A 144,179-nucleotide genomic window follows, 5' to 3' on the forward strand; every position below is an offset into this window, starting at 1 on the left:
GGCGAAGTGAGTGGGGGGGGCAGCAACATGTGCCGTACCACCGTCGTCAGCTTGGGGGGTGGGGTGGGGGGGGGGGAGCATGCGTATCAGTCTCTGTCCATGTGTGAGTGGCAGATGAGCCAGTTTCTGTCCGTGTGTACTGGAGTTGATAAGATAAGAGAGAAGGCAGCCGAAAAGTTCACCAAGGCCGTAGAAATACTTCTGGAGGAGATATTACGAGGAAGATTTGTCCCATCCTGTCTATGGCTGATGCTGAGACCCTGATTCATGCGTTTGTCTCTTCTAGATTGGACGACTGCAATGTTCTATTTTCTGGTTTACCACAGTCTAGCATTAGGGGTCTCCAGTTGGTTCAAAATGCTCCTGCCAGACTTCAATTCCTTTCAATTTGTTTTCATTTATATAGCGCCAAAGCACAACAAAGTTGACTCAAAGTGCTTTTGACAAGAAGCAGAAAATTTGACCACATTACACCCATTTTGGCATCTCTTCACTGGCTTCCTGTCCCTGTGAGATCAGATTTTAAGGTTCTGCTACTAACTTATAAAATTGTTCACGAACTGGCACCTCCCTACAAACCTAATTAAACCTAACATACTGGCCTGGCCTCTGTGTTCTCAGTGTGCAGGACTTTTTTGGATCCGTAGGGTGAATAAGAAGTCTGTGGGTCACAGAGCTTTCTCTTATCGTGCCCCTGTTCTGTGGAATGATCTCCCTGTGTCAATAAAACAGTCAGATTCTGTAGAGAGTTTCATGTCCAGACTTAAGAAACACTTATTTCCCTTTTATATGACTAGCATACTGGTATAGTATGTTACTATATTTTTTTACCCTTTTAAATTAATTTTATTAGGAAATGGAGCGTGTCGCTGCCTCAACTTTATTTAAAGTCTGGGTCTTTTAGTGAAGCTTAGGGCTAGTGGCCGGCGATCACCTTAGTATTTATTCTGTTTTTCTTGTTGCTTAATGCTAACAAATTATATTGTAGTTGTTGTCTTTCTGATGCCTGATTGTTTTTTTTTTCTCTTGTAATAATTGTAAATCTTGTCATTTCTGTTGTAATATACATGGATGACCAAAGAAAGTGAAAACACTTCTGGTCTGGTCTATTTAAAAATCAAATGACAAAATGGAAGTAATAATAGAATAAAATAATAACAGTAGTGTGTATATGATAACAAGAACCTAAACAATTTATAGATACATTAGAACAGTCAATTAACATTTGAAAATTACATAATTAACAGGAAATGAGTTGAGTTCCTCTTCTAAAAATTCTGTGGTCTATCTTTCTAAAAGCATTCTGGACTCACACGCCATTCCAACTCATTATACAAGCTTTGCTTATTTTTTTACCACCCTTGAAAAATGTCAGCTACTTATTTTATGCTAATTTAGAGCCTGTGGATCCCCATGAGCAACATGCTAATACGTGTGTGTGTGTGTGTGTGTGTGTGTGTGTGTGTCTGTGTGTGTGTGTGTGTGTGTGTGTTCAAGCAATGTTACAAATACTAAAAAAATGACACATCTGTGTCTGCAGATAATCAATTAAAGTTGCAATGATGATATTCAGGTACAGACTGCTCAACATCTGCTGCATAATGGAAGTGCACAATCACATGATCAGTGATTGCATGTGCACGCACACATGCACATACCTGAAGTGTCACAAAAGAAGAAAATTAAGTTTGTTTTCCCTGATCCCATTCTCCTTCAAACCCAAACATAATGTATCAGGAGCCGTGTGCCTGATGTGACATTTGTAATGGATTTTATTTATTTGTTGGTAAGAAGTTTGTTTTGAAATACGTGATGCACATTGATGTGTGAAACAAAAGGCTGTGAACACACACCTCTCAGCTGCCTGCATGTGTCTACCGCTGATTGTTTCCTGTTTTATTATTAAACACTTTGACTACATTCACATTAAAATCATCTTGTGGTGGCGTCCAGAAGAAGAGAAAGTGACCTTCTGACTGGATTTTATTTTGGTCTTCATTTGGTTTTACTAGGCAGATTCCAAACATGGGCAAGTTTCAGAAAGCAGGTTTAGTGAAAACTCGGAGTTGAACGAAATGCCTGTTTTTCAGTTGTTAAAAGCAGCTCAATTCTCACTATGGTCACATACTCAATAAAGAATACCTGCTCACTTGACAGCTGTTTCTGTGTGTTCCAGCTGTTGGTGTGTGTGATGCTGTGATGTGTGTTCCACCTGGTGATGTGAGCGATGCTGTTGGTGCGTGATGCTGGTGATGTGTGTTCCAGCTGTTGATGTGTGATGCTGTGATGTGTGTTCCACCTGTTGGTGTGTGTGATGCTGTTGGTGTGTGTGATGCTGTTGGTGCGTGTGATGCTGGTGGTGCATGTGATGCTGGTGATGTGAGCGATGCTGTTGCTGGTGATGTGAGCGATGCTGTTGGTGCGTGATGCTGGTGATGTGTGTTCCAGCTGTTGATGTGTGTGATGCTGTTGGTGCGTGTGATGCTGGTGGTGCATGTGATGCTGGTGATGTGAGCGATGCTGTTGCTGCGTGATGCTGGTGATGTGTGTTCCAGCTGTTGGTGCGTGTGATGCTGTTGGTGTGTGTGTGATGCTGTTGGTGTGTGTGTGATGCTGTTGGTGTGTGTTCCTGCTGTTGGTGCATGTGATGCTGTTGGTGTGTGTTCCAGTTGTTGGTGCGTGTGATGCTGTTGGTGTGTGTTCCAGGTGTTGGTGCGTGTGATGCTGTTGGTGTGTGTGATGCTCTTGGTGCGTTTGATGCTGTTGGGGCGTGTGATGCTGGTGATGTGTGTGATGCTGTTGGTGCGTGTGATGCTGTTGGTGTGTGTTCCAGCTGTTGGTGCGTGTGATGCTGTTGGTGTGTGTTCCAGCTGTTGGTGCGTGTGATGCAGTTGGTGTGTGTTCCAGCTGTTGGTACGTGTGATGCAGGTGATGTGTGTTCCAGCTGTTGGTGCGTGTGATGCTGTTGGTGCGTGTGATGCTGGTGATGTGTGTTCCAGCTCTTGGTGTGTGTGATGTTGGTGATGTGTGTGATGCTGTTTCTGTGTTTTCCAGCTGGTGATGTGTGTAATGCTGGTGATGTGTGTGATGCTGGAGGTGTGTGAGTGAAACAGCTGTGTGTGTGTGTGTGTGAGTGAAACAGCTGTGTGTGTGTGTGTGTGTGTGAGTGAAACAGCTGTGTGTGTGTGTGAGTGAAACAGCTGTGTGTGTGTGTGTGTGAAACAGCTGTGTGTGTGTGTGTGTGAAACAGCTGTGTGTGTGTGTGTGAGTGAAACAGCTGTGTGTGTGTGTGTGTGTGTGTGTGCGTGTGAGTGAAACAGCTGTGTGTGTGTGTGTGTGCGTGTGAGTGAAACAGCTGTGTGTGTGTGTGTGTGTGCGTGTGAGTGAAACAGCTGTGTGTGTGTGTGTGTGTGCGTGTGAGTGAAACAGCTGTGTGTGTGTGTGTGTGCGTGTGAGTGAAACAGCTGTGTGTGTGTGTGTGTGTGTGTGTGTGTGAAACAGCTGTGTGTGTGTGTGTGTGTGTGTGTGTGTGAAACAGCTGTGTGTGTGTGTGTGTGTGTGTGTGTGTGTGAAACAGCTGTGTGTGTGTGTGTGTGTGTGTGTGTGTGTGATGCTGTGTTGTGTGTTCCTTCTGTTGGTGTGTGTGATGCTGGTGATGTGTGTTCCAGCTGTTGGTGTGGGTGATGCTGTTAGTGTGTGTTCCAGCTGTTGGTGTGTGGGATGATGTTGGTGAGTGTGATGATTTTGGTGTGTGTTCCAGCTGTTGGTCTGTGATGATGTTTGTGTGTGTTCCAGCTGTTTGTGTGTGTGATGATGTTTGTGTGTGTTTCAGATGTTGGTGTGTGTGAGATGCTGGAGATGTGTGTGATGCTCGTCGTGTGTGTCATTCTGTTTGTGCGTGTGATGCTGGTGATGTGTGTGTGTGATGCTGTTGGTGTGTGTTCCAGCTGTTGGTGTGTGTGTGTGATGCTGTTGGTGTGTGTTCCAGCTGTTGGTGTGTGTGTGTGTGATGCTGTTGGTGTGTGTTCCAGCTGTTGGTGTGTGTGTGTGTGATGCTGGTGATGTGTGTTCCAGTTGTTGGTGTGTGTGATGCTGGTGATGTGTGTTCCAGCTGTTGGTGTGTAATGCTGTTGGTGTGTGGGATGATTTTGGTGTGTGCTCCAGCTGTTGGCGTGTGATGATGTTTGTGTGTGTTCCAGCTGTTGGTGTGTGATGTTTGTGTGTGTTCCAGCTGGTGGTGTGTATGATGCTGTTGGTGCGTGTGATGGTGGTGATGTGTGTGATGCTGTGGAGTGTGTTTGTGTGTGTGTGTGTGTGATGGTGGTGATGTGTGTGATGCTGTGGAGTGTGTGTGTGTGTGTGTGTTTGTGTGTGTGTGTGTGATAATGTTAGTGTGTGTTCCAGCTGTTGGTGTGTGTGAGATGATGATAGTGTGTGTTCCAGCTCTTGGTGTGTGCTTCAAGTGTTGCCAGTGAGACTTTATGTCTTAATCTTCCCACATGATCACTACATGACAGTGTGTAGAAAGTACAAGTGAACGCCATGTAGTTTCCCTTTTAAACCACAGGAGGGCGCTTTCATCTCAATAATATGAACATGTTCTGCTTCAAAAGCACAGCAAAGGTGTGAAGTCAATAAAACCCACAGCAGCAGGTCCAAAAGATGAGATTTTTCTTCTGCTTGCAGGGAACTAGAAGCATCTGCCAGGAAATGGAAGAGTTCATCCTTGTTCTCATCATTTCTTTTTTTTTTTTCCATTATTTTTATTGTCAATTTACATTTTCATAAAACAAACAAATGTGTCAACGGACAGCAAACAAACCAGATAAAGGAAATATTACAGCTCTTAATAATAAAAATTAAAATACAGGATGTGGTGGTGGGTTGTATTTGCGCGGTGAATAACACATATTTATAAACAAGGTTTACTTGTATTAGAGTCCTTTTAAAATGTTGTGGGAGAGGTCCGGTCCTATGTAGTCCAAATACGGGCGACACACACTGTAGAACTGGTCTACGTTACTGTGGATGATGCTGGTAAGATATTCAAGGGGAATCATCTTGGAAATTATCTTGTGCCAACCGCTTACAGTAGGGACTTTGTCACTGATCCACTGCAGAAGAATGTTTTTCCTGGCTGCAAAGGTAAGAATGTTGAACAGCCTTATGACAGCTGATGTTTTCAAACATTTGTGTGGAAGTCCCAGGATCAGAGTGACAGCATCCATTTCAATGTTAGTATGAATAATTTTCATTATTTCACAGAGAATATCAGACCAGTATATTTGAATTTTATAACATGACCAGAAACAATGATTTAAGGTTCCCACATTAGTTTTACACTTAAGACCTAAGGGGGAGAGTGCATGGTTGAAAAAATGCCTTCGGTGCGGAGAAATATGTAATCTGTGTATAATTTCAAGTTGCATCGCTCTGGCACGTGTACAAATCGAAATCTTTTTTGCATTAGAACAAATTGAATCCCATGTTTCCTCATCTATGTTAACTGCCAATTCCGTCTCCCACACAACTCTCACCCTCTCTGTGTCAGAATTGGATAGACTGAGTGTACAATAAAATGAGCTTAGAGACACTTTCAAATGTTGTTGAAACAGCATTTTCTCGATAACAGATGTTTCAGGGTGATCAATTAGTGACGTACTATGAATAATGTAATGTCTTATTTGCAAAAAGTGATAAAAATCAGTTTTGTTCAAATTATAAGTGTTAGAAAGATCTTCAAATGACATATGAGTCTATTATTTGAGAAAAGATCCAGGAGTGTTTTGATATTTTTATGAGCCCACTTCCGGAATCCAAAGTCTGAGGAGCCCGACGGAAGGCAGGATTGTTTATAATCGGAGTGAACATACAACCCCTGACAAAAATGATGGAATCACCGGCCTTGGAGGATGTTCATTCAGTTGTTTAATTTCGTAGAAAAAAACCCTAACCCTAAGAAATCAAGAAAAAAAATTGTGGCAGTCAGTAACAGTTACTTTTTTAGACCAAGCAGAGGGAAAAAAATATGGACTCACTCAATTCTGAGGAATAAATTATGGAATCACCCTGTAAATTTTCATCCCCAAAACTAACACCTGCATCAAATCAGATCTGCTCGTTAGTCTGCATCTAAAAAGGAGTGATCACATCTTGGAGAGCTGTTGCACCAAGTGGACTGACATGAATCATGGCTCCAACACGAGAGATGTCAATTGAAACAAAGGAGATGATTATCAAACTCTTAAAAGAAGGTAAATCATCACGCAATGCTGCAAAAGATGTTGGTTGTTCACAGTCAGCTGTGTCTAAACTCTGGACCAAATACAAACAACATGGGAAGGTTGTTAAAGGCAAACATACTGGTAGACCAAGGAAGACATCAAAGCATCAAGACAGAAAACTTAAAGCAATATGTTAAAAAAATTGAAAATGCACAACAAAACAAATGAGGAACGAATGGGAGGAAACTGGAGTCAACGTCTGTGACTGAACTGTAAGAAACCGCCTAAAGGAAATGGGATTTACATACAGAAAACCTAAACGAAAGCCATCATTATCACCTAAACAGAAAAAAAACAAGGTTACAATGGGCTAAGGAAAAGCAATCGTGGACTGTGGATGACTGGATGAAAGTCATATTCAGTGATGAATCTCGAATCTGCATTGGGCAAGGTGATGATGCTGGAACTTTTGTTTGGTGCCGTTCCAATGAGATTTATAAAGATGACTGCCTGAAGAGAACATGTAAATTTCCACAGTCATTGATGATATGGGGCTGCATGTCAGGTAAAGGCACTGGGGAGATGGCTGTCATTACATCATCAATAAATGCACAAGTTTACGTTCAATTGAAAGGATGTTTGGGGATGATGAAATCATTTTTCAAGATGATAATGCATCTTGCCATAGAGCAAAAACTGTGAAAACATTCCTTGCCAAAACGACACACAGGGTCAATGTCATGGCCTGCAAATAGTCCGGATCTTAATCCAATTGAAAATCTTTGGTGGAAGTTGAAGAAAATGGTCCATGACAAGGCTCCAACCTGCAAAGCTGATCTGGCAACAGCAAGCAGAGAAAGTTGGAGCCAGATTGATGAAGAGTACTGTTTGTCACTCATTAAGTCCATGCCTCAGAGACTGCAAGCTGTTATAAAAGCCAGAGGTGGTGCAACAAAATACTAGTGATATGTTGGAGCGTTCTTTTGTTTTTCATGATTCCATAATTTTTTTCCTCAGAATTGAGTGATTCCATTTTTTTCCCTCTGCTTGGTCTAAAAAAGTAACCGTTATTGACTGCCACAATTTTTTTTCCTGATTTCTTATAGTGTTTCTTAAAGCCAGAAAGTTGCCATTTGAAAGGACTTTAGTTTTGTGTCATGTCTGTGATCTGCTTTTTTCTACAAAATTAAACAACTGAATGAACATCCTCCGAGGCCGGTGATTCCATAATTTTTGCCAGGGGTTGTAGATGTTATATTTGATCTGCCCTTTTGACGGCGTACAGCCGCCATGCTTTTAGCGTGTTAATAGTAATAGGATTTGTACAGTAAGTTTTGATTTCTTTGAAGTTATTAAAAAATAGTAAGTCACTACGTCTGCTTTGTGATAATGCTGATTCAATATCCAACCAGATTGAATTTTGACCTTTAACCCAGCCATTTACAAATCTTAAGTGGGCACACAATTGATATATTTTTATATTTGGCATATATTTTTACATTTGGCATATCTAAGCCGCCCTTCGAACTTGGTAAGCATAATACTGTCATCTTCAACTTGGGTTTACGTTTGTTCCAAATAAAGGAACTGAGCTATCCATTTATATCCTTTAACACTCTTTTAGAGAACAAAACTGGAACCATTTGAATGGGATACAGGAGCTGAGGTAACACATTCATTTTAACCAGGGCAATACGGCCTAACCATGAAATTGGGCATGAATCCCAGCGTTCCAGGTCCTGTTTAATTTTGGAAAGTAAAGGCACAAAATTAGAGTTGTAAAGGTGGTCAAGAGATGGTGTAATAGAAATGCCCAAGTACAGAAACACATTGGGAGACCATTTGAAAGGGAAGGGTGGCACTGTAGTTGGCTTTGCTGAGAGGGTACCAAGAGGCATAGCCTCGGATTTGGAGAGATTGACCTTGTAGCCAGAGAAGCGACTAAAGTGATTGATTAGTTGGATAAGAGCTGGTACTGACATTTCAGTGTTATGTGTCGGACGCAGCCCGGAGAACCGACCAGCGTTTGAAGGACCCAGTATAAAATAAGCAGAGCACGGTACAAAGGATAACAGAGTTTAATGAACATAACAGTGCTGTGAAAAATATAAAAGTGCGCGGTCTGGCGTGGTGGATTGCGGTGCACTCCCAGCAGTGCTAACGGTCCGAAGCCAGAACTGGTTCGGACCCAAGGACCCCGCCGACACCCCCCAGGTGGCCGCGACAAACCGAGTCTGTGAAAGAAGGAATCATTATGTGAGTCCACACTCAACACACAGAGAGAACGCTCAAAGGTGTACAAACAGCAAACACTTCCTGGCTTAATTACTAATCAGCTTCCCACCCTGCAGGCATGGAACATCCAGTTCACAAAACTCCACAGCAGTGGAAGCTGATTAAACGACTACATACAGCTCAATATAATAAAGGTGTGAGGGACACCATATTTACTGACTGTATAAAAGTTAGTCACAAAATCTAACGTACCTCAGGAAGTGTGCTGACGAGCGTGAGACCTCACCCCCTCCTCTTTCACAGACCATGCATCAAACCTGGACGTTCTCTGCATCCACTGATGATGAGATGGCTCTCGAGACGACGATCTCACCCGTCTGGTCACAAGGTCGAGTCTCTGGCAAATACACACTGTGTACTCCAGTCTTAAATGCCACCATGTTCCAATCCATGTAGATGCACCACAGCTGAGTCCTGACGAGCCGCAGGTGATCAGGGTGAGGTCCTGATAAACTCAGCTACACAGCCACTCGGTCCCAAATGCAAGCCACCTGGAAGGAAAAACAAAAGACAGAAACAAAAAGGCAGCCAGGCCCCCCAGCCATACAACATTTCAGGGTCAGTCAAGAGAATCAAAACATCATCTGCGTATAGCGTAATTTTGTGGCATAAGTGTCCTATTTGTAAGCTACTTACTGTGGGTGCTACCTTTATGGCCTCAGCAAGAGGCTCAATGGCCAGCGCAAAAATGAGGGGCGACAGCGGGCAGCCCTGCATCACTCCTCTTTGTGTGGTGAAATATTCGGAGCGGAATCCATTTGTCAAGACTGCTGCTGTCTGTGGTTTATTATATATAATTTTTACCCACTTTATGAAATTTTCACCCAAATCAAATTTACCTAATGTGTAAAATAAAAAGCGCCATTTGATGCGATCGAATGCTTTGTCTGCATCGAGAGAAAGCACCAGACCTCTAATAGAATAGCATTTAGCAGCCGTCTAACATTAAAAGTGGAATGCCGGCCCTTCATGAAACCTGTCTGATCTTCTTTTATCAGTAGAGGTAAAAGATTTTCTAAACGAGAGGCTAGAATTTTAGAAAGCAATTTTCTATCCACCTTTAAGAGGGCTATCAGCCTATAGGACGTACAGGATTCAGGACATTTACCCTTTTTTAAAATTAGGGTTATATTTGCCTGATTCAATGTTTGTGGAAGTTCTCCTCTTGTAAAAGAATGATTAAACATATTAAGCAGAGGATGCACAAGGATGTCCTGGAATTGTTTATAAAATTCACAACAAAACCCATCAGGGCCTGGCGCCTTTCCATTTCGTAAGGTTTTAAAAGCTCTAATCAATTCCAGTGCAGTTATTGGACCATTGAGGGAAGTCCTCTGGTCTTCTGACAGGCTTGGCAAGTTAAATTGTGTGAAGAAATTTTCCATAAGTAGTTTCCTTTCTGGGATTTTGTCGGCCGTGTATAATTGCTCATAACTTTTTTAAACGGGTATTAATTAATTTATTGCCATATACCTTATGGCCTTCCGTATCTGACAGTGCTGCAATAGTTAGAGATTCTGCCCGTTTTTTAACATGATATGCCAAACATTTCCCAGGCTTATCCCCGTGCTCATAAAATGTCTGTCTAGTATATTTAATTTTTTTCTCTGCATCCCTTGTGAGTAAGCAGTTAAGAGCTGATCTTAGGGTATTGACTTCGTCCCACAACAAAGGTGAAGGAGAGGCAATGTACGTCTTTTCTTTATCAGTTCACTTTCTAATGATTTTTTATTCTCTTGTTTTTGGCACTTCTTTGTGGCAGAGTAAGAAATAAGTAACCCTCTAGCATATGCTTTACAAGTTTCCCATAAGACTGATGCATTTACAGCTGATGGGGTATTTACTAACAGAAATGCTTTAAATTCAGTACTAAAATAGGATGTAAACTTTTCCTCTTTTAGAATAATGGTGTTACGTCTCCAGTGGAGGGACTGCTGCAGTGGTGATTTAGGAGTAATATCCATAATTATTCTAGCATGATCCGAAATGATTATACTGGAAATTTCACAAGACAAAACTGAATAGAAATCTGTCCGCAGCATGAAGAAATAGTCCATTCTGGTATGACACTTATGAGGGGCAGAAAAAAATGTATACTGTTTGAAGGATGAATGCATCTCCAAACATCAATCAACCCAAACTCTTCACATAAAGCACCAAGTGCATTGGCTTGAGGAGACTGGGTGTTAGAGCTGTATGGAAACCTATCAATGAGTGGGTTTAGTATCACATTAAAATCACCACCAATAATCGCAGTAGTGTTAGAAAGGAGTGGAGCCAAGTCCATGAATAATTTGGTTAAAAAAGTGACTGGATGAGCTGGCAGAAAATATACATTCACTATAACCATATTTTGACCTTGCAAAACTCCTTTAACTAACATATAACATATCGATCTCATTGATCTTTCACACAATGAGATACTTTAAATGGCAAATTTTTTTTGATCAACACCCCTGCTTCTTGTTGTAAAAGAAGAAAAGAACACTTGTCCAAATAACATCTCTAGTTTCAAATGCTCGCTATCATCAAGATGTGTCTCCTGCAACAACGCAATATCTATGCCATCCCTTTTCAAGCTTGTAAATATTTTTTTCTGCTTGATAGTGCAATGGACACCTCTCACATTCCAAGTACATATTCGTAGTTGACTCATAAATGGTATAATTCACTTATTGGAAGTGCAAAACACCCACCACGTTTCAAATAAGAAAATAATGGAAAAAGAGAAAAAAAATAGATAAGTAACAAGCTGTGTGAAAATATAGCATTAAAATGATAATAAAAACAAACACTCAGAACTCAGACAAAAAATAATAATTTGGCAACAGCCCTACTGAACACGCAGGGAAAGTCCATCCTTCCATGCAAAGCACAGTAACAAGCACTTAACTCACGCCTACCCATAAACCCGAACACAATCTGCCAAGCACACGGTGAAGAACATTTTCACCTGGCTAACAGGTGGATAACACCCACAAAGAGAACATACTTGCATGATGTGGATAAGTCACAGCAGAGATAGTCCACACGGGAGTCTATGGAAGCGTATCCGCATAAGCTGAAGCAGCCTCTGGCGTATCAAACCTCTGCACCACGTCGTTGCAGGTCATCTTTAATGTAGCAGGATACAGAAGAGCGTACTCTACATTCTTGCTCCTGAGGCGACATCACAGCATCGAAAGCTTTACGTTTGTTAACAACCGCCGCAGAGTAATCGTTGAAGAAAGAAGCACATATCCTGTCGGCTGACTGGTTTGGTTTGGCTGGGCGGCGGGCTGCGGCCATCACTCGTTGCTTATCAGTGAAGTTATGAAACTTAACGATGATGGGTCTGGGGCGCTGATTTGGGCCTGGGTTCCTTGGAGCCAGAGAGCGGTGCACATGATCCAACTTGATCTTCCCTGTTTTGGTTGTGAGCTTGAGGTATGAGGGGATCCACGTCTCCAAGAAAGCAACCGCGTCATTGGTCTCCATGCACTCCGGTAAACCGACCAAGCGGATGTTACATCTGCGGTTACGGTTCTCCAAGTCATCAATGTGCTCCACCATGCCTCTGACTTGTTTCTCAAGCGTTTTTACTTTAGTTTGGAGTCTTTCCGTCATGTCTTCAACACTTGCAATACGAGTTTCAGCTGTATCAACGCGGGCCCCCAGTGCCTATACCTGAGACGTCTGATCATGGATAGCAGCTAATACGGTATCAATTCTGGCGTCAAAGGTTTTTGTGATGTTATCTATTATCTTGCTCAGAGCTAAAAGAATACTCTGGTCCACTTCAGTCCCGCTTTCAACTTCAGCAGTAGTTCCCCCGTCGCTAACTTCTTCAGCCTCTGGAGCAGCAGCTTCCACCATAGCATCATTAGCATTTTTGCTCTTCTTTCTCTTGCCTTTGGACTTCGACTCAGGCATTTTGGAAAAATAATCGGCCAGACTCATTATAGAGCGACTCCCATGCATGTGTGTAAAATTCCACCAGGTGAACAAGTAATTTAACCAGATTATTCAACAAATCACACCGGAGCTCGGCAGACGAGGTGCTCACGCTATGACACCATTTTGCCAACCCTTCTCATCATTTCTTAAATAGTCATCAGTCTACCAGTTGCCTGGTAGACTGCCGCTTGGTGTAACCCACCTGTGAGGTCCTATTCCATGTCCTTCCCTGGTCGCCAGCTTCAAACTGTCTTTCAGATAAATGTCCCACGCAATATCTAATCTGTGAACGTCTTCCAGTTGTGTTGTCAGGTACAACACAAGGACTTCTGCATATCCACGGGAAGTCTTTGTTTCACCAGTGGACAGGAAATGAACTACTGCTGTGCCATCCTGCATCTCAACAGGTGGGGCATGGTGGGAGGACTCCTTTTCCAGACACTTAACAAGGTCAGACTTCTGACCCGGCCTCATTCTCCCAGACTGGGATAGCGATGGAGGATACTTTGGTTTTCATCTTTGATGGTGGACTGCCGCAATATGTTGCAACTATATGGAGCCATGCTTAGTAAAGGGTTACTGCAAACCACTTTTTCTCATGGAAACTGATGGAACCATGGAAATCCATGGTAATTGCTAACCATGATTTTTCAAGGTAGCCCTTGACGATACCTATTGCCATTACCAAGTTGCTGTTGGTATTCTGATTTTAAAAGTTATCTTGAGCCATCAATGTATGAACTGGATGCAAGAGAAAGGAGAGTGTGTGGCCTTTCAGGGAGATGAAAATAGCCTAGAAACCAAGAGGTTTTGCTGTAGTAAATCCCAAGTGGGCCTAACTGATAAATTTGAAGTTGGTTTGAAGTTGTTATCCTTATAAGCTGATCTAGCTCAGCTGCAGGGCGTGGTGCTTTTGGGTGTCTGGCTTGGACACCCCACCACTGAAAATGTCTGTCACTGCTCATTTCTGTTAAAGTGGGCCCTACTGGTAAATTTGAAGTTGATTTCAAGTTGTTACCCCAACGAGCTGATCTAGCATGATTTTTTTTGTGCCCCCCCCCCCCCCCCTTTTTTTTTTTTTAGGTCTGGCAGGGGTACCCCACCACCAAAAACCTCTGTCTTTGGTCATTTCTAATACGTACACTTTATCATGCTTATTACATTTTGACTTGCTTTTTTTTTGTTACTTACAAAAGCTAAGCTAGCTAAAACGTTTCATGTATTATTATGCCCCTGAGGACCACACCCACCAGCTGGGACCGGCAGACGTCTGTTTCTTTGTTTGTCCAAAACCATATCATTACTGGGCACAACAAATTTTGTTACCTTTCCAGCTGGGCTGACCCCTGTGGCTCCTGCTCTGTTAGTCTTGTTTCACTCAAGACATTTTAGTGTTTGATTTAAAAAAAAAAAGATATTAGATGACTTTTTATTACCATTTCAGTTAATATAGTATTTCTCACATCTGAAATAATGATTGTTATAATAACCTGATACAGTACACTTGTTGAATGATTGAAAGTTTGTGGTGTTTTTCCCCAATATTTTAAATCTGCAAGGCTTCCCGTCAGATGCAATTAGACATTTGGTTTTCTTGTCAGTCTTATAATATTTAAAATGGGACCAGATATCAAGCCTTTTCTTCCCCAAGATGTTTGCTTCATGTAGTTTTGTGTTATCGCCACAAGGTGGCAGCAGTAGTACAGGAAATACTGTCTGCCTGAGAATTGCTGCAGCAACATTCTCAAGCTTAGATGAAAATAAGAGGAAAAATGATTGTATTTCAGTTTTAATTTGACCAAAACATTTTAGTCTTATCTTTTTTCATCAGCAATAATACATGTTGTTATAATTTTTTTTTTTTTTTTTTTGGTGTTTTAGAACACTGGCCCACCTTGTCATCGTATCTTCTTAATCATGGAAAAAAAAGGTCATTGATGAATATATTTTGTCTCATGTCATGAAATTAACACTAATGTGAACCACAGATTAATTGCAGAGTTTACAAAAGTGTGATTTTGTGTCACTGTTACACAAAATTGTGATTGTTTTTAAAGTCATAACTTAATTTCAAAGCAGTTACAGTAAAATGATGGTGTGAGTGGAGGTTAAAGTAGGCGAATGTGCACATCGTTAAGTCGTGAACACAACCTGTTAAAATGGCCTTTTTGGTGATGTTCCTGCAGAGTGTAGCTTTTTCACAGAGATTTCCTCAAAAGCAGCTTTGATAAATCTGCCGTGCACCCTGTTGACAGATCAAAACTTTGATTGAATCTGATAAAAATCAGCCTGATAAAGACATGGTTTTTTTTGATTCATCAAGAATGTGTGCTTCCAAGATGTGTATCTTTTTAAAAAAAAAAATACACAAACACACTGCTTCACTTTCAGTATGCGATATGTCTACTTTACATCATGCACTTCTGTCTCGCTGCTTGATAGTGCAAACTCACTGAATGGTGATTAAAAACAGCCAGCACACCCGCTTTGTCTCTGTATGTCTGACAGATGACAGACAGGCAAATAAATAAACAAATTAACGCAGATGAGTTTATTACGTCCTTGGCGGATGCAAAAATGAAGTTATTGTGATGGCCATAAATTTGTTTATTTCTTCCTATTAGGCATGTAACTGTAGAGCACATAAATGCACCTGATAACAGAAAATGTGCTTGCTGCACATTCTGCACACTTCTAGATGCAAAAAACCAACAGAATCTCTCAAAAAAAAATGAAGTAGTTCAGAACAAAGTGCCTGCCATCTCTTCCTTGTGTAGTCTGAGCCGACTGAACAGGCCTTTCTGCACAGCCGAGCTGGCTGAAAGTCCACAGTATTTCGGACTTTTGCAGAGTGTCTACTCCATGGGACCACAGATCTGAATGAATTCCGATCATAGGGTAGAACTGTTTTAATCCTGAAATGGATATAAATAAAGTTATTGTTGTTACTGTACATCTCACCAGATAATGTAGGCATCCTCATCATTTTGAAAAACAATTTGAAGTATTAAGTTAGATCAGCCTTTTTTGGTGATCTGATTTGTGACTTAAAATCAATTTCTGATCCAAACAATGGGTTTTGTGATCTTTGCCCTTTTCTAATTTCACAAAACTGACCAAATTTAGTTTCTACTGAAATCCAAGCATTATAATGTAGGTTTAGTTTTAGAACATATTGCAAAATTACAGCATATTTTAAAGAATATTTATTAGGGAGGAATTCCATGACGAGTATTGTCTTTTCTTTCTAATGCCATTGTGCAGATGAACTGCAGGAGGAAGTGCATATGTGCGTGCGTGAGGTTTTGAGAGTACATTTGACCTTACCCACTTGCTTGACACGTGCACATGTGCATGCTAACATCCCTAAGATGTCTTATAAATCACTTCAAAGATGTTATCTGGCACCAAAAATGGCATTTTTTTTTTATTTAGAAGTGTTTATTTCTCACTAACTATTAAATATTTTATATATAGTTGTATGCAAAAGTTTGGGCACCCCTGATAATTTTCATGATTTTCCTTTATAAATCATTGGTTGTCTGGATCAGAAATTTCAGTTAAATATATCGTATTGCAGATGAACACACTGATATTTGAGAAGCGAAATGAAGTTTCTAGTATTTACAGAAAGCGTGCAATAATTATTAATTAAACTGAATTGGGTAGGTGCATAAATTTGGGCACCCTTGTCATTTTATTGATTTGAGTACATTTAGCACTAATTATTGGAACACAAAATTGGTTTGGTAAGCTCATTGACCCTTGACCTCCGTACACAAGTGAATCCAATAATGGGAAAGGGTATTTAAGGTGGCCATTTACAAATGTTTCCCCTCTTGGCATCTCTTCTAATGAGTGGCAACATGGGAGCCTCTAAACAACTCTCAAATGGCCTGAAAACAAAGATTGTTCAACATTATGGTTTAGGGGAAGGATACAAAAAGCTATCTTGGAGATTTCAGAATCAGAAACAGAATCAGAATCAGAAAAGTTTTATTGCCATATGAGTAAACACGTTCACAACATTAGGAAATTGCTGCGGTACTTGGTGCTAACATAAAAGACAAAAAAAAAAAATAGAGCAGTAAAACAAGTAGTATGTAATAAAACTTTACACTATAACAATGTTACAAAATGTCCAGAATGTATGACCTAAGATAAATAAATGGTGATGATAAATGGTGATAAGTGGTGGTGATAGTAACAATGTAGAGTTCTAAAGGTTCTTGTTGAGGAGGCTAACAGCAGAGGGGAAAAAACTGTTCTTATGGCAGGAGGTACTGGTCCGAAGGGACCGTAGCCTCCTGCCTGAGGGGAGGAGGTCAAAAAGGCTATTTTCAGGGTGAGAAGGATCGGCTCTGATCCGACCTGAGCACCGCAGTGTCCTGGAGATGTACAGGTTCTGAAGAGATGGAAGGTTGCAGCCAATCACCTTCTCAGCAGAGCTGTCAGTTTCCATTGTGAGGAACATAGTGAGGAAATGGAAGACTGCAGGCGCAGTACTAGTTAAAGCCTGAAGTGGCAGGCCAAGAAAAAGCTCAGATAAGCTGAAGTGAAGGATGGTGACAACACTCATAGTCAACCCACAGACCTGCTCCAAAGACCTACAACATGATCTTGCTGCAGATAGTGTCTCTGTGCATCATTCAACTATACAGCGCACTTTGCACAAGATGCTTAATGCAGAGGAAGCCTTTTCTGCGTACACGCCACAAAAAGAGTCACTTGAGGTATGCTAAAGCACATTTGGACAAGCCAGCTTCAGTTTGGAATAAGGTGCTGTGGACTGATGAAACTGACATAACAATGGGTGGTATGCAGCATTCCAAGAAAAACACTTACTACCTACAGTAAAATTTGGTGGTGGTTCCATCATGCTGTGTGGCTGTGTGGCCAGTGCAGGTACTGGGAATCTTGTTAAGGGTTTCCAGTCAATATCAGCAGATTCTTGAGAACAATGTTCATGAATCAGTGACAAAGTTGAAGTTGAGCTGGGGCTGGATCTTTCAACAAGACAATGACCCTAAACACTGCTAAAAATCTACTAAGGCATTCATGCAGAGGAACAAGTACAATGTTCTGGAATGGCCATCTCAGTCCCCAGACCTGAATATTATTGAAAACCTGTGATGTGATTTTAAGCAGGCTGTCCATGCTCAGAAACCAACAAACCTGAGATGATTTGTAAAGAAGAATGGTCCAAAATACCTTCAACCAGAATCCAGACTCTCATTGGAAGCTATAGGAAGCATTTAGAGGTTGTTATTTCTGCAAAAGGAGGATCTACTAAATATTGATGTATTTTTTTTTTTCTGTTGGGCTGCCCAAATTTATGCACCTGCCTAATTTTGTTTAAAGAATTATTTCACATTTTATGTAAATCCTATAAACTTCATTTCACTTCTCAAATATCACTGTGTTTGTCTGCTATATGATATATTTAACTGAAATTTCTGATCCAAACAACCAATAATTTATAAAGGAAAATCATGGAAATCATCAGGGGTGCTTAAACGTTTACATACAACTGTATATAAGAAATATATTTATACAGACATAAGCTGTTTCTGAGCGATTTCCACCATCCAGAAGAATGTAGAGCAGTAAAATGATGACCAGCTTTTATTAGAATCATTACCATATTGCAATGAACACATTACATTAGTGTTTTAAATAATAATACACAATTTTGTAGCCAACAGCTGCAAAGAGAAGCATGCGATCCAAGACTTCATATTAGGGTGATATGTTTCTCAGATATAAATGTGTATAAGCTATGAATTTATACCATATAGGAAGGAAAAACAAGTAGTTAAACCTACAGAAAATGCACGTGAATGAACCGGCATTATTAAAACATCCAGGACTCCCCCAACCCCTGGTTTGCATCGTTTTTATCTCATCCTCCACCCACATCACGGCTGTTTTTATTTTATTTTGAATTTGTTGATCCTTCTCTGAATGTGAACATCACCTCAGAGGTTCCTGACATTAAACCAAAGAGCTGCTGACCTGTGGTGTTCTCCTGCCATGGACTCCTCTCTGCAGTCCTCCTTTAGATCACTTTGTTCCCACTCTTGCAGTGGACCTTTGTCAGTCCAGGAGTGAGCAGCACAGAGAGGGATGGAAAACATGTGAGACCAGGGCTGGTGAGACGGTTGTACACTTTCCAGAGCAAATGGACAAAGTCACACTACTCCATTCCTCTGCCATCTTCTGCTCGTTGGTCTTCTACATTGGCTCCCACAACGTGTCTTCGACTAAACTCTTCCATGCTTCCACTGATATTTCACCTTCACCAGCTGCCTTTCCTGTCTTCATGGTCTTCTGTGACTCCTTTACTTTTCTTCTTCTCACTTCTTCTTCACACCCTCATTTTGAAACTCCATCCAGATGTTCCTTTCCATTTAACGTTGATCCTCTTATGCTCACTCCAGAAGAAACTTTATCTTCAGTTTGGTTCATGACAGAAATCTTTGTCCACCTTTGCTCTCATTGCTGTGCCTTTGTTCTGCTGCTCTTTTCACCTCCTCTGATGTTTCTGTGTCCTTTTTGATTGTCTCACCTTTCTTCCCATCTGTTTTGTGGACCCCCCTGTTCAGATGCAGTGCTGTGTTTTCAAAAGCTGCAAACCTCAAACAAGGTGTGCCTAAAAACACAGAGTCCTGCTGAGGGACTGAGATGGGAGTGAAGGGACAGGGGGTGAGGCAGTGGTCCAATGTTAAAGTCTAGGATCAGACAAAGTTCAGCTGGTACTCACCGGGTTACAGTCCCAGGCCAGGTGGCACCATGTAGGGGTCAGAGGTTGAACACAGTTCATAAACTCCTGACCTCTCTGTGACCCGGTGCTGTTAGTCCTCCCTCTATAGACCTGAGAGAGGAGATGGAGGAGGAGGTCACTGACATGTGGAAGGAAGCTGGAGAGGAACTATTAAACCTGCGTGCACGCTGAGTGACCAGTATTGTGCGCTGTACAAGGTGTGATTTATGAGACTCAGCTTGATTGGGTTGTAAAGTTGAAGAGGTGGACGCTCTAGGCTCCTGTGTGTGCCTCTTCTTTTCCCAGGATGCCTTGGTGCATGCACTGGGCAAGGGTGAGGTTGGGGTCAAGGGGGCTGTAAATACTCTGACCGTGGTGGGAAATCAGTCTCATTTAGTGACCAAAAAAAGGTCAGTGGCCACACAGTAAACAACAGCTGTTTTCAGCATTATCTGTGTAGATGAGCGGCCTGTACACACCGCTACAGTTTCACAGGAAAACACCTCATTATCACTCTGGTTTGGCCTTTCATACACTCTAATCCACCATTTTCCCCACGCTACAATGACACTGTTTGAAATCGCACTCCAGAACTGATCAAAACCATAATGTTGTTTCTGTGTTGGTAAACGATGCAGTAACATTAACTGCCAGCAGGGGAAGCAGCAATATGGGTTGGAGTTGTGAAGCTGTATTTAGTAACATAGGAGACCATAGTCCAGTGAATAAGGGAAAAATCATTCAAAATGTGATAAAAGCATCAAAACTGGCAGAGATGTTCTTTAAGATATGGAGATTAATTTAAGCTAGGGACCCACATCAAAATCTACCGTGGTTAGTCAGGCCAGAGAAAAACAATTTTAGGCCTAAAATAGCAAAATTGTGAAAATAGTGCAAATTCCAGGAGGTGGACAGGTTTCAACAATAACTTGTAACTGACTTTTATAACCAAATGAAGTGTCCAAATTTGCTATTTGTGTCAAAAATATCCAAATATACTAAAATATACCAACTAATTTTCCATTAAGCCTTGGATAAGCAGTATGCTGGGTTTGATGAGGGGTATAGGAAAAGATCCCTAACAAATTTAATGATCGAGTGGATTGCATTTCAAAACTTCATGTTGTGACCAGATAATTGTGTGTAATCCCAGAAAGTACATAATAATTTTTCTACCTCTTTTTACTGTAATAATAACAGCCATCTATAACAACTATAAAACTATCTAAAAAGTGCCATGTGTCAATAATTAAAGGGTTGGCGTGATATAATCCTGTTCTGAATGAACATGCATGAATATTTCTGGACAAATGACATATCAAATAAATACTGAGATTATGTATGTTTATTAAATAAATTGTTAATGCTGATTTCTGAACTATTAAGTCATTTCTAACTGCTAAATTCAGAAAAAATAGGCTTATGGGCTTGTCAAGAAATAATACAAGGGGCACATATCCAAGTGACCACTCTGGTCATTCAAGCATTGAACTGCTTTTTCAAACATTTTTAACTCTTCCATTGAAAAACATCAGAGGATGATACCAACTCAGCTGTGGAGGGTCAGCTGTCAAACAGCAATGGTGATATTATAGTAATTTAGTCCTGATGGCAGCTACCACTACAGAAGCAAAGAGCAGTGCATGGTAAACTTGCTCTGTAGCATTTACAGAGGCCCCTGCATGCTTTCTTGCATCCACATTTAATCAGCTCCTGGCAAGCTTTTGAAGCTTCTTGTAATGTGGTCCACTTTGGAGTCCATCTTCCATCAGTGAGTTGCCATCCCCAGTCTTGTGGGTAGTGCTGTAGTGATTGTAGGCACTGTCCCCAGATATGCCCACCTTGATATGCTGCTCTCTTCAGATGTTCCTGAAGAGCATCTTGAGTTGGTGGTATGTTCTCAATGGTCCGGGCATCATGTGCAAATAATGTTTGCCGGGCCTTGTTTACACTGGTATCAGGGCTGGTCCTCTTGTACAGAAGGAGTACAAATCTTTCCAGCAAAGATAGATCATCACCTTGTATTGACTCAGGACATGCTGACAGACCAGAGAAGACATGAGTGACAGCAGGAAAGACTTTCCAGGTCTCAAAAACAGATTTCTTCCCTCTCCCAGCAATAGATAGAGACAGTGTCACACCGAGTGACTGCATGGAAAAATGGCAATGCTAGACATGTTTCATGCCCAAGAATGCCAGCAATGATTTCGCCAAAATATGTCCCTTAACCGCTGGACTACCAGCCTGAAGCCAGCACATAGCAGTAATTTCCCAGAATATTTTGTACTTGAGTATCACTCTTTACAATTCAGAAGAACAATTTACAGACGACATATGGTTGAGTGCAAGCAGTGTTTAAGTTCCTGCCTGGAAGCTGAGTCAGGATTTCTGAAAATAGACCCCTTTTCATTCTGGACATGATTACCCATGATGCATCATGCAACACCATTTTGTCAGGCAACTGCAGACAAAAGCTGAAGCTGGAACGTTCCAGATTTCTTTTAAAAACTCTGCAGACACCTCTGGTTCAATGCCCCACGCATGCTGCAGCAATTCTTTAGATGAGGCAACATTTGCTCACTACAAGGAGAAGCTAAAGCTGATTAATGGCATTGATCCTTATGAAGCTTGTGAGCGGAGTTATTTTTTGTAATGACAAAAAAAGCTTTGAAAGCGATGAGTTTTGCAGAAAATGTTCAGTTTTATATTGTCAACGTAGATTACCAGCTTAAATATAAAATAAAAATCACCACATTTTTTTCAATGGATTGCAAGTCACTTTGCATCACAGAAGCATCGAGCCCCGACCACATCGCCGCATCGCATTATCAACCCACAACCAGTTAATGTCTGAAGACTGGAATTACTTTGTCCGTTGTTTTTGATAAGTTGTGTATATTTTTGATTTTGTTCAAATTTGATGTTTAAGATTTGTGCATTTAAGTCACATCTTTTTCTGTATTATCAGCTCTTTAATTTTGGAGTCTTGTTGATTATTGTCATGTACTTATTATTGTTGCCATTTATTCTTTTATTACACTATGTAACAAATTTTTATTTTTGTTTTGTTCCTGGGTACACAGTGTGTTTTCCTAACCTGTTATGCCTTAAATAAATAGAAAATAACTGTTATTCCACAGAAACTTTGCTTCTGTGATCAGGACAATGATATTTTGAAATTTGTCTGTTTTCAAGAATATTCTCGATTCACCTTCACTACTACTGAGTAGTCTTCTAGAATATTCTATAACTGCTAGAACTGTCCAGAATTTAAGTTTCCAGAATTATCTAGAAATTTCAAGAAACTTTTAGAACTTTTTAGAACGTGTAAAAAAAAAAATAAAATAAAATAAAAGTTTGTGCTGAATGTAGTCATTTTTCCATAGACTTTAGACATAAGCAGTCGAACTATAACAGAAGCCAGGAACAAAAATTGTGTTACATAGTGTTATTGGAGTTTACCTTTTTTAGTGCTTTGATTCCCGGGAAAGCCCAATATAAAAAAATAATTATTAATTGGTATTCTAGGAACACCGGAGTACAAGTCACAGGACCTCCTAAGTTTGTTAACAACAAAAACAAAAACTGTGATTTATGCTTAAAATACATGAATTTCTGTAAAAGTCTTAATTGGCCACAATATTTTATATTTTTAATTATTTTTTTTAAATGTGTGTTTCCATCACTGACAGAAGAATATATATGAAATGAGTAAACTGTAATTGAATGAAATGAGGAACTTTGTCACTTCTTTTGTATATAATTTGAATTGAATTGAAGTGCATTTTTTTGTGATAAACATTCTAGAATGTTTTTCTTGATTTGAAACGTACAGATGTTTTCTCGTGCCCAACTGTAAATAATGCTGAAAATACTGTTTACCTGTGTTCTTCTTGTGGCACTGACTGTTAAATGTAATGAAGCTTAATGATGTTGATTGAATGTTGTGATTGAAAACAGGAAACACATTTAGCTATAAGACAAGAAAAATTGTTTTATCAGTTCCACAGCAGTCTGAATAACTGTGTTGTCCTGCAACTTTTATCAACTCATTCCTAAATTTGTTTTTATGTGCGCCTAATGGCCCAGTCACATGGCATACGACAATTCCTGAACGAAGGGAAAAAGTAAAAATAAATCATAAATCGTCGAGAAAAGGTGGACGAATGAGCTTTTGACTTTTTCTATCACCGAATAGGTTGTGAATAAAGAGTGCAAAAGGAATGAAAGAGGAACAAAATGAAACCAAAGCTAACGTTGATCTTGACGCGTTAAACAAAACACGCCTGGAGCTTCTGCTGGAGCAGTGTGTCTCTGCATCCCAGGACTTGGCACTGGGACGGAGCTCTGTAGCGCCTGAGTCCTGGAGAAGCTGCAAAGAGAAGTGTGTGATCCAACTCACTGTGGAGATCTGTGCGCACGTCGGTGGATCCACCTGCTCTGGTTGATCGTCCAGAACAAAAGAGGGATCATCTCCTTCATCATCAGAATCCTCACTGTCTGGTTCAGAGTATGATGACACGCTGCGCGCTCAGTCTTGCTCCAAAAAAAAAAAAAAAAAAAAAAAAAAAAAAACTGAAGTCCTTGCTCAAGATTCATGACACCTCATTTTAACAAAACAAAAACACCAACACTCTATCCACACACGTTAAATACTCCACCAAAATAATGCGGTCTCCAAACATGGCAAATATTTCTCAAATCTCTCAAATACCAAAACTCTAATCGCCGTCTGTACACCTGAAATGTGTGCATACTCAGCGTTTTTCATGTGTTGCTGTGTTTGTAGATTTGCTTGCAGCTGCGTATGTTTGCTTTTAATGTATGCGTACTATCGTGTGTGCGTGTTTTTTTTTTTTTTTGCATTGTAGAAATGCGCTCCGTTCTCAAAACAGTAAAGCAAATGGCCTTCTGTGTCGTCCCCCACCCCCACAAAAAAAAAGTAGAAAATATTTCCATTTGAAGTCACAAGCAAACATAAAACGTCCCGTCTCTTGGAGAGAGAGAGAGAGAGAGAGAGAGAGAGAGAGAGAGAGAGAGAGAGAGAGAGAGGTTGTGTTCTCCTGCCATTGCAATCAATCAGTTTAAGTCTGGGAGGTGGGTATTATCCAGGAAGGATCTGGAGAGGAAAGTGTGATAGCATGAATTGCAGTTTATACACTAGACGTTAGCCATCAAAAACATGCTGGATTTACAAGTACTCATAGAACCCAAGCATGAACATTGGCAATGCTTCTTCACAGCCTATGGTGATATTTGCAAAGTGTATGATTCAGTTGATTGGATTGCTTTCTGGGACATCTGAAGAATTTGTGGGATTCCCCATTTACTGGATGTCATAGCCAGCCTATGTAGATGCTGTGATTTCTATTCAGAATGGAGAATTTCTAAGCGAAGACTGACATTAACTTTGGATATGTTCTGGCTCCTACACTATTCCATGGTTGCATGGATGAGGAGCTGGGTAGCATTGGGGAAACCAGATACTTAAGTGCTTTTGTTGGTGAGGAAAGGTTTACTGACCTTGACTTCACGGTGGATCCTGTGATCTTTGCAGAATACTGAAGCTGAGTGAGGAATCGGAGTGTCTGCGTTTGTGATTATCCTGTATAAAGACTGAGATCCAGGATTTCCATGACTTCCTGGACCTGGCCCTGAGATGTGTTTCTGTATGTGGAGAAAATGTTGACCTTGTAGAGACATACACATACCTGGGTCCTCGCCATTTGAGATTGAGAGGTACCAGGAAAGAGCTTATGGAGTCAAGAGGGAGATGGACAGAGGAAGGCGATGCTGATGTCTTTGCAGAGAACAATGGTTCAGGTCTTTAGGGCCCTCGTTCATATGGATGTAAGACTTGGACACTAAGAAGTGACCTGCAGTAAATAATCTTTGGAGCATCTACTGGAATGACTGACTTGGGAGACTAAGATAATGAGTGTCACTTGCATTGTGACGCTTGAAACACACTGCAAGTGTCATGTGTACGTCTCATAAGGCATCTATATCACACACACAGCAGTGACACGTGTGTGTGTGTTTACACCGGGTTGCATTTCAGCTGCAATTGTGTTGCATCACTGCTCAATTTTTCCACAATAATTTGTCTTTGATAATGGCTTGGCAGCTCTGTGACTGGTGTGTGTATGTGTATGTGTGTGTGTGTGTGTGCTGTATCCTGTTAACATGGCCGCCAAAATGCAAACTGACAGTGCTACCACCACACGCCCACAACGCATGTGGTGTGTTTCAGGTCAGAGTTTAATTTCAGCTCCACTGTGGTGATGGACAGAGACAATGTGATGAAACCTGTCACTGTACTTATGGCCAGTAATTATGTACGTGTTCATGTAGTGTATGTTTGGGTTGCACCGTTGGTGCTTCACTGGCCCTGAACCTGCTCACCAGTGGAAAGAGCCCACTCTGTCAGCTTCCTCTGCCCCTTTGGTGCGCACACAGTTATTTGAGCAAGTTGTTTGTGTGGATCTTGGGTTCCACGGTTAATCATTACCAGCTGTGAATTGACTTTCTTTGTTCAATTTTGCTCCTCAGTGGTTTCACTGTTAATCTGTTAATTTCCTCTTCTGTGCCGTAATCTGTTATCGTTGTGCGTGCTGTAATCTGCACAGAATCCAGTCAGGCAGTTCCAGGAACAGAGCTGAGAACAGTCAGTCAGATTTTGTGGTTGTCTGTATGTCCGCCTGAGGGGAGTACACAGGAAGACTTGATGACCGGAGTTACTTGGGAGTGCTTTACTGCAGCACTGTATGTTACAAACCACAAGGGGGCAGGAGGTCCATGACATAGCTGCATTATATCTCCTCCCAAGTGCCACTTGGACCCAGTGAACTCAGCAGCCATATGGAACTACTTGGCTGGAGCCCAGCACATGCCTTTTCTTTGTCCTTGTATAACTGGACTAACTTCATGTGCTTGTGTCCAAACGTCGTTTGAAGGTCACCAGGTTTTCATTTCCTAATCTCAGTGGGAATAATGCATTTGTAGTGATATTATTGGCTTCCTCCCAAACCTTGTGTGTGTATGTGTGTGTGTGTGTGTGTGTGTGTGTGTGGCATGAGTACTGTTGTCATTTGTAGTCTTACTGACATCCATGATTTCTTATCATTGCAGGTTTTATTCATTCGATCCGTTAATGTGTGTGAAGTGGGTTTTGCTTGATGCAACTTGTGTCAGCATGAGACTCTGGTCAGGATACAGAGTGTTTCTGAGTCAGAAATGGGTCAGACTGTTCCCAATGTCAATGCCTGTAACTTCACAGTGTGTGATGATGGAGCCAAACTGCAGAGAGCATCAAGCTTGCTTCTGTGCAGCCTTGTTATCCATCTTAAAATAATTACTTGTGTGACAATTAAAGCCCCTTCAGTGAATCTCATCCATGGCAATGCTCATTCACTTGTTTTTCCAGTACACTGAAAATACCTACAGTGGGGTAAAAAAGTATTTAGTCAGTCCCTGATTGTGCAGGTTCTCCTACTTAGAAAGATGAGAGAGGTCTGTAATTTTCAACATAGGTACACTTCAACTATCAGACAAAATGAGAAAAAAAAAATCCAGGAAATCACATTGAAGGATTTTTTAAAGAATTTATTTGTAAATTATGGTGGAAAATAACTATTTGGTCAATAATAAAAGTTCAACTCAATACTTTGTAACATAATCTTTGTTGGCAATGACAGAGGTCAAACGTTTCCTGTAAGTCTACACCAGGTTTGCACACACTGTAGCTGGTATTTTGGTCCATTCCTCCATGCAGATTTCCTCTAGAGCAGTGATGTTTTGGGGCTGTCGCTGGGCAACATGGACTTTCAACTCCCTCAACAAATTTTCTATGGGGTTGAGGTCTGGAGACTGGGTCGGCCACTCCAGGCACTGTAGGATTTGAGTCCCTCTCTGCCTAATGTGTGGCCTTTGTTACTTTCGTCTCAGCTCTCTGCAGGTCATTCATCAGGTCCCTCCGTGTAGTTCTGGGATTTTTGTTCACCGTTCTCATGATCATTTTGACCTCACGGGATGAGAGTTTGCGTGGAGCCCCAGATCAAGGGAGATTATCAGTGGTCTTGTATGTCTTCCATTTTCTTACAATTGCTCCCACAGTTGATTTATTCACACCAACCTGCTTGACTATTTTAGATTCACTCTTCCCAGCCTGGTGCACATCTGCAATTTTCTTCCTGGTGTCCTTCAGCAGCTCTTTGGTCTTGGCCATGGTTGAGTTTGGAGTCTGACTGTTTGAGGCTGTGGACAGGTGTCTTTTATACAGATAACGAGTTCAAACAGATGCCATTAATACAGGTAACAGGTGGAGGAGAGAAGAGCTTCTTAAAGAAGAAGTTACAGGTCTGTGAGAGCCAGAAATCTTGCTTGTTTGTGGGTGACCAAATACTTATTTTCCACCATAATTTACAAATAAATTCTTTAAAAATCCTACAGTGTGATTTCCTGGATTTTTTTTTTCTCATTTTGTCTCTCATAGTTAAAGGGTACCTATGATGAAAATTACAGACCTCTCTCATCTTTCTAAGTAGGAGAACTTGCACAATCAGGGATTGACTAAATACTTTTTTACCCCACTGTATATTATAGTAGCCAAGTGGCTTCTGTGTGTGTGTACATGTGTATGGCTTAGATCACACAGAAACCGGGGAGAGCTGACATTTGCCGTTTGGTATGCGTATGTATTCTGGGTCAAGGATGAACTCTGTGAAAATGGAAAGTTGATAGTATGAATATTTTCGGAGAAATTAGCAATTTTAGCTAATCACGAAGTTGTGCTGCAATGCACAATGGGAGTTTGGGGTTTTACATCTTGATAATTGTGGTTCATGCCTATTTTAACAGTGTTGCTAGTGTTACTGATTTATTGTGTTTTTATAGTTCAGTTGGTTTAGTCACTTCATTGTGAGTTGTTACCATGAGTGAGTTAAGTATGCTCACGGTACCATAAGTGAAAAGTGTAGTGTCTTCCACCACTGTCTCTGTTTGTGTGTCAAATTAAAAGCACCTCCTTACAGCAAAATTCAGAAAAGACAAAAACCTCTGTGCATGCAGTTTCTATCGTGCACATAACTGTTGAGAGCTGATATTTCCCGTTTGGTATGCTTATGTATTTTGGGTCAAGGATGAATGCCGTCAAAACAGAACCTTGACAGGATCGTTTGCGTAGTTCCTGTACTATTAGTGTTCCGTTTGACTGTCGTCCAACCTCCCAAGTCTGACGTCTTGGACAAACATTGACAGTATCTGAACGGATCAATAACTAAAGACCCGACAAGCTAAATGTGACTCGTCCATTTGTGGGATGAAAAGCAACGTTTTCATACAGAAACAGCGGCGGCAAGAACGTTTGATCAACTACTTTAATTATTTACGCACGTCCCAGCCATCTATGGCTGGAGAGGCTGTGCGCACAGCCACAAACGGCTCTGCACCACAAACGGGTGTGTGCACATTCCAACAGTTTGTGGCTTGGATGTGCTCACACGTTGTTGTTGTGAAGACAAACCTGTTGTCAAGACAACCAGATCTCACACCTGCAGATGCTGTGGACAATGCAGGTTGGCTGCAGAAATGATCACAGGCTGGCGCTCGGTCTGATACCCGCTGTCAAGTGACGTCATCATGAATGTTTCATTTTAATTTTGTTCAAAGGTGTCAAGGTCGCCGTTTGCTTCATTTTTCTTTAGTTAGTTTCAGTTTTGTTTCGTTCTTTTATGCACTCTGGACTCGCAGGCTTTTTGGTGATGGGAGAAGTGCAGGTTTATTCGTCCACTTTTTCTTGACAGTTTGTGACTTTTTTCCTTCATTCAGCTATCGTTGTGTGCCATGTGCCCTAGAGTGCCTTTATTAGAGAGAGAGGCGACATGATGAGTCAAAAAAAAATCTGTCATGTGACTCGTGCCATCTTGGGGCAAAAATAGCATTGGCTGTTAATGTGTCTGCATGTAAATCCAGCTATTTTATGTATTTATTCGCTGAAAATGCCTGGTTGCTGTGCATTTGGGTGCACAAATAGCCACAGCAAGGGCTTCAAGATGTACAGATTCCCTTCAGATCTGATTAGAAGAAAAATTTGGGAAAATAAAGTCAGCCGTGTGGGATGGAAGCGACTTCATCATCAAAGTTTGAGAGGTAAATTTATTGTTCAGTCCCATGTACAGTAAAACTCAACTAAACCGTCATTGTATAAACCAGATATTTCATATTTCATACATTTCAAGGTGCAGTCAGGGACCAGCGGGTCTCCAGTTTGATGACCTCAGATTTGCATCTGTTGCTTGCAGATAATGTGGTTCTGTTGGCTTCATCAGACAGTGACCGCCAATGTGCACTGAGCAAGTTTGAGTCAGAGTGTGAAGTGGCTGGGATGAGAATCAGCACCTCCAAATTTGAGACCATGGCTCGGAAAATGGTGGATTGTCCCCTCTGGGTCAGGGCATAGTTATTGTCCAAAGTAGAGGAGCCTGGTCTTGTTGACTTCTGGGAAGATAAATCTCTCATATAAAAAACAGAACTGCGTGTGCCTGAGTGATGTTTATAGAAATGTACCATGTTGATCCTCTCTACATCAAATTTGGTGTGCTGATAGTTTGGGTCACTCTGCTCTGTATGGGCATATTTGAAATATGAGGAATAATCACCCTGGCATACGATACATCAGACAACAGTGAGTACAAGCATATGACAGATCACAAAAGGGGTATAACAGGAGAAAATTTAATGGAGTCTACCATGGCCTAATATCTATCTGTGGTGACAATTTTGTCAAAATCCGTAGTAGTTTTGATGTAATTCTGCTAAAACAGACAGACAAATAAATAAATAAATAAATGCTGATGATCTGGCAGACATAATGAGAAGGAGGCAACACCAAAACCAAAACAACAGTATACCAGGAGCAACAAATGGAGAGGTAGGAGGGGCCAGTGGGGGTACCAGTAACAGAACACACAACTGTAAACACCTAAGGCAACAGAGAACTGATGGAGAAACTGACAGACTGTACACAAAACACCAATGGGAAGGATGCATGGGTGATAAAGAAAAAAAATGTGCAGGCTAGAGGTCAAATATTATTTTTAGAGTCAACATAGGCCAGAGGTCTCAAACTGGTTCCAGAAACGGCTGAGAGGGTGCAGGTTTTCTGTGCAACCACCCACTCCAGCAGGTGATTTCACTGATTAACTAATTTCACCTTCTCAAAGTGATTTTAATCAGTGAAATCACCTGCTGGAGTGGGTGGTTGCACAGAAAACCTGCACCCTCTCAGCCGTTTCTGGAACCAGTTTGAGACCTCTGGCCTATGTTGACTCTAAAAATAATATTTGAGACCTCTGACATAGGCGAACAGTATCCAAAAACGACAAAAGGAAGACATCAAAAACTGGAAGTCAGTGTTGGCAGCAAATATTCTTGACAGGAACACAGGTGGAAAGTACAGCAGATACTTTGGAGACTAATTAAAACAACGAATCGGCAGAGGATGGACACAGGAGCAAAGGCACAGAAACCAACACAGAAAATTAGAACGTCAAAATAAAAGTAGTAGTAAAGCTGTTGAAACATACAGATGTCACAATGTCACAGTAAAAGCACAAGGGGAGATTAACGTGGAGCAGAATATTCCTAAGAGTGCGCGAGGAGAATGTTACACCGAGAGGAAACATGATGGAGCACATGGAATAATCAACACAGAGGACAAGGCAACGATGAACACAAACTCATCACATATCACAATGAAGCTACAACAGAAGAGCATCATTAGGAGGAAACAATTAACCAGGAAAAGGACCACACAGGAAACCAGAAGGAGACAGAGACACAAACCATGATGACACTGTCGAGTAGGAGCCAGGGAATTAGTGATCTTTCAACGACCAATAAAAATAGGCAAAAGCATGTACAGATACAGAACAGTTTAATATTGATTTCCTTAGAGTGATGAACAGAACCTACACACGAATGTTGTTTTAGAATGTCTGATAACATCATCCACAGCCTGTGCCTGATGTAAAATGTAAAATGACAGTTTATGATTAAAGGAAAATTAGGCGTCTACTGACATTTCTTGAATTGTCCTGATGTGGTGCATATGCCACTTGAAAAACATAAAAACAAGTTTCAGTGATACAGTGGAATATTTGGATAGTTAAACCCAAATTGTTTGCACACTTCCATACCAAGGAGATGGTAGAGTTCTCTAATTGAATATCAGGGACCGCAGTAATGTGTGAGTCAGTACCACTTCCGTATTGTGTGACGGAGCTGTTTGAACCGCAGTCTGCATTCATTGATCAGTGAGTTGTTGTCATGTAAACCCACCGACAGCAATGAATGTTTATTGCAGTGTTAAGTGTGACAGTTCTTCTGTACCCGGCTGAATCAGAAGAAAGGATTGATGGCAGACGATCCAGGAATCAGAAACACAGTTTAAAACTCTGGTCAACACAACCACAAGGTCTCCATCAGTCATTTTGTCAGCATTTGGATGTGACACACATTGTATTCTTAAAACAAGTTTAAACATTTCAAACTGTTTCCAGGTGAGTTCAGCCTTTTAGAAAATTTCACTTTTGTAATGAAGAATAATGACAGATAATGTTACGAAAGGAATGAAATTTGAATACAAAAAAAGCCTTAAAAAGGTATAGATTTACTGTAGATTTTATTGGAAAAGGCTTTATGGCCCGATCTTGATGACATATCCAGCTAGCCACTCCAGCTTGTTAATTAATCAAAAACCCAGACAGAGCTTTAATTCATTTGAAAGCTTGTCTCTTAGTCTTGTCCATCCAAATTGGAAGTCCCAAAAACCAGTTTTATTTGTTGTTATCTATCGTCCACCTGGTCGTTACTGTGAGTTTCTCTGTGAATTTTCGGACCTTTTGTCTGACTTAGTGCTTAGCTCAGATAAGATATAGTGGGCGATTTTAACATCCACACAGATGCTGAGAATGACTGCCTCAACACTGCATTTAATCAATCAATCAATCAATCAATTTTTTTATATAGCGCCAAATCACAACAAACAGTTGCCCCAAGGCGCTTTATATTGTAAGGCAAGGCCATACAATAATTATGTAAAACCCCAACGGTCAAAACGACCCCCTGTGAGCAAGCACTTGGCTACAGTGGGAAGGAAAAACTCCCTTTTAACAGGAAGAAACTTCCAGCAGAACCAGGCTCAGGGAGGGGCAGTCTTCTGCTGGGACTGGTTGGGGCTGAGGGAGAGAACCAGGAAAAAGACATGCTGTGGAGGGGAGCAGAGATCAATCACTAATGATTAAATGCAGAGTGGTGCATACAGAGCAAAAAGAGAAAGAAACAGTGCATCATGGGAACCCCCCAGCAGTTTACGTCTATAGCAGCATAACTAAGGGATGGTTCAGGGTCACCTGATCCAGCCCTAACTATAAGCTTTAGCAAAAAGGAAAGTTTTAAGCCTAATCTTAAAAGTAGAGAGGGTGTCTGTCTCCCTGATCTGAATTGGGAGCTGGTTCCACAGGAGAGGAGCCTGAAAGCTGAAGGCTCTGCCTCCCATTCTACTCTTACAAACCCTAGGAACTACAAGTAAGCCTGCAGTCTGAGAGCGAAGCGCTCTATTGGGGTGATATGGTACTACGAGGTCCCTAAGATAAGATGGGACCTGATTATTCAAAACCTTATAAGTAAGAAGAAGAATTTTAAATTCTATTCTAGAATTAACAGGAAGCCAATGAAGAGAGGCCAATATGGGTGAGATATGCTCTCTCCTTCTGGTCCCCGTCAGTACTCTAGCTGCAACATTTTGAATTAACTGAAGGCTTTTTAGGGAACTTTTAGGACAACCTGATAATAATGAATTACAATAGTCCAGCCTAGAGGAAATAAATGCATGAATTAGTTTTTCAGCATCACTCTGAGACAAGACCTTTCTGATTTTAGAGATATTGCGTAAATGCAAAAAAGCAGTCCTACATATTTGTTTAATATGCGCTTTGAATGACATATCCTGATCAAAAATGACTCCAAGATTTCTCACAGTATTACTAGAGGTCAGGGTAATGCCATCCAGAGTAAGGATCTGGTTAGACACCATGTTTCTAAGATTTGTGGGGCCAAGTACAATAACTTCAGTTTTATCTGAGTTTAAAAGCAGGAAATTAGAGGTCATCCATGTCTTTATGTCTGTAAGACAATCCTGCAGTTTAGCTAATTGGTGTGTGTCTTCTGGCTTCATGGATAGATAAAGCTGGGTATCATCTGCGTAACAATGAAAATTTAAGCAATACCGTCTAATAATACTGCCTAAGGGAAGCATGTATAAAGTGAATAAAATTGGTCCTAGCACAGAACCTTGTGGAACTCCATAATTAACTTTAGTCTGTGAAGAAGATTCCCCATTTACATGAACAAATTGTAATCTATTAGACAAATATGATTCAAACCACCGCAGCGCAGTGCCTTTAATACCTATGGCATGCTCTAATCTCTGTAATAAAATTTTATGGTCAACAGTATCAAAAGCAGCACTGAGGTCTAACAGAACAAGCACAGAGATGAGTCCACTGTCCGAGGCCATTTGTAAGATCATTTGTAACCTTCACTAATGCTGTTTCTGTACTATGATGAATTCTAAAACCTGACTGAAAGTCTTCAAATAGACCATTCCTCTGCAGATGATCAGTTAGCTGTTTTACAACTACCCTTTCAAGAATTTTTGAGAGAAAAGGAAGGTTGGAGATTGGCCTATAATTAGCTAAGATAGCTGGGTCAAGTGATGGCTTTTTAAGTAATGGTTTAATTACTGCCACCTTAAAAGCCTGTGGTACATAGCCAACTAACAAAGATAGATTGATCATATTTAAGATCGAAGCATTAAATAATGGTAGGGCTTCCTTGAACAGCCTGGTAGGAATGGGGTCTAATAAACATGTTGATGGTTTGGATGAAGTAACTAATGAAAATAACTCAGACAGAACAATCGGAGAGAAAGAGTCTAACCAAATACCGGCATCACTGAAAGCAGCCAAAGATAACGATACGTCTTTGGGATGGTTATGAGTAATTTTTTCTCTAATAGTTAAAATTTTGTTAGCAAAGAAAGTCATGAAGTCATTACTAGTTAAAGTTAATGGAATACTCAGCTCAATAGAGCTCTGACTCTTTGTCAGCCTGGCTACAGTGCTGAAAAGAAACCTGGGGTTGTTCTTATTTTCTTCAATTAGTGATGAGTAGAAAGATGTCCTAGCTTTACGGAGGGCTTTTTTATAGAGCAACAGACTCTTTTTCCAGGCTAAGTGAAGATCTTCTAAATTAGTGAGACGCCATTTCCTCTCCAACTTACGGGTTATCTGCTTTAAGCTACGAGTTTGTGAGTTATACCACGGAGTCAGACACTTCTGATTTAAAGCTCTCTTTCTCAGAGGAGCTACAGCATCCAAAGTTGTCTTCAATGAGGATGTAAAACTATTGACGAGATACTCTATCTCCCTTACAGAGTTTAGGTAGCTACTCTGCACTGTGTTGGTATATGGCATTAGAGAACATAAAGAAGGAATCATATCCTTAAACCTAGTTACAGCGCTTTCTGAAAGACTTCTAGTGTAATGAAACTTATTCCCCACTGCTGGGTGGTCCATCAGAGTAAATGTAAATGTTATTAAGAAATGATCAGACAGAAGGGAGTTTTCAGGGAATACTGTTAAGTCTTCTATTTCCATACCATAAGTCAGAACAAGATCTAAGATATGATTAAAGTGGTGGGTGGACTCATTTACTTTTTGAGCAAAGCCAATAGAGTCTAATAATAGATTAAATGCAGTGTTGAGGCTGTCATTCTCAGCATCTGTGTGGATGTTAAAATCGCCCACTATAATTATCTTATCTGAGCTAAGCACTAAGTCAGACAAAAGGTCTGAAAATTCACAGAGAAACTCACAGTAACGACCAGGTGGACGATAGATAATAACAAATAAAACTGGTTTTTGGGACTTCCAATTTGGATTGACAAGACTAAGAGACAAGCTTTCAAATGAATTAAAGCTCTGTCTGGGTTTTTGATTAATTAATAAGCTGGAATGGAAGATTGCTGCTAATCCTCCGCCCCGGCCCGTGCTACGAGCATTCTGACAGTTAGTGTGACTCGGGGGTGTTGACTCATTTAAACTAACATATTCATCCTGCTGTAACCAGGTTTCTGTTAGGCAGAATAAATCAATATGTTGATCAATTATTATATCATTTACCAACAGGGACTTAGAAGAGAGAGACCTAATGTTTAATAGACCACATTTAACTGTTTTAGTCTGTGGTGCAGTTGAAGGTGCTATATTATTTTTTTCTTTTTGAATATTTATGCTTAAATAGATTTTTGCTGGTTATTGGTAGTCTGGGAGCAGGCACCGTCTCTACGGGGATGGGGTAATGAGGGGATGGCAGGGGGAGAGAAGCTGCAGAGAGGTGTGTAAGACTACAACTCTGCTTCCTGGTCCCAACCCTGGATAGTCACGGTTTGGAGGATTTAAGAAAACTGGCCAGATTTCTAGAAATGAGAGCTGCTCCATCCAAAGTGGGATGGATGCCGTCTCTCCTAACAAGACCAGGTTTTCCCCAGAAGCTTTGCCAATTATCTATGAAGCCCACCTCATTTTTTGGACACCACTCAGACAGCCAGCAATTGAAGGAGAACATGCGGCTAAACATGTCACTCCCGGTCCGATTGGGGAGGGGCCCAGAGAAAACTACAGAGTCCGACATTGTTTTTGCAAAGTTACACACCGATTTAATGTTAATTTTAGTGACCTCCGATTGGCGTAACCGGGTGTCATTACTGCCGACGTGAATTACAATCTTACCAAATTTACGCTTAGCCTTAGCCAGCAGTTTCAAATTTCCTTCAATGTCGCCTGCTCTGGCCCCCGGAAGACAATTGACTATGGTTGCTGGTGTCGCTAACTTCACATTTCTCAAAACAGAGTCGCCAATAACCAGAGTTTGATCCTCGGCGGGTGTGTCGTCGGGTGGGGAAAAACGGTTAGAGATGTGAACGGGTTGGCGGTGTACACGGGGCTTCTGTTTAGGGCTACACTTCCTCCTCACAGTCACCCAGTCGGCCTGCTTTCCCGGCTGCTCGGGATCTGCCAGGGGGTAACTAACGGCAGCTAAGCTACCTTGGTCCGCACCGACTACAGGGGCCTGGCTAGCTGTAGAATTTTCCACGGTGCGGAGCCGAGTCTCCAATTCGCCCAGCCTGGCCTCCAAAGCTACGAATAAGCTACACTTATTACAAGTACCATTACTGCTAAAGGAGGCCGAGGAATAACTAAACATTTCACACCCAGAGCAGAAAAGTACGGGAGAGACAGGAGAAGCCGCCATGCTAAATCGGCTAAGAGCTAGTAGCTACGCTAAGCTAGCGGATTCCTAAAAACACGCAAAGTGAATAATGTGTAAATAATTTAGAGGTGATTCAGCAGAAGGAGTGCTTTAGTTAAGGCACGTAAAGATTACACTGGGAAACAAATCGTAATCTAGATAACTAGATCAATCTAACTGCGCAGATTAAACAGCTAACAGATACAGAAAATCTATTAATCTATTTAATCTATTGTTAGACTCGATTGGCTTTGCTCAAAATGTAAATGAGTCCACCCACCACTTTAATCATACCTTAGACCATACCTTGGTCTTGTTCTGACCATAAGTCCACAAGATCTTCCCTGAAAACCCCCTTCTGTCTGATCATTTCTTAATAACATTTACATTTACTCTGATGGACTACCCAGCAGTAGGGAATAAGTTTCATTACAGTAGAAGTCTTTCAGAAAGCGCTGTAACAAGGTTTAAGGATATGATTCCTACTTTATGTTCTCCAATGCCATATACCAACACAGGGCAGAGTAGCTACCTAAACTCTGTGAGTGAGATAGATTATCTCGTCAATAGTTTTATATCCTCATTGAGGACAACTTTGGATGCTGTAGCTCCTCTGAAAAACAGAGCCTTAAATCAGAAGTGCCTGACTCCGTGGTATAACTCACAAACCCGCAGCTTAAAGCAGATAACCCATAAGTTGGAGAGGAAATGGCATCTCACTAATTTAGAAGATCTTCACTTAGCCTGGAAAAAGAGTCTGTTGCTCTATAAAAAAGCCCTCCATAAAGTTAGGACATCTTACTACTCATCACTAATTTTCAGCACTGTAGCCAGGCTGACAAAGAGTCAGAGCTCTATTGAGCCAAGTATTCCTTTAACTTTAACTAGTAATGACTTCATGACTTTCTTTGCTAATAAAATTTTAACTATTAGAGAAAAAATTACTCGTTACCATCCCAAAGACATATCGTTCTCTTTGGCTGCTTTCAGTGATGCCGGTATTTGGTTAGACTCTTTCTCTCCGATTGTTCTGAGTTATTTTCATTAGTTACTTCCTGTAAACCATCAACATGTCTATTAGACCCCATTCCTAACAGGCTGCTCAAGGAAGCCCTACCATTAATTAATGCTTCGATCTTAAATATGATCAATCTGTCTTTATTAGTTGGCTATGTACCACAGGCTTTTAAGGTGGCAGTAATTAAGCCATTACTTAAAAAGCCATCACTTGACCCAGCTATTTTAGCTAATTATAGGCCAATCTCCAACCTTCCTTTTCTCTCAGAAATTCTTGAAGGGGTAGTTGTAAAACAGCTAACTGATCATCTGCAGAGGAATGGTCTATTTGAAGAGTTTCAGTCAGGGTTTAGAATTCATCATAGTACAGAAACAGCATTAGTGAAGGTTACAAATGATCTTCTTATGGCCTCAGACAGTGGACTCATCTCTGTGCTTGTTCTGTTAGACCTCAGTGCTGCTTTTGATACTGTTGACCATAAAATTTTATTACAGAGTTTAGAGCATGCAATAGGTATTAAAGGCACTGCGCTGCAGTGGTTTGAATCATATTTATCTAATAGATTACAATTTGTTCATGTAAATGAGGAATCTTCTTCACAGACTGAGGTTAATTATGGAGTTCCACAAGGTTCTGTGCTAGGACCAATTTTATTCACTTTATACATGCTTCCCTTAGGCAGTATTATTAGACAGCATTGCTTAAATTTTCATTGTTACGCAGATGATACTCAGCTTTATCTATCCATGAAGCCAGAGGACACACACCAATTAGCTAAACTGCAGGATTGTCTTACAGACATAAAGACATGGATGACCCCTAATTTCCTGCTTTTAAACTCAGATAAAACTGAAGTTATTGTACTTGGCCCCACAAATCTTAGAAACATGGTGTCTAACCAGATCCTTACTCTGGATGGCATTACCCTGACCTCTAGTAATACTGTGAGAAATCTTGGAGTCATTTTTGATCAGGATATGTCATTCAATGCGCATATGAAACAAATATGTAGGATTGCATTTGCGCAATATCTCTAAAATTAGAAAGGTCTTGTCTCAGAGTGATGCTGAAAAACTAATTCATGCATTTATTTCCTCTAGGCTGGACTATTGTAATTCATTATTATCAGGTTGTCCTAAAAGTTCCCTGAAAAGCCTTCAGTTAATTCAAAATGTTGCAGCTAGAGTACTGACAGGGACTAGAAGGAGAGAGCATATCTCACCCATATTGGCCTCTCTTCATTGGCTTCCTGTTAATTCTAGAATAGAATTTAAAATTCTTCTTCTTACTTATAAGGTTTTGAATTATCAGGTCCCATCTTATCTTAGGGACCTCATAGTACCATATCACCCCAATAGAGCGCTTCGCTCTCAGACTGCAGGCTTACTTGTAGTTCCTAGGGTTTGTAAGAGTAGAATGGGAGGCAGAGCCTTCAGCTTTCAGGCTCCTCTCCTCTGGAACCAGCTCCCAATTCGGATCATGGAGACAGACACCCTCTCTACTTTTAAGATTAGGCTTAAAACTTTCCTTTTTGCTAAAGCTTATAGTTAGGGCTGGATCGGGTGACCCTGAACCATCCCTTAGTTATGCTGCTATAGACTTAGACTGCTGGGGGGTTCCCATGATGCACTGAGTGTTTCTTTCTCTTTTTGCTCTGTATGCACCACTCTGCATTTAATCATTAGTGATTGATCTCTGCTGTCTTCCACAGCATGTCTTTTTTCCTGATTCTCTCCCCTCAGCCCCAACCAGTCCCAGCAGAAGACTGCCCCTCCCTGAGCCTGGTTCTGCTGGAGGTTTCTTCCTGTTAAAAGGGAGTTTTTCCTTCCCACTGTCGCCAAGTGCTTGCTCACAGGGGGTCGTTTTGACAGTTGGGGTTTTTCTGTAATTATTGTATGGCTTTGCCTTACAATATGAAGCGCCTTGGGGCAACTGTTTGTTGTGATTTGGCGCTATATAAATGAAATTGATTTGATTTGATTTGACATATAGTGCGCAGTTCAGCGTGTATAGTTCAAATACATTTCATCCATGGCCAACTTCACTTAGCTGTTTACACGCCACGTAGTCTAACTACAAAGTAAGATGCAAGGTGCTAAAGTGTTGTATGTAGTCTTTTCATTCATCACGTGTTGTTAAATCTAAGGTTTTCATCTGTCGATCCTTTTCATTCGATAGGTGAATCAGCACGTTGCTGTTTAGATGAAGTCCGAAGTGAGTTTTTCTGGTGAGAAAACGGTAACGCAAGTAACAGCAAAGCATTCATTAGAAGCATTATCCACCACACCTCCCTGAGATTAAGTATATGAGCACATTGTTGTTGCAACATCTCCTCCGTCCATCCAGACTGCTTAATATCCTCCCAGAGTCCATCCTCCCAGTATATCTCAATGTATTTACTTTTTCCGTTTTCATATGAGTCCCCCGTTCATAGGATGTGAACCCATCGATACAAAGCGCACATCAGAAGTCTCAGACTGATTATAGAAAGGGCCAAGAGGGTGCAGGTTTTCTTTGGAACCACCCACTCCACCAGGTGATTTAACTGATTAGCTGATTCCATCTGCTGAAAGTGATGCTAATCAGTGAGATCACCTGGTGCGGTCAGTGGCTGCAAAGAAAATCTGCATCCTCTTGGCCCTTTGTGGAATCAGTTTGAGACTTCTGGCGTACATGTTCCTACCACAGTTGACTTTACATACATAATGTGGCGTGTGTTTCTGTGTCATCCCGGCATGAAGTGCATTCATCATTAGCGTATGGCCAGCTTTAGGCGTATTTGAGTGTTGTGCTGTGTAAATAGCAGAAAAGGCCTGTGCACATCTTTAGGTCACATTTTTTGCAGGTCTGCTGTGCAAGTCTACCCTAACCAGTATTATCCCAGACTGATGAAGCCACTTGGATCAGTGGCGAAATGTTTCCCAACTAAAGAAGACGTTCAGTTGCCTCAACTAAACTTCAGCAAGCTTCCTGTCGTGCCATTGCTTTCTGTCTCCTCACTGGAGAAATGCATCAGTGCTGCATTTCAACGCACCTCATTTTATGCCCATCACACCCATGGCTGCACACCTGAGCACATGTGTATTCACTGTTTAAAGAGCGTCAACACTGGCCATTAAAATGACAACTGTGATAACTCGAGAGCTTACAGTGCCGTTTTGTGTATGATGGTTTGTTCCGGGTGAAAGATGTTTTTTTTGGGATCACCCCTTGGTGCATACTCATCCTGCTGTGGGGAAGAGCACAGCTGATGTACTTGCACGTTGGTTTGCACAAGATGAGGAAGCTGAAGATGCTGTTTGAGCTGCGGCAGCCCTCAGGGTACAGTCAACGGTCGATGGTTTTTGTTTATAACTCAAACTCACCGACAGCGTTGAATGTTCACTGTGGGTGCCAGGAAGGATTGTGGACAAAAAATGATTTGGCTGGTTGGTTACTTGATTTTCTCTTCTGATTCAGGAGACTCAAGAGGTAAAATCCGGGTATTGGCCGACGCTTACGTATCAGACACAAATGTAAAATTTGTTCAAAAATCGTATACTTCGCTTAGTGGAACTAATTGATAACGTTGTTTGAAGAAGCATGTGATTAGCTGTGCTGCTGAGACGAGTGGAACAACAGAAGGAAATGTCATCAATAAAGTCATCTGAAAAATATAGAGAGATTTAAGAAATGATTTGGGAGATGGGAGTGGGTTTGTTGGGATTTCGGACAGGATATATATGAGTGTGTTCGTCAAACTCAGGCCCGTGGGAGTTTGAGAGTTCCACAAAGTATGTTAGCTGTTGCTATGACTATGAGTACATATTGTTTGGACAGAGACTTTAGATGATATTCCTGGAATGTGCTCAGGCCACTCTCCTAGTTTTGGTGTCCCAGCCTCTATATTGGGACCACATTGGGCCTTGTCTTACACATTCATTCATGTCCTTTCACTTCTGGGTACTTCTCCACCTTACCGTGCTCCTTCCCTGTCATTATGCTCACTTGGTATTGCTACATCTACTACGACTCTACTACTAGTGCCCTCGTCCACTCCTTATTAATCACCACCATGTTTTGTTGATTGGCGAGTACCTGCTTGTCAGTCAACAAGGTTGGTGGCATTGGTGTGTCACTGCCACCAATGTCTGGACCTTAACCTTCTACAAAATTCTTCTCAGAGAGACTGTGGGAAGCCAGTAAAAATGAATGTTAAAAAGTAACTGATTTTCTATTTTAGAATAAAGTTTAAAATTACAGAAATTATGAATAATAATAATAGCCAGAAATTCTTTCTGCTTCTTCCTTTTTCCACCCCAAGCAAAAAGGAAGAAGCAGATTTATTTTACCTTACTGATGAAACTCCACATTACTTTGGGGAATGTGCACAGGTGGTCTGGATTCAGAAATCTGGTATTTGTAAATGTCTTATACACCTGTGATGCTGCACAGAAGCTCAACACAGTCTTGGTTGTCTTTTCTTTTCATTGGCCGTGAAGTCAGTATTGAATGGAGAGCCTGGTGAGGTGGCTCAGCAAGTTAACATCTCTTTTCATGCAGACATACTGTATGATGTCATTTTGAAGACAAGATGGCTGAATATTACTTCACTCCAGAATCGGTATCCGTAACCACGGCCTGTGGTTGTCTTACTCAGGATTCAGGAACACTGCAACAAGTTGGTGGAGTTTTAGTTATGATCTTTGCTTCTGTTGTCCACAGCTACATTGAGTTGTTGATGAAGTCTACTGTCATCTAATACACAGTGCCAAGCAGTATTCAAAATGGAACATTTAGGTGGAGGCTTTCTGTAACCCATCCAGGCATTGCTCAGGGTTCTCTACTTGGTCTTCCCAGTTTTGGGTGATTACTTTTACGGATCAGTAACTGCTGCTTTGGTTCCGATTTTCTCATATACTGACTGTGTCTGTGTTACTGACTGTACACTAACCCTTCCCTGGCAAAGTGCGTTCAGTACATTTTTTTTATGTGTATTTAGAAGACAGCAGTTTCCGGAAGCTGTGTTTTCATAGTGTTTGCTTCCCCACAGTTTCTGTTTAACAGTTTGACTTTTTTGTTTTCCAGAATGGGGAAGTTTGCGGGTGTTATTAGCAGTTTTGCACAATGTTTTGGTTATTGTGATGATCCTGAGCAGCTCACAGCTTGCCCGATGCTGCTGAAAATCAACATATTGTGCTACCAGCTGAAAGTGTCACTTTAGTACACTGGTGACATGTGACCAATTACCGGTATGGCAGATTATGTTGGTATTGATGTCCCCACTCGATAATTCAGAGAAAATCCCAGCACATTACTGTGCCAAGTTTTCTGGCACTTATCCTTCATGGTTATCCTGTAAAATGTTCGCTGTTGCTGTGCCGCTCACCCGAGCATCAGCACTGTTTCTCCTTTCACACTTTGAAAGGCAAGGCCGTCTGACTCGCTGACAAAACGTGCTGTTTGTACTTATTGCATCGCAGGAAAACTTCGACCATCTCTATGTAACATTACTTTTCTTGCAATGTTTTGCATTTCTGTATTCTGCCGTTCTTCTTGAGCCCATAGAGGAAGTGTCTGGGTGTCAGCCGTAGCCCACCGATCGCCACATCTGACACACACACACACACACACACACACACACACACACACACACACACACACACACACACACACACACACACACACACACACACACACACACACACACACACACACACACACACACACACACACACACACACACACACACACAAAACCCCAAAACAGAAAAAGTTGGGATGATGTGGAAAATGCAAATTAAGAAAGAAAACATCCTTCAGTGTACTTTGACTTCTATTTCACTGCTGACTGGATGAACCAAAGATATTTCCTGCATTGTGTGGTCCACTTAATTTGATTTAACATCATAAAAAACAAAAAAGGAGGGAGGATGGGCTCAATATTTGCCTGTTGCATCCCCATTCACATCTTCATATTGGAGTGGAGTAGAGAAGAATTGTAAAACAGTAATGCAGATCAAATTTAGGCTCTGCTTTCTGGTGTCTTATGGCAAATTGCAGCTGAAACGTACTTTTAGGAACATCCTCCTCTGTTCTAACTGGTGAGGCAACAGACAAAGCCTGCAATTATGTGGAAGTAAATCTGTGCCATTAGAGTTTGAATTATAATTTTTAAGGTTGATTTTGTTTAGCATCAAAATATTCAGCCTCAAAAACTTCAACCTAAAAAAAAAATAAAAAATTCAACCTATATAAAAAAAAAATTCAACCTCAAAAAATTAAAACCTAAAAAATACCACATAAAAACATCAACCTCAAAAAGGTTGAATTTGTTTAGCATCAAAATATTCAGCCTCAAAGACTTCAACCTAAAAAAAAAAATTCAATGTAAAAAAAAAAAAAAATTCAAGCTAAAAAAATTCAACCTCAAAAAATTCAAACCTAAAAATACCACATAAAACAATCAACCTCAAAAATTCAATGTAAAAAAACAAAAAAAAAACAAAAATTCAACCTAAAAAAAATTCAATCTGATCCCTGTCTCAATCAGTCAACGTTCAGCAATGTATCACGTCTATTTCTTCTTCTTTCTATTTTTGTCTTGGTCCCTGCTTTTCTGTTTTTAAAGGTTGATTTCTTTTTTTAGGTTGTTTTTTTTTTGTTTGTTTTTTTTAGAAGTTGAATTTTTTTTTTTAGGTTGAAGTTTTTGAGGCTGAATATTTTGATGCAAAACAAATTCAACCTAAAAAATTCAAACTCTGATGGCACAGATTTACTTCCATATAATTCCTTCACAGCTCTCATGGGTGTCTTTGTGTCGTCAAGTCTCCTTCCATCAAGTTTTGAAAGCTGCCTATTTGACACAGATTTACACAGTGTGGTATACACAGTACCACACCGTTTTATAGGTCCAAGACATGTTCAGTAATGTGGAAATGTTTGTGTATCCATCTCCTGACTTATCTCAAGTGTAAAAGTGATGATTTAATCCTCACGGTTAGAAGAAATTGGTCCTATCCCGACTGTTTTTTTGGAATGTGTTGCTGGCCTTAATTGCAGGAATGGATGTATATTAACAAATTAAATGAAGTTAACTACCTAAAACATGAAATATGTTATGGTCATACTTGGGTTGTCACAATAACAAAAATTATTAGTTGATACAAATACCAGTAAAACTACAAGGTCCTTGAAACCTAATTCGATATGTTTTTTTTTTGCATGTTTTTTTTTTTTTTTTTAGCTAAGGCCCTATCTGCAAAAAATAACGAAATAGAGCAGGAGTGTAGTTTTTTTTTATTTTTTTTTTTTATTTGATTATTTTTGATCACGTGTGTGTGTGTCGTCTTGGACTTTATTTTATTTTATTTATAGTCACATAACTATTTTTCGGACACATCCAGAGCATATTAATGCAATTTATAGCAACAGTTATTAAACATACTGTTGTGAAATTTGAATCTTGGTGGCATCTCCTTCCATCATGGTTACTCTATTTTTAAGAACTGCCTTCTTAGTGAACTTAATGAGACAGCTAACATAGGCTAAGGTTAGCTGCGCAGCTATAATCTTAGCCTATGTTAGCTGTCTCAAACAAAATAATAGTAACATCCATGATAAGGATAAGAACGATAGCTATTTAGATATGTTGTTAACATGTGGTGAGTCATGTTTGAATTCTCTGAATAGGTCTGGATGCGTGTGTTTGCTATGATTGAACCTTTTACATTTTAGCTCTCGTGACTCTGCTAGTTGTCCTCGGCCAGCCACCTTAAACACAAAGTCAAACTTGCCTTCTGTCATTTCTGGAAGAATATAACATTTCATGCCTGCGTTACGCTTGCAGGTATTGAGTTTGGGGGTCAGAGGAGGGGGGTTCATATTTTTTATTTAAATGTTGGTTTTGATAGTGAAGTATTGCTTCTTGTGACATCTTCATTTCAGATTTTTGCATTCAAGTAAAGTCAAAGTAAATGTAAGGATCACAGTTTTTGCATTTCCCATCTTGTCCCAACTTCTTCTGATTTGCAGTTGTACATAAATAATATGCGTTTTGGTGCACCTCTTTTGTGTCGCCCTGTCAGCTGCTACTTCTGTCTCGCTGACAGTTTTCCAATCATACAGTGAAGTTTCAGAAGATGTCAAGAGGGCCAACATTGGGGTTTTGCCTGGGTGTTTTAGCTGTATGTACCCATTACAACAATGCTGCACGTGTGTGTGTGTGTGTGTGTGTGTGTGTGTGTGTGTGTGTGTGTGTGTGTGTGTGTGTGTGTGTGTGTGTGTGTGTGTGTGTGTGTGTGTGTGTGTGTGTGTGTGTGTTGGCCTGCACAGAGCAGCACCATACAGAGATGTACCACTCATGTTGGCGTGAATGCTGCCAAGATGCTGGAGCAAAGAGACAGTGAGGCAAAGGTTTGGGGTTTTCTGTAAATGTGTCACTGCTTTTGGATTCCCTCATCAGTCTTCAGCATCACCTTCTGCACAAATGGAAACTGCTGACAGCTGTGGAGGCCGTGCCGCCGCTTCTGTCACTGCCAGCCTGCAGCGAAGGAGGAGAGAAAAGAAGAGTGTGGGGCACAAAGTCAGTCAGGCTTGTGTCACTGGTACATGTGTGATCAGAGAGGAGCAGCGTGCCCCACAGCTTAACCGAACTGCTCTGCAGTGATGAGCTAGTTAGAGAGTGTTGTTCCCTTTAACCGCCGCTGAACCTCAGCTCCCGCACTGGGAGTGTGCCTTCCTGTGCGTGCCTCTTTGAGGTTGGAAAATCATGCAGTCATGTTTTATTAATGCTCGCTCTGTCTGGCTGCCTCTCTTTCTGTCTCTCGTCTTCTTTCTTCAGCTCTTCTTAACAGTGAAGCGTAAATGAAGAGACCTGGAGGACGGTGTTTTGTTGGCTCTGCAGTCTTTTCGTTTTGTCTTTTTGCATCGGTTATGTTTTTGGGAAAGGGGCTGCTGTGAATAGTGATGGAAGTGAGAGAGCAGCGATATGCTGCACTTGTCAATGATTGTCATTGGCTAAAATCAATCAGACTGAAAATGAAACTGCAGCCACTGAAGTAGCGAATTGAAAATATGCTTCATGGGAACAAGTGATTTTTGTGTGTGTGTGTGTGTGTGTGTGTGTGTGTGTGTGTGTGTGTGGGGAGGATGTCTGCGATATGCCAAAAAACACTTGCCAAAAATAATATATGCCAAAAAACACCTCATACATTTGCATGAGGTTGCTTCTCAGGAGATTCAAAAGAGCGTCATTTAAAAAAAAAGTCTTATGGAAACACTTTTTTCATAATTACATGTCACATAATATACAGAAAGCATCACATGACATTCTAAAATACATGGCAAAACATGGAGAGCTTGTTAAATGTTCTAAGAGATGACGTTACAGCAATATTGAATTTAAAAACAAAGCGCATGACTACGACGACTGGCCTATTGGAGTTACAGTTCTCACGAGACCTTTGCTACAATGACGATCCTCACAAAAGGACAAAGACCAGCAGCGGCATTCAGTAACTCAGTTGAAACACTGTCATTTCACAACAATTCTTTGAATTGACATTCTGTAATAGGGCTGCAACAAACGATTATTTGGATCATCGATGAATCTGATGGGGTTTCGACACAATTAATCGATTAATCGGATTAGCAGGGAATTTTTTTTAAATGTGCCAGGGAAACAATTTTTCTCTCCTTCCATCACTTTATTTAACAACAGAACATTATTTGAAAACTTTAAATACTTGAAAATCAACAAATAGTCAAATGTCCCTTGGCTGTTGAAATATAAAATAATAAAGAGTAAAACAGTTTTATAATAAAGAACAAAAATAATTATTTCAAATGGCATTGCTTTATCAAAGTGCTGAGTTTCCATAAAACAACATTGAAACATATAAATGTTATAAAATATATGGTGAAAAAAGAGGTATTTTGTTGCTGCAAATGAGCAGTTGGCATAACCAGTTAACCATAAAACCTAAATCAAAAACTGTAGCCTGACTCATATGTGCAACATTCTCTGTATAACTTGTAAACTATGTGGTCATTTCACAATGACACATGTGACTCATGTCTCTTTCTCTAAAATTGTATTGTAGCATTATTAGTTAGTATTACTATTATTATTGTTGCTATTATTATTAATATATAAATAAAAATAAATTAAAAAATATTATATTTTGTAATACATTTGACTCTTTTATGACAACAAATGCTGAGCCACTAATTATTATACAGAAAACAAATGCACAAACATGCTGAAATGCCAGCAGCTTAATGCTAACTTTAACATTGAAAATGCCATGGACATGCTAATGCGTTAGCATCGGTGTTAGTATAAAATACATCTATCAACTGTTTCAGAAGACCATAACAGGTCAGTTTAACATAAAAAGTAAATATTCCTCACAGACATATGCTCTTTAGGGTTTTTTGTGGGGTAAAAATTAAGATAAAGCGAAATAAAACAAATGAAACCAACGAAGCAGCAGCTCGAAGCACTCCTTCATTGGTTCAAAATTCAAAGCAAAGCTTGGTTGATTATATGGAAGAAATGAAACATTTGCAGTAAAACAAAGTTACACTCAATAAAAATATAAACGCAACACTTTTGGTTTTGCTCCCATTTTGTATGCGATGAACTCAGAGATCTAAAACTTTTTCCACATACACAATATCACCATTTCCCTCAAATATTGTTCAGAAACCAGTCTAAATCTGTGATAGTGAGCACTTCTCCTTTGCTGAGATAATCCATCCCACCTCACAGGTGTGCCATACCAAGATGCTGATTAGACACCATGATTAGTGCACAGGTGTGCCTTAGACTGTCCACAATAAAAGGCCACTCTGAAAGGTGCAGTTTTGTTTTATTGGGGGGGATACCAGTCAGTATCTGGTGTGACCACCATTTGCCTCATGCAGTGCAACACATCTCCTTCGCATAGAGTTGATCAGGTTGTCAATTGTGGCCTGTGGAATGTTGGTCCACTCCTCTTCAATGGCTGTGCGAAGTTGCTGGATATTGGCAGGAACTGGTACACGCTGTTGTATACGCCGGTCCAGAGCATCCCAAACATGCTCAATGGGTGACATGTCCGGTGAGTATGCTGGCCATGCAAGAACTGGGACATTTTCAGCTTCCAAGAATTGTGTACAGATCCTTGCAACATGGGGCCGTGCATTATCCTGCTGCAACATGAGGTGATGTTCTTGGATGTATGGCACAACAATGGGCCTCAGGATCTCGTCACGGTATCTCTGTGCATTCAAAATGCCATCAATAAAATGCACCTGTGTTCTTTGTCCATAACAGACGCCTGCCCATACCATAACCCCACCGCCACCATGGGCCACTCGATCCACAACATTGACATCAGAAAACCGCTCACCCACACGACGCCACACACGCTGTCTGCCATCTCATCCGTGAAGAGAACACCTCTCCAACATGCCAAATGCCAGCGAATGTGAGCATTTGCCCACTCAAGTCGGTTACGACGACGAACTGGAGTCAGGTCGAGACCCCAATGAGGACGACGAGCATGCAGATGAGCTTCCCTGAGACGGTTTCTGACAGTTTGTGCAGAAATTCTTTGGTTATGCAAACCGATTGTTTCAGCAGCTGTCCGAGTGGCTGGTCTCAGACGATCTTGGAGGTGAACATGCTGGATGTGGAGGTCCTGGGCTGGTGTGGTTACACGTGGTCTGCGGTTGTGAGGCTGGTTGGATGTATTGCCAAATTCTCTGAAACGCCTTTGGAGACGGCTTATGGTAGAGGAATGAACATTCAATACACGAGCAACAGCTCTGGTTGACACTCCTGCTGTCAGCATGCCAATTCCCTCAAATCTTGTGACATCTGTGGCATTGTGCTGTGTGATGAAACTGCACCTTTCAGAGTGGCCTTTTATTGTGCGCAGTCTTAAGGCACACCTGTGCACTAATCATGGTGTCTAATCAGCATCTTGGTATGGCACACCTGTGAGGTGGGATGGATTATCTCAGCAAATGAGAAGCGCTCACTATCACAGATTTAGACTGGTTTGTGAACAATATTTGAGGGAAATGGTGATATTGTGTATGTGGAAAAAGTTTTATATCTTTGAGTTCATCTCATACAAAATGGGAGCAAAACCAAAAGTGTTGCGTTTATATTTTTGTTGAGTGTATTTAGCAACTAATCTATGACTAAATTAGTTGCCAACTATTTTAATAATCAATTTTAATTGATTAACTTGATTAGTTGTTTCAGCTCTATTAAATATTGGTAAACTTTTGAAAAACGCAGCTAGTATTGGCACAGTGTCATCCACGAACACTGTGTGAGCCGCTGGTTACCGAATTTGCACGTGTGGCACACATGATTAGTTGTTAGTTCTTTTCAGAATCCACTTCTTCTTTTCATCAATCAATAAATTGCCCAATAAATACATTTTTAAAAGCTACACAAAAGCTTTTTTTTTTTTTGTCATTTTGTACTTCAAGCTAAGGCCATGGGTGTCATTCCTTTCTTTAGCTCATCTGTCAGTCTTTTAATCTCCAGATTGGCATGCTGACTCTTTTTTCTTTTCATAGATTAAATTTTCTCTTTGTGTTTCCACTGTGGCACCACCTGGTGTGCACTTCAGGGAATTCTCCACTTCCCTTCATGGTGGTGCCTTTGTGTTTGAGACACAGTGACTTTATTCTGAAGTATCTATTTTATTGCTCTTCTTATCACTTTTCTTCTTTTGCAGAGCAAACGCATCAGTTCCGCCGTATCAGAATCTATTCATCGGTATGAGGCGTGGCAGCTTCTTGATAATACTGCCGTGGAACTCTGAACTTACAAGTAACAAACTTGCAGATGTTTGTGTGTCGCTGTGTGAGCATGAGAGTGAAGGGGCAGCGTGAAGAGTGCAACAGAGACTGAACCGGTGTGAACCCGGCGTCGTCAGCACATTCCAGAGCTCGGACAAAGAGAAGCACACACTGTGTCGCCGCCGCTTTTCAGGCCAACACTTTACGGCCTGCGTGAATCTGTCACAGACAATATTTTCACCTGATTATCATCACGACACGTATGGCTGCAACACTTTAGAGTCCACAAGATCAAAAATAATCTATGATTTATAGTTTCAGATTGTAGTCTCGAAAGCTAGTCATAGTGTAACATTAAAAGCAGCAACAACCGTCAGACATATTTAAAATTTGTTGGAATCACTGACCTGGGCACAGATGCTTAGTGCTGCCACAAACAACTGTTTTTCTATAGGTTAATCTTTCAACTATTTTCCTGATCAATCAAAATGATTATTCTTCCTCATCAACAATGGTTTCAGTAGCTATGTTTCAGTGAAACACGTTATTAATTCTTGGGCTAAGAACCTCCATGTTTGGGATCATTTATTATCATTGATAATTAGATTGTTCTAAAGATGCACTTTGCTTGAAAATCACTCCAGTGTCTGCGAGTTTCCTTTGTCCGTGTGTGTTCCTGCAGCGATACTGTGGAAGACCAAAAACAATGTTAGTCACATTTTGAAAAGTACCCTGAAAATAGCGAGAGCCGACTATTGCTGTTGAAACCTCTGAATTTCATCTTAATGAATGTGAACCCAAGCTTCATGGCCCAAACAAAGGGTCATCCCTTTGAGTCTGGTCTGCTTGAGGTTTCTTCCTCAGAGGGAGTTTTTCCTTACCACTGTTACTCTGGGGGTTGGTATGTTTAGACCTTACTTGTGTGACGTGCCTTGAGGCAACCTTCTTGTGATTTGGTGCTATACAAATTAAAATAAATTGAATTGAATGGACAGTTACATTCTTTTGACCCTCTTTTTCCTGCAGAATTGTGCCCATTTTTTCCTCTTTAGGTGCTTCTGCAAAGATCTTGTGTTTCTGTGAACGCTTTTGCAACGTACAAACCACTCTTTTGTTTTGAACTCTTTTGAAATAATGCCGCTTTGACGCCTTTGGTCTTTAGGAACTCTTACCACCAACCTCTGTCACAACTGAGGTGATGCAGATGCCATTATTAGTGAAAAGTGGAGTGGAGCGGCATAATTGCGACAGACGTGTCTTGAAAATTCTGATCTGGATGGAAGTGTTGGATTGTCGTGGCTGATCTGTGAGGCCAAACGGACCTCCAGGTGAACGTTCCAGTGACGCACCATTTCTGTCAATAAACATTTCTTTCATTGTTGGTCATTTCATAGAGGACCCAGCAGTGAGAGATAAAGACTGATCAATGAAATGTGTTTTTTTTCTTTGCAGACTGACAGCTGGTTTATAGGTCAGTGTGTTACACGGCCGCTGTAGCAGCAGTTAACCCGACCCGCTGTTACATTCCTGTTCAAAAATACTCCGACTGGGAGGTTGCCAACAAATGCTCTCACACACTTTCCCATCACACCTCCTGACGTTTTTTCTGCAGTGCACTGCCAGATGTTTCCTAATGAGCGAGATTAAATTGCTGAAATCGCTAATAGTGACTGTGATTCTGTCTGTGGTCAAACTGCTGTCTCAGTAACAACAGACACTTTGTCACACCAGACATTTTAATATTTGCTGAAATTAAGAAGTTTGTTCAGAAAGTTGTTGCAGCACAGTGTCAGACTGAGCCCTCACATTACTGTCTGTTTGTTCTTTAATCATAATGATATAGTAAAAAGGAACATTTTCTTTATAATTATTCAGGTCAGTCTTATTCACATCTGATAATTTTATTGCGTCCACCAAGGACGCAATAAAATTATGTGTTTATTTATTTGTTTGTCTGTCTGTCTGTTAGCAGCATTACGTCAAAACTACTGAATAGATTTTAACAAAATTTTCACCACAGATGTATGTCAGGCCATAGAAGAACCAATTAAATTTTAGAGGGGATCCGGATTCTGGATCAACATTCACTTTATATAGGCTTTGATGGGTTATGTCTTAACTACTTGGATTCTCACCAAATTTTCACCACAGATAGATATATGGGCATGGAAGACTCCACTCAATTTTGGAGGTGATGCGGATCCAGATTCTGGATCAGTATTTCTCTTTATATAGGCTTTGAAGGCTTACTTCAAAACTGCTTAATACATTCTCACCAAATTTGCACCACAGATAGATATTGTGGCATGGAATACGCCACTCAATTTTGGAGGTGATCCAGATAGGCGGACGTCAGAAATCTCTGATTGCTCTTGTTACATTTGTAGTCTTTCCAAAAATTGTACTTTAGCACATTCACCCCAGTGGCCATGTTTGCACCTGCTTCTGTTTGTTTGGTATGTTGACTATCTTTTGGATAATATTATCATTAATATGCGACCCCCAACCCGATCCCGGATAAGTGGTTGAAGATGAGTGATTATCATTAACATTAGTGTTAATGATTGTTTCATTTTAATCGGTGGGATTAGACTCTCTTGATCCTCTGTACCTGCTCGGTAGGTCTTTAGCCTTCATTTGAAAGTAGAGCAGTGGTTCTCAAGCGAGGCCCCTAAGGCATTGAATTGCAACAAAATTTGAGTAAATGTAGAATTTATGTGTGAACGCTAAGTGAGACCACTTTAATGTTAGCAAGGCAGTAACGGCTCAGGTTAGCGACGTTTTTTGACAGTAATGCCACATTTAAAACAGAAGACAGATAATTTTTTGACATGAAGAATTGAAAAGGAGGCGGTGCAGTGACGGCTACAGGTTCCCCCTTCAGTTCCAGGACAACCTTCTTCTCTTCCCCTATTAAGACTCTAATTATTATTGTGATTATTTTCAGATTTGCAACTTTGTGAAAGTGCCAAACGTATTTTTTGAAACTGAAGGTGGTCCATGCTGATCCATATCTATTCATGTCCGCTTTGCTCTGTGCAACTCCTTTTTTCACTTGTTTAATGCGTTTGTGTGGTGAGTCCGTCAGAAAGTTTTATGCATGCTCAAAACTTTGAGTGGACATCAGATGGAGAGCTGTCACGTTTGTTTACTGTTTTGTCCTGTATGTGTTCATATCCTGTGGCTGTCTGATGCTTTAGACTAGGCTTCTGATTGGCCAACTCTCCGGCATGGGGGCGTGAATTCAGCACCAGCGGAGAGAGGACAGTTCCCAACACAACAACATGCTGCGCTGTTGTTCATTTAGCCAAGTTCATACTGGAGAAAATGTGTGCTTTTATCTGTAAGTCAGATTTTCTTGGGGAGGAGGCACCGCAGAGAAAGGCTGTTGTTTACTGTGCTTCTGCACTGAACCACGACACTGTTGTGAGGAAGTATGATGTCATGGTCCCCGGCACTAGCTGGCTTCTAGCCATATCAGACCTCGCCGAATCCCGCTCAAATCCGGCTCCCCACCAGCATGCGTATGTCTTGAAACCGGGAAAATTGTTCTCCTGAATGTGGCTCTTTGTGTTGCCAGTGGAAATGTGATGTTATGAGTCCATCAGAGCCCCAAATCCATCAGAGACCAACGGGTTATGCAATATTTGACACCGGCCAAATGATTTCAATTTGTTGCTTTTGAATGGATGGATGGATGGATGGATAAATTTGTCAAAGTGTCAATACATCTTTAATTTGATGACATTTATTGTGCAAAGGGACACATTTTTGGAAGAGGACACCCCTGGCCCCCCTCCAAACCATGGTTGAGGATATTGTTTCAAATAAATTAAAGCACTTTCCTCAACATAACTGTATAATTATTAAGCCATTATTTTGGCAAAAATGTGTCTGGAGATGAGCTGGTTACATTTTCGTGCTTGATGAAACAAAATATGGACACAAATCTCTCCTTAATAGCATAGAAAAGCCCCGGACTGGTGAAGCCTTACAATGACAAGTGGTGGATTTCTCGCTGAAGCAAGAGCACCGTGCTGTAGCCTGCTGTGTGATCGTCAGCCTGCTGGCTGTGGAACTCTACCCAGACTGCTTCAGTGGAGGGACTCCTTCAGGCGGAGTGCCAAACCCTTCTAGAAACACCCTGTGTCCATGTGCTGTGGGTCACTTTGCCAAGCTTTCATTCCAGCCTTAACAGCGCCTGATCCTGGATCGGTTTCATTGTGAACCAGCAACTTCCTCAGCAGTGAAACGTGACTTACCTCTTCCTCCCATCTGCTCCTCACTTCCTCTTTGCTGCAGCTTTTATCCTAGCCCCTTTCAGTTCTGACTGACATTCCTGGCTGTCTGGCCTGTTTTTCTGTCTCTCTCCTTCGTGCCTTTGAACCCAGACTTGTGCTTGATCACGTCATGTTAGTCTGGATCCAGCTGATATGTGCACTCCTGCTGCATGCAGACGAGACATGCACTATGTCCCACACTTGTCTATCCCAAAGCTTCATCGGCTGATTTTGAGTCGTGAACAGTAGAGCTGATGAATATGTACTCTTACTCTTTTGCATCACTTTTGAGGATCGCTAACAATATGGGATGAGAGAGAACACTTTTTGCGTGTCTTCTGGGTTTAACTGTGGCATTGTGTCCACTACCATATTTTTAAAAAATCTTTTATCTACAACAAGCATCATATCCAGGTTGGGCTTGTGTACAGTGTCAAAACTTGCACCCCAAACTCTGTCTCCTTCTTGCCATTGAAAAAATCCCAGGAACAACCATTTGAAAAAGTTAATTGTGATGGTAAAATCACAATGGAAGTAGTAAACCATACGCATGTGTTTACCCTAAGCAAACTAAACAAAAGGGGAGGGGGGTGGAGTATAGGTACACCGCCACTGTACATTGTCCATGATAAACTGGAGAAGGAATAAGAATATATATATTGTTACTTACATTAGTTATTAAGATCCTATTTTCTTCACATTCCTACATGTTCAGTAAAGCCCATCTATCAATCAGTCAGTCAATCTTAAACAATATTTACATTTATGAACTTTTGACAAGAGCGGAAGTTAGCTTTGAGTTAGCGGAAGTTAGCGTGCAAAATGTCTTGTAAATCACTCCAGAGGTGTTATCAGGTTACAAAAACTGCATTTTCAGTTTTAGAAGTGTTTTTTTCCTCACTAGCTTTTACATAATTTATGACAGAGGTTATATTTACACACAAACAAAACGGTGTTTGTAGCTAGCTACCAGCCTGTGACGTCACCATGCTAATGTCCATTTAATTTCTTTTAAATCACTCCAGAGTGTTAATCAGGTTACCAAACGGCATTTTCAAATTTAGAAGTGTTTTTTTCTCACTAGCTTTTCCATAATATATGAAAATTCAGTAAGGTATGTCTTATTTAATTTGTTCCAGTTCTAAGGTAGAACTACACTAGTGTTTACTAAGGTATATCTAAAAAAGGAAAAGTAGAAGAGAAGAGTAGAGTAGCGTAGAGCCACTTAGGTGCCTGGTCTTGAGAACCAGGGATGGTACTGGTTTCTGTGACGTCACCATGCTCACGTCTGCTAAATGTCTTGTAAAACACTCCAGAGGTGTTATCTGGTTACAAAAACTGCGTTTTCAGTTTTAGAAGTGTTTTTTTTCCTCACTAGCTTTTACATAACTTATGACGGAGGTTATATTTACACACAAACAAAACGGTGTTTGTAGCTAGCTACCAGCCTGTGACGTCACTATGCTAATGTCCATTTAATTTCTTTGAAATCACTCCAGAGTGTTAATCAAGTTACAAAAATGGCATTTTCAAATTTAGAAGTGTTTTTTTTTTCTCACTAGCTTTTACGTAATATATGAAAATTCAGTAAGGTATGTCTTATTTAATGTATTCCAGTTGTAAAGTAGAACTATACTAGTGTATACTAAGGTATATCTAAAAAAGGAAAAGTAGAGCCAATTAGGTGCCTGGTCTTGAGAACCAGGGATGTTACTGGTTCCTGTGACGTCACCATGCTAACATCCGCTAAATGTCTTGGGAATCACTTCAGAGGTGTTATTAGGTTCCAAAAACAGTGTTTTCAGTTTTCAAAGTGTTTATTTCTTTCTAGCTTTTACAGAATATATGAGAAACATGTTGTATAAACATAAAAATGAAGCATTTTTAGAGAGACCTGCCACTGACATCATGGTGCCTGTCTAGTCTGATTGGCTGTCAGCCCCACCACTCAAAAACAAAAGATGTAACACATTGAAACAGAATGTGACTTTTTAGGTGCTTAAAATGCCTCTTAAAATAGGTCAATGGTAGGCCTCTTTGAAGTTGTCCAAGGTGTGTGTCCCAAGAATGTTCCCTGTGAATTCTGGTAGTAATACAACTGGACTTATGCTGAGCACAGACAGACGGAGGGACGTGAAGTCTTCACAGTACCCGATGGCTATATTTGATGGCCTCGGGTAATAAGGCTGGTGCTCTAACCACTGAACCACAACACGGTTTGTGTGTGTGCTGATGCTCCACAACGACAGTGTGATTTTTTTCACAGTAAAAATCCCAACAATGCCTTTACTATGAAGCACATTCAAGAAATGAAGTTATCAGTTTGACACCTATTGCCTGCAGCGAGACAGAGTGCACAGCCACAGAAGAAACTCTATCTGAAGGGCTAAAAAGTAGGAACACTTTCAGGGAATAATCTGTGCTCTTCATAGTACACTGTATCTTTATAGCAGCCAATGTGTGCTGGATAATATTTGTTGTGGGGTGGCACAAAACTCTTTTAGTCTGCTCCTCATGTAACAACTTATATCAACTTGTCTGAACTGACCCAGGTCATCTAATCACAAAATAAGAAAGACATGAATATGATGACGTGCACTCCATCATATATATTTTGTGGATTATAAGGTGTTTGTTTTTCTTTTACTAGTTTGTTAGGTCCTATGACTTGCATTCTAAAGCGACTTATCTATATTAAAAGTGAAGTGGCCTCTGTGTACCTGTGTGCGTAAATAAATGGACTGCATTTATATAGCCCTTTTCGATCTGCATAAGACGCTCAAAGCGCTTAACAATAATGCCTCACATTCACCCCGATGTCAGAATGCTGCCATACAAGGCACTCACTACACACTGGGAGCAATAGGGGATTAAGGACCTTGCCCAAGTGCCCTTAATGATTTTCCAGTCAGGCGGGGATTTGAACTGAGGATCCTCTGGTCTCAAGCCCAACGCTTAACCACTAGACCATCACCTCCCCTGGGTGTCTATATTGCTTTGATCATGGAGAAACTGGGGAGAGCTGACACATTTTTGGAGAAATTAGAGGTATTACGTAATAACGGTGAACAATGGACGTTGATGTCACCATTAATCAGTCCCTGGTAACCAGGCAAGCTCTGAACAAAGGAAATATCGCAACCTTGCAAAAGTTGTAAGTTGTTGTAAAACATGACATCAACTAACTGTGCCAAATAATAAATACACTTATTCACAAAACTTTCTCTTTTTAATTTCTTGCACTTTCAGTTAAAATCCTTATGGAAACTGCATAATTTATTACCACCCTTGAAAAATGTTAGCTACCTATTTTATAAACACTACCCAATGTAGAGCCTGTGGATCCCCACGGGCAACGTGCAAGTATATGACATAATACAGCATCATCGCAAGATGGTATCATTTCATGGCATTACTTCATGAAAGAAGACCATGGAGGTTGTGCTCAGTGTCAAGTAAATGGTAAATGGACTGCATTTATATAGCGCCCAAGAGCCCTTAGTGATTTTCCAGTCAGGCGGGGATTTGAACCGAGGATCTTCTGGTCTCAAACCCAACACCTCAACCACTAGACCATCACCTTCCCTTAACGCAAACTAAGTGTTTGAGTTTATTCAGTGCTTCCATAAACTGGACAAATAGTTCAAAGATTATGGTCCACGTTGAGTGGTCTGGCCAGGATTTGATGTTGGAGTATCTCCGTTCTTTTGTTCTTAAGGACAAAAGATGCAGGAGGAAGGTATCATCTACTTGTGTGACAACCTGCTCCTGTATACTGACTGAGGTACTTTTACTCTTGCTATTAAAGATGTGTTGCACAGCTCGTGAGAGATGTCCTGAAAGATCTTCATGCCCGCGGCTCTCTGTGACAAAGACAGAGTGCAGTGAGAGGCGTTTCGAAGGATGCGGCTCTTCAAAATGGCGTTATCCTCTGCAGAGGGCTTTGACGACCGTGCAGCAGAGTTGGCAAGGCCGGCACTTTGCAGGGTTGCTCCGAGACTTAACCCTCCTCCCAGTCACCTTCCTCCTCTCGAGTGGAGGAAAAGCTCTCCTGAATTCATGTCTCCTTTCAGATTTTTAAGAGGCGTTAAACCTTTCTGGATTAAAGAAAGTAATCTGACAGGCAGAAGATTGTATTAGCCTGAATGCTGGCAGGGCTTTTAATTTCTGTTCTTTTCATATCCCCCTCAGCCTGCCTCTCCTGCTGGCCTGCGAGATGGTATTACTCTGTTTTTTGCTTTCTTTCTTTTGAGATACGGTAAAAACATCCACATCGTTCTATTCAGTGGCTTCTCTGTGGCGTGCTGTCGTTCCCGAGCACTCTCCGGCGTACCTCTATCTCTTGTTCTCTGGCTCATGCAGTAGTGGCGGCATACGTGTGAGAAGCCCTGATTTATTATTTGCTAATCCATGCTGATTGTAGAGCTTTCCTCACACTCACTGCTGAGGCTGCTTTTCACTCCATAGCTGCCAATTATCTTGCAGGCACTCGGCAAACAGACCCATCTCGGTCAGCCAGCTGCAGAGTCGCGTGCACATTCAGCCCAGATGTCTTTTTGGGGTTTCAAACATCAGAAATGAAAAGCGATGCTACTTTTTGTAACTGGCATATTCTGCACTCGTTCGTTGCGACTCAGCACTTGCTGTAGTCAGATAGTCAGAGGCAAAAGGAGACAGACTCTGTCTGCAGTTGTCAGCCAGTCAGTCCACTGTGTCAACTGCAAATGAGGAAAAACCAACCAAATCCTGAACCTTTGCACTTTCCAAATAATTCAGTTGATGTTATTTCCAGGCTTCTACTGACTTTCTGGCCTTTCTGTGTCTGCATGTGGCGAAAGATTCAAACTTAATTTCAGGAGTGGCATTCTTGTCTCTGGGTCCTCGACCGACATCTGGGAAGGGCTTGTGGAGTCATGAGGTTAGAAGACAGCTGTCTGCTCATGCCAATATCATTGCAGGAGAGTGAAGAAACACGTTTTGAGGGTCCTGGCGCTCCATGTCTTGGTTGTGAAACTTGGACACTAACCAGTGACCTCTGACAATATCTTTGGTATGAGATCTGCCCGGGTTATGTACGGCTGGAACAGCTGTGTGTCTAATGAATTACTATTTCAGGAGACCAAGCTGATGAGTATCATTTGCACTGTGAGGGTTTGTCGTTTACTACATTTTGGCTGCGTGGCCATTTCTTGGTTCATGAACTAGCATGCTGGGGCCTCAGTGTTTAGCACCATAGCGGCTGGAGAAGGCCAGCGGGACACCCATGATTCACCTGCCTGTGGCAGATAATTGGGTGTGGATGTATGTGGTTCTCTGCATGCGTGGCCATCCAGGACCCAAGGCCAGTTGCACAGTGTGGTGAATTTGGTAATGCACAAGACTAGTGCATACTCCCAGACCTGTCCTGATGTTTCTCCATTGTTGGGATGAGGTTGTTTGCTTTGGACTTCTTGTCATTGGTGTCATTTCGAACATGCCACTGAGCAGTGTCACTGCTGGTAACATGACATCATCACAACAAATTGTGAAGGTTTGAAAACAAAGCCCCATTCCAGTTTTGTTGACATGAAAGTTGGACCGGACAGTCTGTCATCTGCAACAACGTGACTGCTGCTGGTGGTCAGACGATCACACTGCCGCAGGAGTATTCGCATCATCATTGAAATACGGCACTTCCTCACTTTGCACTCTGCACAATCCTTCAGTACTTTTTTGTTTTTTAGCCCCGCCTTGCTTCCGGCATAATAACCACTTTTCTCTTGTCATTGTAAAGTAACTGCTCTGATTTAAAAATTGCCAGTTCGTTGCTGTGCCAGTCATCTGCACACACTGTCTGTTGTAGCTAATGTGACCAAGGGGTGATGCGGGTCCCAGCCATGGTTGGCAGCATTGCAAACAGTGTCATTGGTCTTCCCTCTGCTGGACAAACTATCTAATGACACCATTTCCAACAGCCAAAGTGTTTTTTTCTGCATTGTTTATTACATTTGCTAGAATAAAAGTTATATGTTTGTGAAAGGCTCATATCGGTCGACATTACTGACCAACTGATGCATCAGTTGGGCTCTACTTAATACCAACACACATGATGGACACTGCTAAACTACAGCCTGCTGTGTTGCGGGGGGGGCGTTTTGTGTTCCGAAACGGACATTACTTATTTATGTGACATGTTGTGCTGTGGATGTTAAGCTTCAGCATCAAGGTAAAACTCTGTGTGTTCAGCAAAACCACCCACAGGCACAGGATGAAGAGCTGTGATGTCAGAGCCGCACTCTGATCCCAGCGTTTCCTGCATCCAGGCAGCGTGAGGTTACGGGGAGAAAGGCCTCGCCTGTGGGGAGGGTATAGAGTTCAGAGCGGGCTCAGCTGACACGGCGTCCAAATATCAGTGTAATGGGAAGTGACGTGCACATCACAGCAATGTGGGTCAGACCGCCAGATGACCAGCTCGCGGCCTGTATCTGCTCCGCCTGTCTAATCTGCTGTAGTCCGAATAGACGAGCCTCTCTAATCAACCCTGATATTCAGTGAACACACATTAGCATCTCCCCTCGTGCACTCAAATGCAAACGGCAAAGGAAAGCACCGCTGGTTTCTGGAGACATCCAGGCGTGGTATTGGTGAAAGAAACTGTGAGATGGTGAATGGTAGTTTAATTGTGAAGCTGTACATCATTACACTGCACAGGCCGATTCAGTCACTTTATTATTTTCACTAAGCCATGCGTTGTTTTCTTTTTTTTTTTTCTTGGTGCTTCCAGATACCCGCACTTCCACCCTTGTGCCCCTCAAATGTGCGTTCCCGCTGAGGTGTTCAAGTGTCCCAATTCTCCTGAGAGGAGTTCGCCCCGCCCCATTTCCGCACTTGGTCTGCACTTCGGCCAAGCCTGCATTGATGCGAACTTCGCTGAAGCCGATTACCCACAAGTCATTGCTGCATGTGATGTATTTGAGCAAAACGGCGGAAAAATCTTGGAAAAAGATGGATGGCGATCGAGCTCCTGTGCCCGTGCTGAAAAAATGTCTTTTCAAGTGTAAATATTTTATTCTTAACATGTGTAATTACAATGGACGTTTGCTCTGCCATGACGTTTTGGTGTGTATTTACGGACATTTGTGCGAACAATTTTGTTACTTTTTGTAGTCATGTCATAAAACAACCAATTTAACAGCCAAATAAAAATATTAATATTTATTTAAAACATTTACAGGTTATTTACCCACTCCTTTAAATTAAAAAAATTAAACAACTACCTTAAATAAATGACCAATCACTAATTTACATTTCTGAAGACGTGTGTCAAGATGTCATTGCCTAAACACTTTTTTTTTTTTATTCCACAGGGACAGATGAAATGACATATTTTATTACATTCCGGTCTGAAAATGACCATCTTTTCACTGTGCACAGGAATGCTTCAACTCAAGGCTATGAGTAAGTTTACAGCTGTAAACAATATAAACAAGTTTAAGTAAGTAAAAAAAAACACAAAAAAAAAACAGTATAATTGTTTATTTAATGATTCTTGCAGCAAAATCATAAAGATTATGGACCTGGAGGGAAAGGTAGCAATGCAAGAAAAAATGGGAAAACCTTAAGAAAAAGTATAAGGTAATTTGCTTGCCAAAATGCCTTTACATGTGTGATATTTAAAAAATGTAAATTTAATTCTATGTTATATATAAATGTCGCAGAAATGACGTAGTGGCGCAGGTATATGACGTAACCCATGCTGTCCCAATCCTGCAATTTTTGGACACTTGTGACCTGCACACTCGAACCCTAATGCACACTTCTTCTGAGTGTACACTTCACACAGGGGCATAGGGTGTAGTGTGGGTATTGGGACAGGGCCCATCTCTGCTGTTTTTACTTGGAAGTAGCATTGCATATATTTCCATTTGCGCAGCTGCATTTGTTTTCAGTTGTCTGTGCCCGAAGCTCCGCGTGGATGCAGTGTTTCAGTGACGGTCAGGATCCAGGGTTTGAACCAGAAGGTGAGGAAGGGGAGACGGGAGCAGTGGCGGAAAGTGCAAACGTTTGCGAGTGTTTGTTTTGCACCTGTGTACAGACTTAACAACTCCATCGTAGCCAGAGGGAAGTGACACATGAGGGCCTTGAATTGTTTTGACGTTTTCTGCACAAACTGGTTTTTTATGGCCAGGGGAAGAGGCCCTGTGCGAATCTACCACTGCCTCATCAAAGGCAGTAATTTCCTGTTCGGTTCAGGCCCCCCCATCCCCCAACCTACAGCTCGTCTGCTAATCCCACCCTGAACACCCCCCCCCCCACCCAACACCACGATAACCCCTCCCTGCAGATGCCCTGCCCGCCTGTGTTTGAGCTCCCTGCACTCCGTGACCGGGGACCAGGAGGGTGTACGCTTTGTGTCTGCGGGCTTGCGGCTGAGCAATAACAAATCCTCATTGTCCTGTGCAGGAGTGGTGAGAGAGGAGGAGGAGGTGGAGGGGGTCCATCACTGTCTGGTTTCTATTCAAATCCAGGTAGACGCAGTCCCGGGTGGGTGCAAGAGCAGCACATGGGCTGCAAGCCTGCAACCAAAGTCCATCCAGACCTCAGACCAGGCCACAAGAGGCCCGGCTGTGGGTCATAGGACACCTTACACAGTCACTGCCTTCTGCTCGCTGACCACACGCTGCTGCTGACATCACAGCTAATCAACAAGTGATCTTCACAGACCACTCCACCACTCTGACAGGTCTTATGCTTAAAAACGAAAATCATTCAGAGTGTCTGAGAGTTATCAGTGTGTCAACAATGGACTTAGACAAGCGATAATCTTGTGACGGGGTTAATGCTGTCACTTAATCTGTATTTTTCCCATTCAACATGTTCCTGTATAAAAAAAACACAAATAAACAGTTTCTCCTTTGTCACTGCCACAAATGTGCTTCTTTTTTGGGATGGATAGTCCTTATTCACAGCACTGTAACATGACTTCAGCTCTGTGTAAATGAACTGAATGAACCTGTTGTCGATGTTGGTGTCTCTGTCTTTGGCTTGTCATTGACGTCCGTGATGTTGGCTCATTGTTGATGTCTGAGTTTGGCTTGTCGTTATGATTTTATGGTATTTTGATACTTAGTTGATATTAGGGTCAGGTAATGTCTACTTATAGTCTCTGGGCCAAGCAGGTTTTCAGTACCACTTAATGAAACGACACATACAGTCCAGCCTTGGTGTACTATGGCCTACTAGAGCCCGACCGATATGGATTTTTTGAGGCCAATGCTGATAACGATATTTGGATGAAAAAAATGCAGATAATTGATAAATCAGCTGATTTGCCGATAGCCGATAAATCAGCCGATATTATTATTATTGTTTGTTTAAATTAATAAAATGTTCTTTTTTGGACCCTTAACAAAAAGGTATGAGCTAAAAGCTGAAGCTTTGTCCTCATATTGATTAACTTTATAACAGAGAAGAATTTTCAAGTTCAAAAAAATGCAGTCAAGAATTAAACCTTTGTGAAATTAGCAAATACATATCCTTAAAAAGAGTTGTGAAATACATCTGATCTTGTACCTCTTGTTGCTGCAACTTAGATATAGGTTCAGGATAAGGATATAGATCTTTATAAACTTACTTGTATGTTTTTGTCAGCCGATCAGTGCAGTGTGACGGCAAACTATGGGGGCCGGTGATGAACACATTTAAGCAGTGGTGTAAGCAGCTCTCAGTTTAATGGAGGCAAAGCTCCATCTACTGGACAAATGGTGCAAGGACATTTTACATTGCCGACACAAACATTATTTCGGTAACTGTTCTATTTATGAGAAATTATCGGCGTTTTATTGGCAAAATTTCGGCCGATAGTGAGTACTTTGAAAAGGGCTTATATCGGCCGATAATATTGGCCGGCCGATATATCGGTCGGGCTCTATGGCCTATGTAAAAATGTATGACGGGAATCCCAGGGTGGTAGCTGGAGCCAGGTAGAGATCAATGAGGAATTGCATAGAGGTCAAAATTTCAAAATGCTACAATCATATTGGCAACTATACCACATTATTTGTCTGATCACAGTGATTCCAAAATGGTATAGTTTGTAGTATCTGTGAATGTTATGGGCTAAAAACAGCAAAAATGGTAACAAAGGTCAATTTGTGCAGTGGTCAAAAGTTAAAGTAGCTCCAGTTTTGGAAAACATTATGAAAATTACTGGTTGAGCTAATAAGATTTTTTAAAAGGAATAGGTTGCACCATCTGCCATGCTAAGAAGTCATGTTACTGGGTAATGTCGTAGAATCCAATGAGCATTGATCTTGTTTTTTACTTTAGAGGCCAAGCATTCAACGCTGTCAAAACAATTCTATTTATTAATCCTATTAGCTCAACCAATAATTTTTACCAAAAGTGGAGCGACTTTAAAGCTGTATAGCCTCTGGTTTTTTAAGTCATAAAAATAATTTTCTTTGGCACCACTATAATTTTGTTATTTCACATATAAATAAGGGATTCATGATATTGTATTGTCAATATGAAATTCTAAATTGACGCCATCGCCTGTTTTTGGTAGTGATGTCATATATCACGTCAGGGCTTCCCCGGATCTGTATGAGGGATGCTGGGAAATACATGTCAACTGCCAATTGGAGTAAAGAAATGCAACATCATGTCAGCTGGCTACTTGTTCAAACAAAATAAACCAAGATGATGGAAAATGTTTCGAAACAGCTTATTTCTGTATAAATCTAATATGTTTCTCTTGTATTTTGAACATTTGTGAGCAATAAACACTTCTAAATCTAAAAATGCTGTTTTTGAAACCAGATAACATCTCTGAAGTAATGTTAGCATGCACACCCTGGTATATAATTCACTCATCCCGTCTGCTGTCAATCAGTGAAATCACCTGGTGGAGTTGGTGGTTCCAAAGAAACCTTCACCCTCTTCGCCCTTTCTGGAGTCAGGTTGGCACCTATGCCCTGGGAATGTCTGTTCATGTTCCCTTGGCAGAAAAGTGTTGAGTGAGCATCCAAAAATGCTACATCCCAGCCATTTCCACATTTTCAGTGGTGGGAAAAAAGCACTCTTACTGTTTCTGTTACATCAATAAACAACTAACGACTAGCTTACAATGTACTGCGATTAAAAAGCAGTCACCCTCAGAACTAGTAAGCTTCTGCAGTATTCCCGCTAGCTTTCAAAAAGGGCAGGCTGCTGGTACGAAATGAGGACAGTTTTACGTGCAAAATTGCAACACAATGTTGATCATTAAAAAACAAGTGTAAAAGTATTGTACTTAACTGTCTACTACAAAATGAAGTAGCAGTCTTTAATTTCTTTTTGCACTTGAAGTAAAGTAAAAATGACTGAAAACAGTAGCACCTATCTACTTAAACACAAAGCTGCACGCCAACGTTAAGCTGACACCAACATAGCATCGTACCTTCCCCAGGACACTTGGCTGGTGCCCTCTCGGACCTCTGACCTCTGCGCAGTGCGCGCTCGTGCTGCGATTCCTCATCGCAGTCATGGTGCAGCCTCAATGCATCTCAAATGTTTTACGTATAAATAATCTTGTTGATGTCTCTGGCTTTGGGCCGTCATTGATGGCTGCCGTTTTGACGCCTCATTGATATGTTTGTCTGTGACTTCTGGCATGCACTCTGAGGTTGTGGAGGCTATGACGTGTTACCAAACATTAGGAAGGCTGAGATCTGCCCAACAAGACTCTACATGCACAGACATTTCACACACTGAGCTCTTAAATTTGTGTTTTCCAGACTGCAGCCACAACGTGTGTGTGTGTGTGTGTGTGAGAAATGTGATGACATTTGTTTTTCAGTTCCCATGCAGACTGTTTGTGTATGTGAGCTTCAAAATACCTCTTTGCTACTCGTCACTGACACCGTGCTCTCAATCCCGGCTTATTTGTATGTTGTTTTTGGTGCTGGTGTTATCGTAAAGCCTTTGTCGGTATGTTTTTCTGGAGGGGGCCAACGGCGGCGTTGATCTGGAGTGATGTTTTTCTGTGTTGCCTCACGCTCTGAGCTTTTGGTGGTGGATTAAAAGCTTTGGACAAAAGCAGAGCGGGACAAAAAAATGTAGAGACTGCCAGTATTTCCTGTCACTAAATACATTCCAAACCCTTCAACCCCCATGAAACCCGCAGGGGAAAACCAATGAAAAACAAAATACAAACAAACAAAAAAATCCCCGAGCCCTGTGAAAAGTACAGTCTTTCCTATTCTTCCTCTTTTGCCGCAGTCTATATTTAACCGCCATCTCCATTTATACTTCCTGTGTTGTATTCTCCCATCGTCACTGCCTGACTTGTTCAATACAGTAATTGACCAGCTTTTTTGAAACCACTTCAAAATCCACTTTACACAGGCGGTTCTGTGTGAACACCCAGCTGACGTGCAGTGATACAGAAGAATACCTTTTAACTCATTTCAGACATGCTGAGCGCACCAGGGTTCCGAGGGGGGGGGGAGGTGCAAGGTGAGCCGGGTGCACTGGGAAAGTGAAGCATGGTGTCCCCTGACCCTCACCCCTTGGCTTCAGGCGGGGGCCGGCAGAGCAGCAGCTGGCTGACCCGGCCCTCGCTGTGGCCTCTAATGGCTGACCCGGGCTGTCTGGACGGCCCAGTTTGCTTTTGTCTGCTGTCTGGCTCAGTTCCTCCCCGTCAAACACCGCTACCGGCTACCACAGTCCACATTCCCACACACGTCCCTCCCTCTCTCACGTCCTTTTCGAAAGCCTCTCACTTACTCAGTGTCTGAGTACTTTTTGCACTGCTTTCAAGCTCAAACACACTCGGACCAAAGATTAAACCTTTGTCTCCAGTACAACAAAATGCACAACTACTTTAGCATTTGCAGCCACATTTTCTGTGTTTTAAATTCCGTCACAGCTTTCAAAAAGACAAAAGAGAAAACAAACATGTTGCAGACAGAGCATGTTGAGAGGCTGGAAATGAAAAGACAGTGAATGTGGAACAGTTTGAATCAGTGGTACTTACATGAAATGCAGCCAAAAGTTCATAATCACACCGTCTTCACCTCCGCCGTCTGTTTGGACTGTCAAGGGAAAAGAAAAAAAATACAGCGGAGCAAAAAGCTTCCAGAGAAAAGTTGATGTTCAAATAAGATGAACGGGTGCTTCTGTCTCTCTGTCTCTAGTGGGAACTGAGCCAGTAGTTTGCTAATGCAAGTGCCCCCCCCCCCCCCCCCCCCAAAAAAAAACAGCGCACATTCCCACATGCGCACGAGCCCGGCTGCAGTGCAACTTATTGAACTGCTCCACATTTTCCTGCATGTACTATGTAGGAGGCAGTTGATGGACAGCAGCACAGCGTCATGTGTAGCGCAGAGCCATCTCTGATTGGCTGGAAGAATGAGAACCAAGGGGGTGAGGATTGCTCTGATTGGTCAAAGCTCAGACCATTCAAAGTGGAAGCCTTCACTGTTGAATGGCTGCCACTCTGGGCGGAGTTTTTGTGACACTGCACTTGAAGTAAAATAAATAAATAAATAAATAACTTCCTGATTATTTCCTGCCTTCATTGCATGTCTGCTGTGGAGGTGCAGAGCTGTGACGCACATTTAATCACTTTCAGAAATCTGATGTTTAATATAACATTGTAGGTTTGCACTATTAACAATTCCCAACACTTAGGGATGTATCGGCTTTTATTTTTTTCTGATATCAAAACCAGAAGTCTGGGTATCTGTTGATAGCGTTGCTCTTCAAAAACGTTCAACAGACTTGCCTTGTCATGTGTCATCATTCATACACAGGAATTGATAGGAACGTTTGTTCGGGAAAAGTAGAAAATTTGTGAACTAAAACAGGCACCGTTTCTGTCAGCGTGAATCGGTCAAGCGACATTGTAGCCTCTATTAATTGATTTAATTTGCAGATTGAAAAGTTCATGATGAGACCTTATTGATATAGACGTCATTATCAATTCTGATGGACAATCTGATTGTTTTCAATTCCCCATCAGGTTTGTGTGTGTTGGGGGGCATCAGTGCAACTGTTGTTTTATGTTAATCTGAAAATCAAGTATGAGTGGCGGCTACAAAATTCTGCCTCCTGTGTGATTATTTTAATAACAAGCAAGATATCGAGATAAAACTGTACAGGAATAATACTGTACTTACTGTCACAATGCTGAACGGTTTTCACCTGCAATTTCAGGTGATGTAATACATGCACAGTAGTCTGTTAAAAAAAAAAAGACGTACATGGGCGTGTATTTGACATGATGTGCTGTTATTGATGTCGCTGGATGTCAGTACAGTCAGGAGGAGGGCAAAGAGTTTGAAGGGCCAAAATCGAGCCACAGTGAGTCTGCATGACCCGTCCTGTGATGGGGGGCTGCAGGTGCTGATGATGTAGAAGTGCAGGCAGCTATGTGTCGCTGGTGTCGAGAGAAGATGCACGATTTCTCCATCAATGGGATAGATAAACTTTTCAGATGTTGGCATAAGTATGAAGAAAGGGAAGATGACTATGTGGAAGAGTAATGACGCTGTCTGATAGAGAACATTCTGAGCTTTACGCAGATATGAGATTCATGTGAGGATCTTACTGGCTATTGAAATGATCGCGTAGGAGGCTGAAGTTTAAGCTGTACCTCATGGAACATCTGCCTAATAACATCTGAAAATGTTCAAATAATTTGCAATGTTCCTTTACTTAAAAGGAGACACCTTTGACCTACTGAAATGGTGGCTCTTCTATTTTTTAGAAAGGGTGACAACGGTTAACTACAAATTTCATGACTTCACAGGTTCAACCTCATTTTTCTTCCCCTTGCACGGGTTGAGATATAAGAATATTTGTAATTTAAGTTATTTTAATGTATGTCTGTAAGTGCTTAGGCTAAACTGTGGCGCTAATGTGATCTTATTGGTTGTTAATGTTTGGTATTGTATTGGTTGTTTATGAGGACTACAGATGGAAAGTAGCTTTTAGCTAAATCTGGCATATTTACACTATGTCATGAAAATGTACAACATGTTCATTAATGTGCATTGTCCTCATCAAATAAACAATAAAGAAAGAAAGAAAGGTAATGCACCTTTTGCTTTTTGGGAATCAGTGACACTCCTGAAGAATATATTAATGGTACTTTTACTCTTGCATGTAGTTGTGCCACTGATCATCGATCCATGATCCATGCAAACCTCCCCCATGGTTCGTAATAACTGCATTAATCTCTAAGAAGTGAAAGCAGCTGCGCATTCATGTGAAGTTAAAAACAGCCTTTTGCTCCACTGGAGATGGTTTCCTTCAGGCTCTGTGCTCTTGTGGAACCAAAAAGAATGTCTGAAAAGCACCAAGAGATGAGGACGAAGTGTCCGTCGTCTCTTCCCTGTACTGTCTTGAGACCACTGAACAGCCAAGGTGGCTGAATGTCCAGAGTTTGAGAAAATTAGTATTCTGAATGATTATTCTGAGCGTCTACTCTGTACCAGTGATCAGTCATAAATTGAGATCGGTGGGTAGGATCAGAGTATTAATACTGAAAGGACTATAATTAAAGACAATTATAGGCTTAATAATTAAAGGCTTTATAAATTTAAATTAAATTAAATTATTTAAATTAATTTAAATTATAAATTTAGATAAAAGACCATTTTCATATCATCACTGCAAAATTTTAACAAAGTATAACTTATTTAGTTTTGAAAATTTTCTAAAATTTAAAAATGCTTGTCTAATATAGAAAATTTTACATGGGTTGGCTCCTCCACCTCTTGCAAATTATATTAAATATACACTCAACAAAAATATAAACGCTCCCATTTTGGGTTTTGCTCCCATTTTGTATGAGATGAACTAAAAGATCTAAAACTTTTTCCACATACACAATATCACCATTTCCCTCAAATATTGTTCACAAACCAGTCTGAATCTGTGATAGTGAGCACTTCTCCTTTGCTGAGATAATCCATCCCACCTCACAGGTGTGCCATACCAAGATGCTGATTAGACACCATGATTAGTGCACAGGTGTGCCTTAGACTGTCCACAATAAAAGGCCACTCTGAAAGGTGCAGTTTTGTTTTATTGGGGGGATACCAGTCAGTATCTGGTGTGACCACCATTTGCCTCATGCAGTGCAACACATCTCCTTCGCATAGACTTGATCAGGTTGTCAATTGTGGAATGTTGGTCCACTCCTCTTCAATGGCTGTGCGAAGTTGCTGGATATTGGCAGGAACTGGTACACGCTGTCGTATACGCCGGTCCAGAGCATCCCAAACATGCTCAATGGGTGACATGTCCAGTGAGTATGCCGGCCATGCAAGAACTGAGACATTTTCAGCTTCCAAGAATTGTGTACAGATCCTTGCAACATGGGGCCGTGCATTATCCTTCTGCAACATGAAGTGATGTTCTTGGATGTATGGCACAACAGTGGGCCTCAGGATCTCGTCACGATATCTCTGTGCATTCAGAATGCCATCAATAAAATGCACCTGTGTTCTTCGTCCATAACAGACGCCTACACATACCATAACCTCACCGCCACCATGGGCCACTCGATCCACAACATTGACATCAGAAAACCACTCACCCACACGACGCCACACACGCTGTCAGCCATCTGCCCTGAACACTGTGAACCAGGATTCATCCGTGAAGAGAGCACCTCTCCAACGTGCCAAACGCCAGCGAATGTGAGCATTTGCCCACTCAATCAATCAATCAATCAATTTTTTTATATAGCGCCAAATCACAACAAACAGTTGCCCCAAGGCGCTTTATATTGTAAGGCAAGGCCATACAATAATTATGTAAAACCCCAACGGTCAAAACGACCCCCTGTGAGCAAGCACTTGGCTACAGTGGGAAGGAAAAACTCCCTTTTAACAGGAAGAAACCTCCAGCAGAACCAGGCTCAGGGAGGGGCAGTCTTCTGCTGGGACTGGTTGGGGCTGAGGGAGAGAACCAGGAAAAAGACATGCTGTGGAGGGGAGCAGAGATCGATCACTAATGATTAAATGCAGAGTGGTGCATACAGAGCAAAAAGAGAAAGAAACAGTGCATCATGGGAACCCCCCAGCAGTGTACGTCTATAGCAGCATAACTAAGGGATGGTTCAGGGTCACCTGATCCAGCCCTAACTATAAGCTTTAGCAAAAAGGAAAGTTTTAAGCCTAATCTTAAAAGTAGAGAGGGTGTCTGTCTCCCTGATCTGAATTGGGAGCTGGTTCCACAGGAGAGGAGCCTGAAAGCTGAAGGCTCTGCCTCCCATTCTACTCTTACAAACCCTAGGAACTACAAGTAAGCCTGCAGTCTGAGAGCGAAGCGCTCTATTGGGGTGATATGGTACTACGAGGTCCCTAAGATAAGATGGGACCTGATTATTCAAAACCTTATAAGTAAGAAGAAGAATTTTAAATTCTATTCTAGAATTAACAGGAAGCCAATGAAGAGAGGCCAATATGGGTGAGATATGCTCTCTCCTTCTAGTCCCCGTCAGTACTCTAGCTGCAGCATTTTGAATTAACTGAAGGCTTTTTAGGGAACTTTTAGGACAACCTGATAATAATGAATTACAATAGTCCAGCCTAGAGGAAATAAATGCATGAATTAGTTTTTCAGCATCACTCTGAGACAAGACCTTTCTGATTTTAGAGATATTGCGTAAATGCAAAAAAGCAGTCCTACATATTTGTTTAATATGCGCTTTGAATGACATATCCTGATCAAAAATGACTCCAAGATTTCTCACAGTATTACTAGAGGTCAGGGTAATGCCATCCAGAGTAAGGATCTGGTTAGACACCATGTTTCTAAGATTTGTGGGGCCAAGTACAATAACTTCAGTTTTATCTGAGTTTAAAAGCAGGAAATTAGAGGTCATCCATGTCTTTATGTCTGTAAGACAATCCTGCAGTTTAGCTAATTGGTGTGTGTCCTCTGGCTTCATGGATAGATAAAGCTGGGTATCATCTGCGTAACAATGAAAATTTAAGCAATACCGTCTAATAATACTGCCTAAGGGAAGCATGTATAAAGTGAATAAAATTGGTCCTAGCACAGAACCTTGTGGAACTCCATAATTAACTTTAGTCTGTGAAGAAGATTCCAAATTTACATGAACAAATTGTAATCTATTAGACAAATATGATTCAAACCACCGCAGCGCAGTGCCTTTAATACCTATGGCATGCTCTAATCTCTGTAATAAAATTTTATGGTCAACAGTATCAAAAGCAGCACTGAGGTCTAACAGAACAAGCACAGAGATGAGTCCACTGTCCGAGGCCATAAGAAGATCATTTGTAACCTTCACTAATGCTGTTTCTGTACTATGATGAATTCTAAAACCTGACTGAAACTCTTCAAATAGACCATTCCTCTGCAGATGATCAGTTAGCTGTTTTACAACTACCCTTTCAAGAATTTTTGAGAGAAAAGGAAGGTTGGAGATTGGCCTATAATTAGCTAAGATAGCTGGGTCAAGTGATAGCTTTTTAAGTAATGGTTTAATTACTGCCACCTTAAAAGCCTGTGGTACATAGCCAACTAACAAAGATAGATTGATCATATTTAAGATCGAAGCATTAAATAATGGTAGGGCTTCCTTGAGCAGCCTGGTAGGAATGGGGTCTAATAAACATGTTGATGGTTTGGATGAAGTAACTAATGAAAATAACTCAGACAGAACAATCGGAGAGAAAGAGTCTAACCAAATACCGGCATCACTGAAAGCAGCCAAAGATAACGATACGTCTTTGGGATGGTTATGAGTAATTTTTTCTCTAATAGTTAAAATTTTGTTAGCAAAGAAAGTCATGAAGTCATTACTAGTTAAAGTTAATGGAATACTCAGCTCAATAGAGCTCTGACTCTTTGTCAGCCTGGCTACAGTGCTGAAAAGAAACCTGGGGTTGTTCTTATTTTCTTCAATTAGTGATGAGTAGAAAGATGTCCTAGCTTTACGGAGGGCTTTTTTATAGACCAACAGACTCTTTTTCCAGGCTAAGTGAAGATCTTCTAAATTAGTGAGACGCCATTTCCTCTCCAACTTACGGGTTATCTGCTTTAAGCTACGAGTTTGTGAGTTATACCACGGAGTCAGACACTTCTGATTTAAAGCTCTCTTTTTCAGAGGAGCTACAGCATCCAAAGTTGTCTTCAATGAGGATGTAAAACTATTGACGAGATACTCTATCTCCCTTACAGAGTTTAGGTAGCTACTCTGCACTGTGTTGGTATATGGCATTAGAGAACATAAAGAAGGAATCATATCCTTAAACCTAGTTACAGCGCTTTCTGAAAGACTTCTAGTGTAATGAAACTTATTCCCCACTGCTGGGTAGTCCATCAGAGTAAATGTAAATGTTATTAAGAAATGATCAGACAGAAGGGAGTTTTCAGGGAATACTGTTAAGTCTTCTATTTCCATACCATAAGTCAGAACAAGATCTAAGATATGATTAAAGTGGTGGGTGGACTCATTTACTTTTTGAGCAAAGCCAATAGAGTCTAATAATAGATTAAATGCAGTGTTGAGGCTGTCATTCTCAGCATCTGTGTGGATGTTAAAATCGCCCACTATAATTATCTTATCTGAGCTAAGCACTAAGTCAGACAAAAGGTCTGAAAATTCACAGAGAAACTCACAGTAACGACCAGGTGGACGATAGATAATAACAAATAAAACTGGTTTTTGGGACTTCCAATTTGGATGGACAAGACTAAGAGACAAGCTTTCAAATGAATTAAAGCTCTGTCTGGGTTTTTGATTAATTAATAAGCTGGAATGGAAGATTGCTGCTAATCCTCCGCCCCGGCCCGTGCTACGAGCATTCTGACAGTTAGTGTGACTCGGGGGTGTTGACTCATTTAAACTAACATATTCATCCTGCTGTAACCAGGTTTCTGTTAGGCAGAATAAATCAATATGTTGATCAATTATTATATCATTTACCAACAGGGACTTAGAAGAGAGAGACCTAATGTTTAATAGACCACATTTAACTGTTTTAGTCTGTGGTGCAGTTGAAGGTGCTATATTATTTTTTCTTTTTGAATTTTTATGCTTAAATAGATTTTTGCTGGTTATTGGTAGTCTGGGAGCAGGCACCGTCTCTACGGGGATGGGGTAATGAGGGGATGGCAGGGGGAGAGAAGCTGCAGAGAGGTGTGTAAGACTACAACTCTTCTTCCTGGTCCCAACCCTGGATAGTCACGGTTTGGAGGATTTAAGAAAATTGGCCAGATTTCTAGAAATGAGAGCTGCTCCATCCAAAGTGGGATGGATGCCGTCTCTCCTAACAAGACCAGGTTTTCCCCAGAAGCTTTGCCAATTATCTATGAAGCCCACCTCATTTTTTGGACACCCCTCAGACAGCCAGCAATTCAAGGAGAACATGCGGCTAAACATGTCACTCCCGGTCCGATTGGGGAGGGGCCCAGAGAAAACTACAGAGTCCGACATTGTTTTTGCAAAGTTACACACCGATTTAATGTTAATTTTAGTGACCTCCGATTGGTGTAACCGGGTGTCATTACTGCCGACGTGAATTACAATCTTACCAAATTTACGCTTAGCCTTAGCCAGCAGTTTCAAATTTCCTTCAATGTCGCCTGCTCTGGCCCCCGGAAGACAATTGACTGTGTCGCTAACTTCACATTTCTCAAAACAGAGTCGCCAATAACCAGAGTTTGATCCTCGGCGGGTGTGTCGTCGAGTGGGGAAAAACGGTTAGAGATGTGAACGGGTTGGCGGTGTACACAGGGCTTTTGTTTAGGGCTACGCTTCCTCCTCACAGTCACCCAGTCAGCCTGCTTTCCCGGCTGCTCAGGATCTGCCAGGTGGGAACTAACGGCGGCTAAGCTACCTTGGTCCGCACCTACTACAGGGGCCTGGCTAGCTGTAGAATTTTCCACGGTGCAGAGCCGAGTCTCCAATTCGCCCAGCCTGGCCTCCAAAGCTACGAATAAGCTACACTTATTACAAGTACCGTTACTGCTAAAGGAGGCCGAGGAATAACTAAACATTTCACACCCAGAGCAGAAAAGTGCGGGAGAGACAGGAGAAGCCGCCATGCTAAATCGGCTAAGAGCTAGTAGCTACGCTAAGCTAGCGGATTCCTAAAAACACGCAAAGTGAATAATGTGTAAATAATTTAGAGGTGATTCAGCAGAAGGAGTGCTTTAGTTAAGGCACGTAAAGATTACACTGGGAAACAGATCGTAATCTAGATAACTAGATCAATCTAACTGCGCAGATTAAACAGCTAACAGATACAGAAAAACACCGCTGTGCTCCGGAACAGGAAGTGATACAATACCGCAGTGAGAGCCAACCACCACTAGAGGCAAGCAAGAGCAGTTTTTCTCAAGTCGGTTACGACGACGAACTGGATGAACTGGAGTCAGGTCGAGACCCCGATGAGGACGATGAGCATGCAGATGAGCTTCTTGAGACGGTTTCTGACAGTTTGTGCAGAAATTCTTTGGTTATGTAAACCGATTGTTTCAGCAGCTGTCCGAGTGGCTGGTCTCAGATGATCTTGGCGTTGAACATGCTGGATATGGAGGTCCTGGGCTGGTGTGGTTACACGTTGTCTGCGGTTGTGAGGCTGGTTGGATGTACTGCCAAATTCTCTGAAACGCCTTTGGAGACGGCTTATGGTAGAGAAATGAACATTCAATACACGAGCAACAGCTCTGGTTGACATTCCTGCTGTCAGCATGCCAATTGCACGCTCCCTCAAATCTTGCAACATCTGTGGCATTGTGCTGTGTGATAAAACTGCACCTTTCAGAGTGGCCTTTTATTGTGGGCAGTCTAAGGCACACCTGTGCACTAATCATGGTGTCTAATCAGCATCTTGGTATGGCACACCTGTGAGGTGGGATGGATTATGGGGTTGGCTCTCACTGCGGTATTGTATCACTTCCTGTTCCGGAGCACAGCGGTGTTTTGCTGTATCTGTTAGCTGTTTAATCTGCGCAGTTAGATTGATCTAGTTATCTAGATTACGATTTGTTTCCCAGTGTAATCTTCACGTGCCTTAACTAAAGCACTCCTTCTGCTGAATCACCTCTAAATTATTTACACATTATTCACTTTGCGTGTCTTTAGGAATCCGCTAGCTTAGCGCAGCTACTAGCTCTTAGCCGATTTAGCATGGCGGCTTCTCCTGTCTCTCCCGCACTTTTCTGCTCTGGGTGTGAAATGTTTAGTTATTCCTCGGCCTCCTTTAGCAGTAACGGTACTTGTAATAAGTGTAGCTTATTCGTAGCTTTGGAGGCCAGGCTGGGCGAATTGGAGACTCGGCTCCGCACCGTGGAAAATTCTACAGCTAGCCATGCCCCTGTAGTCGGTGCGGACCAAGGTAGCTTAGCCGCCGTTAGTTACCCCCTGGCAGATCCCGAGCAGCCGGGAAAGCAGGCCGACTGGGTGACTGTGAGGAGGAAGGTAGTCCTAAACAGAAGCCCCCTGTACACCGCCAACCCGTTCACATCTCTAACCGTTTTTCCCCACTCGACGACACACCCGCCGAGGATCAGACTCTGGTTATTGGCGACTCTGTTTTGCGAAATGTGAAGTTAGCGACACCATCAACCATAGTCAGTTGTCTTCCCTGGGCCAGAGCAGGCGACATTGAAGGAAATTTGAAACTGCTGGCTAAGGCTAAGTGTAAATTTGGTAAGATTGTAATTCACGTCGGCAGTAATGACACCCGGTTACGCCAATCGGAGGTCACTAAAATTAACATTAAATCGGTGTGTAACTTTGCAAAAACAATGTCGGACTCTGTAGTTTTCTCTGGGCCCCTCCCCAATCGGACCGGGAGTGACATGTTTAGCCGCATGTTCTCCTTGAATTGCTGGCTGTCTGAGTGGTGTCCAAAAAATGAGGTTGGCTTCATAGATAATTGGCAAAGCTTCTGGGGAAAACCTGGTCTTGTTAGGAGAGATGGCATCCATCCCACTTTGGATGGAGCAGCTCTCATTTCTAGAAATCTGGCCAATTTTCTTAAATCCTCCAAACCGTGACTATCCAGGGCTGGGACCAGGAAGCAGAGTTGTAGTCTTACACACCTCTCTGCAGCTTCTCTCCCCCTGCCATCCCCTCATTACCCCATCCCCGTAGAGACGGTGCCTGCTCTCAGACTACCAATAACCAGCAAAAATCTATTTAAGCATAAAAATTCAAAAAGAAAAAATAATATAGCACCTTCAACTGCACCACAGACTAAAACAGTTAAATGTGGTCTATTAAACATTAGGTCTCTCTCTTCTAAGTCCCTGTTGGTAAATGATATAATAATTGATCAACATATTGATTTATTCTGCCTTACAGAAACCTGGTTACAGCAGGATGAATATGTTAGTTTAAATGAGTCAACACCCCCAAGTCACACTAACTGTCAGAATGCTCGTAGCACGGGCCGGGGCGGAGGATTAGCAGCAATCTTCCATTCCAGCTTATTAATTAATCAAAAACCCAGACAGAGCTTTAATTCATTTGAAAGCTTGACTCTTAGTCTTGTCCATCCAAATTGGAAGTCCCAAAAACCAGTTTTATTTGTTATTATCTATCGTCCACCTGATCGTTACTGTGAGTTTCTCTGTGAATTTTCAGACCTTTTGTCTGACTTAGTGCTTAGCTCAGATAAGATAATTATAGTGGGCGATTTTAACATCCACACAGATGCTGAGAATGACAGCCTCAACACTGCATTTAATCTATTATTAGACTCTATTGGCTTTGCTCAAAATGTAAATGAGTCCACCCACCACTTTAATCATATCTTAGATCTTGTTCTGACTTATGGTATGGAAATAGAAGACTTAACAGTATTCCCTGAAAACTCCCTTCTGTCTGATCATTTCTTAATAACATTTACATTTACTCTGATGGACTACCCAGCAGTGGGGAATAAGTTTCATTACACTAGACGTCTTTCAGAAAGCGCTATAACTAGGTTTAAGGATATGATTCCTTCTTTATGTTCTCTAATGCCATATACCAACACAGTGCAGAGTAGCTACCTAAACTCTGTAAGTGAGATAGAGTATCTCGTCAGTAGTTTTACATCCTCATTGAAGACAACTTTGGATGCTGTAGCTCCTCTAAAAAAGAGAGCTTTAAATCAGAAGTGCCTGACTCCGTGGTATAACTCACAAACTCGTAGCTTAAAGCAGATAACCCGTAAGTTGGAGAGGAAATGGCGTCTCACTAATTTAGAAGATCTTCACTTAGCCTGGAAAAAGAGTCTGTTGCTCTATAAAAAAGCCCTCCGTAAAGCTAGGACATCTTTCTACTCATCACTAATTGAAGAAAATAAGAACAACCCCAGGTTTCTTTTCAGCACTGTAGCCAGACTGACAAAGAGTCAGAGCTCTATTGAGCTGAGTATTCCATTAACTTTAACTAGTAATGACTTCATGACTTTCTTTGCTAACAAAATTTTAACTATTAGAGAAAAAATTACTCATAACCATCCCAAAGACGTATCGTTATCTTTGGCTGCTTTCAGTGATGCCGGTATTTGGTTAGACTCTTTCTCTCAGATTGTTCTGTCTGAGTTATTTTCATTAGTTACTTCATCCAAACCATCAACATGTTTATTAGACCCCATTCCTACCAGGCTGCTCAAGGAAGCCCTACCATTATTTAATGCTTCGATCTTAAATATGATCAATCTATCTTTGTTAGTTGGCTATGTACCACAGGCTTTTAAGGTGGCAGTAATTAAACCATTACTTAAAAAGCCATCACTTGACCCAGCTATCTTAGCTAATTATAGGTCAATCTCCAACCTTCCTTTTCTCTCAAAAATTCTTGAAAGGGTAGTTGTAAAACAGCTAACTGATCATCTGCAGAGGAATGGTCTATTTGACGAGTTTCAGTCAGGTTTTAGAATTCATCATAGTACAGAAACAGCATTAGTGAAGGTTACAAATGATCTTCTTATGGCCTCGGACAGTGGACTCATCTCTGTGCTTGTTCTGTTAGACCTCAGTGCTGCTTTTGATACTGTTGACCATAAAATTTTATTACAGAGATTAGAGCATGCCATAGGTATTAAAGGCACTGCGCTGCGGTGGTTTGAATCATATTTGTCTAATAGATTACAATTTGTTCATGTAAATGGGGAATCTTCTTCACAGACTAAAGTTAATTATGGAGTTCCACAAGGTTCTGTGCTAGGACCAATTTTATTCACTTTATACATGCTTCCCTTAGGCAGTATTATTAGACGGTATTGCTTAAATTTTCATTGTTACGCAGATGATACTCAGCTTTATCTATCCATGAAGCCAGAGGACACACACCAATTAGCTAAACTGCAGGATTGTCTTACAGACATAAAGACATGGATGACCTCTAATTTCCTGCTTTTAAACTCAGATAAAACTGAAGTTATTGTACTTGGCCCCACAAATCTTAGAAACATGGTGTCTAACCAGATCCTTACTCTGGATGGCATTACCCTGACCTCTAGTAATACTGTGAGAAATCTTGGAGTCATTTTTGATCAGGATATGTCATTCAAAGCGCATATTAAACAAATATGTAGGACTGCTTTTTTGCATTTACGCAATATCTCTAAAATCAGAAAGGTCTTGTCGCAGAGTGATGCTGAAAAACTAATTCATGCATTTATTTCCTCTAGGCTGGACTATTGTAATTCATTATTATCAGGTTGTCCTAAAAGTTCCCTGAAAAGCCTTCAGTTAATTCAAAATGCTGCAGCTAGAGTACTAGCGGGGACTAGAAGGAGAGAGCATATCTCACCCATATTGGCCTCTCTTCATTGGCTTCCTGTTAATTCTAGAATAGAATTTAAAATTCTTCTTCTTACTTATAAGGTTTTGAATAATCAGGTCCCATCTTCTCTTAGGGACCTCATAGTACCATATCACCCCAATAGAGCGCTTCGCTCTCAGACTGCAGGCTTACTTGTAGTTCCTAGGGATTGTAAGAGTAGAATGGGAGGCAGAGCCTTCAGCTTTCAGGCTCCTCTCCTGTGGAACCAGCTCCCAATTTGGATCAGGGAGACAGACACCCTCTCTACTTTTAAGATTAGGCTTAAAACTTTCCTTTTTGCTAAAGCTTATAGTTAGGGCTGGATCAGGTGACCCTGAACCATCCCTTAGTTATGCTGCTATAGACTTAGACTGCTGGGGGGTTCCCATGATGCACTGTTTCTTTCTCTTTTTGCTCTGTATGCACCACTCTGCATTTAATCATTAGTGATTGATCTCTGCTCCCCTCCACAGCATGTCTTTTTCCTGGTTCTCTCACTCAGCCCCAACCAGTCCCAGCAGAAGACTGCCCCTCCCTGAGCCTGGTTCTGCTGGAGGTTTCTTCCTGTTAAAAGGGAGTTTTTCCTTCCCACTATCGCCAAGTGCTTGCTCACAGGGGGTCGTTTTGACCGTTGGGGTTTTTACGTAATTATTGTATGGCCTTGCCTTACAATATAAAGCGCCTTGGCGCAACTGTTTGTTGTGATTTGGCGCTATATAAATAAAATTGATTGATTGATTGATTTTGCCAACTACAGTGAGAGAGGCTCCAAGCATTAAAGCCTTCAAAAGTCACTTAAAGGAATGGCTCAAATCAAATCAAAAATGTGAGCATTATGAACTCAATTGTAGAAACTAAGAACTGTAGGGAATGTGCAATGCACTCCAGCACTTTATAAATTATTGTTCTTAAAGTTATGTTTTTTAAATATTTAAATGTATTAAATTGGACTTGCAATTTTAATTAATTTATTCCAATTGAATTGTACATGTAGTGTTTTTATTTTTGGTTTTTAACTGTTTTTTTGACTGAGTTTATGTAAACTAACCTTTATGCTCAGATCATGTCAGTGTCCTCTTGTCTCTTGTCTTGTTGTAGTAGTTAGTGACCCCTATGTAATGTAGTCTGTTGTTGTATTGTAAGCGCCTGTGATGTTTTTACTGTAAATTGTTTAATTCTTAGTCTGTCAGGGACTACAGATGGAAATTAGCCCATAGCTATAATCTGACATATTTACACTTTATGTGTTCATTAATATGTGTTGTCCCTTTTAAATAAATACATTTAAATGAAATGAAAATGATGTAGATGTCCTCATCTTTCTAAAAAAGATTTTGAAGTCATAAAATTAAATCAAGTTTGTTCCACTTTTGTTTATGTTTTTGTGGTTTTGACCAAGGTTATTTTTAGTCACTGAAACTGTTCGTATTGCAATCTAATATAACAGTTGAAGTGCAACTGATGTGGGTTTTATGCTTTACATAACACAACTGTACATAAGGTTATGAATAATACACTAAGCATATTATAAACAGACAATTTTATGAAGGTATAGTCACACTGTGACTGAGTAAACTGATTACAGGGGTCGAAATACGTTATTTAACCTACTTGCACTGGTGCTAGTAACAAAAAAATGACTTGCACCAAAAAAAGTTACTTGCACAACCAACAGTCAGTCTTATATCAACCTTAAAACTCCTCCTCTGATGTGTCTGCCTCTTCCTCTCTGGGCCCGTAAAGCCCCTTTTTTTCACACCGGGGCTGCTCCCAGTTGCGTCGTGTGTTGTCATGACGACACCGCATGTAAGCAACTCGGTGCCGAGACAAGCAGCTCGATGCCACAACAGCGCGAGGGATGCAAAGGACGAAGCAAATCGATGGCAAACAAAAATTAAACGTTTAATTTTTGTTTTCAACACAGAAATTAAGTGGTTTCAGTGCAAATCAGAGCAAAGCGACTACTCCACGTGACTGAAAGCCACACCCTCACAAGACAACATTACCCGACGGCAGTGTATGATTCCTGCGGTCTGTGTTCCATTGTTCCTGAAGTATAAATCACGCAGAATTGTTTTTATACCGTGAACACAATGCAGTAAAACTACACGCTCAAAAAAAGAGCTATAAATCTATTGCCTACCGGATTTTTGTAAGTGTTTCATATCGGTAATAATTTTAATGTTATATTTAGTCATAAATTCTTGATGTTTTGTTACAGTATCGTCCATGTGACGATTATAAGACATACAGGGTCTGTTAGAAAAGTATCCGACCTTATTATTTTTTTTCAAAAACCATATGGATTTGAATCACGTGTGATTACATCAGACATGCTTGAACCCTCGTGGGCATGCAAGAGTTTTTTCACGCCTGTCGGTTACGTTATTCGCCTGTGGGCAGTCTTTGAGTGAGGAGTGGCCCACCCTCTCGTCGATTTTTTCATTGTTTAGGAATGGCTCAGAGACTGCTGCTTTGTTTGATCAAAATTTTTTCAAAACTGTAAGGCACAACTGAGTGGACACCATTCGATAAATTCAGCTGGTTTTCGGTAAAAATTTTATCGGCTGATGAGAGATTTTGGTCTGGTAGTGTCGCTTTAAGGACGGCCCACAGTGCCTGACGGCGATCTGTGCTTTCGTTTTTTCCTAATTCTGTCTTTCCTAATTTCTAATATTCCTTCCCATTCGTCCAGTGTTCTAGTATCTACTTTTTCCTTTTTTAGCCTAACGTTTTTTGTAATCCCTAATGGCTTTTTTTTTTTAAGTATATGAATAGCCAATAACGGGGGGCTGGGTTAATCACTGATGAAATCCGGTATTATTCTTTGGATTGGTTTGCTATGTAGAATCTGTGATTGTTCATTTCAATGCCTTTCTTGTGAAAAGGAATTTTCAAGAAAGATTTATTACTATCTTTGGTTATTGTAATTTTTTTCCCATTGTATGTAAACCAACCTAACGCGAGCTAAATCTTTTATGACAAGAGGAATATAAATGGCTAATTTTTGTTCTAAAAGTATTGTATTTGCTAAAGCTGTTAGGATGTCCAGTTTTTGTTGTAAAACCAAAAAAATTAACGTGATAAATTTATGTACTAACCCAGGTCTATTGTGATTAACGAGATCTCTCAAAGTTCTAAACCTGTCTTTTTGGGAGCATGTCATCTATTGTGATTACGTGAGCGTTTTTTTTTTTTTTTTTTTTAAACTTGCATTGTTTTTTTGTTAAAGTATGCCCATACTACAGTATTTTCAATATCTTTTTTAGAAACGTTACCTAGTTTTTTGACATGGTCATTAAGTCCATACAGATAAATTGTGGCTAGTTCCTTGTACCAGTATTCTCCCTTTGTAATCATTTTGAAACTAAGATCAGGAATTCACCCTCTTCCAAAAGTACTTCCTCTTTAAGCATTACACCTATGTCATCTACACTATGTCCATATGAGCAAAAGTGTTGGTATAAAAATAAATCACACATTTTACTAAGTCTCTTTCTATGGTTATTCATTCTACTCCTAAGGGTTTGACTAGTTTTTCTCACATATTGGATTCCATATTTTTTGCAGCTAATCAGGTAAATTATATTTTTGGTAGTGCACGTCATTTCTGTTTCACGTGAACTAACCTTGTACTGTCTAACTGTGGTGTTAGTACTGAAGTTATTCCCTTCTACTATGTGTTTGCAAGTTTTACATCTACGACTACCGCATTTGTTATTAACTTTAGTATCCTGTGTAGCATCAATCACTTTCCTTCCTACCAAGGTAGGGTTTGGGGATGCAACATCATAATTACAGGACGAGTAAGTAATAAGAGGTCTATCCTTATTTAAGGGACTAGGGTCAGAGATCATCACCTTAGTTTGCCGGGCTAGTGACCACCCCCTCTTATACAGTGGGGTAAAAAAATATTTAGTCAGTCTGTGCAAGTTCTCCTATTTAGAAAGATGAGAGAGGTCTGTAATTTTCATCATAGGTACACTTCAGCTATGAGAGAGAAAATGTTACAAAAAAATTCCAGGAAATCACATTGTAGGATTTTTAAAGAATTTATTTGTAAATTATGGTGGAAAATAAGTATTTGGTCACCCACAAACAAGCAAGATTTCTGGCTCTCGCAGACCTGTAACGTCTTCTTTATGAAGCTCTTCTGTCCTCCACCTGTTACCTGTATTAATGGCATCTGTTGGAACTCATTATCTGTATAAAAGACACCTATCCACAGCCTCAAACAGTCAGACTCCAAACGCAACCATGGCCAAGACCAAAGAGCTGTCAAAGGACACCAGGAAGAAAATTGTAGATTTGCACCAGGCTGGGAAGAGTGAATCTACAATAGCCAAGCAGGTTGGTGTGAATAAATCAACTGTGGGAGCAATTGTAAGAAAATGGAAGACATACAAGACCATTGATAATCTCCCTCGATCTGGGGCTCCATGCATGATGTCATCCTGTGGGGACAAAATGATCATAAGAATGGTGAACAAAAATTCCAGAACTACACGGAGGGACCTGATGAATGACCTGCAGAGAGCTGGGACCAAAGTAACAAAGGCCACACATTACGCAGAGAGGTGCCAGGCGTGTCCCCCTGCTTAAGCCAGTACATGTCCAGGCACATCTGAAGTTTGCCAGAGAGCATATGGATGATCCAGAAGAGGATTGGGAGAATATCATGTTGTCAGATGAAACCAAAATAGAACTTTTTAGTAAAAAACTCAACTAGTCATGTTTGGAGGAAGACAAATGCTGAGTTGCATTCCAAGAACACCATACCTAATGTGAAGCATGGGGGTGGAAACATCATGCTTTGGGGCTGTTTTTCTGCAAAGGGGACAGGACGACTGACCTGTGTTAAGGGAAGAATGAACATGGCCATGTATCGTGAGATTTTAAGCCAAAACCTCCTTCCTTCAGTGAGAGCATTGAAGATGCAACATGGCTGGGGGTCTTCCAGCATGACAATGATCCCAAACACACCGCTCGGGCAACAGAGTGGCTCCGTAAAAAGCATTTCACGGTCCTGAAGTGACCAAGCCAGTCTCCAGACCTCAACCCCACAGAAAATTTGTTAAGGAAGTTGAAAGTCCATGTTGCCCAGTGATATCCCCAAAACATCACTGCTCTAGAGGAGATCTGCATGGAGGAATGGGCCAAAATACCAGCTACAGTATGTGCAAACCTGGTGAAGACTTACAGGAAACGTTTGACCTCTGTCATTGCCAACAAAGATTATGTTACAAAGTGCTGAGTTGAACTTTTACTATTGACCAAATAGTTATTTTCCACCATAATTTACAAATAAATTCTTTAAAAATCCTTCAATGTGATTTCCTGGATTTTTTTTTTCTCGTTTTGTCTCTCATAGTTGAAGTGTACCTATGATGAAACTTACAGACCTCTCTCATCTTTCTAAGTAGGAGACTTGCACAATCTGGGACTGACTAAATACTTTTTTACCCCACTGTACGTGGCCATCATTATATTTTAAACCCTTGTTTAAGGGACTAGGGTAAGAGTCCATCACCTTGGTTTGCACAAACACGTGCACAAACAGAAGTTCAGCAGATAACGCACAGATAACACTAACGTCAACTGGATGTCCACTGGCAAGCTAACAAATAAGAAAAAGACAAAACCATAAACAAATGTGCAATAAGCAATAAACAAATGTCTCGGTCTGATATTTGCTCACAGTTTGAGCACGCACAAAACATTCTGGTGGACTCGCCAAACATCCACTAACACCAGCTGACAAGGAATACATTTAACAAATGAGAAGCATTTGTACAAGACAAAACAGACATCAACATTTTGTATCTGTTACTCATGTGTACTCAATGTGTGAATTAGACGTGACATAAAAATTCAGGATTGTGATTTCCCACTGAAGTCACAGGACTTTTGTCCAGAAAGTCTTCACTCCTGCTTGAAAGCACGGACACGGGACCTCTGGGATTGATAAGAAATTGTGTTGTTCAGGGTGGAAATATGCCTTGTCAGTGCGTTGTGGTGGAGTGCTCAAACGAGAGAGACAATGAGCATAAAGTTCTCTAAACAACCCAGAATGAACATGGAGGAATGTGTGTAGACAAGAACTACAAAAGGGATCTGTATTTGGTGTGTGCATTTTTCTAAAAAAAAAAATAAAATAAAAAACAAATAAACCACACACACACACTATTAGATGTGTGCTGAATTATGTCTTCAGCAAAAACTGAAGAACCTGGTGTCCTCAGGCACTTGAGAATTATTTCTCACTTGCACGTTGATGAAGCTCTGACTTTCTATCAGACCTGCCGAACCGCTGTCGGCCACATTTCCTCTACAGAGCTGCGGCACTCCGGTGCAGTCTGCGCTCTCAGGAGCAGGCTGTCTGATTTCTGAAGCACCAGCATGAAACACGTCCAGGGTTGTGCCGTCCATGCGGTGTGGATCAGAGTGGTAGAGTCCTGTGCTGTGTGAGGCAACTGGTTTGAAGAGGATGGGTGGCCCTGGTCCCTCTTGTGCTGTACGAGGGCTGTCAATAAAGTAACGGTCCTTTTTATTTTTTTCAAAAACTATATGGATTTCATTCATATGTTTTTACGTCAGACATGCTTGAACCCTCGTGCGCATGCGTGAGTTTTTCCACGCCTGTCGGTGACGTCATTCGCCTGTGAGCACTCCTTGTGGGAGGAGTCGTCCAGCCCCTCGTCGGAATTCCTTTGTCTGAGAAGTTGCTGAGAGACTGGCGCTTTGTTTGATCAAAATTTTTTCTAAACCTGTGAGACACATCGAAGTGGACATGGTTCGAAAAATTAAGCTGGTTTTCAGTGAAAATTTTAACAGCTGATGAGAGATTTTGAGGTGATTCTGTCGCTTTAAGGACTTTTCACGGTGCGAGACGTCGCTCAGCGCTCTCAGGCGCCGTCATCAGCCTGTTCAAGCTGAAAACCTCCACATTTCAGGCTCTATTGATCCAGGACGTCGTGAGAGAACAGAGAAGTTTCAGAAGAAGTCGGTTTCAGCATTTTATCCGGATATTCCACTGTTAAAGGAGATTTTTTTAATGAAAGACGTGCGGACGGATCCGCGCGTCGGGACGCAGCCGACGCGGTGCGGCGGCACAGGAAAAACACCTCCGTGTTGATAACCATTTGTAAAATCCAGGCGGCTTTTGATGGCTTTCAGTGGAGTGAGTATATGAGAAATTGTTTAACAGGCAGGACATGTTCTAACTTGTCCTTAAGGCTTTCAACAGAGGTGTTTTTCCTGTGGCGGAGCGTCGCGGCGGCTGCGAGCCGACGCGCGGACCCGTCCGCACGTCTTTCATTAAAAAAATCTCCTTTAACAGTGGAATATCCGGATAAAATGCTGAAACCGACTTCTTCTGAAACTTCTCTGTTCTCTCACGACGTCCTGGATCAATAGAGCCTGAAATGTGGAGGTTTTAAGCTTGAAACAGGCTGATGACGCCGCCTGAGAGCGCTGCGCGACGTCTCGCACTGTGAAAAGTCCTTAAAGCGACAGAATCACCTCAAAATCTCTCATCAGCCGTTAAAATTTTCACTGAAAACCAGCTTAATTTTTCGAACCGTGTCCACTTCGATGTGTCTCACAGGTTTAGAAAAAATTTTGATCAAACAATGCGCCAGTCTCTCAGCAACTTCTCAGACAAAGGAATTCCGACGAGGGGCTGGACGACTCCTCCCACAAGGAGTGCTCACAGGCGAATGACGTCACCGACAGGCGTGGAAAAACTCACGCATGCGCACGAGGGTTCAAGCATGTCTGACGTAAAAACATATGAATGAAATCCATATAGTTTTTGAAAAAAATAAAAAGGACCGTAACTTTATTGACAGCCCTCGTATGCACCTCCTTTACATATGATTGGCGATATTTTTATAAAAGTGCACTTGTACAGAGGGGATTTATTAAGGAACTAAGGTGGAAAAAAATCTGTTTTAAAAAATTAAATAAAATCAATCAATCAATCAATTTTTTTATATAGCGCCAAATCACAACAAACAGTTGCCCCAAGGCGCTTTATATTGTAAGGCAAGGCCATACAATAATTATGTAAAACCCCAACGGTCAAAACGACCCCCTGTGAGCAAGCACTTGGCTACAGTGGGAAGGAAAAACTCCCTTTTAACAGGAAGAAACCTCCAGCAGAACCAGGCTCAGGGAGGGGCAGTCTTCTGCTGGGACTGGTTGGGGCTGAGGGAGAGAACCAGGAAAAAGACATGCTGTGGAGGGGAGCAGAGGTCGATCACTAATGATTAAATGCAGAGTGGTGCATACAGAGCAAAAAGAGAAAGAAACAGTGCATCATGGGAACCCCCCAGCAGTCTACGTCTGTAGCAGCATAACTAAGGGATGGTTCAGGGTCACCTGATCCAGCCCTAACTATAAGCTTTAGCAAAAAGGAAAGTTTTAAGCCTAATCTTAAAAGTAGAGAGGGTGTCTGTCTCCCTGATCTGAATTGGGAGCTGGTTCCACAGGAGAGGAGCCTGAAAGCTGAAGGCTCTGCCTCCCATTCTACTCTTACAAACCCTAGGAACTACAAGTAAGCCTGCAGTCTGAGAGCGAAGCGCTCTATTGGGGTGATATGGTACTACGAGGTCCCTAAGATAAGATGGGACCTGATTATTCAAAACCTTATAAGTAAGAAGAAGAATTTTAAATTCTATTCTAGAATTAACAGGAAGCCAATGAAGAGAGGCCAATATGGGTGAGATATGCTCTCTCCTTCTAGTCCCCGTCAGTACTCTAGCTGCAGCATTTTGAATTAACTGAAGGCTTTTTATGGAACTTTTAGGACAACCTGATAATAATGAATTACAATAGTCCAGCCTAGAGGAAATAAATGCATGAATTAGTTTTTCAGCATCACTCTGAGACAAGACCTTTCTGATTTTAGAGATATTGCGTAAATGCAAAAAAGCAGTCCTACATATTTGTTTAATATGCGCTTTGAATGACATATCCTGATCAAAAATGACTCCAAGATTTCTCACAGTATTACTAGAGGTCAGGGTAATGTCATCCACAGTAAGGATCTGGTTAGACACCATGTTTCTAAGATTTGTGGGGCCAAGTACAATAACTTCAGTTTTATCTGAGTTTTAAAGCAGGAAATTAGAGGTCATCCATGTCTTTATGTCTGTAAGACAATCCTGCAGTTTAGCTAATTGGTGTGTGTCCTCTGGCTTCATGGATAGATAAAGCTGGGTATCATCTGCGTAACAATGAAAATTTAAGCAATACCGTCTAATAATACTGCCTAAGGGAAGCATGTATAAAGTGAATAAAATTGGTCCTAGCACAGAACCTTGTGGAACTCCATAATTAACTTTAGTCTGTGAAGAAGATTCCCCATTTACATGAACAAATTGTAATCTATTAGACAAATATGATTCAAACCACCGCAGCGCAGTGCCTTTAATACCTATGGCAAAACCCTTCTGTGTGTGTGTGTGCGTGCATGCATGTGTGCACGCAGACCAATCTGGTGTTGTACAACCCCTGGCAAAAATTATGGAATCACCGTCCTCGGAGGATGTTCATTCAGTTGTTTAATTTTGTAGAAAAAAAAGCAGATCAAAGACATGACACAAAACTAAAGTCATTTCAAATGGCAACTTTCTGGCTTTAAGAAACACTATAAGAAATCAGGAAAAAAAAATTGTGGCAGTCAGTAACGGTTACTTTTTTAGACCAAGCAGAGGGAAAACGCTCCAGTACATCACTAGTATTTTGTTGCACCACCTCTGGCTTTTATAACAGCTTGCAGTCTCTGAGGCATGGACTTAATGAGTGACAAACAGTACTCTTCATCAATCTGGCTCCAACTTTCTCTGATTGCTGTTGCCAGATCAGCTTTGCAGGTTGGAGCCTTGTCATTGACCATTTTCTTCAACTTCCACCAAAGATTTTCAATTGCATTAAGATCCGGATTATTTGCAGGCCATGACATTGACCCTATGTGTCTTTTTGCAAGGAATGTTTTCACAGTTTTGCTCTATGGCAAGATGCATTATCATCTTGAAAAATGATTTTATCATCCCCAAACATCCTTTCAATTGATGGGATAAGAAAAGTGTCCAAAATATCAACGACAGCCATCTCCCCAGTGCCTTTACCTGCCATGCAGCCCCATATCATCAATGACTGTGGAAATTTACATGTTCTCTTCAGGCAGTTATCTTTATAAATCTCATTGGAACGGCACCAAACAAAAGTTGCAGCATCATCACCTTGCCCAATGCAGTTCGAGATTCATTACTGAATATGACTTTTCATCCAGTCATCCACATTCATGTCAGTCCACCTGGTGCAACAGCTCTCCAAGGTGTGATCACTCCTTTTTAGATGCAGACTAACGAGCAGATCTGATTTGATGCAGGTGTTAGTTTTGGGGATGAAAATTTACAGGGTGATTCCATATTTTTTTCCTCAGAATTGAGTGAGTCCATATTTTTTTCCTCTGCTTGATCTAAAAAAGTAACCGTTACTGACTGCCACAATTTTTTTTTCTTGATTTCGTATAGTGTTTCTTAAAGCCAGAAAGCTGCCATTTGAAATGACTTTAGTTTTGTGTCATGTCTGTGATCTGCTTTTTTTCTACAAAATGAAACAACTGAATGAACATCCTCTGAGCCCGGTGATTCCATAATTATTGCCAGGGGTTGTATTACGTTGGTAAATTCCTGGCATTTTTTACATATATAGTATGTAATTAATAGTGCTGCCAGGAGATTAAAATTAATAAAATCAAATTAATTACAATGTTTGCGATTAATCTAAACTAGCATGTTGCCCGTGAGGATCCACGGGCTCTAGATTAGGCAGTGTTCATAAAATAGGTAGCTGACATTTTTCAAGGGTGGTAATAAATTGTGCAAAGTTTCTATAATGAGTTGGAATGGTGTGTGAGTCCAGAATGTTTTTAGAACCTTCGACGTTAGACCTCAAAAGTTTTTTTTATTTCTGGTTAATTACGTGACTTTTTTAATGTTAGTTTCCTGTCTTAATGTATTTATAAATTGTTTAGGGTCTTATCATATACACACTAATATTATTATTTATTTATTTATTGATTGATTGATTTTACTTCTATTTTGGCATTTGATTTTTAACTGGACCGGAATGGTTTTAACTGGACCGGAATGGAAATACGTTTTTTCACTTTCTTCTGTCATCCATGTATTTTTAATGTATTTCCAATTATTTTATGTAGTCACATCGACTTTACTAAATAAAATTGCACACTCACACTTTTAATAAATAGATAATTTACCGGCCCCTGCTGGATTGGCGTGTGAGTCCAGAATGTAAATATCAGTGTCCATTGTTCAGTGTTGTTAGCTAATATATGTAGCCTCTCGCAAAATATTAGTCCTATCAACATTCGATTTTGGTGCCGTTCATCCTTGACCCAAACAGCAATGTCAGCTCTCTTCATTTTGTGCGTGGTTAAAATTGCACACACACGCGCACAACTGTTTGTCTTTTCTGCATTATGCTGTACACAGGTGCTTTTAATTTGACAGAGACGGTGACGGAAGACATTAAAAACATTTCACTCATGGTGACAACAACATAACACTTACCTAAGCTGACTAAACCATTTCAGCTACAAATACACAAAAAATAAATAATACTAACAACACTGTTAAACTGACATGAACCACAAAAATAAAATTTAAAACCACAAAACCCCAAACTCCCATGGTGCATTCCATCACAACATCCATTGTTTACTGGTTAGCTAGAATTTCTAATTTCTCCAAAAATATTTGTCTTATCAACTTTCCATTTTCACACCGTTCATCCTTGATCCAAAATACATAACATACCAAATGGGAATTGTCATCTCTCCCTGGTTTCTGCGGGATTGAAGCCATCCACACGCACACACACACACACACACAGAGGCCACTTGGCTATTATAATATAGAAGATTACAGAAATACTTCAGTGTATAAAAATGAAGTGTACAGTCTATGAACTTTGCAAAAATCGACATCATGAACATACTGAGCATGATTTATTTATGCTCCACAAAATGTTAGCTACTGCATGCAAGTTTTGAACATGGTCATCCAATGTGTTTTTAACCTTTTTTGAACATTTATGACCTGTGCATAACATCAAATGACATGAAGTCACAGAAAAGAACAAAATTTGAAATTTGCATTATATTTAATTTAAACTGGCCAAAGTTTTGGCTCTTCAAATACATGACAAGAAAACATGACAGAACATGACAAATCTTGAATTATTTATTTTATTCCACTTACATACAGTAGTGTTCAGAATAATAGCAGTGCTGTGTGACTAAAAGATTAATCCAGGTTTCGAGTATATTTCTTATTGTTACATGGGAAACAAGGTACCAGTACATTCAGTAGATTCTCACAAATCCAACAAGACCAAGCATTCATGATATGCACACTCTTAAGGCTATGAAATTGGGCTATTAGTAAAAAAGTAGAAAGGGGGGTGTTCACAATAATAGTAGTGTGGCATTCAGTCAGTGAGTTTGTCAATTTTGTGGAACAAACAGGTGTGAATCAGGTGTCCCCTATGTAAGGATGAAGCCAGCACCTGTTGATCATGCTTTTCTCTTTGAAAGCCTGAGGAAAATGGGACGTTCAAGACATTGTTCAGAAGAACAGCGTAGTTTGATTAAAAAGTTGATTGGAGAGTGGAAAACTTATACACAGGTGCAAGAAATTATAGGCTGTTCATCTACAATGATCTCCAATGCTTTAAAATGGACAAAAAAAAAAACAGAGATGCGTGGAAGAAAATGGAAAACAACCATCAAACATGGATAGAAGAATAACCAGAATGGGAAAGGCTCACTAATTGATCAGCTCCAGGATGATCAAAGACAGTCTGGAGTTACCTGTAAGTGCTGTAACAGTTACAAGACACCTGTGTGAAGCTAATTTATTTGCAAGAATCCCCTCAAAGTCCCTCTGTTAAATAAAAGACGTGCAGAAGAGGTTACAATTTGCCAAAGAACACATCAACTGGCCTAAAGAGAAGTGGAGGAATATTTTGTGGACTGATGAGAGTAAAATTGTTCTTTTTGGGCGGCAGGCAGGCCAGTCTAGTACCCGCACTCTTTTACAAAGCCATGCTGTTGTAACACGTGCAGAATATGGCTTGGCATTGTCTTGTTGAAATAAGCAGGGACATCCCTGAAAAAGATGTTGCTTGGATGGCAGCATGTGTTGCTCCAAAACCTGGATGTACCTTTCAGCATTGATGGTACCATCACAGATGTGTCAGTTCTCCATGCCATTGGCACTAACACACTCCCATACCATCACAGATGCTGGCTTTTGAACTTTGCGCTGGTAACAATCTGGATGGTCTTTTTCCTCTTTTGTCCGGAGGACATGATGCCCATGATTTCCAAAAATAATTTGAAATGTGGACTCATCAGACCACAGCACACATTTCCACTTGGAGTCTGTCCATTTCAAATGAGCTCGGGCCCAGAGAAGGCGGCCGCGTATCTGGATGTTGTTGATGTATGGCTTTTGCTTTGCATGTTAGAGTTTTAACTTGCACTTGTAGATGTAGCGACGAACTGTGTTAACTGACAATGGTTTTCTGAAGTGTTCCTGAGCCCACTTGGCAAGATCCTTTACACAATGATGTTGGCTTTTAATGCAGTGCTGCCTGGGGGATCAAAGGTCACGGACATTCAATATTGGTTTTCAGCTTTGCTGCTTACATGTAGAAAGTTCTCCAGATTCTCTGAATCTTCTGATTATATTATGGACTGTGGATGATGGAATCCCTAAATTCCTTGCAATTGAACATTGAGAAACATTGTTCCTAAACTGTTGGACTATTTTTTTCACGCACTTGTTCACAAAGTGGTGATCCTCGCCCCATCTTTGCTTGTGAACGGCTGAGACTTTTGAGGATGCTCCTTTTATACGCAGTCATGTCACTCACATGTTTCTAATTAACCTGTTCACCTGTGGAATGTTCTAAACAGGTGTTCTTTGAGCATTTGTCAACTTTCCCAGTCTTTTGTTGCCCGTCCCAGCTTTTTTGAAATGTGTTGCAGGCATCCATTTCAAAATGAGCAAATATTTGCACAAAAACAATAAAGTCTATCAGTTTGAACATTAAATACGTCCCAACTTCATTGGAACTGGAGTTGTACCAAGGTCCCTTCTACAGCAATACTTGATTTGTTAGACGTCGCAAGTTCAGCACATCGGTGTTGAAGGCTGCTGTCACACATACTGATGGCAGTGTGCAGACTGGAGCTGTGTTGGCTGTAATTTATTTATTTATTTGTTCAACTTCATAATATGTTATTTATAGCTCCTTGCACTTCTTGCGTGAAGGTCATGTTGAAAGGTGAAATAAAGTTTTGTGTTAAGAGTGTATTATACAAAATTTTGACGCCTTTTTGTCACTTTTTATTGCTGGCAAATATCAGTATTGGCCTCCAAAGCTTGTCAATAAGTATCTGTGCTTAAAAATCCATATTGACCAGCCCCTGGTCCACACCACACTTTTAAAATATGAAACATATTTTTAGAATGTTTTTTGTTACATTTAAATTATGTTGTTGTTAAAAGGGAGTTTTTCCTTCCCACTGTAGCCAAGTGCTTGCTCACAGGGGGTCGTTTTGACCGTTGGGGTTTTACATAATTATTGTATGGCCTTGCCTTACAATATAAAGCGCCTTGGGGCAACTGTTTGTTGTGATTTGGCGCTATATAAAAAAATTGATTGATTGATTGATTGATTGTTGCATATTCTTGAGAACTGAAAATTCATTGCTGTTTGAAAGGATGTAGTTGCATTTTAACGCTGTTATTATATCAATGACATAAAATAATCTTAAAGCAGTGTCAACAATCATGTTATGATATTTGATATATGGTTATATTACTGAGGATACTGAGCCATGAAGTGTTTCAGCAAACTAATCTTGCCAATCTTGCTCTGCAACTGTTTTTTCTTTGGCCAGCTTTTATTTTTATTCCCAAGGAAAACATTCCATTGGGGCTCACTGTCCCTGACTCTGTGTGTGCCCGCGAGGCGACGTGAACTGCTGATTCATGACACAGATGGACTCGCTGATTGCAAGCACCAATATGCTGGTTGTTTGAAGAAGATAGAAGTTGATATTTGTGTGAGAGGTGTGTATTGACTTTGATGATAATACCCCCTTCACACTAGAGGCCGAATGGAGTTCCAATTAAAGTTCAGCCGCTGTGAATGTTTTGCACAGCCTAAAGCACACCCGTGCACTAATCATGCTGTCTAATCAGCATCGAGATATGCCACCCCTGTGAGGTGGGATGGATTATGTCACTAAAGGAGAAGTACTCACTAACACAGATTTAGTCAAAGTCTAAGTCGGCTTTATTGTCAATTCTTCACGTGTACTAGACATACAAGGAATCGAAATTTCGTTTCTCACCTTTCCTCGGTGATGACAGGACAAGACATTTCGACAATAAGTACAGTAAAGTGCATAAGTATTTACATTGTAGAGTCTGAGGTAGTAGTAAAAGTGGAAAGTGCAGTAGTGCAAACCATTCTGTATTTGTAACAGCAGCAGATTTTTGTTCAGACAGTGTGCAAGTGGCGTGGTAGTGATAAAGAGAAACAGTGCAGGACATTGTTCATGGGCAACATATATATATATATATATATATATATATATATATACACAACCCCTGGCAAAAATTATGGAATCACCGGCCTCGGAGGATGTTCATTCAGTTGTTTAATTTTGTAGAAAAAAGCAGATCACAGACATGACACAAAACTAAAGTCATTTCAAATGGCAACTTTCTGGCTTTAAGAAACACTATAAGAAATCAAGAAAAAAAATTGTGGCAGTCAGTAACGGTTACTTTTTTAGACCAAGCAGAGGGAAAAAAATGTGGACTCACTCAATTCTGAGGAATTAATTATGGAATCACCCTGTAAATTTTCATCCACAAAACTAACACCTGCATCAAATCAGATCTGCTCGTTAGTCTGCATCTAAAAAGGAGTGATCACACCTTGGAGAGCTGTTGCACCAACTGGACTGACATGAATCATGGCTCCAACACGAGAGATGTCAATTGAAACAAAGGAGATGATTATCAAACTCTTAAAAGAGGGTAAATCATCACACAATGTTGCAAAAGATGTTGGTTGTTCACAGTCAGCTGTGTCTAAACTCTGGACCAAATACAAACAACATGGGAAGGTTGTTAAAGGCAAACATACTGGTAGACCAAGGAAGACATCAAAACGTCAAGACAGAAAACTTAAAGCAATATGTCTCAAAAATTGAAAATGCACAACAAAACAAATGAGGAACGAATGGGAGGAAACTGGAGTCAACGTCTGTGACCGAACTGTAAGAAACCGCCTAAAGGAAATGGGATTTACATACAGAAAAGCTAAACAAAAGCCATCATTAACACCTAAACAGAAAAAAAACAAGGTTACAATGGGCAAAAAAAAGCAGTCGTGGACTGTGGATGACTGGATGAAAGTCATATTCAGTGATGAATCCCGAATCTGCATTGGGCAAGGTGATGATGCTGGAACTTTTGTTTGGTGCCGTTCCAATGAGATTTAGAAAGATGACTGCCTGAAGAGAACATGTAAATTTCCGCAGTCATTGATGATATGGGGCTGCATGTCAGGTAAAGGCACTGGGGAGATGGCTGTCATTACATCATCAATAAATGCACAAGTTTACGTTGATATTTTGGACACTTTTCTTATCCCATCAATTGAAAGAATGTTTGGGGATGATGAAATCATTTTTCAAGATGATAATGCATCTTGCCATAGAGCAAAAACTGTGAAAACATTCCGTGCAAAAAGACACATACGGTCAATGTCATGGCCTGCAAATAGTCCGGATCTTAATCCAATTGAAAATCTTTGGTGGAAGTTGAAGAAAATGGTCCATGACAAGGCTCCAGCCTGCAAAGCTGATCTGGCAACAGCAATCAGAGAAAGTTGGAGCCAGATTGATGAAGAGTACTGTTTGTCACTCATTAAGTCCATGCCTCAGAGACTGCAAGCTGTTATAAAAGCCAGAGGTGGTGCAACAAAATACTAGTGATGTGTTGTTTGTTTTTCATGATTCCATAATTTTTTCCTCAGAACTGAGTGATTCCATATTTTTTTCTCTCTGCTTTGTCTAAAAAAGTAACCGTTACTGACTGCCACAATTTTTTTTCCCTGATTTCTTATAGTTTTTCTTAAAGCCAGAAAGTTGCCATTTGAAATGACTTTAGTTTTGTGTCATGTCTGTGATCTGCTTTTTTCTACAAAATTAAACAACTAAATGAACATCCTCAGAGGCCGGTGATTCCATAATTTTTGCCAGGGGTTGTATATATCAAATCAATTTTATTTATATAGCGCCAAATCACAACAAACAGTTGCCCCAAGGCACTTGATATTGTAAGGCAAAAGCCATACAATAATTACAGAAAAACCCCAACAGTCAAAACAGCCCCCTGTGAGCAAGCACTTGGCGACAGTGGGAAGGAAAAACTCCCTTTTAACAGGAAGAAACCTCCAGCAGAACCAGGCTCAGGGAGGGGCAGTCTTCTGCTGGGACTGGTTGGGGCTGAGGGGAGAGAATCAGGAAAAAGACATGCTGTGGAAGAGAGCAGAGATCACTCACTAATGATTAAATGCAGAGTGGTGCATACAGAGCAAAAAGAGAAAGAAACACTCAGTGCATCATGGGAACCCCCCAGCAGTCTAAGTCTATAGCAGCATAACTAAGGGATGGTTCAGGGTCACCTGATCCAGCCCTAACTATAAGCTTTAGCAAAAAGGAAAGTTTTAAGCCTAATCTTAAAAGTAGAGAGGGTGTCTGTCTCCTTGATCCGAATTGGGAGCTGATTTCACAGGAGATATATATATATATATATATATATATATATATATATATAATATGAATTTAGGATGGATGGAGCTGGGGGAGAGTTGAATAATCTCACAGCCTGGTGGATGAAGCTCTTTGTGAGTCTGGTGGTGCGGGGCCGGATGCTCCTTTACCTCTTCCCGGAGCGCAGAGTGCTGAACAGATTGTGTGCGGGATGGCTTGCATCACCCACTATTGTGGTCGCTTTGCGGGTTAGGTGGGTGGTTATATATGTCTTGCAGAACGGGCAGTGGGCCACCAATGATCCTTCCAGCTGCATTCACTACGTGCTGCAGGGCTTTCTTGATTTAGTCAGTGCAGCTTCCGCCCCACACAGTGATGCAGCTGGAGAGGATGCTGTCAATGGTGCCACGGTAGAAAGTGCTCATGATGGTTGGTGGAGCATTTGCCTGCTTGAGTTTGCGCAGGAAGTAGAGATGCTGCTGGGCCTTCTTTGCTAGTGATGCAGTGTTTGTGGTCCAGGACAGGTCCTCACTGATGTGCACCCCCAGGAATTTGGTGCGGCTCACTTTCTCCACAGCAGCACCCTCAATGGTTAGTGGCAGGTGTTGGGTGTGACCTTTCCGGAAGTCAACAACAATCTCCTTGGTCCTGCTGACATTCAGCAGGAGGTTGTTGTTTCTGCACCACGTGGTCAGAAGGTTGACCTCTTCCCTGTAGTGAGTCTCATCGCCTTTGGTGATGTGCCCCACTAGAGTTGTGTCCTCCGCAAACTTCACTATAGGGTTTGTGCTGTGGTTGTGCAGTCATGTGTCAGTAATGTGAAGAGCAGTGGACTGAGCACGCAGCCTTGGGGAGCCCCTCTGTTCAATACAATGCTGCTCGAGGTGTTGTTGCCAACACAGACTGCTTGTGGCCTCTGGGTGAGGAAGTCCAACAGCCAGTTGCAAGGGGAGGTGCTGATCCCCAGTTTGTCTAGTTTTGCAGATGAGCTGTTGAGGTATTATGGTGTTGAACGCTGAACTGAAGTCTATGAACAGCATTCTCACATATGAGTCCTTCTTGTCCAGATGGGTGAGTGCTGGGTGCAGGGCTGAGCAGATTGCGTCCTCTGTAGATCGCTTGGCTCTGTATGTGAACTGGGAGGGGTCAAGGGTGGGTGGAAGGATGGATTTGATGTGTGGCATGACTAGCCCTTTGAAGCACTTCATGATGATGAAGTGGACGGTAGTCAATGAAGCAGGATGGAGTGATTTTTTTGGCACATGTTTTATGGTGGCAGCTTTGAAGCATGATGGAACAACAGCTTGCTTCAGGGAAGTGTTAAAGACCTGTGAAGACATCCTTAAACTCCTCTGTGCAATCCTTCAGCACACGACCAGGGATGTTATCTGGAGCTGTTGCTTTGCGGGTGTTGATGGCCACCAGTGTCTTCTTCATGCTGGCAGCAGAGAGGCACAGGGGCTGGTCGTGGGGTCTTCTGTGGTTGTGTGGTGTTCAGTGCTTCAAAGCGTACAAAGAAGCGGTTCAGGTTGTTTAGCAGAGAGGAGACAGATTTGTGAACAATATTTGAGAGAGAGGTTTTTTTTTTGTATATATAGAAAATGTTTGAAATCTTTGAGTTCAACTAATGAAAAATTTAAGCAAAAACAAAAGTGTTAGATTTTTGTTCAGTGTACATGAATGGTTTAGTCACTCCCGGCGGAGTACACTCGACCAGCTTTGGTCAGCCTTGTTTCAAAGGCAAATTTGAATATATAAAAAAAAAACATATCACTTTAGATATATGGATATGAATAAATGCACAGCAGGTTTGCACAAATTCACCTAATAAAATAAATATTGCATTGAAAAGAGGAGAAAAGAAAGTGTACAATTAACTGATCACTTATATTTTAACATTTGGATTATACCATATAAGTTGCAGGTTTTTATACAGAAAAATCACACGTTCATTAATAATTGTGCTGATAATACGAGTGCAGCAACGTAATGTCAATCATGGTACAGGGAGTGTCAAACAGGAAGTGCCAAGTTTTGAGTCCACAGTGACACAGTGTCGTAGTTGGGGAGTGGCTAAAACCCTTCAGCTTCAGAAGCTGAAGGGTTTTAGCCATGCTAATGCTCCTCATAAGCATTTACTGGAAAAAAAAAAATGTCTGAAGGACCTAAATGATACATTGAGATGGTGAGGAGCTTCCAGGCATGTGAGAGGCAAATAAAGACAAAAGTTTAAAATGGCAGGGTGTCAAGAGGGCTGTAGTTGGGGGGATCTCATGGTGCTAAGCCCCCCAGAAGCTGAAGGGCTTTAGCCATGCTAATGCTCCCCAGACGCATTTACTGAAAAAAAAAAATTCTGAAGGACCTAAATGATATGATGAGATGGTGAGGAACTTCCAGGCATGTGTGAGGCAATCAAAGAAAAATGCTTAAAATGGCTGGGCATCAAGCGGGCCATCGTCGGGGGTCTGGGCTGAAGTCCCAGAGAGTTGGCTGATTTGATGGAGAGGAGAAAGGTAGACATGCTGTATGGTTCGTATAAAAACCAAGTGGAAGGGAAGATAGAAACGATATGCCATATAAACGATACAAAATTGGCCTACAATGCAATACATCATTAACAATAATAGTAACATGCATTACGACAATAGAATTAAAATCTATCGCCGTAATGCAGGTTAACGGACTGAAGGTGGCAGCAACGCAACAATAAGGATGCCAGTTGCCGTTAAATGCCATAGAAGAAGAAAATAATGCATGTTGATGCAATAGACTCACAACACGCTGAGGTTAGTCACGAGCTGCAACTGGCTGCAATGCATAATCGTCATTTTGATTAAACATGGCTGAAAGCGAAATGGAGGAGCTGGTGAAAAAAACGCTCCAGCATCCATTATTTAAACTAGGTTCGCATTTAAGCTGGCCGACGAGCAGCAGCAAACAAGCAAAGGTTTTTGAACCACTGAATCAATATGAAGCAATTGTGTTGAAATGGTTCAGTGTTTCAGAGCATTTGATACAATTAAATGTGACATCTGCTGGCCAAGCTTCAACTTAGCGCTTGCATGGAACAACAAAGGTCAAGGTGTCATGAAACAGTAACATACTGATATGTATGTTAAATAATAAAGGTTCTATGTGCATCTTGAAATTTTTGCTTATATTTTTGTTTAAAGACATTAATGATATACTCGTGTTATAATGTGATTGTGCCATCATAAAGTACTGTATGTAATGAGATATAAATTAAGAAATGCTTTTGCAACTAAGGACTGTTATGACCGTAGTTGTCCAAAATGAAGGGATTTTGGGCACTTCAAAGGTTTTCATTTAAAAACAAGATCATTTCAGCAGTGTTAGATTTGAGTCTGTTCCTCTTCTTTGTTACAACCTCTCCAATTTTGGAGAAGACCTTCTCACATGGCACAAACATTGCTGGCATATGAAGATAGATTTTGTCCAGCTTGTAAATAGTCAGGTAAACAGCAGTTTAGCAGTTTGACTTTCCTTAGGGCCCCTTCACACATAACACGATTGAAGCCGATGAGCGCATGAAGGAGAAATTGCATGCCATTTGTGAAAAATTGGAGCCACCTCTAACACCTTGTACACCTGTTGGCACAGCCATTCGCACACACCAGCGGCCAAAAGACAGAGAGTGCCCTGCGAGTGCCCATTTGATCCCTCTCTTGGCAGGTGCTGGCCAAATTGTAGGTGCCACATACGAACATCCAATACCACTCATGGAGCACTTAGAAAATGTGGTGTCATTCGCGCAGTCAGCATGACAACAGAAAGTAGGTGACCACTTCTGAGCTGGCTGCGAAATTTGTCTAAGTGCCCCACGAATGTGGCATCGGCAAAAAACACATGTGGTGTGCCAGAGTGTCGGCTCCCCCTTATCATGTGTGGCGTGCATGTGTATCACACTTGTGTGCCTGTGTCACCCACCCGCAACACATATGGTGTGCGTGTGTTTCTTTCCCCCCAACATATGTGGTGGGGGAGCACACTTGCATCAAATGCTGATATGTATGTACAGACATGATCACATGGGGACCTGCTAGACACGTCTGAGCACACACAGAAAAGCAAGGCGCCTCTCAGCTAATCGCCACACACTGACAGCTGGAAATGACGGTTCAGTGCATACGACGGATAACATTACAAACACAGAGACCACAGCCAGGACAGGCATATAAATAATTATGACAATAACTACATACACAATTACAGAATAAATAACTAAAAAAAGAGCAAAGAAAAGGAGAGTGACACTTTGTTCTGTGGAATGATCGAAAAGTGGGCGTGTCTGCACGAGTCGCTGCTGTTGGACTCTCTGGACCTGGACCTCACAGCTGCAGGAGACCTACCCTGTATATCGAGCCCGTGGATCCGTGCACAGCTCAGAACCTGGACCACTGCATCATGCAATTCAGTCTCTACATGACCAAAGAAATTGTTTTCCTCTGTGGGATATCCACACTGACACTCAGGGTCAGTGTGAGATTTATGAATACACCAGAGGCACCCTGTGTAGAACTGCAGCTCCTTCTCGTTGACTGGTGGTGTCTTACGTGCAAGGAGGCCAGTTGATGGCCTGCATGAATATATCAGTAAATATATCAGTAAGTTTCTTTGGGAAAAATTCTACCTCATGATGACATGGTGAAATTTTCTCCAGGTGAAGGCAGATTGAGTGCAGCAATGCAAGCATCATGTGTACATGATGTGCTACTTAATTGCTTTATTTCCAGACAAGAAAATATTTTTGTGATTGTTTGCAGTCATGTCTTTATGATGTATAGAGAGAAAGCAGTCTTTTGATTTGTTGTCAGCAGATATAAAGTGGAGGGGGATACTGAGATTTCATATGTTTTCCAGAAATAACAGGCTGAGCAAATATGAGTGCATGAAAATCTGCAGGATAAAACTCTCATCACATCGTCGGCTGTCTGTGACTAACAGGAATGAGCTGCTGCTTTTGTTATGGTTTGAATCTTTTGTGACAGAGATGCTAATACAAGACCAGACATGTTGCTTCCTCTAGAGCTGGTTAGCAAAATGAGTTTGGTTTACTCATGTCTGTGACAGCTTGAAGGTTAATGCTCATACACTAAAAATAACACAGAAGCATGTCATTGGTCAGTCCACACACCATTAGTGAATACCTCATAAATCTGTAATTTTCCCACTGATGGTCAGAGGTATGGGTTAGAATATTTTGACTCTGGTACCACCTGAATTGATCTGAAAAGCATTTAAACATGAACTCATTCTTTCAGTGAGCACATGAATTAAATATCTTTGGTCAGATTTATCACCTGCATTGATGGCATTTAAAACCCCAATTCCACTTAAGTTAGGATGTTGTGTGAAATTTAAGTAAAAGCAGAATACAATGATTTACAAATCCTCTTCAACCTATATTCAATTGAATACACCACAAAGACAAGATATTTAATGTTCAAACTGAAAAACGTTTGTTTTTATGAAAAAAGAAAGCTGGGACGGGGCAACAAAAGACTGGGAAAGTTGATGAATGCTCAAAGAACACCTGTTTGGAACATTGCACAGGTGAACAGGTTAATTGGAAACAGGTGAGTGTCATGATTGGGTATACAAGGAGCATCCCCAAAAGGCTCAGCTGTTCACAAGCAATGATGGGGCGAGGATCACCACTTTGTGAAAAACTGCGTGAAAAAATAGTCCAACAGTTTAAGAACAATGTTTCTAAATGTTCAATTGCAAGGAATTTAGCGATTCCATCATCTACAGTCCATAAAATAATCAGAAGATTCAGAGAATCTGGAGAACTTTCTCCACATAAGCGACAAGGCCGAAAACCAACACTGAATACCCGTGACCTTCGATTCCTCAGGTGGCACTGCATTAAAAACTGACATCATTGTGTAAAGGATTTTACCACATGGGCTCAGGAACACTTTAGAAAACCATTGTTAGTTAACACAGTTCCTCGCTACATCTCCAAGTACAAGTTAAAACTCTATCATGCAAAGTGAAAGCCATACATCAACAACATCCAGAAACACTGTTGACTTCTGTGGGCCTGAGCTCATTTGAAATGGACAGACGCAAAGTGGAAAAGTGTGCTGTGGTCTGATGAGTCCACATTTCAAATTGTTTTTGGAAATCATGGACATTGTGTCCTCCGGACAAAAGAGGAAAAAGAAAATCCAGATTGTTATCCATGCAAAGTTCAAAAGCCAGCATCTGTGATGGTATGGGGGTGTGTTAGTGCCTATGGCATGGGCATCTTACACGTCTGTGATGGCACCATCAATGCTGAAAGGTACATCCAGGTTTTGGAGCAACACATGCTGCCATCCAAGCAACGTCTTTTTAAGGGACGGCCCTGCTTATTTCAGTAAGACAGTGCCAAGCCACATTCTGCATGCGTTACAACAGCGTGGCTTCATAGCAAAAGAGTACGGGTACTGGACTGGCCTGCCTGCAGTCCAGACCTGTCGCCCATTGAAAATGTGTGGTGCATTATGAAGCGCAAAATATGACAACAGAGAACCCGGACTGTTGAACAACTGAAGTCGTACATCAAGCAAGAATGGAAAAGAATTCCACCTACAAAGTTTCAACAATTAGTGTCCTCAGTTCCCAAATGCTTATTGAGTGTTGTTAGAAGGAAAGGTGATGTAACACAGTGGGAAACATACCACTGTCCCAGCTTTTTTAAAACGTGTTGCAGGCATCCATTTCAAAATGAGCAAATGTTTGCACAAAACAATGTTTATCAGTTTGAACATTAAATATCTTATCTTTGTGGTGTATTCAATTGAATATAGGTTGAAGAGGATTTGCAAATCACTGTATTCTGTTTGTAATTACGTGTACGTTTTACACAACGTCCCATCTTCATTGCAATTGGAGTTGTATAACAAAGTGAAAATCTCCCCACTGTAAGGCAAAATACCCATATGAAAGTCATAATAAATCAGTAGAATAAAGAATGTAGAATGCAATAGTGATCTTACTCCCTATAGTCCTATTCAGTAACCATCCTGTTACAGTGAAAATGGAGAACCATCACGCATATACAGAAGAATATGACTTTATCCTGAAATATGAGTACTGTCATAATTCAACCAACTATATAATTTGCAAGGACTTTGTAATTCTCTCATGGATTTGGGTGGCCCTGAAAAGGCCTGTTGCACTGTTCCTCTCCATGAGCCTCTGGTGGGAAAGTTTATATTCTTTGTTTGTTTGGAATAACCTGAAGCATGGATCAATGCACAGTCCAACACAACATTGAAATTTGTTGCGATGATCTTCTGCCCTTCTCCTGTGAATTGCAGAATTTGCGGGTCCAGAATGCCACACTTTACATCTTCAAGTACCGAAGGCTCCAGTTTATCTTATCTTATCTGACTCCAAACCCAGGAAATGATTATTGGAATCTTCTGTCATAAAGGTGTCCCTGAATTCCCTATTCCCCGGTTCTGCGTTGTTGATGAAGATGGCGTACTTGACAACAGTATCTGCAGTCACCGCTGTGAATCAGTTGCTTTCTCTGTTCTCACGCAGGCAGTCGGAAACCCCACTATAATTGGGGAGAGACTTGTCTAACCAATGCAAAATGAGCATTAGACCCAGAAGTATGTCTGACATGTGGGTGGGTAGCGAGAGTTCCCATCGGATAACAAAGCTTTTTAAACTACCATCCCTGGTTCTCAAGACCAGGCACCTAAGTGGCTCTACTCTACTCTTTTCTACTCTTCTATTTTACTCTTCCATTTTAGATATTTAGATTTACCTTAGTATACTAGCATAGTTCCACCTTAGAATTGGAATATAGTAATATATAAGATATACCTTACTGAATTTTCATATGCATGAGGGTCTGGCTTCAGCTTATCCTTGTCATTCATTGGTGGGACCAGCAACTGTTTGGTCCTGTTACTGAGAAATCTTAGTTACTGACTTTGAAGTCCAAAATGTGAGAATAATAATCTGTAGATTCTCTAGCTGCAGGTTTGTGCTGCTGCTGTCAGTTGAATTGAGCAGCACGATTTCCACCCAAACTCTATCTGCGGATGTCTGGTTTAAAACGTTTGACTGGTGTTGGGTAAACGAGCTGCCGCTGCTGCTCTTTGTGCGCAGTTCAGCTAAATATGTCTGACTGCTGTAAGAACATCAACTTATCAAAATATCAGACTTTTACTCTAAATAACCAAACTTTAAATTTTCTGTTTACTCAGAAAAGCGATAGTGTCACAGTGATTTTATTTTGCTCAAATTGCATCTGCTCCCATAACATTTGTTCCTACACCTTCACTTCACCATGTTGTTCTGTATCGAACACGCCATCTTGACAAGGCATTGGCTAATTATCCTGGCGGGGCTCTCCCCAAAACACCCTTTTGTTGTGCTAATTCACTCACTGTGATAGCATCTTCATCCATAACCTTCTCCATGTGAGCAAATAACCTGCAGGGGGTGAAATAGTGTATGTAGGGCATCTGATGATGGGGATTTGGGATTGGAGGGGCAACACCTGCACCCACAGCGTGCTCCTTTACCTGGCCTCCGCCAGAATAGATGCACAGCTGCACCTGCCTCTGCCTTCTTCTTTATGAAGACAACAACGATGCTGGGATGCGCTGGATAACGGCCCCGTGGTGCAGCGTGTTTGTGAGACTCGCCGATGTGCACTGACCTGCTTCAGTGCACAAATCAGGTTTTTGTGCCCACAGCACTTCTGAGCAAGTCATGCTTGATCTTTCTGAGCTGCATGGAAACTAGGTCACTGTGCTGTGTTGTCAGTCGTCTCTCTCTCTTTCTCGCACCCATGTGTGTGCGCGCGTGTGTGTAAAATAGGGCTTTTACATAAGGGTGGTTGGGTTCCAGTGATACGCAGTATTGCTGTTGCAGAGATTCTCTCAAACTGCAGCACCATCCCACCACCCTTCACCGTGCAATGCCACACAGACCGAGTGAGGTAGAAAACCAGTGAGGGAAAGAGAGAGAGATGAAATTCTCATCCTTCATCCTTGGTTCAGATTCTTAAGAAGGCTTGGGAAGGCAGGATCTTATTATCACAGCAAATTTGCAATGTGCAGAGTGGAGGAGATTAGATGCATTTTCCCTTTGAAGTGTATTTTCCGACTATTGTGCAATGGCAAATTCCATCAAGTGTTGGAGGGAGTTGTGATAAGAAGCACGGGTTATGAATGCTGCCGCATTAAAAGCCTTCATTTGAGCAATAAGATGAAACACTCAAACTCCTACTAAATGCGGGGGGGCTCCCCTTGTTTCAACAGTTCATAACTGCATCAAATCAGACACTGAAATAACAAGGTGCACTGGATAGTTTGCCTGAATGTGTCAAAACATGTGGAACAGTAATTAAAAGTTCTGAAAGATTGAAATGCTGAAGTAATCATATTCCTCTTCCAGATGTGTATCAATTAATTCAGGTTTCAATCAGCTGGCTTGTAGGGTAGAAGCCTTGGCTATTAGTACAAGTACTTCAGCATGAATCTTTGTCTGCAGAGGAAGACAAAGGTGGATGAATTGTTTAGAATACCTCGAAGAGTTCACAGAGTTGTTACTGCACTTTGATCAGCGCCACTGTGTCGTCTACAGCTCTTTGACCTTCACTTTGAGCACTGAGGTTCAAGTGTCAGGATGAGACGGGGTGAAAGAAACACGGGAAATGAAAGCCTCACGGGAACAACTTGTCAAAGCCATGCAGGGTGGGAGGACATCCCACAGGATCTGGATGAAGATTGACATCCGCATCCTGGGCCTCAGATACTGTTGCAGTTCCAGACCAAACACAAACACTGCAGACCTACTGGAAGTGTCTCGACATGCCGGGACACATACTGCGTCTGCAGTTGGTCGAGTTTATCTTCAAGTTCGACAGCTGAGAACATAGCAGTCCAGATGTGAAACCCAAAAACAATTCTTGAATGCAGTGTAAAACTGATTGATCAAACACTATGCTCTGTCACGTATTAAGCAGGATTTTCACATGTTCCAGGTTCCAAGTCAACAACACAAAAATACATGCTGGTGATAACTGTGCATAATCATTATTCATAAGAGACTGTTTTTAATGTGACATCATGCCAGATGAAGGCACAGAGGTGCAAATTTTGGCATCTTGAAATTATTACTTTTGGCAGGAAAGGAGACACAGATGATACATTTGTATTAAAGACCATCTATATCGATTTGCCAGTAATATTATCAGTTATCAAGTTGTTCACCAATGAATATGGCTTTATACACCCTGAAGAAAACCATAGACCCTGATAATGATAAATGTTGTATGGTTTTCTGAAGGGTGCAAAAAGCCATATTCATTGGTAAAACAACTTGATAACGATTTTATCATATACCTATAAATGATAAATGTTGTATGGTTTTCTGAATGGTGTAAAAAGCCATATTCATAGGTAAAACAACTTGATAACGATTTTATCATATACCTATAACTGATAAATGTTGTATGGTTTTCTGAAGGGTGTAAAAAGCCATATTCATTGGTAAAACAACTTGATAGCGATTTTATCATATACCTATAAATGATAAATGTTGTATGGTTTTCTGAAGGGTGTAAAAAGCCATATTCATTGGTAAAACAACTTGATAGCGATTTTATCATATACCTATAAATGATAAATGTTGTATGGTTTTCTGAAGGGTGTAAAAAGCCATATTCATTGGTAAAACAACTTGATAGCGATTTTATCATATACCTATAAATGATAAATGTTGTATGGTTTTCTGAAGGGTGTAAAAAGCCATATTCATTGGTAAAACAACTTGATAACGATTTTATCATATACCTATAAATGATAAATATTGTATGGTTTTCTGAAGGGTGTAAAAAGCCATATTCATTGGTAAAACAACTTGATAACGATTTTATCATATACCTATAAATGATAAATGTTGTATGGTTTTCTGAAGGGTGTAAAAAGCCATATTCATTGGTAAAACTGTCGCTTTAAGGACGGCCCCCAGCGGCGGTGGGGTGCGCCTCGCTCCGAAGCCGCCATCGACAGGCTGAACGACCATTTCATTTCTAAACGGATGGCTGTCTGGATCCGTGACCATCGTGTGCCGTTTCTCTGGTTATCACAAGAGCTGGACATCAACCATTTTCCGGCAGATTTCACTTTTAACAAGAGATTTTGTCATGGAAAGCCGAGCGGAGGCTTCGCGCGTCACGATGGATTCGCTAATGGAGCGAGACAAAACCACCTCCGTTTTGGTCTCACAGGATGGCTTTGAGATGGCGTTCAGACAGCTGTCGGTGGTTTTTCCATCGAGTGATTATCTGAGAAATTGTAGATGTGCCTGGACATGCCAGAACATGCCCTGTGAGGCTTCATCACGGCGTTGCTTTGCGCCATGCGGCACCGCCGCGACACGCGGAATTCCTCCGCACATCTGTCTCAATGTGCCGAAAAAGTGCTGATGTCCACATCTTTTCATAATTCCTGTGCTAGTCAGACGACGTCACGGATAAAACACAGCGTCCAGTTTGGAAATGAACGGCACATTCCACTGTTACAGGAGTTTTTGTCATGGAAAGACAAAAACCTCGTATGATAATGGTAGATAAGAGGCTTTCACAAAAATATTGGATATTTTTGCTGATATGAACACTTTTTTTAGTGAATAAACAATGCAAATAAAAATACATTGGCTGTTGAAAATTGTATCATTATATAGTTTGTCCAGCAGAGCGCCGTTCAACAGCATTGTGTACATTGCTGTCGAGTATGGCTGGGACCCCATCATCCCATGGTTACGTTAGCTATATAACATGCTGTTTATAACATAAACAGTATGGCACTCTATGGTAAATCTGCATACAAAATTCAAAATTTGCACTGTGCACATTTTCTTCAATCACAGTCACATAAGCCTGTAACTTCTTCTGGGTTGTCTGGGTGTCTTGGTGGCTTTTCTCACTCTTCTCCTTCTTGCATGGTCACTCAGTTTCTTGCACTGTCTACTCCATGCAAATATATCAGAGTGTCATACTGTTTGTATTTCTTCATAATTGATGTAAATAAAGTCCTAGACTTATTCAATGGCAGCTTCACCATCAGGGAGCCTCGTCCACAACTACCACAAAAGACTCCAAGCTGTCACTCATGTTAAAGGGGGCCTTTGATCAGTGTCATTTGGGTAGTTTTTGTTGTCATTTTGATTTAAAAAAGAGTAAACACAGTTATTTGACAATAAATGTCTTCACTCAACCACTAACCATGAGTGATTTAAAAAAAAGTGTTTGTGTTATCATTCATATGCTCAGAAAAATTGCCAAAAAATCTGCCAGAATATGTAAACTTTTGAGCACAACAGTTATCAACTATTCGCCCTATTGACGTATCCCATAATCTCTTGCATGCCAGAGTCGCTGCAGTGAAACAACATATAGAGAATCAACACGATGACAGTTGTAAATTAATATTATACTACAAAAATGTATTTTTTTGTGCTTTTTGTCACGTTAATAAGTGACTGCTGCATGATACACTGAAAACTTGCTAAAACAATTATAACAAATAATCTGTCTGTTACGTTTAATCTGCGTGGAATTTAACAAACGCAAACCGAATTTCAGACATATATTCGTCTTGAACAAAGACGACAAACAGTGTTGTAAAGAACAATAAGACCTTAAAGAGCAAACTTCAGTTTCCTCCAGAACGACATGATCAGGATGCGAGTGTAGCTCACAGCAGCTCCCACTGAAAATAACGGAGAGACAGTCTGTGATTCTCGCATGATTACATAAAATAAATGCAATAATAATGTATATAAATCCAGAGAATATATTCATGAGAGTTTTAGGCACAATATAAAAATAGTTATATGTTGCAATATTAATGCTGTTGTCCATGTGCAACAGTTAAAGTGCAGCATGATCAGAGCGTCTTAATGCAGTTCTCAGTGTTACTGAGATCTTGCAGCGTGGTGACCTCTCCGAAGTTTTGCAGGATTTGAAACGTCTGTAGGGCAAATGGATGAATGATGTTGCCTAATGCAGTGCAGTCTGAGGGATCAGAGATCACGGGTGTTCATCTTAGGTTTGCAACCTTGCCCGTGTTGAAAGGCCTCCAGATTTGTTGAATTGTTAAACGATAACGCACAGCAGAGGGATAAATATGCAAATCCCTTCTCATCTTTCTTTGAGGAACATTTCAATAATTTTCTCATACATTTGTTGACATACTGGAGATTCTCTGCCTGTCTTTCTACCTCAAAGGACTCTAATCTACACTTACTGGTTGAGTTCTAAAACATATGTTAGTGCCTGTGCTGTCCCTTTTGTGTTGTGCCTTTTATTTTGTTAGTGTGGCCATATCAGATGCCCCCTGATTCTCACCATTTGTAAACTGCTGTGTGTAACTATAGTTAGGTCAGCACATATGTCACAGTTTTCCTTCCTAACAGATCAGTTGCATCAGGTACATCTTGAGAAATGGTAAATCAAAAATCATATTTGATTTCTTTATCAATTTTTTGCAAAAGTAATCTACCAGTTGAAGAGATTAATGTAGCTTGGTGATGGTGAATGGTAACTGACATCCCTTCATTCTTTTGTTTTCTGTACTTGTTTATTCCAGTTAAGGGTCACGGGGGAGTAGGAGTCTGTCCCAGTGGTGATGAGCAGAGGTGCAGGGTTCACCCTGGACAGGACACATATGGACAAACACATTCAGACTCACGGTCAACTTAAAGGTTTCACTTCACCTAACCTGGATGTCTTTGGAAGTGGGAGGAAACCGGAGCACCCAGAGGGAACTTACGGAAATACGGGGAGAACATGCAGACTCCACACAGAGTGGACCTGGTGGGAAGCGATCCCATGTCCTTCGTTTGAGGAAACAGTGTTAACCAGTAAGCCACCATGCTGCCAGCTGACATACGAGGGCTGTCAATAAAGTAAGGGTCCTTTTTATTTTTTTCAAAAACTATATGGATTTCATTCATATGTTTTTACGTCAGACATGCTTGAACCCTCGTGCGCATGCGTGAGTTTTTCCACGCCTGTCGGTGACGTCATTCGCCTGTGAGCACTCCTTGTGGGAGGAGTCGTCCAGCCCCTCTTCGGAATTCCTTTGTCTGAGAAGTTGCTGAGAGACTGGCGCATTGTTTGATCAAAATTTTTTCTAAACCTGTGAGACACATCGAAGTGGACACGGTTCAAAAAATTAAGCTGGTTTTCAGTGAAAATTTTAACGGCTGATGAGAGATTTTGAGGTGATTCTGTCGCTTTAAGGACTTCCCACGGTGCGAGACGTCGCTCAGCGCTCTCAGCCGCCGTCGTCAGCCTGTTCAAGCTGAAAACCTCCACATTTCAGGCTCTATTGATCCAGGACGTCGTGAGAGAACAGAGAAGTTTCAGAAGAAGTCGGTTTCAGCATTTTATCCGGATATTCCACTGTTAAAGGAGATTTTTTTAATGAAAGACGTGCGGATGGATTCCGCGCGTCGGGACGCAGCCGGCGCGGTGCGGCGGCACAGGAAAAACACCTCCGTGTTGATAACCATTTGTAAAATCCAGGCGGCTTTTGATGGCTTTCAGTGGAGTGAGTATATGAGAAATTGTTTAACAGGCAGGACATGTTCCAACTTGTCCTTAAGGCTTTCAACAGAGGTGTTTTTCCTGTGGCGGAGCGTCACGGCGTCCGCACGTCTTATGTTGTACATTATAATGTGGGAACGCCTCGAGATTCCACAGGAGGAGTTCAAGGACTTGACAGAGGATAGGGAACTGTTGGGTGAGCTACTTGGTCCTCTGCCGCCATGACCTGGACCTGGATAAGTGGTACAAAATGAATGATGAATGAATGCATGGTTCTATATGCAAACGGAAAAAAAAAAAAAAAAAATCTGCCAGGTGAACAGGTCACATCTGTTTGTTCCTGTGTGAGAGGTGTTCAGATCACAAAACAACAAAATAAAGTTTAGCTGACAAATAATCTGTTACAAGATCATTAAAAGTGAGTGCTGGGGAGGTGATGGTCTAGTTGTTGAAGCACTGGGCTTGAGATCAGAGGATCCTCGGTTCAAATCCCAGCTTGACCGAAAATCACTAAAGGCCCTTGGGCAACGTCCTGAATCCCCTAGTTGTCCCAATGTGTAGTGAGTACTTTGTATGGCAGCACCCTCACATTGGGGTGAATGTGAGGCATTATTGTAAACTGCTTTGAGTGTCTGATACAGATGGAGAAGCTCTATATAAATACAGTCTATTTACCGTTTGACTGTAGAGACTGTAATTGATTTTCACCCTGCGTCTTGTAGCGGTTATGCATTTCTTCAGGAACAGCCACTGAAATCAACCCCACAACTGTGCAGCCTAAAGCCTGTTTCTGTGTAGGCTCTCAGTTGTCCAGGTGGTTTCCATAGTAGAGAAGCTTGAATCTTCGACTGGACTGGGTTGCTTGACGCGAGGACGTTTTGTAAACCTCCTAAAGAGGACGTAAACTACATAGGATCTTCAGTCAGCACAAAATCCCAGTTTACTTTAAACCGGTTAACACCTTGAGACAGAAATTAGTTCACCCTAACGACAGGATCCCTAGTTACAAACAGAGCAATGTAGTGTATTCTATCAGATGTCAGGAAAACTGTAACGAACACTACATAGGTGAGACTAAGCAACCTTTACACAAAAGGCTATACCAGCACCGCAGAGAGGGCGCCAGTGGACCTTAGTCTGCAGTTCATCTCCACCTTAAAGACACTAACCACATGTTTGAGGACAAGGAAGTTAAAATATTAGCCAGAGAGAAGAAATGGTTTGAGAGAGGGGTCAAGGAGGTAGTCTTTGTGAAACGCTTAAAACCCAGCCTTAACCGGGGAGGGGGTCTGAGACACGCTTTATTCCCTGTTTACAATGGGGTACTCAGGTCAAAGCAGTTTCAGTCTTTTGTTCATGGTAATGAGTCATTCACGTCATCAGTAGAGTCGTCAAGGGAGCCATCAGGAGAGGGACAGCTGCCCTGTCAGGAGAGTGCTAACTAGAGCACAATAGGTGCTAATTAGAGCTATTGTTTAGTCACTAGCCTATAGCAGTCTGCCTCTTGGTAGGAGGGGTCTGTTTAGGTTTAAAACTCCAGCTTTTGTGACTTCTTGATTATTCTTCTCTACAAGAGTCAAGACAGAAGTCAGACCACCAGAGCAAGAATTTTAGCTGAGGAAGCTTCTGCAATTTGAAGCGAAACGTCCTCGCGTCAAGCAGCCCAGTCCAGTCGAAGATTCAAGCTTCTCTACTATGGAAACCACCTGGACAACGGAGAGCCTACACAGAAACATTGCGACCAACTGTGGGCATGAGGCCCTGGCACTGGTACGTAAGCTGGAAAAGACTGCTAAAAAGATAGCTAACTTTAGAAACCACTTAAGATTTAACCTGAGATGCAAACAAATCAAATCAAATCAATTTCATTTATATAGTGCCAAATCACAACAAACAGTTGCCCCAAGGCGCTTCATATTGCAAGGCAAAGCCATACAATAATTACAGAAAAACCCCAACTGTCAAACCGACCCCCTGTGAGCAAGCACTTGGCGACAGTACCAGTACAATTGTACAGTACACAGTACAAAACAGTACAATACAAACAGACAGTACAAAACAATATTATTCCCAAATGCATGAAGCAAAAGGCACTAGAAGCAGGTCACACAGCAGAAAAGATCCAGCATAGTTACTTTAGGAGGATTTTGGGTCTTAGAATTAGAAGGCTTCACTTTAAAATATTAGACCTCCAAAATAATCTTGATAGTCTGCACAAAATGTTAGAAACTTTAGTGGAGGAAGAGGCCCATAATAAGATCACAAAGTTCATAGTTAAAATTCAAATGGCCGAGCATTTAAAAAGTAAGGAGCGGCAAATCAGGAAGTTTCACAACCTTTTAGTGCAGAAAAGGCATACTTTCAGTGGGAGTATTTTTAAAGATACACCCAGACAAATTAGTGACAACAGGGAAAATTAGGTAAAGAATCTCTCCAACAGGGTTCTTACACAGACAGAAAAGGATGTGCTCCCTAAAGGACTAAATTTCTCAGTGACCCCTAAACATATACCGACAGTAGATTACATCACTGCAGTAAAGTCAGCCATTAAACATAACAGTTTTAACAGAGTCTGAAGCTGGGTACCTCCGACTAAGAGTCACAGCAGTGCTGAACAGTGCTAAGCCTCCTCCGTCCAACATCACAGGAGAAGAACGGAAAGCTTTGTCAGCACTGCAAAAGGACCAAAGCATCCTTATCCTGCCAGCGGATAAAGGCAGATGCACGGTGGTCCTGAACACATCGGAGTACGAGGCCAAGATCAACAACTTGCTCAGTGACTCCATTACATACGAACGTCTGAAGAGAGACCCCACGAGCAGCTATAAGAAGAAAATCATTAGCTACCTCCAAAGTCTGGAGAAAGAGGGTCTCGTCGACAGGCAGACATACTACAGACTGTACCCTGGGGACGCCACTCCGTGCATCTATGGACTGCCCAAAATCCACAAACAGGACGTGCCACTCAGGCCTATTGTATGTAGCACAGATTCCAGCACGTACAATTTGGCCAAGCACCTCAAATGGATTTTGGCTCCTCTAGTGGGTAACTCAGAACACCATGTGGAGAACACACAAGATTTTGTGAACAAGATCAAGGACCTGCAGCTGGAGGCAGATGAAACACTCGTGTCATTTGATGTGACTTCGTTGTTCACCTGCATCCCCACCGCTGAGGCCATCTCAGCTGTGAGGCAGAGACTGCTGGAGGATGTGTCTCTACTTGAAAGGACCAAACTCACACCAGACCACATCTGCCAACTCTTGGAGATTTGTCTTAACAACACGTATTTCCTGTTTAGAGGGAATTACTACAGGCAGATTCATGGTTGTGCGATGGGGTCTCCGGTATCCCCCATTGTGGCCAATCTGTACATGGAGCGAGTGGAGAAGACAGCCTTGACATCTTTCACAGGCATCTCTCCCAGTCACTGGTTCAGATATGTTGATGACACATGGGTTAAAATCAAGCAACAGGAAGTTGAGGACTTTACAGAACACATCAACTTGGTGGACGCCAATATCAAGTTCACACGTGAGGATGCCAGAAACAACCATTTAGCCTTCTTGGACTGTGATGTTACGATTGGAGAGAACAGGCAGCTCCAGACAGGGTTTTACAGAAAATATAATATAATATCTGCTCTTTGGCTCAAACCACCCCCTTGAACACAAGCTCGGGGTGATCAGGACGCTTTAACACAGAGCCCTACAGGTGCTCACAACTGCAGAGGGAAGGGCTAAAGAACAACAACTTGTCCGGAAAGCCCTCACAGTATGTGGGTACCCATGATGGTCCCTGGACAAAGTGCAGAAGTCCCAGAGAACAAAGAGACCAGATAGACAGGAGACGGAGACAAGAAGAAGAGGAGTGTCTCTCCCTTATTTAGCAGGAGTAGGGGAAAAACTACAGAGGAAGTTGAAGCGAAACGTCCTCGCGTCAAGCAACCCAGTCCAGTCGAAGATTCAAGCTTCTCTACTACAGCCTAAAGCCTGTTTCATGCTTCTCCGTCTCCGCATCGCCATAGTGACCCAGAGCCCTCTGTGTCTCTGCGTAACCTCTCCGAGCCCCTATCCTCATAGCCTGACATGCATCTCCCACAAATTGAAACTACACGTTGAAACAAGTGAGACCGCAAGGGCTGTGATTGGTCACTGTTCTGTATGGAAAATCTGTCTGGAGGAGGAAGTTCTCAAAAACTCAGTGCAAGAAGTAGGTTACTGAGGGAAGCTGCCAAAACACCCAGACAGCCCTGAAGGAGTTGTACCTGTGGCTGTGTTTGAAGAAACTATCAAGGTTCTCAGCAAGATTTTTTTCTCAGCGTAACGGGATGGAAGAATCACCTTAAAAAGCCTGGGGTTCGGGGGCTGATTAGGCTCCCCTTCATGAAACTTTTTGCATTATGGGCTTATGTAGGGCCTTCTTTGGTACTTGTTAAACTTCAAAATGTAGAGTAATCAGAAATTAATCTTGAAGTACAAAAAAAAAAAAATAAATAAAACATTTTAAAGGATTTTCTTTAGTAAAATGCTGTGTATAAATTAGCAGTTCTGATGCTGCTGTGACACACCTTTCTTCACTCTTCCATGTTTTGGCCTGATGCCGCATTTCTTTTGGCTTTAAAGTAAGGCTGTAACAAAGATAAAAAAAAAACAAAACTATGGCTTTACTTAATAAAATTTGGCTCTCAAAATACAGGCAATAGTGCTTCAGAGGGTTATAAACAGGAAGGTGATGGTTAAGTGGTTAAAGCATTGGGCTTGAGACCAAAGGATCCTCAGTTCAAATCCCAGCCTGATCGGAAAATCACTAATGGCCCTTGGGCTCATGGTGTGTAGTGAGTACCTTGTATGGCATCACCCTCACATTGGGGTGAATGTGAGGCATTATTTGTAAAGCACTTTGAGCGTCTGGTGCAGATCGAAACGCGCTATATAAATGCAGTCCATTTATAAATTTAAAACGTTTCCGGGGGAGAAAACCGCCGGTCCCCCCTACAATACTCACACCTGCAGCTCTGGCTGCGTGGCTGTGTTCAGACTGGAGCAGCGCTGAGACTGTGACACCAGGATAACTTCTCTCACACGGAATGGAGGATGTCTCATTTTGGGGAAAAATACAGTTTTGGTCGGTTGTAGTTTGTTGTCTGTGTTACAATGTTTGGAAAGAGGTGTCATTTGATTTAAAATGGCGGTGCGCTTTGAAGTTATTGATTCTTGAATGATCTCTCTTTTTAACTTTACTCAGCAGAGAGCTGCAGCAAATCCCACAACACACACAGGGAGTGGAGGATATTATCTGGGGAAGGGTACAGAAACATTTTGGCTGTTATCATTCAAATAATTTCTAATCACTGGGGTTTATCTGCAGCCTTGTACATACAGACATGTCTGCATTTCTCACACACACACACACACACACACACACACACACACACACACACACACACACACACACACACACACACACACACACACACACACACACACACACACACACACACACACAGTGTGTTCAGGCTTTGGCATTAGTGCATTAGTGAAGGTTACAAATTATCTTCTTATGGCCTCAGACAGTGGACTCATCTCTGTGCTTGTCCTGTTAGACCTCAGTGCTGCTTTTGATACTGTTGACCATAAAATTTTATTACAGAGATTAGAGCATGCCATAGGTATTAAAGGCAATGCGCTGCGGTGGTTTGAATCATATTTATCTAATAGATTACAGTTTGTTCATGTAAATGGGGAGTATTCTTCACAGACTAAGGTTAATTATGGAGTTCGACAAGGTTCTGTGCTAGGACCAATTTTATTCACTTTATACATGCTTCCCTTAGGCAGTATTATTAGAAAGCATTGCTTAAATTTTCATTGTTACGCAAATGATACCCAGCTTTATCTATCCATGAAGCCAGAGGGGACACACCAATTAGTTAAACTGCAGGAATGTCTTACAGACATAAAGACATGGATGACCTCTAATTTCCTGCTTTTAAATTCAGATAAAACTGAAGTTATTGTACCTGGCCCCACAAATCTTAGAAACATGGTGTCTAACCAGATCCTTACTCTGGATGGCATTACCCTGACCTCTAGTAATACTGTGAGAAATCTTGGAGTCATTTTTGATCAGGATATGTCCTTCAATGCGCATATTAAGCAAATATGTAAGACTGCTTTTTTTTACATTTGCGCAATATCTATATGTCTATAATTGTCTATAATATCTATAATATCTATTATATAAAGTTTTTCCTTCCCACTGTCGCTAAGTGCTTGCTCATAGGGAGTCGTTTTGACCGTTGGGGTTTTTCAGTAATTATTGTATGGCTTTTGCCTTGCAATATAAAGCGCATTGGGGCAACTGTTGTTGTGATTTGGCACTATATAAATAAAATTGATTTGATTTGATTTGGCATTAAGCATTCTGGTTGTCTGAGAATGAGTGAACTACACCTTTAATAGAAATCAGTCAAATTCTCACATAATTTTTTAAAAACAAGGTGCTTCACACAGGTAAGGTCTAACCTAACCCCCAAACAAACAAACCAACACAAACTACCCCTCCTGCTTAATCCAGGAGGCTTCAACTGTAACAATATTAGGATTATTACTGGATCTGACCTTCCGCTGGTAATAATTCATACCGTATTTTCCGGAGTATAAATTGCACCTGGTAAAAAAAAAAAAAAAAAAAAAAAAAAAAAAAAGCCTCTTTAAGAGGCAAAACCCATATATCAGTTGCAATGGAGTAGAAGTCAAAGTTTTTTTTTCTGTGTCATGTGTTTTTTAAGATTTTTTTGCATTGTTGCAGTGTACTTTTTATTATTGCCATTTCTTTTATTATTACGGTTTAAGGTGTGTTTACACATAACGAGGACAAGTCACGAATGCCATGAAGTACACATTCTTGGCCGCTGATCACGAATGTAATGATTCGGTGCAGAGGTGTCAGGTGTCCTCAGGAACTGTTGCAACCTGTTACCACGCGCTACGATTAATGGCACATGTTGCTGGAGAATTATCAGGAACCATTACGCACGGTCAAGAATAAGTTTCTGCGTTGTTGCGCACATAACAGTGCATCGATAAGTTCTGTCACGCTTTGAATGAGGCGAATTGTCTCCACACACACCCATATTCACCCATCAGCTGCTGAACAATTCAGATCGCTCCAGTTTGCTCCACACCAGAAGAACTTTGTGACTGCATGCTTAGTTGGGCTGTGTGCCATGGCGTGGCGCAGGGAGGAGGAGGAGACAGAGAGAGCCAGGTGTGGTTTTGCGTGGCTCTTGTCTCGTGAGTTTTCCTAAACATCAGGCACATGCAGCAGGTGGAACACCTGCAGGAGCGTGCTGAGGAGCACTGAAATGAGACTTTTAGCTGACTTGGCATTACTGTCCTCCTTCAGCATTCTGCAGCAATGAAACTGAATGCGGTGCAGGAGGGTTTAATTTGTGCGCACGTCAGAGAAGAACACTGTCACGCTCTATTAAGGATCATCACTAATAAAGATGGATCAACACACTCAGTTGTGACCTCCACGACATGAGGCGAAATGAGGGTGGTGCGTGACATTCATGGAAGATTTTTTGACCGCCAAAAACATGCTCCATGAAAATCACGAATATCACGCACCAACACACACTATTAAGAAACCTATTCAAATGCATTAAGTCATGTTAAGAATGTCAGGAATGTGCCAAGAATGATGCAAATATGGCATTCGTAACGCGTCTTGCCTATGTGTAAACGCAGCATTATTTTGTTTAGTGCTTTGATTCCTGGTAAAATCCTGTATAGCCATTCTAATTCTTATTGTGAAGAACTAAGTAAAGAAGCTTGAATCTTCGACAGGACTGGGTTGCTTGACGCGACGACGTTTCGCTTCTAATCACGCGAAACGTCGTCGCGTCAAGCAACCCAGTCCAGTCGAAGATTCAAGCTTCTCTACTATGGAAACCACCTGGACAACTGAGAGCCTTCACAGAAACGTGAAGAATTAATGTGATTTTTAGGTATATAAGTTGCACCTGAGTATAAGTCGCACTACCACCCAAACTAGTATAAAAATAAATCAATCAATCAATCAATTTTTTTTATATAGCGCCAAATCACAACAAACAGTTGCCCCAAGGCGCTTTATATTGTAAGGCAAGGCCATACAATAATTATGTAAAACCCCAACGGTCAAAACGACCCCCTGTGAGCAAGCACTTGGCTACAGTGGGAAGGAATGTGACTTATTTTAATTTCCCGTATTTTCTGGAGAATAATCTAACATGTTGAAGTCTTACGAGGTCTGTCAATAAAGTAACGGTCCTTTTTATTTTTTTCAAAAACTATATGGATTTCATTCATATGTTTTTACGTCAGACATGCTTGAACCCTCCTGCGCATGCGTAAGTTTTTCCATGCCTGTCGGTGACATCATTCGCCTGTGAGCACACCTTGGGAAGGAGTGGTCCCGCCCCCTCGTCCGATTTTCATTGTCTGGAAATGGCGGAATGAAAAGGACTTTTTTTCCATCAGAATTTTTTCAGGAGCTGTTAGAGACTGGCACCTGGAAACCATTCGAAAAATTTATCTGGCTTTCGGTGAAAATTTTACGGGTTTGACAGAGAATAAGGTCTGTTACTACAGCTTTAAGGACGCCGTCCAGCTCTCCACAATTTCACTGATACTTACTGGACTGGTAAGCACTGAAAGCTGAGATAGACATGTCTAAACTTGTCCTCTGACACGCCGAAACGAAGGTGTTCCTTTGTCTTGCTTCCAAAGCGAATCGGTCTTTACGCGCAAAACCTCCGCGCGGCTTTCCATGACAAAATCTCTTGTTAAAAGTGAAATCTGCCGGAAAATGGCTGATGTCCAGCTCTTCTGATAACCAGAGAAATAGCACGCAACGGTCTCGTATCCACAGAGCCATCCGTTTAGAAATGGTCCGGTGGTTTGTGCCGCGTCGTCGCAGCTCAGAGCGCGGCGCACCGAGCGTCCTTAAAGGGGTCCTTAAAGCTGTAGTAACAGACCTTATTCTCTGTCAAGCCCGTAAAATTTTCACTGAAAGCCAGGTAAATTTTTCGAATGGTTTCCAGGTGCCAGTCTCTAACAGCTTCTGAAAAAATTCTGATGGAAAAAAAAGTCCTTTTCATTCCGCCATTTCCAGACAATGAAAATCTGACGAGGGGGCGGGACCACTCCTTCCCAAGGCATGCTCACAGGCGAATGACGTCACCGACAGGCGTGGAAAAACTCATGCATGCGCACAAGGGTTCAAGCATGTCTGACGTAAAAACATATGAATGAAATCCATATAGTTTTTGAAAAAAATAAAAAGGACTGTTACTTTATTGACAGACCTCGTATATGTGTGTATAGTAAATCTGTGTGTCTTGATCTATTGGGATCCCAGATTTGAGGAACAGGTTCAGGAATATGCTTAAGCTGCGTTGAAGAACCACCGGGTGCACACTGTCAGTAAGCATCTCATGCTAGTGACAGCTAGCATATACACTTTAACCTTAACATTCATATAAAGCAACATGAAACCGTTTGGTTGCTAACTTTCTGTAGCATCCAACATTAGCGCACTTATCAGAAAACAAAAGTGGGAGTAATTTATGCTTTGTCTTTTTTAAATTTGGATTCTCATGAAATTGCTCTGTACAGCAAGCACTTAAAGTAGCTGTATTTGATTTTTTTTTTTTAACCTGCCTGTGGGCATCTTGATTGCGCTCATCTACACTGCAATGTCCGTAAAACAAGTTCACCCCTTTTCACTCTCCCCCTTTTTTCCTTCTTTTTTACAACCATCATGGAACAAACAAACACAAAAGCAGTGGTGAGTCTTTTGTGTCTGTGTCGTTGGTGCGTGTATGACGCTGTATTTGGTTATTTTTTGGCAATGTGCTGCACTTTTGTCGTTGTGATCTGACGTTTGCAGTCCTGCTTCAAGTTTTCTCTTTTCTCTCGGCATTTCTCCGCAGTGTGTTCAGAGCTCTGTCCTTGTGTTTTCTTGCTGTAATGACACCAGACGCACATTGACGGGCGCTCCGGTGGAATAATGAACTAAATTTTTGGATAAGTGATAATGGACTCAGTCAGGTATAATTCATGTGTCCCAGATCTCTGCCGGCCCCTTTGTGGGACCTGCAGCTGGTTCAAGAAGTGCTATTCATTATTTAAATCTCTCCATAATTCATTCATTCCCCTCCCTCGCTTGTTTCACATCAAATGCACTTTAGCATGGTGCCTGGCATGGGAGTGGTGCGAGATGGCAGCAGTGAGGTCTGGGTCAACTGGAGATGACTTATTCTGCCGTCCCGTCTGTGATCTGATACTTTTTGACATATTGAGTCTAATTTGTAGCCTAAAGATGCAAACAGCTGTGGCCTATTTTCTTCAGCTTCGCCGTTGTGGTGATGTCACAGTTTGTGTCTTTGTTAGGCGAGCTCGCTGCTGGCGCTCGGCATGAGGATGTCAGGAGCATTAAGCCGCGCCGCTGACGAGGAGGGCAGAGGCTGTGCAGCCATTCGATAAGTCGGCTGTGGATGTTGTGTCCAGCTTTTTGCACATTTATAAAACACAGCAGCGTGCAAATATGCTTATTGCACTGCATTTCTACAGCTTTCCCGTCTGATGAAGCTGTTCAAAAGCGTTTTTACAATCATACACACTCACACTAATGTCAGCATGCTGTCCTGCAAAAGGCACACTGGGAGCAGCTTTGACTGAGGACCTTGGTCAAGGGTACCTCCATGAGTTTCCTGAATTGAACCAAACCTCCTCTGGTCACATGCCTGCCTCACTAACGAGCTGGTGTTTTGAATTTGAAATGCTCTGCTGGTCGGTAAAATAAATGTTTCATTGCATTTGAAAGGAAACTTGAGTTGTGGGTCTTTTAAAGTACCTGAGTGTGCCTGTGATCTGTGACTGTGGAACTTGCTGCTGGTGTGCAGATTTGTAATCCTAAAACATAAACTGTGTGTATTTGTGTGCCTAGATTTCGTGTGCAATTTTAATGTTTTTTTTTTAATCAATCAATCAATCAATTTTATTTATATAGCACCAAATCACAACAAACAGTTGCCCCAAGGCGCTTTATATTGTAAGGCAAGGCCATACAATAATTACGTAAAAACCCCAACGGTCAAAACGACCCCCTGTGAGCAAGCACTTGGCTACAGTCGGAAGGAAAAAACTCCCTTTTAACAGGAAGAAACCTCCAGCAGAACCAGGCTCAGGGAGGGGCAGTCTTCTGCTGGGACTGCTGGGGCTGAGGGAGAGAACCAGGAAAAAGACATGCTGTGGAGGGGAGCAGAGATCAATCACTAATGATTAAATGCAGAGTGGTGCATGCAGAGCAAAAAGAGAAGAAACACTCAGTGCATCATGGGAACCCCCCAGCAGTCTAAGTCTATAGCAACATAACTAAGGGATGGTTCAGGGTCACCTGATCCAGCCCTAACTATAAGCTTTAGCAAAAAGGAAAGTTTTAAGCCTAATCTTAAAAGTAGAGAGGGTGTCTGTCTCCCTGATCTGAATTGGGAGCTGGTTCCACAGGAGAGGAGCCTGAAAGCTGAAGGCTCTGCCTCCCATTCTACTCTTACAAACCCTAGGAACTACAAGTAAGCCAATGAAGAGAGGCCAATATGGGTGAGATATGCTCTCTCCTTCTAGTCACCGCTAGTACTCTAGCTGCAGCATTTTGAATTAACTGAAGGCTTTCAGGGAACTTTTAGGACAACCTGATAATAATGAATTACAATAGTCAGGCCTAGAGGAAATAAATGCATGAATTAGTTTTTCAGCATCACTCTGAGACAAGACCTTTCTAATTTTAGAGATATTGCGTAAATGCAAAAAAGCAGTCCTACATATTTGTTTAATATGCACATTGAATGACATATCCTGATCAAAAATGACTCCAAGATTTCTCACAGTATTACTAGACATCAGGGTAATGCCATCCAGAGTAAGGATCTGGTTAGACACCATGTTTCTAAGATTTGTGGGGCCAAGTACAATAACTTCAGTTTTATCTGAGTTTAAAAGCAGGAAATTAGAGGTCATCCATGTCTTTATGTCTGTAAGACAATCCTGCAGTTTAGCTAATTGGTGTGTCCCCTCTGGCTTCATGGATAGATAAAGCTGGGTATCATCTGCGTAACAATGAAAATTTAAGCAGTGCTGTCTAATAATACTGCCTAAGGGAAGCATGTATAAAGTGAATAAAATTGGTCCTAGCACAGAACCTTGTGGAACTCCATAATTAACCTTAGTCTGTGAAGAAGATTCCCCATTTACATGAACAAATTGTAATCTATTAGATAAATATGATTCAAACCACCGCAGCGCAGTGCCTTTAATACCTATGGCATGCTCTAATCTCTGTAATAAAATTTTATGGTCAACATTATCAAAAGCAGCACTGAGGTCTAACAGAACAAGCACAGAGATGAGTCCACTGTCTGAGGCCATAAGAAGATCATTTGTAACCTTCACTAATGCTGTTTCTGTACTATGATGAATTCTAAAACCTGACTGAAACTCTTCAAATAGACCATTCCTCTGCAGATGATCAGTTAGCTGTTTACAACTACCCTTTCAAGAATTTTTGAGAGAAAAGGAAGGTTGGAGATTGGCCTATAATTAGCTAAGATAGCTGGGTCAAGTGATGGCTTTTTAAGTAATGGTTTAATTATTGCCACCTTAAAAGCCTGTGGTACATAGCCAACTAATAAAGATAGATTGATCATATTTAAGATCGAAGCATTAAATAATGGTAGGGCTTCCTTGAGCAGCCTGGTAGGAATGGGGTCTAATAGACATGTTGATGGTTTGGATGAAGTAACTAATGAAAATAACTCAGACAGAACAATCGGAGAGAAAGAGTCTAACCAAATACCGGCATCACTGAAAGCAGCCAAAGATAACGATACATCTTTGGGATGGTTATGAGTAATTTTTTCTCTAATAGTTAAAATTTTATTAGCAAAGAAAGTCATGAAGTCATTACTAGTTAAAGTTAAAGGAATACTCGGCTCAATAGAGCTCTGACTCTTTGTCAGCCTGGCTACAGTGCTGAAAAGAAACCTGGGGTTGTTCTTATTTTCTTCAATTAGTGATGAGTAGTAAGATGTCCTAGCTTTACGGAGGGCTTTTTTATAGAGCAACAGACTCTTTTTCCATGCTAAGTGAAGATCTTCTAAATTAGTGAGATGCCATTTCCTCTCCAACTTACTGGTTATCTGCTTTAAGCTGTGAGTTTGTGAGTTATACCACGGAGTCAGGCACTTCTGATTTAAAGCTCTTTTTCAGAGGAGCTGCAGCATCCAAAGTTGTCTTCAATGAGGATGTAAAACTATTGACGAGATACTCTATCTCACTTACAGAGTTTAGGTAGCTACTCTGCACTGTGTTGGTATATGGCATTAGAGAACATAAAGAAGGAATCATATCCTTAAACCTAGTTACAGCGCTTTCTGAAAGACTTCTAGTGTAATGAAACTTATTCCCCACTGCTGGGTAGTCCATCAGAGTAATGTAAATGTTATTAAGAAATGATCAGACAGAAGGGAGTTTCAGGGAATACTGTTAAGTCTCAATTTCCATACCATAAGTCAGAACAAGATCTAAGATATGATTAAAGTGGTGGGTGGACTCATTTACATTTTGAGCAAAGCCAATTGAGTCTAATAATAGATTAAATGCAGTGTTGAGGCTGTCATTCTCAGCATCTGTGTGGATGTTAAAATCGCCCACTATAATTATCTTATCTGAGCTAAGCACTAAGTCAGACAAAAGGTCTGAAAATTCACAGAGAAACTCACAGTAACGAGCAGGTCGACGATGGATAATAACAAATAAAACTGGTTTTTGGGACTTCCCAATTTGGATGGACAAGACTAAGAGTCAAGCTTTCAAATGAATTAAAGCTCTGTCTGGGTTTTTGATTAATTAATAAGCTGGAATGGAAGATTGCTGCTAATCCTCCGCCTCGGCCCGTGCTACGAGCATTCTGGCAGTTAGTGTGACTCGGGGGTGTTGACCTCATTTAAACTAACATATTCATCCTGCTGTAACCAGGTTTCTGTAAGGCAGAATAAATCAATATGTTGATCAGTTATTATATAATTTACTAACAGGGACTTAGAAGAGAGAGACCTAATGTTTAATAGACCACATTTAACTGTTTTAGTCTGTGGTGCAGTTGAGGGTGCTATATTATTTTTTCTTTTTGAATTTTTATGCTTAAATAGATTTTTGCTGGTTATTGGTGGTCTGGGAGCAGGCACCGTCTCTACGGGGATGGGGTAATGAGGGGATGGCAGGGGGAGAGAAGCTGCAGAGAGGTGTGTAAGACTACAACTCTGCTTCCTGGTCCCAACCCTGGATAGTCACAGTTTGGAGGATTTAAGAAAATTGGCCAGATTTCTAGAAATGAGAGCTGCTCCATCCAAAGTGGGATGGATGCCGTCTCTCCTAACAAGACCAGGTTTTCCCCAGAAGCTTTGCCAATTATCTATGAAGCCCACCTCATTTTTTGGACACCACTCAGACAGCCAGCAATTTAAGGAGAACATGCAGCTAAACATGTCACTCCCGGTCCGATTGGGGAGGGGCCCAGAGAAAACTACAGAGTCCGACATTGTTTTTGCAAAGTTACACACTGATTCATGTTAATTTTAGTGACCTCCGATTGGCGTAACCGGGTGTCATTACTGCTGACGTGAATTACAATCTTACCAAATTTACGCTTAGCCTTAGCCAGCAGTTTCAAATTTCCTTCAATGTCGCCTGCTCTGGCCCCCGGAAGACAATGACTATGGTTGCTGGTGTCGCTAACTTCACATTTCTCAAAACAGAGTCGCCAATAACCAGAGTTTGATTCCTCGGCGGGTGTGTCTTCGAGTGGGGGAAAAACGGTTAGAAATGTGACGGGTTGGCGGTGTACACGGGTCTTCTGTTTAGAACTACGCTTCCTCCTCCACAGTCACCCAGTCGGCCTGCTTTCCCAGCTGCTCGGATCTGCCAGAGGGAAACTAACGGCGGCTAAGCTACCTTGGTCCGCACCGACTACAGGGGCCTGGCTAGCTTGTAGAATTTTCCACGGTTCGGAACCGAGTCCTCCAATTCGCCCAGCCTGGCCTCCAAAGCTACGAATAAGCTACACTTATTACAAGTACCTTACTGCTAAGGAGGCCAAGAAATAACTAAACATTTCACACCCAGAGCAGAAAAGTGCGGGAGAGACAGGAGAATCCGCCATGCTAAACCGACTAAGAGCTAGTAGCTGCGCTAAGCTAGCAGATTCCTAAAAACACACAAAGTGAATAATGTGTAAATAATTTAGAGGTGATTCAGCAGAGGGAGTGCTTTAGTTAAGGCACATGAAGATTACACTGTGAAACAAATCGTTATCTAGGTAACTAGAGCAATCTAACTGCGCAGATTAAACAGCTAACAGATAGAGCAAAACACCGCTGTGCTCCAGAACAGGAAGTGATACAATACCGCATTGAGAGCCAACCACCAGTATAGGCAAGCAAGAATGGGGGGTATTATTTCAGAAGCAAACTGGAAATGCTAAATACAAATCTTTAAAGGTATGTTTTTTAGTGTCTTTGCAGATAAAAATTCTTTAAATCTCTAACATTGTATGATGTCTTAGATGCCCCCCCCCCCCCCCCCCCCCCCACACACACACACACACACACACACTTAAAATTATTTAGCATGAATAGGTAAGAATCACGGCAAAACAGCCCGAATGAGCGAACCCCGAAAAATATCAAGCTAACATCGGTAGGGAGACACAGTCAGGCAGGCGTGAATGATCCTGCTGCAACGGTTTCATGCACGGTGCGAGCAGCTGGAGGGTGTGGTACCATACCGCGCTGCTACTGTGGAGAAAAAAAAAACACACACACCATCAAAAAAAAAAAAGCAATTTATTAAATCCCTCTTATTGAGCAGACAATACAAGTATGAACCTTCTGTTCCTCTGTAGATGACCCATAGTCATAGATGTAGAGTGATCAAATGACATGAATGAGGCTGTGCGCTCTTATGTCAACATCTGCTGGCCACGCATGTCCAGCCGGCGCCGCGCATGAAGGAGAGACACGTGTGAAACCAGAGCTGACATGGGTGACGTGACATTCAGATCGACAGTGTTCACATGATCAGACGGTCCTTTTCACATGGAGCAGCCTGCCGGTGTGTGCGCCGAGTGGCCGCTCCAGCCCGTGGCAAAGGTGATATGTTTTTATGTATTTCCACATGAGGACAGCATGCACAGTCATGCACCTCACGGCATATAGTTGTAAGGTCATGTCCTTCAAAACATGACACGTGTTTCCAGCTGCCACTCGCGGGTCCAGAGATCTCAACAGCTGCTGCTGTGTGCAACACGACCACTTTTCATCCAGCTCACAAAACAAAGTGTCACTGTCTTTCTGTGTGCTGTGATTAATTAGTTTTAGTTATGTGTTTACGTGATTGTGTATGTAGTTATTGTAGTATTTATTTATATACTTGTGCTCTCTCTGTTCTCGGTGTTTTGAATGTAACATGTCGGTGTGCAATGAACAGTCATTTCCGGCTGTTAGTGAGTCTCTGGCCGGTGAGAGGTGTCTTGCCGTGCTGTGTTCGCTCAGACGTGGCCGCCATGTGATCTGTCCGGATGTTCGTGTGCAGCACCTGGAAATTGGCCGACACCTGCTGAGAGAGGGATCGAATGAGCACCCGCAGGGCACTCGCTGTCTTTCAGCCGCTGGTGTGTGCGAATGGTTGTGGTGACAGGAGCACGAGGTATTAGAGGCAGCTCCAATTTTCAGGAATGCATGAGATTCCTCCGTCCTGCGCTACTCGTCCTCATCTGTTCTATGTGTGAAGGGGCCCTAAGATTGGGTGCCTTCTGTCCCAAGCCAGGGACAAGGATCTTCAAAACCAGCTCAGGGTTTGTTAGTACTTAGTGCCAGTCCAGCTACCCAAGCAGCTTTCTTGGCAATGAGAATAAATCTGTGTAAAATGCATTATCTATGAATTTTTAAGTCAACAGTCACCCTGTTTTGATATTTGGGCTGGCACGATGCCTGATGCTGAGTTGTTGCTCCTGACGGAGTGAGTCTGGCTCTACGGTCTCTCTAACACCAGGCTCAGTTTACACACATCCCTGTCTGATCCAGCCTGCACAGGCACGTCTGCCTGACTGAGTCCAGCCATAACATTCCCACTGAAGAAGGCTGCAGCCTCTCTGCTAAAACTGACATTCCCATTCCTGTTAATCCTGTTTGCTGATAAGAATTTATTTTCTCTTTTCCAGATGCAGTCGGTGAAAACAGTCTGGGTAAGTTTAATTCACTGCATGCAGTTTGTTATAATCTGATAATGGGATCATTAATGGTTTTGAGAAAAGATGACATCTTATTCTGGACTGGGACCAGAGATCGGCCCTGGCGTTTTTTGTTTTTTTTTTAAACACAGGATGCCCATCACAGACGGTCTGATCAGACACCAGTTTGCAATCCAGTTAAACACACGAACCTACTACGGACATCCTGATCAGGGTTCTTTTTTGTTGTTGTTGTTGTTTGTTTGTTTTTTTTTCTTTGTGCCAGTGACACAGATCTTGTGTCATTACCTCCACCAAGGTGAGAATGTTTTCACCGGTATCTGTCGATGAATAAGAGAACTCAGAAAGTAATGAACGGATTCTCAGTGACTCAATGTTTGGAGGTGATCTGGAAGATATTCTGGAATTGAGATCCAGAGGAAATTCTGGCACATAATATTTAACTCAAAATGTTATGAGAGGATTTTGATGAACTTTTGGTGATCAGATGGAAATGTCCTATAAATAAGTGATTTAATTTTGACTTTGTTCTGGAACATATTTTGGATCCAGGATCTAGAAGACATTTTAAGTATTCAGGAACATTGAATTAAATAATATATTACTAATAAACTGAGATAACATTTTGTGAGCAGATGAATGTCCGAGAAAGATGTTTATGATCCTTGATGCTGTATTGTGTGTTGTGTGTTTTCTAGATATTACACTTGCACTGAGCACATTGCAAACACAATAAGTCCATCGAGTGTTCACTAGCGTGTTGCCCGTGGGGATCCACAGGCTGTAGATTGGGTAGTGTTTATAAAATAGGTAGGTGACATTTTTCAAGGGTGGTAATAAATTATGCAGAATTTCTATGAGTTGGAGTGGCGTGTTAGTCCAGAATGTTTTAGAGCCTTAGACCTCAACAGTTTTTAGAAGAGGAATTCAACCCGTTAATTATCTAAGTTATAAATTGTTTAGATTTTTGTTATCATATGCACACTGTCATTATTATTATTATTATTATTATTATTATTATTATATTTTAATATTACTTCTATTTCTCACTTGATTTTTAAATGGACCACAATGGAAATAAGTGTTTTCACTTTCTTGTGTCATCCATGTATTTTAATGTACACTCAACAAAAATATAAACGCAACACTTTTGGTTTTGCTCCCATTTTGTATGAGATGAACTCAAAGATCTAAAACTTTTTCCACATACACAATATCACCATTTCCCTCAATATTGTTCACAAACCAGTCTAAATCTGTGATAGTCAGCACTACTCCTTTGCTGAGATAATCACTCCCACCTCCAGGTGTGCCATATCAAGATGCTGATTAGACACCATGATTAGTGCACAGGTGTGCCTTAGACTGCCCACAATAAAAGGCCACTCTGAAAGGTGCAGTTTTGTTTTATTGAGGGGGGGGATACCAGTCAGTATCTGGTGTGACCACCATTTGCCTCATGCAGTGCAACACATCTCCTTCGCATAGAGTTGATCAGGTTGTCAATTGTGGTCTGTGGAATGTTGGTCCACTCCTCTTCAATGGCTGTGCGAAGTTGCTGGATATTGGCAGGAACTGGTACACGCTGTTGTATACGCCGGACCAGAGCATCCCAAACATGCTCAATGGGTGACATGTCCGGTGAGTATGCCGGCCATGCAAGAACTGGGACATTTTCAGCTTCCAAGAATTGTGTACAGATCCTTGCAACATGGGGCCGTGCATTATCCTGCTGCAACATGAGGTGATGTTCTTGGATGTATGGCACAACAATGGGCCTCAGGATCTCGTCACGGTATCTCTGTGCATTCAAAATGCCATCAATAAAATGCACCTGTGTTCTTCGTCCATAACAGCGCCTGCCCATACCATAACCCCACCGCCACCATGGGCCACTCGATCCACAACATTGACATCAGAAAACCGCTCACCCACACGACGCCACACACGCTGTCTGCAATCTGCCCTGAACAGTGTGAACCGGGATTCATCCATGAAGAGAACACCTCTCCAACGTGCCAAACGCCAGTGAATGTGAGCATTTGCCCACTCAAGTCGGTTACGACGACGAACTGGAGTCAGGTCGAGACCCCGATGAGGACGACGAGCATGCAGATGAGCTTCCCTGAGACGGTTTCTGACAGTTTGTGCAGAAATTCTTTGGTTATGCAAACCGATTGTTTCAGCAGCTGTCCGAGTGGCTGGTCTCAGACGATCTTGGAGGTGAACATGCTGGATGTGGAGGTCCTGGGCTGGGTGGTTACACGTAAAAAAAAAAAAAAAAAAAATCTGCCAGGTGAACAGGTCACATCTGTTTGTTCCTGTGTGAGAGGTGTTCAGATCACAAAACAACAAAATAAAGTTTAGCTGACAAATAATCTGTTACAAGATCATTAAAAGTGAGTGCTGGGGAGGTGATGGTCTAGTTGTTGAAGCACTGGGCTTGAGATCAGAGGATCCTCGGTTCAAATCCCAGCTTGACCGAAAATCACTAAAGGCCCTTGGGCAACGTCCTGAATCCCTAGTTGTCCCAATGTGTAGTGAGTACTTTGTATGGCAGCACCCTCACATTGGGGTGAATGTGAGGCATTATTGTAAACTGCTTTGAGTGTCTGATACAGATGGAGAAGCTCTATATAAATACAGTCTATTTACCGTTTGACTGTAGAGACTGTAATTGATTTTCACCCTGCGTCTTGTAGCGGTTATGCATTTCTTCAGGAACAGCCACTGAAATCAACCCCACAACTGTGCAGCCTAAAGCCTGTTTCTGTGTAGGCTCTCAGTTGTCCAGGTGGTTTCCATAGTAGAGAAGCTTGAATCTTCGACTGGACTGGGTTGCTTGACGCGAGGACGTTTTGTAAACCTCCTAAAGAGGACGTAAACTACATAGGATCTTCAGTCAGCACAAAATCCCAGTTTACTTTAAACCGGTTAACACCTTGAGACAGAAATTAGTTCACCCTAACGACAGGATCCCTAGTTACAAACAGAGCAATGTAGTGTATTCTATCAGATGTCAGGAAAACTGTAACGAACACTACATAGGTGAGACTAAGCAACCTTTACACAAAAGGCTATACCAGCACCGCAGAGAGGGCGCCAGTGGACCTTAGTCTGCAGTTCATCTCCACCTTAAAGACACTAACCACATGTTTGAGGACAAGGAAGTTAAAATATTAGCCAGAGAGAAGAAATGGTTTGAGAGAGGGGTCAAGGAGGTAGTCTTTGTGAAACGCTTAAAACCCAGCCTTAACCGGGGAGGGGGTCTGAGACACGCTTTATTCCCTGTTTACAATGGGGTACTCAGGTCAAAGCAGTTTCAGTCTTTTGTTCATGGTAATGAGTCATTCACGTCATCAGTAGAGTCGTCAAGGGAGCCATCAGGAGAGGGACAGCTGCCCTGTCAGGAGAGTGCTAACTAGAGCACAATAGGTGCTAATTAGAGCTATTGTTTAGTCACTAGCCTATAGCAGTCTGCCTCTTGGTAGGAGGGGTCTGTTTAGGTTTAAAACTCCAGCTTTTGTGACTTCTTGATTATTCTTCTCTACAAGAGTCAAGACAGAAGTCAGACCACCAGAGCAAGAATTTTAGCTGAGGAAGCTTCTGCAATTTGAAGCGAAACGTCCTCGCGTCAAGCAGCCCAGTCCAGTCGAAGATTCAAGCTTCTCTACTATGGAAACCACCTGGACAACGGAGAGCCTACACAGAAACATTGCGACCAACTGTGGGCATGAGGCCCTGGCACTGGTACGTAAGCTGGAAAAGACTGCTAAAAAGATAGCTAACTTTAGAAACCACTTAAGATTTAACCTGAGATGCAAACAAATCAAATCAAATCAATTTCATTTATATAGTGCCAAATCACAACAAACAGTTGCCCCAAGGCGCTTCATATTGCAAGGCAAAGCCATACAATAATTACAGAAAAACCCCAACTGTCAAACCGACCCCCTGTGAGCAAGCACTTGGCGACAGTACCAGTACAATTGTACAGTACACAGTACAAAACAGTACAATACAAACAGACAGTACAAAACAATATTATTCCCAAATGCATGAAGCAAAAGGCACTAGAAGCAGGTCACACAGCAGAAAAGATCCAGCATAGTTACTTTAGGAGGATTTTGGGTCTTAGAATTAGAAGGCTTCACTTTAAAATATTAGACCTCCAAAATAATCTTGATAGTCTGCACAAAATGTTAGAAACTTTAGTGGGAAGAGGCCCATAATAAGATCACAAAGTTCATAGTTAAAATTCAAATGGCCGAGCATTTAAAAAGTAAGGAGCGGCAAATCAGGAAGTTTCACAACCTTTTAGTGCAGAAAAGGCATACTTTCAGTGGGAGTATTTTTAAAGATACACCCAGACAAATTAGTGACAACAGGGAAAATTAGGTAAAGAATCTCTCCAACAGGGTTCTTACACAGACAGAAAAGGATGTGCTCCCTAAAGGACTAAATTTCTCAGTGACCCCTAAACATATACCGACAGTAGATTACATCACTGCAGTAAAGTCAGCCATTAAACATAACAGTTTTAACAGAGTCTGAAGCTGGGTACCTCCGACTAAGAGTCACAGCAGTGCTGAACAGTGCTAAGCCTCCTCCGTCCAACATCACAGGAGAAGAACGGAAAGCTTTGTCAGCACTGCAAAAGGACCAAAGCATCCTTATCCTGCCAGCGGATAAAGGCAGATGCACGGTGGTCCTGAACACATCGGAGTACGAGGCCAAGATCAACAACTTGCTCAGTGACTCCATTACATACGAACGTCTGAAGAGAGACCCCACGAGCAGCTATAAGAAGAAAATCATTAGCTACCTCCAAAGTCTGGAGAAAGAGGGTCTCGTCGACAGGCAGACATACTACAGACTGTACCCTGGGGACGCCACTCCGTGCATCTATGGACTGCCCAAAATCCACAAACAGGACGTGCCACTCAGGCCTATTGTATGTAGCACAGATTCCAGCACGTACAATTTGGCCAAGCACCTCAAATGGATTTTGGCTCCTCTAGTGGGTAACTCAGAACACCATGTGGAGAACACACAAGATTTTGTGAACAAGATCAAGGACCTGCAGCTGGAGGCAGATGAAACACTCGTGTCATTTGATGTGACTTCGTTGTTCACCTGCATCCCCACCGCTGAGGCCATCTCAGCTGTGAGGCAGAGACTGCTGGAGGATGTGTCTCTACTTGAAAGGACCAAACTCACACCAGACCACATCTGCCAACTCTTGGAGATTTGTCTTAACAACACGTATTTCCTGTTTAGAGGGAATTACTACAGGCAGATTCATGGTTGTGCGATGGGGTCTCCGGTATCCCCCATTGTGGCCAATCTGTACATGCGAGTGGAGAAGACAGCCTTGACATCTTTCACAGGCATCTCTCCCAGTCACTGGTTCAGATATGTTGATGACACATGGGTTAAAATCAAGCAACAGGAAGTTGAGGACTTTACAGAACACATCAACTTGGTGGACGCCAATATCAAGTTCACACGTGAGGATGCCAGAAACAACCATTTAGCCTTCTTGGACTGTGATGTTACGATTGGAGAGAACAGGCAGCTCCAGACAGGGTTTTACAGAAAATATAATATAATATCTGCTCTTTGGCTCAAACCACCCCCTTGAACACAAGCTCGGGGTGATCAGGACGCTTTAACACAGAGCCCTACAGGTGCTCACAACTGCAGAGGGAAGGGCTAAAGAACAACAACTTGTCCGGAAAGCCCTCACAGTATGTGGGTACCCATGATGGTCCCTGGACAAAGTGCAGAAGTCCCAGAGAACAAAGAGACCAGATAGACAGGAGACGGAGACAAGAAGAAGAGGAGTGTCTCTCCCTTATTTAGCAGGAGTAGGGGAAAAACTACAGAGGAAGTTGAAGCGAAACGTCCTCGCGTCAAGCAACCCAGTCCAGTCGAAGATTCAAGTCTCTTACTACAGCCTAAAGCCTGTTCATGCTTTCTCCGTCTCGAATCGCCATAGTGACCCAGAGCCCTCTGTGTCTCTGCGTAACCTCCTCCGAGCATCCCCCTATCCTCATAGCCTGACATGCATCTCCCACAAATTGAAACTACACGTTGAAACAAGTGACGACCGGCCAGGGCTTGTGATTGGTCCACTGTTTCTGTATGGAAAATCTGTTCTGGGGAGGAAGTTCTCAAAAACTCAGTGCAAGAAGTAGGTTATGAGGGAAGCTGCCAAAACACCCCAGACAGCCCTGAAGGAGTTGTACCTGTGGCTGTGTTGAAGAAACTATCAAGGTTCTCAGCAAGATTTTTTTTCTCAGCGTAACGGGATGGAAGAATCACCTTAAAAGCCTGGGGTTCGGGGGCTGATTAGGCTCCCCTTCATGAACTTTTTGCATTATGGGCTTATGTAGGGCCTTCTTTGGTACTTGTTAAACTTCCAAATGTAGAGTAATCCGAAATTAATCTTGAAGTACAAAAAAAAAAAATAAATAAACATTTTTAAAGGATTTTCTTTAGTAAAATGCTTGTGTATAAATTAGCAGTTCTGATGCTGCTGTGACACACCTTTCTTCACTCTTCATGTTTTGGCCTGATGCCGCATTTCTTTTGGCTTTAAAGTAAGGCTGTAACAAAGATAAAAAAAAAACAAAACTATGGCTTTACTTAATAAAATTTGGCTCTCAAAATACAGGCATAGTGCTTCAGAGGGTTATAAACAGGAAGGTGATGGTTAAGTGGTTTAAAGCATTGGGCTTGAGACCAAAGGATCCTCAGTTCAAATCCCAGCCTGATCGGAAAATCACTAATGGCCCTTGGGCTCATGGTGTGTAGTGAGTACCTTGTATGCATCACCCTCACAATTGGGTGAATGTGAGGCATTATTTGTAAAGCACTTTGAGCGTCTGGTGCAGATCGAAACGCTGCCTATATAAATGCAGTCCATTTATAAATTTAAAACGTTTCCGGGGGAGAAAAACCGCCGGTCCCCCCTACAATACTCACACCTGCAGCTCTGGCTGCGTGGCTGTGTTCAGACTGGAGCAGCGCTGAGACTGTGACACCAGGATAACTTCTCTCACACGGAATGGAGGATGTCTCATTTTGGGGAAAAATACAGTTTTGGTCGGTTGTAGTTTGTTGTCTGTGTTACAATGTTTGGAAAAGAGGGTGTCATTTGATTTAAAATGGCGGTGCGCTTTGAAGTTATTGATTCTTGAATGATCTCTCTTTTTAACTTTACTCCAGCAGAGAGCTGCAGCAAATCCCACAACACACACAGGGAGTGGAGGATATTATCTGGGGAAGGGGTACAGAAACATTTTGGCTGTTATCATTCAAATAATTTCTAATCACTGGGGTTTATCTGCAGCCTTGTACATACAGACATGTCTGCATTTCTCACACACACACACACACACACACACCACACACACACACACACACACACACACACCACACACACACACACACACACACACACACACACACACACACACACACACACACACACAGTGTGTTCAGGCTTTGGCATTAGTGCATTAGTGAAGGTTACAAATTATCTTCTTATGGGCCCTCAGACAGTGGACTCATCTCTGTGCTTGTCCTGTTAGACCTCAGTGCTGCTTTTGATACTGTTGACCATAAAATTTATTACAGAGATAGAGCATGCCATAGTATTAAAGGCATGCGCTGCGGTGGTTTGAATCATATTTATCTAATAGATTACGTTTGTTCATGTAAATGGGAGTATTCTTCACAGACTAAGGTAATTATGGAGTTCGACAAGGTTCTGTGCTAGGACCAATTTATTCACTTTATACAGGCTTCCCTTAGGCAGTATTATTAGAAAGCATTGCTTAAATTTCATTGTTACGCAAATGATACCCAGCTTTATCTATCCATGAAGCCAGAGGGGACACACCAATTAGTTAAAACTGCAGGAATGTCTTACAGACATAAGACATGGATGACCTCTAATTTCCTGCTTTTAAATTCAGATAAAACTGAAGTTATTGTACCTGGCCCCACAAATCTTAGAAACATGGTGTCTAACCAGATCCTTACTCTGGATGGCATTACCCTGACCTCTAGTAATACTGTGAGAAATCTTGGAGTCATTTTGATCAGGATATGTCCTTCAATGCGCATATTAAGCAAATATGTAAGACTGCTTTTTTTTACATTTGCGCAATATCTATATGTCTATAATTGTCTATATAATCTATAATATCTATTATATAAAGTTTTTCCTTCCCACTGTCGCTAAGTGCTTGCTCATAGGGAGTCGTTTTGACCGTTGGGGTTTTTTCAGTAATTATTGTATGGCTTTTTGCCTTGCAATATAAGCGCATTGGGGCAACTGTTGTTGTGATTTGGCACTATATAAATAAAATTGATTGATTTGATTTGGCATTAAGCATTCGGGTTGTCTGAGAATGAGTGAACTACACCTTTAATAGAAATCAGTCAAATTCTCACATAATTTTTAAAAAACAAGGTGCTTCACACAGGTAAGGTCTAACCTAACCCCCAAACAAACAAACCAACACAAACTACCCCTCCTGCTTAATCCAGGAGGCTTCAACTGTAACAATATTAGGATTTCTACTGGATCTGACCTTCCGCTGGTAATAATTCATACCGTATTTTCCGGAGTATAAATTGCACCTGGTAAAAAAAAAAAAAAAAAAAAAAAAAAAAAAAGCCTCTTTAAGAGGCAAAACCCATATATCAGTTGCAATGGAGTAGAAGTCAAAGTTTTTTTTTTCTGTGTCATGTGTTTTTTAAGATTTTTTTGCATTGTTGCAGTGTACTTTTTATTATTGCCATTTCTTTTATTATTACGGTTTAAGGTGTGTTTACACATAACGAGGACAAGTCACGAATGCCATGAAGTACACATCTTGGCGCGCTGATCACGAATGTAATGATTCGGTGCAGAGGTGTCAGGTGTCCTCAGGAACTGTTGCAACCTGTTACCACGCGCTACGATTAATGGCACATGTTGCTGGAGAATTATCAGGAACCATTACGCACGGTCAAGAATAAGTTTCTGCGTTGTTGCGCACATAACAGTGCATCGATAAGTTCTGTCACGCTTTGAATGAGGCGAATTGTCTCCACACACACCCATATTCACCCATCAGCTGCTGAACAATTCAGATCGCTCCAGTTTGCTCCACACCAGAAGAACTTTGTGACTGCATGCTTAGTTGGGCTGTGTGCCATGGCGTGGCGCAGGGAGGAGGAGGAGACAGAGAGAGCCAGGTGTGGTTTTGCGTGGCTCTTGTCTCGTGAGTTTTCCTAAACATCAGGCACATGCAGCAGGTGGAACACCTGCAGGAGCGTGCTGAGGAGCACTGAAATGAGACTTTTAGCTGACTTGGCATTACTGTCCTCCTTCAGCATTCTGCAGCAATGAAACTGAATGCGTGCAGGAGGGTTTAATTTGTGCGCACGTCAGAGAAGAACACTGTCACGCTCTATTAAGGATCATCACTAATAAGATGGATCAACACACTCAGTTGTGACCTCCACGACATGAGGCGAAATGAGGGTGGTGCGTGACATTCATGGAAGATTTTTTGACCGCCAAAAACATGCTCCATGAAAATCACGAATATCACGCACCAACACACACTATTAAGAAACCTATTCAAATGCATTAAGTCATGTTAAGAATGTCAGGAATGTGCCAAGAATGATGCAAATATGGCATTCGTAACGCGTCTTGCCTATGTGTAAACGCAGCATTATTTTGTTTAGTGCTTTGATTCCTGGTAAAATCCTGTATAGCCATTCTAATTCTTATTGTGAAGAACTAAGTAAAGAAGCTTGAATCTTCGACAGGACTGGGTTGCTTGACGCGACGACGTTTCGCTTCTAATCACGCGAAACGTCCTCGCGTCAAGCAACCCAGTCCAGTCGAAGATTCAAGCTTCTCTACTATGGAAACCACCTGGACAACTGAGAGCCTTCACAGAAACGTGAAGAATTAATGTGATTTTTAGGTATATAAGTTGCACCTGAGTATAAGTCGCACTACCACCCAAACTAGTATAAAAATAAATCAATCAATCAATCAATTTTTTTTATATAGCGCCAAATCACAACAAACAGTTGCCCCAAGGCGCTTTATATTGTAAGGCAAGGCCATACAATAATTATGTAAAACCCCAACGGTCAAACGACCCCCTGTGAGCAAGCACTTGGCTACAGTGGGAAGGAATGTGACTTATTTTAATTTCCCGTATTTTCTGGAGAATAATCTAACATGTTGAAGTCTTACGAGGTCTGTCAATAAAGTAACGGTCCTTTTTATTTTTTTCAAAAACTATATGGATTTCATTCATATGTTTTTACGTCAGACATGCTTGAACCCTCCTGCGCATGCGTAAGTTTTTCCATGCCTGTCGGTGACATCATTCGCCTGTGAGCACACCTTGGGAAGGAGTGGTCCGCCCCCTCGTCCGATTTTCATTGTCCTGGAAAATGGCGGAATGAAAAGGACTTTTTTTCCATCAGAATTTTTTCAGGAGCTGTTAGAGACTGGCACCTGGAAACCATTCGAAAAATTTATCTGGCTTTCGGTGAAAATTTTACGGGTTTGACAGAGATAAGGTCTGTTACTACAGCTTTAAGGACGCCGTCCAGCTCTCCACAATTTCACTGATACTTACTGGACTGGTAAGCACTGAAAGCTGAGATAGACATGTCTAAACTTGTCCTCTGACACGCCGAAACGAAGGTGTTCCTTTGTCTTGCTTCCAAAGCGAATCGGTCTTTACGCGCAAAACCTCCGCGCGGCTTTCCATGACAAAATCTCTTGTTAAAAGTGAAATCTGCCGGAAAATGGCTGATGTCCAGCTCTTCTGATAACCAGAGAAATAGCACGCAACGGTCTCGTATCCACAGAGCCATCCGTTAGAAATGGTCCGGTGGTTTGTGCCGCGTCGTCGCAGCTCAGAGCGCGGCGCACCGAGCGTCCTTAAAGGGGTCCTTAAAGCTGTAGTAACAGACCTTATTCTCTGTCAAGCCCGTAAAATTTTCACTGAAAGCCAGGTAAATTTTCGAATGGTTTCCAGGTGCCAGTCTCTAACAGCTCCTGAAAAAATTCTGATGGAAAAAAAAGTCCTTTCATTCCGCCATTTCCAGACAATGAAAATCTGACGAGGGGGCGGGACCACTCCTTCCCAAGGCATGCTCACAGGCGAATGACGTCACCGACAGGCGTGGAAAAACTCATGCATGCGCACAAGGGTTCAAGCATGTCTGACGTAAAAACATATGAATGAAATCCATATAGTTTTTGAAAAAAATAAAAAGGACTGTTACTTTATTGACAGACCTCGTATATGTGTGTATAGTAAATCTGTGTGTCTTGATCTATTGGGATCCCAGATTTGAGGAACAGGTTCAGGAATATGCTTAAGCTGCGTTGAAGAACCACCGGGTGCACACTGTCAGTAAGCATCTCATGCTAGTGACAGCTAGCATATACACTTTAACCTTAACATTCATATAAAGCAACATGAAACCGTTTGGTTGCTAACTTTCTGTAGCATCCAACATTAGCGCACTTATCAGAAAACAAAAGTGGGAGTAATTTATGCTTTTGTCTTTTTTAAATTTGGATTCTCATGAAATTGCTCTGTACAGCAAGCACTTAAAGTAGCTGTATTTGATTTTTTTTTTTTAACCTGCCTGTGGGCATCTTGATTGCGCTCATCTACACTGCAATGTCCGTAAAACAAGTTCACCCCTTTTCACTCTCCCCCTTTTTTCCTTCTTTTTTTACAACCATCATGGAACAAACAAACACAAAAGCAGTGGTGAGTCTTTTGTGTCTGTGTCGTTGGTGCGTGTATGACGCTGTATTTGGTTATTTTTTGGCAATGTGCTGCACTTTTGTCGTTGTGATCTGACGTTTGCAGTCCTGCTTCAAGTTTTCTCTTTTCTCTCGGCATTTCTCCGCAGTGTGTTCAGAGCTCTGTCCTTGTGTTTTCTTGCTGTAATGACACCAGACGCACATTGACGGGCGCTCCGGTGGAATAATGAACTAAATTTTTGGATAAGTGATAATGGACTCAGTCAGGTATAATTCATGTGTCCCAGATCTCTGCCGGCCCCTTTGTGGGACCTGCAGCTGGTTCAAGAAGTGCTATTCATTATTTAAATCTCTCCATAATTCATTCATTCCCCTCCCTCGCTTGTTTCACATCAAATGCACTTTAGCATGGTGCCTGGCATGGGAGTGGTGCGAGATGGCAGCAGTGAGGTCTGGGTCAACTGGAGATGACTTATTCTGCCGTCCCGTCTGTGATCTGATACTTTTTGACATATTGAGTCTAATTTGTAGCCTAAAGATGCAAACAGCTGTGGCCTATTTTCTTCAGCTTCGCCGTTGTGGTGATGTCACAGTTTGTGTCTTTGTTAGGCGAGCTCGCTGCTGGCGCTCGGCATGAGGATGTCAGGAGCATTAAGCCGCGCCGCTGACGAGGAGGGCAGAGGCTGTGCAGCCATTCGATAAGTCGGCTGTGGATGTTGTGTCCAGCTTTTTGCACATTTATAAAACACAGCAGCGTGCAAATATGCTTATTGCACTGCATTTCTACAGCTTTCCCGTCTGATGAAGCTGTTCAAAAGCGTTTTACAATCATACCACACTCACACTAATGTCAGCATGCTGTCCTGCAAAAGGCACACTGGGAGCAGCTTTGACTGAGGACCTTGGTCAAGGGTACCTCCATGAGTTTCCTGAATTGAACCAAACCTCCTCTGGTCACATGCCTGCCTCACTAACGAGCTGGTGTTTTGAATTTGAAATGCTCTGCTGGTCGGTAAAATAAATGTTTCATTGCATTTGAAAGGAAACTTGAGTTGTGGGTCTTTTAAAGTACCTGAGTGTGCCTGTGATCTGTGACTGTGGAACTTGCTGCTGGTGTGCAGATTTGTAATCCTAAAACATAAACTGTGTGTATTTGTGTGCCTAGATTTCGTGTGCAATTTTAATGTTTTTTTTTTAATCAATCAATCAATCAATTTTATTTATATAGCACCAAATCACAACAAACAGTTGCCCCAAGGCGCTTTATATTGTAAGGCAAGGCCATACAATAATTACGTAAAAACCCCAACGGTCAAAACGACCCCCTGTGAGCAAGCACTTGGCTACAGTCGGAAGGAAAAACTCCCTTTTAACAGGAAGAAACCTCCAGCAGAACCAGGCTCAGGGAGGGGCAGTCTTCTGCTGGGACTGCTGGGGCTGAGGGAGAGAACCAGGAAAAAGACATGCTGTGGAGGGGAGCAGAGATCAATCACTAATGATTAAATGCAGAGTGGTGCATGCAGAGCAAAAAGAGAAAGAAACACTCAGTGCATCATGGGAACCCCCCAGCAGTCTAAGTCTATAGCAACATAACTAAGGGATGGTTCAGGGTCACCTGATCCAGCCCTAACTATAAGCTTTAGCAAAAAGGAAAGTTTTAAGCCTAATCTTAAAAGTAGAGAGGGTGTCTGTCTCCCTGATCTGAATTGGGAGCTGGTTCCACAGGAGAGGAGCCTGAAAGCTGAAGGCTCTGCCTCCCATTCTACTCTTACAAACCCTAGGAACTACAAGTAAGCCAATGAAGAGAGGCCAATATGGGTGAGATATGCTCTCTCCTTCTAGTCACCGCTAGTACTCTAGCTGCAGCATTTTGAATTAACTGAAGGCTTTTCAGGGAACTTTTAGGACAACCTGATAATAATGAATTACAATAGTCAGGCCTAGAGGAAATAAATGCATGAATTAGTTTTTCAGCATCACTCTGAGACAAGACCTTTCTAATTTTAGAGATATTGCGTAAATGCAAAAAAGCAGTCCTACATATTTGTTTAATATGCACATTGAATGA

Source organism: Thalassophryne amazonica, chromosome 5 (genome assembly GCF_902500255.1).
Source record: "Thalassophryne amazonica chromosome 5, fThaAma1.1, whole genome shotgun sequence".
Taxonomy (NCBI): domain Eukaryota; kingdom Metazoa; phylum Chordata; class Actinopteri; order Batrachoidiformes; family Batrachoididae; genus Thalassophryne; species Thalassophryne amazonica.